Source organism: Ranitomeya variabilis, chromosome 2 (genome assembly GCF_051348905.1).
Source record: "Ranitomeya variabilis isolate aRanVar5 chromosome 2, aRanVar5.hap1, whole genome shotgun sequence".
In the NCBI taxonomy this organism is placed as follows: domain Eukaryota; kingdom Metazoa; phylum Chordata; class Amphibia; order Anura; family Dendrobatidae; genus Ranitomeya; species Ranitomeya variabilis.
Window position 1 is genome coordinate 351,257,531 of NC_135233.1, and position 144,179 is coordinate 351,401,709.

General features: G+C 44.7%; 3 protein-coding genes across 9 annotated transcripts in view; 2 read left to right on the top strand and 1 right to left on the bottom strand.

Annotated features, from left to right (window-relative positions):
- Positions 1 to 14,768: 14,768 nt before the first annotated feature.
- On the bottom strand, positions 14,769 to 62,223 carry LOC143805859 (uncharacterized). Of its 2 annotated transcripts, none has more exons than XM_077285588.1 (6): positions 62,128 to 62,223; positions 26,626 to 26,765; positions 21,370 to 21,500; positions 20,867 to 20,993; positions 17,459 to 17,572; positions 14,769 to 15,021 (listed from the first exon to the last, which is right to left on the bottom strand). In XM_077285588.1, exons 1-6 carry the CDS (start codon positions 62,138 to 62,140, stop codon positions 14,884 to 14,886), a joined length of 663 nt encoding a protein of 220 aa, XP_077141703.1. In that variant the 5' UTR covers positions 62,141 to 62,223; the 3' UTR covers positions 14,769 to 14,883. The 2 variants fall into 2 exon arrangements, with proteins under 2 accessions (XP_077141703.1, XP_077141701.1); XM_077285586.1 differs by lacking the exon at positions 62,128 to 62,223 and adding an exon at positions 45,103 to 45,534.
- A 408-nt stretch (positions 62,224 to 62,631) lies between these two features.
- LOC143805858 (lamina-associated polypeptide 2, isoforms alpha/zeta-like) lies at positions 62,632 to 98,823 on the top strand. Of its 6 annotated transcripts, XR_013221346.1 has the most exons (6): positions 62,632 to 62,696; positions 64,276 to 64,410; positions 85,244 to 85,348; positions 85,656 to 85,735; positions 96,778 to 96,882; positions 98,246 to 98,822. XR_013221346.1 is itself a non-coding variant. In XM_077285585.1 (2 exons), exon 1 carries the CDS (start codon positions 89,923 to 89,925, stop codon positions 91,057 to 91,059), a length of 1,137 nt encoding a protein of 378 aa, XP_077141700.1. In that variant the 5' UTR covers positions 86,772 to 89,922; the 3' UTR covers positions 91,060 to 96,882; positions 98,246 to 98,798. The 6 variants fall into 6 exon arrangements, 2 of the variants coding, with proteins under 2 accessions (XP_077141700.1, XP_077141699.1); XR_013221345.1 differs by lacking the exon at positions 96,778 to 96,882 and having other exon boundaries at positions 98,246 to 98,801; XR_013221347.1 differs by lacking the exon at positions 96,778 to 96,882 and having other exon boundaries at positions 62,658 to 62,696; positions 64,311 to 64,410; positions 98,246 to 98,809.
- A 38,120-nt stretch (positions 98,824 to 136,943) lies between these two features.
- The window catches only part of PRX (periaxin), a 45,920-nt gene continuing 38,684 nt past the window's right edge, over positions 136,944 to 144,179 (top strand). Inside the window, exon 1 of the mRNA XM_077285581.1 lies at positions 136,944 to 137,074. The gene's annotated coding sequence lies outside the window, so the exon portion shown is untranslated. The remainder of the gene's footprint in view (positions 137,075 to 144,179) is intronic.

A 144,179-nucleotide genomic window follows, 5' to 3' on the forward strand; every position in this document is an offset into this window, starting at 1 on the left:
GTCTCTTCTCTGTGCAACCAGCCCTGACACATGGGTGCTGCGTGGCCGTAAATCATGATTCCAGTGCATGTCTCTCACCTCCCGGGTTGCAGTAGTATAGTGGAATAATATTAGCCGTGACTCGATCAGATTTTATTACTCCAGCTTGTTCCAGCATTCGTGTGTCGGTAATGGATCGCGCGTATTCAGCCAAGAGGCTCTGGAGCAGGGATTTTGCAGAAGCCAAAATTTACTAGGAGTTTCTGTATGTGCTCTTTTTCCATTGAATGAATACCTTCAATTTATATATTTTTCTCTCTAGAATCTCCAAAGAATGGGATCAAACCTAGAGCACCAGGGTCCTCTCCTTACCTCTGGATTGCTGATGTCCGCCATTTTATGCAGAATAGTGGTGCATGATTGAAGAAGTTTCTTATTTTGAACAATCAGCTGCCTACTACAATCCAGGCCCAGTTTGTAAAAGCTCACCTCCTCAGGATCCACCATTCACAATAGGTGGTATCACAGCTCACCTCCTCCCCCCTCCTGTATAAGGACTGATAACACCTCTATATACAGTAGATAACACAGGATTCACCATTCACAATAGGTGGTATCACAGCTCACCTCCTCCCCCCTCCTGTACAATGACTGATAACACCTCTATATACAGTAGATAACACAGGATTCACCATTCACAATAGGTGATGTTGCATCTCCCCTCCTCCTCCTGTACAATGACTGATAACACCTCTATATACAGTAGATAACACAGGATCCACTATTCACAATAGATGATGTCACAGCTCACCTCCTCCTCCCCTATACAATGACTGATAACACCTCTATATACAGTAGATAACACAAGATCCACCATTCACAATAGGTGATGTCACAGCTCACCTCCTCCTCCTGTACAATGACTGATAACACCTCTATGTACAGTAGATAACACAGGATCCACCATTCACAATAGGTGATGTCACAGCTCGCCTCCTCCTCCTGTACAATGACTGATAACACCTCTATGTACAGTAGATAACACAGGATCCACCATTCACAATAGGTGATGTCACAGCTCACCTCCTCCTGTACAATGACTGATAACCCTCTATATACAGTAGATAACAGGATCCATCATTCACAATAGGTGATGTCACAGCTCACCTCCTCCTCCTGTACAATGACTGATAACACCTCTATATACAGTAGATAACACAGGATCCACCATACAGAATAGCTGATGTCACAGCTCACCTCCTCTTCCTGTACAATGACTGATAAAAGCTCTATATACAGTAGATAACACAGGATTAACCATTCACAATAGATGATGTCACAACTCCCCTCCTCCCCTCCTGTACAATGACTGATAAAACCTCTATATACAGTAGATAACACATGATCCACTGTTGTGAAATTGGATTTTGGGCTCCCCCGGTGGCCACTGGTGGAATTGAACTGGTGTGCATCATCCTCTCTGTTCACCTGTTTCCATCAGGATGTGGGAGTCGCTATTTAGCCTTGCTCCTCTGTCACTTCCATGCCGGTCAACATTGTAATCAGAAGCCTTTCTGTGCATGTTCCTGCTGCTAGACAACTCCCAGCTAAGTTGGACTTAGTCCTTGTTTGTTTTTGCATTTTGTTCCAGTTCACAGCTGTAGTTTCGTTTCTGTGTCTGGAAAGCTCTTGTGATCTGAAATTGCCACTCTGATGTTATGAGTTAATACTAGAGTCTTAAAGTAATTTCAGGATGGTATTTTGATAGGGTTTTCAGCTGACCATGAAAGTGCCCTTTCTGTCTTCCTGCTATCTAGTAAGCGGACCTCAATTTTGCTAAACCTATTTTCATACTACGTTTGTCATTTCATCTAAAATCACCGCCAATATTTGTGGGGGCCTCTGTCTGCCTTTCGGGGAAATTTCTCTAGAGGTGCGCCAGGACTATATTTTCCTCTGCCAGGATTAGTTAGTCCTCCGGCCGGCGCTGGGCGTCTAGGGATAAAACGCAGGCTACGCTACCCGGCTACTGTTAGTTGTGCGGCAGGTTTAGTTCATGGTCAGTTTAGTTTCCATCCTTCCAAGAGCTAGTTCGTATGTTTGCTGGGCTATGTTCTCTTGCCATTGAGAACCATAACAGTTTGACCGGCCCTAAAGGGTTAAATTAATTGACAGAGAAAGGAGAGAAAAGAGAAGTCTGCTGAAGATTTTTTTTTTTTTTCTCAGTTCTGAGTGTGCTTGTAATTGAATCTCTTGCAAGTCTGCCTATATTGCAGCCTTTCTCTCTCTCTCTCCTTCTAATCCTGGAATGGCTCTGTGTTCACCTGTTTAAAATGGATATTCAGAGTTTAGCTGCAGGTTTGAATAATCTCACCACGAAAGTTCAAAACTTACAAGATTTTGTTGTTCATGTTCCTATATCTGAACCTAGAATTCCTTTGCCTGAATTTTTCTCGGGGAATAGATCTTGCTTTCAAAATTTCAAAAATAATTGCAAGTTGTTTTTGTCCCTGAAATCTCGCTCTGCTGGAGGTCCTGCTCAGCAGGTCAGGATTGTGATTTCTTTGCTCCGGGGCGACCCTCAGGATTGGGCTTTTGCATTGGCTCCAGGGGATCCTGCGTTGCTCAATGTGGATGCGTTTTTTCTGGCCTTGGGGTTGCTTTATGAGGAACCTCAGTTAGAACTTCAGGCGGAAAAGGCCTTGATGTCCCTATCTCAGGGGCAAGACGAAGCTGAAATATACTGCCAGAAATTCCGTAAATGGGCTGTGCTTACTCAGTGGAATGAGTGCGCCCTGGCGGCGAATTTCAGAGAGGGTCTCTCTGATGCCATTAAGGATGTTATGGTGGGGTTCCCTGTGCCTGCGGGTCTGAATGAGTCCATGACAATGGCTATCCAGATCGATAGGCGTCTGCGGGAGCGCAAACCTGTGCACCATTTGGCGGTGTCTACTGAGAAGACGCCAGAGAATATGCAATGTGATAGAATTCTGTCCAGAAGTGAACGGCAGAATTTTAGACGAAAAAATGGGTTGTGCTTCTATTGCGGTGATTCAACTCATGTTATATCAGCATGCTCTAAGCGTACTAAGAAGCTTGATAAGTCTGTTTCAATTGGCACTTTACAGTCTAAGTTTATTCTATCTGTGACCCTGATTTGTTCTTTATCATCTATTACCGCGGATGCCTATGTCGACTCTGGCGCCGCTTTGAGTCTTATGGATTGGTCCTTTGCCAAACGCTGTGGGTATGATTTGGAGCCTCTTGAAACTCCTATACCCCTGAAGGGGATTGACTCCACCCCATTGGCTAGCAATAAACCACAATACTGGACACAAGTAACTATGCGGATTAATCCGGATCACCAGGAGATTATTCGCTTTCTTGTGCTGTATAACCTACATGATGTGTTGGTGCTTGGATTGCCATGGCTGCAATCTCATAACCCAGTCCTTGACTGGAAAGCTATGTCTGTGTTAAGCTGGGGATGTAAGGGGACGCATGGGGACGTACCTGTGGTTTCCATTTCATCATCTATTCCCTCTGAGATTCCTGAATTCTTGACTGAATATCGTGACGTTTTTGAAGAACCTAAGCTTGGTTCATTACCTCCGCACCGGGAGTGCGATTGTGCCATAGATTTGATTCCGGGTAGTAAATACTCTAAGGGTCGTTTATTTAATCTGTCTGTGCCTGAACATGCTGCTATGCGAGAATATATAAAGGAGTCCTTGGAAAAGGGACATATTCGTCCTTCGTCATCTCCCTTAGGAGCCGGTTTTTTCTTTGTGGCTAAGAAAGATGGCTCTTTGAGGCCGTGCATTGATTATCGGCTTTTGAATAAAATCACGGTTAAATATCAATATCCGTTGCCACTGCTGACTGATTTGTTTGCTCGCATAAAGGGGGCCAAGTGGTTCTCTAAGATAGATCTTCGTGGGGCGTATAATTTGGTGCGAATTAAGCAGGGGGATGAGTGGAAAACAGCATTTAATACGCCCGAGGGCCACTTTGAGTATTTGGTGATGCCTTTTGGTCTTTCAAATGCCCCTTCAGTCTTTCAGTCCTTTATGCATGACATTTTCCGTGATTATTTGGATAAATTTATGATTGTGTATCTGGATGATATTTTGATTTTTTCGGATGACTGGGACTCTCATGTCCAGCAGGTCAGGAGGGTTTTTCAGGTTTTGCGGTCTAATTCCTTGTGTGTGAAGGGTTCTAAGTGCGTTTTTGGGGTTCAAAAGATTTCCTTTTTGGGATATATTTTTTCCCCCTCTTCCATCGAGATGGATCCTGTCAAGGTTCAGGCTATTTGTGATTGGACGCAACCCTCTTCTCTTAAGAGTCTTCAGAAATTTTTGGGCTTTGCTAACTTTTATCGTCGATTTATTGCTGGTTTTTCTGATGTTGTTAAACCATTGACTGATTTGACTAAGAAGGGTGCTGATGTTGCTGATTGGTCCCCTGCTGCTGTGGAGGCCTTTCGGGAGCTTAAGCGCCGCTTTTCTTCCGCCCCTGTGTTGCGTCAGCCTGATGTTGCTCTTCCTTTTCAGGTTGAGGTCGACGCTTCTGAAATCGGAGCTGGGGCGGTTTTGTCGCAGAGAAGTTCCGATTGCTCCGTGATGAGACCTTGTGCTTTTTTCTCGCGTAAATTTTCGCCCGCCGAGCGGAATTATGATGTTGGGAATCGGGAGCTTTTGGCCATGAAGTGGGCTTTTGAGGAGTGGCGTCATTGGCTTGAGGGGGCTAGACATCAGGTGGTGGTATTGACTGACCACAAAAATCTAATTTATCTTGAGTCCGCCAGACGCCTGAATCCTAGACAGGCGCGCTGGTCGTTGTTTTTCTCTCGGTTTAATTTTGTGGTGTCCTACCTGCCGGGTTCTAAGAATGTTAAGGCGGATGCCCTTTCTAGGAGTTTTGAGCCTGACTCCCCTGGTAATTCTGAACCTACAGGTATCCTTAAGGATGGAGTGATATTGTCTGCCGTTTCTCCAGACCTGCGGCGGGCCTTGCAGGAGTTTCAGGCGGATAGACCTGATCGTTGCCCACCTGGTAGACTGTTTGTTCCTGATGATTGGACCAGTAAAGTCATTTCTGAGGTTCATTCTTCTGCGTTGGCAGGTCATCCTGGAATCTTTGGTACCAGGGATTTGGTGGCAAGGTCCTTCTGGTGGCCTTCCCTGTCTCGAGATGTGCGAGGCTTCGTGCAGTCTTGTGACGTTTGTGCTCGGGCCAAGCCTTGTTGTTCTCGGGCTAGTGGATTGTTGTTGCCCTTGCCTATCCCGAAGAGGCCCTGGACGCACATCTCGATGGATTTTATTTCGGATCTTCCTGTTTCTCAGAAGATGTCTGTCATCTGGGTGGTGTGTGATCGTTTCTCTAAGATGGTCCATTTGGTTCCCCTGCCTAAGTTGCCTTCTTCTTCCGAGTTGGTTCCTCTGTTTTTTCAAAATGTGGTCCGTTTGCATGGTATTCCGGAGAATATCGTTTCTGACAGAGGTACCCAATTCGTGTCTAGATTTTGGCGAGCATTCTGTGCTAGGATGGGCATAGATTTGTCTTTCTCGTCTGCTTTCCATCCTCAGACTAATGGCCAGACCGAGCGGACGAATCAGACCTTGGAGACATATTTGAGGTGTTTTGTGTCTGCAGATCAGGATGATTGGGTTGCTTTTTTGCCTTTAGCGGAGTTTGCCCTCAATAATCGGGCCAGTTCTGCCACCTTGGTGTCTCCCTTTTTCTGTAATTCGGGGTTTCATCCTCGATTTTCTTCTGGTCAGGTGGAATCTTCGGATTGTCCTGGAGTGGATGCTGTGGTGGAGAGGTTGCATCAGATTTGGGGGCAGGTAGTGGACAATTTGAAGTTGTCCCAGGGGAAGACTCAGCTTTTTGCCAACCGCCGGCGTCGGGTTGGTCCTCGGCTTTGTGTTGGGGACTTGGTGTGGTTGTCTTCTCGTTTTGTCCCTATGAGGGTTTCTTCTCCCAAGTTTAAGCCTCGGTTCATCGGCCCGTACAAGATATTGGAGATTCTTAACCCTGTGTCCTTCCGTTTGGACCTCCCTGCATCTTTTTCTATTCATAATGTTTTTCATCGGTCATTATTGCGCAGGTATGAGGTACCGGTTGTGCCTTCCGTTGAGCCTCCTGCTCCGGTGTTGGTTGAGGGCGAGTTGGAGTACGTTGTGGAAAAAATCTTGGACTCCCGTGTTTCCAGACGGAAACTCCAGTATCTGGTCAAATGGAAGGGATACGGTCAGGAGGATAATTCTTGGGTGACTGCCTCTGATGTTCATGCCTCCGATTTGGTCCGTGCCTTTCATAGGGCTCATCCTGATCGCCCTGGTGGTTCTGGTGAGGGTTCGGTGCCCCCTCCTTGAGGGGGGGGTACTGTTGTGAAATTGGATTTTGGGCTCCCCCGGTGGCCACTGGTGGAATTGAACTGGTGTGCATCATCCTCTCTGTTCACCTGTTTCCATCAGGATGTGGGAGTCGCTATTTAGCCTTGCTCCTCTGTCACTTCCATGCCGGTCAACATTGTAATCAGAAGCCTTTCTGTGCATGTTCCTGCTGCTAGACAACTCCCAGCTAAGTTGGACTTAGTCCTTGTTTGTTTTTGCATTTTGTTCCAGTTCACAGCTGTAGTTTCGTTTCTGTGTCTGGAAAGCTCTTGTGATCTGAAATTGCCACTCTGATGTTATGAGTTAATACTAGAGTCTTAAAGTAATTTCAGGATGGTATTTTGATAGGGTTTTCAGCTGACCATGAAAGTGCCCTTTCTGTCTTCCTGCTATCTAGTAAGCGGACCTCAATTTTGCTAAACCTATTTTCATACTACGTTTGTCATTTCATCTAAAATCACCGCCAATATTTGTGGGGGCCTCTGTCTGCCTTTCGGGGAAATTTCTCTAGAGGTGAGCCAGGACTATATTTTCCTCTGCCAGGATTAGTTAGTCCTCCGGCCGGCGCTGGGCGTCTAGGGATAAAACGCAGGCTACGCTACCCGGCTACTGTTAGTTGTGCGGCAGGTTTAGTTCATGGTCAGTTTAGTTTCCATCCTTCCAAGAGCTAGTTCGTATGTTTGCTGGGCTATGTTCTCTTGCCATTGAGAACCATAACAATCCACCATTCACAATAGGTGATATCACAGTTCACCTCCTCCTGTACAATGACTGATAACAGCTCTATATACAGTAGATAACACAGGATTCACCATTCACAATAGATGACGTCACAACTCACCTCCTCCCCTCCTGTACAATGACTGATAACACCTCTATATACAGTAGATAACACAGGATCCACCATTCACAATAGGAGATGTCACAGATCACCTCCTCCTCCTGTACAATGACTGATAACACCTCTATATACAGTAGATAACACAGGATCCACTATTCACAATAGGTGATGTCACAGCTCACCTCCTCTTCCTGTACAATGACTGATAACAGCTCTATATACAGTAGATAACACAGGATTCACCATTCACAATAGATGATGTCTCAACTCCCCTCCTCCCCTCCTGTACAATGATTGATAACACCTCTATATACAGTAGATAACAGGATCCATCATTCACAATAGGTGATGTCACATCTCCCCTCCTCCTCCTGTACAATGACTGATAACACCTCTATATACAGTAGATAACACAGGATCCACTATTCACAATAGGTGATATCACAGTTCACCTCCTCCTGTACAATGACTGATAACAGCTCTATATACAGTAGATAACACAGGATTCACCATTCACAATAGGTGATGTCACAGCTCACCTCCTCCTCCTGTACAATGACTGATAACACCTCTATATACAGTAGATAACACAGGATCCACCATTCACAATAGGAGATGTCACAGATCACCTCCTCCTCCTGTACAATGACTGATAAGACCTCTATATACAGTAGATAACACAGGATCCACCATTCACACTAGGTGATGTCACAGCTCACCTCCTCCTCCTGTACAATGACTGCTAACACCTCTATATACAGTAGATAACACAGGATCCACCATTCACAATAGGTGATGTCACAGCTCACCTCCTCCCCCTCCTGTACAATGACTGATAACACCTCTATATACAGTACATAACACAGGATCCACCATTCACAATAGACGATGTCACAGCTCACCTCCTCCTCCTGTACAATGACTGATAACACGTCTATATACAGCAGATAACACAGGATCCACCATTCAGAATAGGTGATGTCACAGCTCACCTCCTCCTCCTGTACAATGACTGATAACACCTCTATATACAGTAGATAACACAGGATCCACCATTCAAGATGATGTCACAGCTCACCTCCTCCTGTACAATGACTGATAATACCTCTATATACAGCAGATAACACAGGATCCACCATTCACAATAGGTGATGTCACAGCTCACCTCCTCCTCCTCCTGTTCAATGACTGATAACACCTCTATATACAGTAGATAACACAGGATCCACCATTCACAATAGGTGATGTCACAGCTCACCTCCTCCTCCTCCTGTACAATGACTGATAACACCTCTATATACAGTAGATAACACAGGATCCACCATTCACAATAGGGGATGTCACAGCTCACCTCCTCCTGTACAATGACTGATAACACCTCTATATACAGTAGATAACACAGGATCCACCATTCACAATAGGGGATGTCACAGCTCACCTCCTCCTGTTCAATGACTGATAACACCTCTATATACAGTAGATAACACAGGATCCACTATTCACAATAGGTGATATCACAGAACACCTCCTCCTGTACAATGACTGATAACACCTCTATATACAGCAGATAACACAGGATCCACCATTCACAATAGGTGATGTCACAGCTCACCACCTCCTCCTGTTCAATGACTGATAACACCTCTATATACAGTAGATAACACAGGATCCACCATTCACAATAGGGGATGTCACAGCTCACCTCCTCCTCCTGTACAATGACTGATAACACCTCTATATACAGTAGATAACACAGGATCCACCATTCGCAATAGGTGATGTCACAGCTCACCTCCTCTTGTACAATGACTGATAACATCTCTATATACAGCAGATAACACAGGATCCACCATTCACAATAGGTGATGTCACAGTTCACCTCCTCCTCCTCCTGTACAATGACTGATAACACCTCTATATACAGTAGATAACACAGGATCTACCATTCACAATAGGTGATGTCACAGCTCACCCCCTCCTGTACAATGACTGATAACACATCTATATACAGTAGATAACACAGGATCCACCATTCACAATAGGTGATGTCACAGTTCACCTCCTCCTCCTCCTCCTGTACAATGACTGATAACACCTCTATATACAGTAGATAACACAGGATCCACTATTCACAATAGATGATATCACAGAACACCTCCTCCTGTACAATGACTGATAACACCTCTATATACAGCAGATAACACAGGATCCACCATTCACAATAGGTGATGTCACAGCTCACCACCTCCTCCTGTTCAATGACTGATAACACCTCTATATACAGTAGATAACACAGGATCCACCATTCACAATAGGGGATGTCACAGCTCACCTCCTCCTCCTGTACAATGACTGATAACACCTCTATATACAGTAGATAACACAGGATCCACCATTCGCAATAGGTGATGTCACAGCTCACCTCCTCTTGTACAATGACTGATAACATCTCTATATACAGCAGATAACACAGGATCCACCATTCACAATAGGTGATGTCACAGTTCACCACCTCCTCCTCCTCCTGTACAATGACTGATAACACCTCTATATACAGTAGATAACACAGGATCTACCATTCACAATAGGTGATGTCACAGCTCACCCCCTCCTGTACAATGACTGATAACACCTCTATATACAGTAGATAACACAGGATCCACCATTCACAATAGGTGATGTCACAGCTCACCTCCTCCTCCTCCTGTACAATGACTGATAACACCTCTATATACAGTAGATAACACAAGATCCACCATTCACAATAGGTGATTTCATAGCTCACCTCCTCCTCCTCCTGTACAATGACTGATAACACCTCTATATACAGTAGATAACACAGGATCCACCATTCACAATAGGTGATGTCACAGCTCACCTCCTCCTGTACAATGACTGATAACACCTCTATATACAGTAGATAACACAGGATCCACCATTCACAATAGGTGATGTCACAGCTCACCTCCTCCCCCTCCTGTACAATGACTGATAACACCTCTATATACAGTACATAACACAGGATCCACCATTTACAATAGGAGATGTCACAGCTCACCTCCTCCTGTACAATGACTGATAACACCTCTATATACAGTAGATAACACAGGATCCACCATTCACAATAGGTGATATCACAGCTCACCTCCTCCTCCAGTACAATGACTGATAACACCTCTATATACAGTAGATAACACAGGATCCACCATTCACAATAGGTGATGTCACAGCTCACCTCCTCCCCCTCCTGTACAATGACTGATAACACCTCTATATACAGTAGATAACACAGGATCTACCATTCACAATAGGTGATGTCACAGCTCACCCCCTCCTGTACAATGACTGATAACACCTCTATATACAGCAGATAACACAGGATCCACCATTCACAATAGGTGATGTCACAGCTCACCTCCTCCCCCTCCTGTACAATGACTGATAACACCTCTATATACAGTAGATAACACAGGATCCACCACTCACAATAGGTGATTTCATAGCTCACCTCCTCCTCCTCCTGTACAATGACTGATAACACCTCTATATACAGTAGATAACACAAGATCCACCATTCACAATAGGTGATTTCATAGCTCACCTCCTCCTCCTCCTGTACAATGACTGATAACACCTCTATATACAGTAGATAACACAGGATCCACCATTCACAATAGGTGATGTCACAGCTCACCTCCTCCTCCTGTATAATGACTGATAACACCTCTATATACAGTACATAACACAGGATCCACCATTTACAATAGGAGATGTCACAGCTCACCTCCTCCTGTACAATGACTGATAACACCTCTATATACAGTAGATAACACAGGATCCACCATTCACAATAGGTGATTTCATAGCTCACCTCCTCCTCCTCCTGTACAATGACTGATAACACCTCTATATACAGTAGATAACACAGGATCCACCATTCACAATAGGTGATGTCACAGCTCACCTCCTCCTCCTGTATAATGACTGATAACACCTCTATATACAGTACATAACACAGGATCCACCATTTACAATAGGAGATGTCACAGCTCACCTCCTCCTGTACAATGACTGATAACACCTCTATATACAGTAGATAACACAGGATCCACCATTCACAATAGGTGATATCACAGCTCACCTCCCCCTCCTCCAGTACAATGACTGATAACACCTCTATATACAGTACATAACACAGGATCCACCATTTACAATAGGAGATGTCACAGCTGACAGTGTCACACACGTATGTAGATAGAGAATAGATAGATGATAGTAGATAGATATTTCTTCTCGACAAATAGAGCCATGAAGGTCTTCTCCACTTCTCTGTGCTGAGATTTGCGTCTAACAATGTGCGGCCTATTAGGGCTGAATGTCCGGACATAGAAGTGAAGAAGGTAATAATAAGCACCCGTCCCCAACATCCTGATATAATTACTATGGCTGACGCCCTCACGTGTCGCTACCTCCGATCACGGCACACAGTAACTTTACATTGGATCTTTATTTTATACAATATATACTGTGCATCTGGTATAAACTGTTCCACCAACAATAAAATAGATGGAAATCGTGCCATTGGTTTCCTTATAAAGTGTAGTGTACACGGGAGCCCGAGCGCGGCTTGTGCTCGGCGGATCCCAAGCACTTGGGTGTGTTCCTGTTTGGGCCAATTCATTCCCTATGAATGCTGAACCTCCACATACCACATGTTGGTAGAACAGGTCTGTGGGAGAAGTGTGTGCAGTCCCAGCAGCCACCACTGGGGGGCACCATACACAATATATGGAGACTGACGCCTCCGCCAGCAGCTGACAAAGCTCATGTTTAACCCTTACAATGTCTAATGAGGCAGATTTTTTTTCTGGGGTTAAAACACCAATAAATCACTGTTAGGTTTATGGCTATTAAAATTAACCTCTAGAATGTTGTAGCAGAAGCACAGCACAAAAAAGTGGAAAAGAAAATGCATTTGATTTGGCCGACTGTCTTTTTTGTCATCAGTTGGGTTAATGGATCTTCTCTTGCAATAATGAAATGGAGAATTATTGGGGTATCCCGAAAACAACATTTATCTCCTACCCACTGATCCCAAGTACAAATGTCCTAAAGTCCAGTGTGAATGGTGCTGTAGTGCGCACATATCTCATATCTGTGAGGTTATGCTTGTCCACTGCCGCTCCACAGGAGACCAAGGACTCATTGGGATTGGTCGGAGTGCCTGCGATCAGACCCCCACTGATCATACACTTATCACTAGAGTTGGTGCAAACTGATTCACAAGATCCGGCCCATTGGCCACGTCAGTAATCTGCTGGACGGGATCACCGATAATCGCCTCTGGCCTGCCAACAAGGCCTGGCGTGACATCAACATTGCAGCATGACACACATGGGAGCAAGGAAAGAAGGAAGGGAGAAATTAAAAAAAAGGGAAGAAGGAAAGAAGCAAAGGAGAAAGAAAAGAAAGAAGGAAGAAGGCAAAAAGGAAAAGAGAAAGGAAGGCAAGAAGTAAGGGAGAAAGAAAAGATGGAAGGAAAAAGGGAAGCTGGAAGGAAGTAATGGAGTTAGAAAGGAAGGGATGAAGGAAAGATAGAAGGCAGGAAGCTAAGAAGAAAGGACTGGAGGAAGGAAGGAAAGTAGGGAGGGAGAAGGGAAATAAATAAGGGAGGAAGGAGAGGAAATAGCCAGGAAGGAAAGAAATAATGAATAGAAGGAAAAAATGAAGGGAGAAAGGAAGAAATTAAGGGAGAGGGAAAAAAGGAGGAAGGAAGCAAGGGAGAAAGGAAATGTCAGGATTCCTCCTGAGTGTCTGGATGCAGTGAATGACAGTTCTGCCGTCCAATCTAGGACAGGGGCGTGCTGAGCTGTCAGTATGGTGATTGACAGCTCACTTGTCCAATCGGATGCTTGAGTGTGCTGAGCTTTCAGTGTCTTGAGTGTGTTGAGTTTAGCCATTCAAGCAGAATCAGTGTGTTGTGTCTTCATCCATGTGTCTCCTGTTCAGAGTAATTACCTGGTTATTTAGCCATCTCTCTACCTTAGATTGCTGCCAGTTGTAGCTTTGCTCAAGAAGTCTGTTTACTCTGTGCTCCTAGTCTTGTATTCTGATCTTTGCCGCTTGACCTTGGATTTGTCTTGACCTTCCGTTTGTCTAGTCCTTTGTTCGAGATCCGCTACCTTCTTGGAGTTTTGACCTCGGACTGTTACCTGACTATGCCTTTGTCACATCCTCTGTCTATGATGTACCCCCATGGCTTTTGACCTCAGACCACTTACCTGCACAGCCTCATGGCTTGTCACTAGTGTCACGGGAAAAAAGGGAAGAAGGATAGAAGTGAGGAAGGAAGGCAGGAAGGAATGAAAGAAGGAATGGAGAAAGGAAGGAAAGAAGAATGAAAAGAAGGAATGAAGAAAGGAAGGAAAGAAGAAAAGGAGATAGGAAAGAATGAATAAAGGAAGGAGAGACGGAATTGAGGAAGGAAAGAAGGAAGGGAAGAAGAAAAGGAGAAAGGAAAGAAAGACTGGAGGAAGGAAGTGAGGAAGGATAAAAGAAAGTGAGGAATGAAAGAAGGAATGGAAGAATGAAGTAATGAAGTAAGGAATGGAGAAAGGAAGGAAAGAAGAATGAAAAGAAGGAATGAAGAAAGGAAGGAAAGAAGAAAAGGAGATAGGAAAGAATGAATAAAGGACGGAAAGAAGGAATTGAGGAAGGAAAGAAGGAAGGGAAGAAGAAAGGGAGAAAGGAAAGAAGAACTGAAGGAAGGAAGTGAGGAAAGATAAAAGAAAGTGAGGAATGAGAGAAGGAATGGAAGAATGAAGGAATGGAGTAAGGAAAGAAGAAAGGAAAGAAAAAAGAGAAAGGAAAGAAGGGAGGGAAGAAACAAATAAAGGAGAGAGGAAGGAAAACTACACTTTCCATAACAAAGGTTTTCCATGCTGCATGTTCCAATAAAAAATTGTATTTGTTAAAAGACTATATATATTTTTTTTAAATCATAGAAGTCTATGGGAAACAAGTCCACTTTTGCACATTCATGACAGCCGCCATGATGAATTGAGCTTTTCCTGGTAGATACTTTAAACTAGGCAATAAAACAAGTACATATCCCATTAATACTGTATGTCACAAAATCTCAGTTAGGAATAAGAGGAGAGGTGCAGGAACGAACAAAATACAATGCCACATTCAGAACAGCAGCGTTTACACCTGTTAAATAATAAATAGTTTTGCTAAATGATGGGTCCTCCTTTGAAATGATCCAATCCTGACTCCCTGCACCATCAGGGAGCTCGTGTACAAGGTTTCATACAGCTGCTATTGACGTTACTGCATACCTCTGTATAAAGTGAGCTCCCCCTAGTGGTGAGGAAAATGTTATTGTATAGGGATGCAGCTTAAAAAAAAATTGAAAATTAAACTTAAACCAATACTGCTGTATGTGAATGAGGACTAAATAATAATAATTACTATTATTGTCATTAATATATTAATTAAACAGCATATAAAGCAGGAAAATATTAAAATATATTTAAGGCAAATCACTCTTTAATCACTAGCTTTTATTGTAGAAAATATACTTTTCTGCGACATAAAAATGCTCAAATCTGCCACCAAATATTACCAAAACTTTAAATTGTGAGTCCAAGAGAATTATTACACAAGGAGACTGCGGTTAAATTCATAGGCGACCTTAAGTCGAGTCTTCCCACTGGGCTGGGACCAGTGCTGGAAAAGGGACTGCAGGTGATGAGATGGGCTGAAACCAGTGACGTGGACTGACACCGAGGCCACCTGGGACACAGAGGGGAGAAACAGACATAAGTGCTGAATATTGATCTTAAAGGGACGATCTGTAGTAGTGCCGATAGCTGAAAGATTTAAAGTGGACCGGCCACTGGTCATAAATATGATTTTATGGTACGTCAGGTGGTCAGAAGTCGGGCTCTCAGCTGTCCTACTATTTTGACAACTGTGGAGACTTCCTACCTTTTAACTGCAAGATACCACTGTGTAGGGATAGATTGGTAATGTGCAGCATGGAAACACTGCGGAGATGTCTGCTGCTAGCTTAACCCTTTTACCACCTTGCGATTTTCTGTTTTTGCGCTTTAGTTGTCTCCTCCCCTTCTGTCCAGAGCTATACCCTTTTTTTTTTTTTTCTGTCCACGTAGACGCATGAAGGCTTGTTTTTTGAGGGACGAGTTGTATTTTGGAAAGACATTTTTGATTTTACCATATAATGTAATGAAAAAGAGGAAAAAAAATCCAACTGCGGTGACATTGCAAAAGAAAGTGCAATTCCACTATTGTTTGTTTTTTATTTTTTTTTTAGATCAGCTTTCATTTGTTTTTTTCTTAACCCATAGGGGCCCTTTAAATGGATATTCCCATCCTTAGAAGTCACTATGTAACCCCAGGTAACCGGTTGTTACTGTGATGTTAACACTACCAAACACACAACTACCCCTATAACGTTACTCTTTATTGATTAAGTACGAATAATACCAACAGTGATAAAATTATTTAAAAACATCCCAAACCAAAGAGGGATATGGTAGCTAATAGTGTTTAACATAGATATAGATCAATTTGATCTATAATCAATTGTTTTCTATTATCTGTGATTCTGATAGATTAAGGGATTGCCTAGGGATTGAAGGGACGACCACCATGGAGCGGGGGCGCCACATCGCAAATTAGGGTGCCAACCTCCGCTGATAGGAAGACCATCAGACTTTAGGGCCTATTAGGGATAGGGAAGGTATATTATTTTTCTCCTTTTTTTCATACTTTTTCCCGTCATGGGCCGTTGCCAAGATTCCCGGGCTGACAATCCCTCTTTGTTTTGGGATGTTTTTAAATAATTTTTATCACTGTTGGTATTATCCGTACTTAATCAGTAAAGAGTAATGTTATAGGGGTAGTTTTGTGTTTGGTAGTGTTGTTATTACACTCCCCTTTGTTATTTTGACAGATAGTTGGTTCAATTTGTTACAGTGATGTTGCCTTCCTTTCGGGGAAGGCGATATCATAATAAAAAAGGGGAGAAGGCAAGGAGGATTCCCTTTACCAGGTAAATCACCTACATTCAACACATTCTGAATCCAGGCCAGAAGGGGGAGCTCTGAACCCGGATATATGTATTCTAGTCTGGAGGAGGAGTTAGTGAGTTGTTGAGAAGAGCAGAGAGTGGAGCCTTGCAGCCATGTGTGAGCTGCAGCTTCAGGAACGGAAGATAACCTGAAGGGTTGGAATGTAGTGAGCATCTGAGGAAAGGAGCAAAGGAGAAGGAAAGGGGCTTAGAGGGGAACTGTAACTGGGCACCCTCTGAGCCGAAGCGCAGGAACCAGGCACCGGGAACCCGAGGCTGTGTTGTACTCTAGGTCGCACGGCAGAACCGGAGGGCAAAGGACTTTATGTAATTTACCCGCACCCACACCTGAAGTTGAAGCAGTACACGAAGAGCCCGGGTCGTGATAGAGACCCTATAAAAAGGCTCGCACTGCCCACATACGGGTAACTGGCCCAGGACAGGAGAGAGAGGACCTTGAAAGGGAGCCGCAGGCAGGAAGGACCTCGCATACGAGCGCGAGCAGGAAGGCTTACGGACCTCACCTGGGAGAGGGATCCACCATTGCCTCCAGGCCGGCCGGACCACATCACCACCTGTTGCTGGTTCCCTGGACTGTGGCCTCATTCAACCAGTAAACCAGGTAAAGACGTTACAACCCTGTGTCCTCCATTTATTTGCCGGCGTCACACCATCCCTGCCCAGCACACCGGGAGCCCTGGGGACCCAGCTTTACCTGTGGGAAGCGACACCATCTTTGCTGCTGTACAATCACCCCTAGAGGACCCCTTTAAGCAGCGTCGGTCACCCCTGACCGAGTACCATAGGTGGCGTCACAAACTTTTATTGCTTTACAACACCCTTTAAAAATTATCCCTTTTACTTAAGCGCCCAGGGCCACAGATCGGGTCGCTGCCACCGTGACCACCCCTTTAACGACGTCCGGACCTGGTACCGAGTATCCCCAGGTCCTGGCGGGCGACTCAACTACCTATCAGTAGGACCGGTGAGAACTTCCTCATGATTAGGTGTCTCACTGATCCCGAGAACAAGACTGCAGAGCCTCATCTAAGTGCGGCAATGGCCAGACAAGCACAGCAGCGCTCCATGCAACATGCACTTGCGGACTGTTTGAAATGAGTTTAGGTGTCCTCTGACCTTCATAAGTTTCAGCTCCGGGTCTCTTGCTAACCCTGTGCTCATCTTATGGTGCTGTGGCCTTTGTTTAGGGACTGGAGAAGACGCCGAAAACTTGGTTCTGTGAGGTGGACCCTGTGGAAGAGAAAAAAAAGAAAAAAAGCGACAATTCCTAATATCAGAATACGAGCTGGAGTGATGTCACCATTACATTTACACTGATTCCACCATTTCCCTTTAAATTCCAAGACTGCATTCGTATAGGTGCGGTTTTATACAGGGATCCCCACCTGACACCCCAGCAAACAGCTGATGTTGCAGAGAAAAGCCACGACCAGCCAGACATGTCATGGTGGTCCTTCTGATGGATAGCTGTCCTTGTAAAGACATCTCCGGTCCACCAGAATGGGAGGCACTCTGTTCTTGCCCATATGGTGGGGTCTCTTTGTTGGGAACACGTGCAAGGACATATGAATGCAAACCTCTTCAAGCCATTTAAGATGGACATATCATGGGTCACGGTGTATGGAGCAGGTTCAGGAGCTGAGCCAGTACCAGCCATTCACATTTTCAGTGTAATGCCTGTGTGTATGTCAATGTGCATGGCTTAATCTTTATCCCGCCACTATCAATCACTGTCAGCAGCATTTAAGTTCCACAATTCTGCCAGGGAACAACAATGTGATCACAAAATTCCGATTTTTTTTTTTATCCTGCAGAAGGACCCCATGGCTGCCATGTTGGTACATTGTTGAAGCTCAGCCAGGGGATGGGCTTCATAGGAGAACGTGATTAGTACTATATATTACTGTGGCATTTCAGCATAAAGTACAAGTGGTCAAATCATACAAAGTTCTAGTCCCCTATTTACCCCAGATAAAAATAAAGACATGTAAAAAATAATAAAAAAATCATATTTAGTACCATAAGCCCAATCTATGAAATTATCAAATTGTTTAACCTATAAAGTACACTACCGTTCAAAAGTTTAGGATCAATTAGAAATGTCCTTATTTTTGAAAGAAATGCACAGTTTTTTTCCAATGAAGCTAACATTAAATGATTCAGAAATACACTCTATACATTGTTAATGTGGTAAATGACTATTCTAGCTGCAAACGTCTGGTTAGTAATGCAATATCTTCATAGGTGTATAGAGGCCCATTTCCAACAACCATCACTCCAGTGTTCTTATGGTACTTTGTGTTCGCTAACTGTGTAAGAAGGCTAATGGATGGTTAGAATACCATTGAAAACCCTTGTACAAGTATGTTAGCACAGCTGAAAACAGTTTGGCTGATTAGAGAACCTATAAACCTAACTTTCATTTGAGCTAGTTGAGAACCTGGAGCATTACATTTGTTGGTTCCAATTAAACTCTCAAAATGGCCAGAAAAAAAAGAACTTTCATGTGAAACTCGACAGTCTATTCTTGTTCTTAGAAATGAAGGCTATACTATGCAAGAAAATGCCAAGAAACTGAAGATTTCCTACAACGGTGTGTTCTACTCCCTTCAGAGGAGAGCACAAACAGGCTCTAACCAGAATAGAAAGAGAAGTGGGAGGCCCCGCTGCAGAACTGAGCAACAAGACAAGTACATTAGAGTCTGTAGTTTGAGAAATCGACGCCTCACGGGTCCTCAACTGGCAGCTTAATTAAATAGTACACTCAAAACGCCAGTGTCAACGTGTACAGTGAAGAGGTGACTCCGGGATGCTAGCCTTCAGGGCAGAGTGGGAAAGAAAAAGCCATATCTGAGACTGGCTAATAAAAGATTAATATGGGCAAAAGAACACAGACATTGGACAGAGGAAGATTCGAAAAAACTGTTATGGACAGACGAATCCAAGTTTGAGGTGTTTGGATCACACAGAAGAACATTTGTGAGACGTAAAACAACTGAAAAGATGCTGGAAGAGTGCCTGATGCCATCTGTCAAGCATGGTGTGGTGGAGGTAATGTGATGGTCTGGGGTTGCTTTGGTGCTGGTAAAGTGGGAGATTTGTACAAGGTAAAATTGATTTTAAATAAGGAAGGCTATCACTCCATTTTGCTTTTTCAGCGCTTGGTTGGAGCCAATTTCATCCTACAACAGGACAATGACCCAAAGCACACCCCCAAATTATGTAAGAACTATTTAGGGAAGAAGCAGGCTGCTGGTATCTATCTGTAATGGAGTGGCCAGCGCAGTCACCAGATCTCAACCCCATTGAGCTGTTGTGGGAGCTCATCAAGCCAAACTAACTTGTGTGAGGGACTTCTGGAAGCATGGGGTGAAATTTCTCCAGATTACCTCAGCAAATTAACTGCTACAGTGCCAGAGGTCTGCGATGCTGTAATTGCTGCAAAAGGGAGCATTCTTTGACGAAAGCAAAGTTTGAAGGAGAAAATTATTATTTCAAATAAAAATCTTTTTTTTCGAACCTTATCAATGTCTGGACGACTAGATTTTCAATTCATTTGGCAACTCATTTGATTAATAAAAGTATGAGTTTTCATGGAAAACACAAAATTGTCTGATGACCCTAAACTTTTGAACCATAGTGTAAATGTGTAAATATTGTAAATAAAAAAATAATTGTCACTTTTGAAACTCCATCTCTGCCACAAAAAATGCAATAAAGAGTGATTAAAGTTTCATATGTAACCCAAAATGGTATTTAAACAAAAACCAGCCCCGTACACAAAAGACAAACCTTCACACAACTCCATCAATGGAAAAATACCAAAGGAGGGATACTTTTTTTTATAAATATATACTGTGAGCACTCTCTCTCTCAGGTAGGCATTAGGCAGTGTTCACACAGGCAATGCAGTTTAGTACATACAGGTGCAGTTTTATTGCTTTCTTTAAACTCCAAGGGATTCAAAACCAAAACAGCCTCTTCTGGGCACAAAGTATCACAGCAAATAAACAGTTCATTTAGCTGGCACACATACTCACTCGAACAGATTACTGTCCTTTCTCCCGGAGCAATCCCCATAAACAGAAAAGGCACAATCCCACCGGTATCGGTATCCACTACAGCCTGAGCTCCAGCAGCTTCCAGCGCCAAGCAGAAGTGATCAAGTCTGGGTACAGTTCACATTGAACAGCCTGCAGCTTCCAAATGTTATTCTGCAGCTCCAACACACACAGACTGCTCAGCTTTCCTAGCTGACCCATGCAGTCTTCGTTCAGAGAGAGACCCTGGCATGTCTCTATCTCAGCTACAGCTCACATTTTGACTGGTCACTCACCAGCAGCACACTCGACTCTGTTCCATCCAGCAGACTGACACACCTCTAGTGAACACAGGCCCTTGCCATGTACATCTAATTAAGAGCGGCAGTGCTAGGATTTAACCCAGTCCTACCTGACTTTCCTACAATATACATATTATATAATATGCAGGAACAAAACCTACAAAAGATAATCGCAAACTAACCTTATCGTTAGGGTTGATGTGGAGACATGAGAGGTAGCCGCTGTGTAGCAGGGATCCTTTCCACTTATACAGAGCATCAGGGTCTCTTGTGTGTTCACATGAGGAGCGCTGTAGATAGTCTATGGATCTGCAGTCATAAACCAAAATAATAGAGGGGTCATGAATGAAGCAGAATGCATATAAAAGAGAGAACTCAGAGATCCGTTCACACCCCTCCAAACCCGGTGTCGGAAAAGGCCGGCCAACTTCTAGTTGAGGACGCTATCAGCATGGACCCCATAACGACCACAGAAACTGCATCTTGGCTGTGTATAGTTGCAATGAAAATTATCCGATCCTCCATTGACAATTTATTATTATTTGCAAAATTTACAATTTATCTGCTGTTTATAATAAACCAAAAGAAACAAGAACAATATAAAGAGCTCAACATGAGGAGTTTCCTGGAAGCTAACGAGCAGCTCGGTATAACCGGCGTCCTACTCTCCAGATACGGATCCTACCTTCCACATGTCTGTTCGTGACTCGGAGGATCAACATCGTGTAATAATGATTCCAGAGGCTGAATTTCTTCTTCTACAAGTGGATGTGACACTGGAGGAAAGCAGTTTTCAAATACGTGTTCTACACTGCTCTGAAGGATGGAAAATACAGGAAAATACAAAATTAGTAATGATGCAGTATATGAGGTTCAAAAACTGTGCCCTTAAAGGGGTTGTATGAAATTAGAAAAAATGCTAATTTTCTCCTTAAAGGGAATCTTTCACAATGTTTTTGCTCTGAGAACAGAAAGAAGAAAAATACCCTGATTCCAGCAATGTATCTTTTAGTTTACTGGGTGCAGCAGTGGTGATACAATCAGAGTTTTTAAATGTAGCATGTAGCAGAGCTCAGTAAGCTACTCCTGCCCTCACCCCTGATTAGCAGCGTTCTGTGTGCATTGTATATTGACAGTAAGCTGCTAATCAGTGCTGTTGGTTTAGCTGGACCAGGAGTCACTTCAGCACCAGTCCAGGCAGTGATAGTCTCTTGCTGATAGAACACTGATTGTATTGAAACAACATCACACAGCATAATAAGTGACACATCCCTGAAATCAGTGTCTCAGCCTGCACCTCATACTACCTTCAGATTACATAGCAAAAAAACTGCTGACGGATTCCCTTTAAACAAAGCCAATCATGTCCAAAGGCTTTGTGAGACTACAGCTGCAATTCCAAATCAAGTTCATGGACAAGAGCGGTGATGTTTCAGGAGAAGTAAACGTTGGCCCCAAGTTATAATGTAGACAGAGGAACATAATTAGTGGGATTCCATCAGATCAAAAGTCTATCAAACATTTAAACCTTTTTCATATTTCATAAATTGATAGCTTATTACTAGGATGTGACATCATTTTTGATTAATGGGAGACTGACCTCTGAGACCTTCAGAAAACATGAAGGGTTTGCATCCCCGATTAATTGTATATGACCTATTTATGTTACATGCATAAAACAAAATTAGTAAGGTTTTATTTATATTTTATATCACAAGTTATAATAAAAAAAATATCACCACTAGAGACTAATGCAAGACTCTGTTCCTGTTGGGCACATGGACATTAGCAGCATCAGACTGACTCAGACCCTATATTCTGTATAGCAGCCTTCTGAGAATGTTTTGATTACGGAAAAGGTCAATGTGAATATAGGGGGAGAAGGTGAGCTGTGATATCACCTATTGTGAATGGTGGATCCTCTGTTATCTACTGTATATAGAGGTGTTATCAGTCATTGTACAGGAGGAGGTGAGCTGTGACATCACCTATTGTGAATGGTGGATCCTGTGTTATCTACTGTATATAGAGGTGTTATCAGTCATTGTACAGGAGGAGGAGGAGAGCTGTGACATCACCTATTGTGAATGCAGGATCCAATGTTATCTACTGTATATAGAGGTGTTATCAGTCATTGTACAGGGGGAGGTGAGCTGTGACATCACCTATTGTGAATGGTGGATCCTGTGTTATCTACTGTATATAGAGGTGTTATCACTCAGTCATTGTACAGGAGGAGGAGGGGAGCTGTGATATCACCTATTGTGAATGTAAAATCCTGTGTTATCTACTGTATATAGAGGTGTTATCAGTCATTGTACAGGAGGAGGAGGTGAGCAGTGATACCAGCTATTGAGAATGGTGGATCCTGTGTTATCTACTGTATGTAGAGGCGTTATCAGTCATTGTACAGGAGGAGGAGGTGAGCTGTGACATCACCTATTGTGAATGGTGGATCCTGTGTTATCTACTGTATATAGAGGTGTTATAAGTCATTGTACAGGAGGAGGTGAGCTCTGATATCACCTATTGTGAATGGTGGATCCTGTGTTATCTACTGTATATAGAGGAGTTATCAGTCATTGTACAGGGGGAGGAGGTGAGCTGTGACATCACCTATTGTGTATGGTGGATCCTGTGTTATCTACTGTATATAGAGGTGTTATCAGTCATTGTACAGGAGAAGGAGGTGAGCTGTGACATCACCTATTGTGAATGGTGGATCCTGTGTTATCTACTGTATATAGAGGTGTTATCAGTCATTGTACAGGAGGAGGAGGTGAGCTGTGACATCACCTATTGTGAATGGTGGATCCTGTGTTATCTACTGTATATAGAGGTGTTATCAGTCATTGTACAGGAGGAGGAGGTGAGCTGTGATATCACCTATTGTGAATGGTGGATCCTGTGTTATCTACTGTATATAGAGGTGTTATCAGTCATTGTACAGGGGGAGGTGAGCTGTGACATCACCTATTGTGAATGGTGGATCCTGTGTTATCTACTGTATATAGAGGTGTTATCAGTCATTGTACAGGAGGAGGAGGTGAGCTGTGACATCACCTATTGCGAATGGTGGATCCTGTGTTATCTACTGTATATAGAGGTGTTATCAGTCATTGTACAGGAGGAGGAGGTGAGCTGTGATATCACCTATTGTGAATGGTGGATCCTGTGTTATCTACTGTATATAGAGGTGTTATCAGTCATTGTACAGGGGGAGGTGAGCTGTGATATCACCTATTGTGAATGGTGGATCCTGTGTTATCTACTGTATATAGAGGTGTTATCAGTCATTGTACAGGAGGAGGAGGTGAGCTGTGACATCACTTATTGTGAATGGTGGATCCGGTTTTATCTACTGTATATAGAGGTGCTATCAGTCATTGTACAGGAGGAGGTGAGCTGTGATATCACCTATTGTGAATGGTGGATCCTGTGTTATCTACTGTATATAGAGGTGTTATCAGTCATTGTACAGGAGGAGGAGGTGAACTGTGACATTTATTGTGAATGATTGATCCTGTATTATCTGCTGGGTTCAGACTCCTCTCCTGGGCCTTGCTTATGGGTGATCTCACCATTATTTCCATGGTGCATTGACAGTTATAATTGCTTATGATGCATTATCCATCTTATGCTTCGCCTTATTTTAGGCTTGTAGGGGAATCCGCCAGTGGGCCCCTGTGTAGATCTGGGCCCCCAACCCCACTGTATTGGCATAATTCACTTGATTCACTCTGTATAGAAAAAAGCAGCATCTCATCATTCATAAACCTACCTAGTTTATTACTATATAGAGATATAGGTAAATTTGTGAACAAGGGTAGTGTAACATTTGTATGCATGTGAAAAGTGGGCCCCCCAAAGTTAATGTTGCTAGTAGGCCCTTGGCATCCCAGTCTGACACTGGCAGTTGGAACAGGTCTTTGACTCTCTACAGGACATGGGTGTAGGTCTTTGGCTCTCTACAGGAAGTGGGGGCAGGTCTTTTACTGTCTACAGGATGTGGGGGCAGGTCTACGATGCTCTACAGAACATGGGGGCAGGTCTATGGCACTCTACAGGACATGGGGAAGGTATTTGACTCCCTACAGGACATGGGGAAAGGTCTTTCACTCTCTACAGGATGTGGGTGCAGAGCTTTCACTCTACAGGATGGGGGGTAGGTTTTTGACTCTCTACAGGACATGGGGGAATGTCTGACTCTCTCCATATGGGGGCAGGTCGTTCACTCTCTGCAGGACGTGGGGGCAGGTTTTTGACTCTTTACAGGAAGTGGGGGCAGGTCTTTGACTCTCTACAGGATGTGGGGATAGGGCTTTAACTCTACAGAACGTGGGGGCAGGTCTTTGACTCTGTACAGGACGTGGGGGCAGGTCTTTGACTCTCTACAGGATGTGCAGGCAGGGCTTTCACTATACAGGATGTGGGGCAGGTCTTTAACTCTCTACAGGATGTGGGGACAGGTTTTTCACTCTCTACAGGAAGTGGGAGCAGGTCTTTGACTCTCTATAGGATGTGGGGGATGGCTTTTGACTCTCTCCATGTGGGGGCAGGTCGGTCACTCTCTACAGGATATGGGGGCAGGTCTTTGACTCTCTACAGGATGTGGGGGGAAGGTCTTTGACTTTCTCCATGAGGGGGCAGGTTGTTTACTCTCTACAGGATATGGGGGCAGGTCTTTGACTCTCTACAGGATGTGGGGGTAGGGCTTTCACTCTACAGGATGTGGGGGCAGGTCTTTGACTTTTTATAGGATATGGGGGAAGGTTTTTGACACTCCATGTGGGGACCACTCTCTACAGGATATGGGGGCAGGTCTTTGACTCTCTACAGGACGTGTAAGGAAGGTCTTTGTTTCTCTCCATGTGGGGGCAAGTTATTCACTCTGTACAGTAAGTGGGAGCAGGTCTTTGACTCTCTACAAAATGTGGGGGCAGGTATTTGACTCTCTACAGGATGTTGGGACCGGATTTTTTCCTCTACAGCATGTGGGTGCAGGTCTTTGACTCTCTACAGGATGTGGGGGCAGGTGTTTGACTCTCTACAGGATGTGGGGGTAGGGCTTTAACTCTCTACAGGACATGGGGGGAAGGTCTTTGACTATCTTCAAGTGGGGGCAGGTTGTTCACTCTCTACAGGATGTGGGGGCAGGTTTTTGACTCTCTACAGGACGTGGGGCAGGTCTTTGACTGTCTATAGGATGTGGGGGAAGGTTTTTGACTCTCTCCATGTGGGGACAGGTCTTTGATTCTCTACAGGATGTGGGGGCAGGGCTTTCACTCTCTACAGGATGTGAGGGCAGGTCTTTGACTCTCTACAGGATGTGAGAGCAGGTCTTTGACTCTCTACAGGATGTGGGGGCAGGTCTTTGACTCTCTACAGGATGTAGGGGCAGTGCTTTGATTCTCTACAGGACGTGGGGGCAGGTTTTTCGCTTTGTACAGGATATGGGGGCAGCTTTTTAGTTTTTTTTTTGCTCCTATTTTTTTGTTAAGCTGGATACAGACATAATAGCGGGTGGACTTTCAGTTCTGGGCAGGCAATACATGCTGGAAAGGGAAGGTAAGGAAGTGTCACCACCTATAGTGCTGGTAGAATGCCAATGAGGAAACAGCATCCACTCAAAAACAGTGGATGGTAAGTTACAGAGCAGAAGAACCGTGACAATTCCTGGACATTTTAGACTGGTATAGCCACCAAAAGCAGGTTTACCCTGTAGGAGGATGAGTGTAGTAGGGCCGTGCATTTCTAAAGACATATCAGGGAACTATGTAATGTAAAGAACCATGTACGTGACAATGACAAGTTAAGGGTCACATGTTATGGCTGTCCACTTTTTCCCATACATTCCCTGCCCTCAATTGGTCCCTAACTAGGCCAAACTGTAAAATAGTAGATCAGGGTGTTACTGATTTTGAGTCATTTCCAGGCTTACTTTGTCTGTAGTCTGCTCTCTTGTGCACAACGTTGTGCTGTCTTCACACCACCAGCGCCCGTCATGCTGTATCGTGTGTCCCTCCTCATCACCTGACTGTGGTTCCTCATTTTCTGTATCTCTGAAGGCCACCCAGGTGTCTATGAACAGGGAAAAAGCCGATTAACTCCCAGCATTGTTGCACATATTCTATTTCAGGAAAGTAGAGCAATGCAATTCATATTAACAGGGAAGTCGACAGGCATCTAAGCTCTATGGGAGTCTTAAAGGGAGAAAACCCAGCAATGCTCTTTTTCCCCCTCCCAACGCCACCAGCAAACAGCTGGTATTGCCAGAGAGGTCTCGGACATCCAGTCAATTACAGTGAAGTGGCCCCGGCAGGGGAAAATTAGGTTTAACATGGCAGCCATTGAGATAATAGGATGTTTTTATAACACGAGAATGACTCAAGTCTGATTTGATCAGAAATTAATGACCTATCCAAAAGGATAGTCCATCGATATAAAAGTCCCAAACAACCCCTTTAAATATATTGTAAAGATGCTACATTTTCAAAATGAACCATTTTGACTTCACAATGTCTTTTCGCAATTTGCTCAAATGAATCTAAATTCATAAAATGAAGCAACTTTGCATATAATCTCGATCTGTATACAGCTCCTATGCTGACTTACCTATCTGCATGGTTACAGACTACAAACTCTTCTGTGTTTGTTTGTAGTCTGTAGCCATGGCGACACAAGGTTCGTACCAGAATTGTACACAAGATAATTATGACAAATCAATATTTTTACGGACACATATGAAACCCAAGCTGAACGACAGTATATAAAGAATATAAATGTTCTATAGCTATAGTTCAATATTACGATAAGAACTACGGTAATCAGTAGGATACCGCAAGCTGTAAAATGAGGATTATTACAATGACCTGGTCCAATATGAGACCCTTTTTTTCCCAGCTGGGATAGGGATAAAAAGTCCTCTATTTTCAAGGACTGCCAAGAGATTTACATATAGGTCAGGAAAATAGCGGTCTATTGGGAGCGCTGTGAGGGCAGCGAGGGAGTTAAAAAGGGAAGCAGGATTCAACGCAGCTCCAGCCGTGCACGTTCTAGAAGGAGCGAATAAAACGTGAAAAAAACAAGCACGGTCACAGGAGCGCTGTAATGAAGCCAGGACAAGAATATTGGTGTAAACCACAACACGTTTCGACAGTACCCCGTCTTCATCAGGTGGAAGTTTATTGTGAGTGGACAGGAAGGGGTATTTAAAGGCAGTACAACCAAATAAAAGTAACATTCAATCAAACAAATCACATGATAAAACAACAACACGACCAAATGCCTACATTCAAAGAGTTAAAAACATCATAAGACACAAATAAAGCACATGTCATGTAAAATAAATGACAAAAAATATAAAAAGAAGAGTTACCTAATAACCTTCTCAATAGTGAGATTTTGCCCAATTTGAAAATCCAGAAGCTTTCCCTTTTAATAAGACTACCATAACGGTCAGACACAGTATCCGGAATAAAATCTATGATAGTTAATTTAATAGATTCCATGTTTTTTGGGTGTGTAGTTAAAAAATGCTTCGACAGACTATGCAAGAAACCATTCCGAATATTTTGACGATGTTTCTTCAATCTTGCATGCTTAGTCTGTATGGTGCGGCCGACGTACTGAAGACCGCAACCGCGTTCAATCAGATAAACTACAAACATGGATTGACAGTTAACATGATGCTTAATTTTATAGCTAGTGTTGGTGGTGTTGGATTTAAATTCTGTAGACCCATTTTGGATGGATCTGCAGCACAGGCATTTAGCTGTCCTGCAGGAAAAGCACCCAGGATTCTGAACCAGATGAACCGTGGAAAAAACGTGGGGACTTCTAGGTATTGCTGGGTGCAACCGGGTTACGGAGTGTACGACTCCTTCTAAAGATTGTTCTGGGATGAGCAGGGATGTGGCCAGAAAGGATGGGCTCCCCTTTCAATATGAACCAGTATTTCTTTAGAAGTTTCTGAATAGTCGTATGAGATTGATTAAAGGTTGTAACAAGACTCCATTTAGAGAGTTCACAAATAGAAGACTTATTACCCTTATTGCTCTTAACCCCTTAACGACCGCCGATACGCCTTTTAACGGCGGCCGCTAAGGGTACTTAAACCACAGCGCCGTTAATTAACGGCGCTGTGGAAACAGTAAATAGCGCCCCCCAGGGTCTGATTTTCTCCGGGGTCTCGGCTGCCGGGGGTAGCCGAGACCCCAGAGAACATGATTCGGGTCGATTTTTACCGACCCCGCTTTTGCGATCGCCGGTAATTAACCGTTTACCGGCGATTGCAAAAAAAAATTAAAATCCGTACTTGCGTTTTCTTTCTCTCCCCTCTAATGTGATCGCACATTAGAGGGGAGAGAAATAGGTTCCCATGAGCCCCCCACGGTACCTTATGTACCGAAAAAGGTACCCCCCCGGTCCCCGACCCTCCTCCCATCTTCTCTGGGCTCCAAAATGGCGGGCGCATGTGCAGATGCGCCCGCCAAAACATAGCTTCCCCCGCAGTGTAGTCTAACATCCCAAGCAAATAGAGGACTACTTAGGGTCGGTTTTTACCGACCCCAGGAGCGATCGCAATTCCGGGGGTCTTTACAGACCCCCGGGGTTGCGATCGCTGCATATAGTATGTAAAAAAAAAAGTTTGCTTTGCATTTCTCTCCCCACTGATGTGATCGCACATCAGTGGGGAGAGAAATAGAGTCCCCCGAGCCCCCACCATACCTAGAAGTCCCCCGCAGGTGATGTCCCCCGGTCCCTGGTCCCACGTCCCCAGCCCACAGCTCCCGGCCCCCCTTCTTTTTCTCTGCTGGAAGAAAATGGCGGGCGCATGCACAGTGCGCCTGCCATGATCTGCCAGCAGAGACCCAGCAACCTGTGAGAATTTTCTCATTGGCTGCTGGGTTTTGATTACTGTGATATGTCCTATCACAGTGATCAAAACCCCAAATGTTTGATAAACATGGCAGCACTTGGGCTGTACCTCTCTCTTCTCTCCTTGTAGTTGTTCTGGGAGAGAAGAGAGAGGGACTACATTTCAAGTGCTGCCCTGTCAGTAATAAAAAACATATTTCTACATCCGCCAGCATCCCATTTACCCACCCCCGTTCTCCGTAATCCCTGCATCATCAGCAGAGGATTATAAAAAAAAAATATATATATAATTTTTTATTCTAATAATTTTTAAAAAAAATTTTAGGGTTAGGGGAGGAAATAAATAAAATGGCCCGCAGAACTTTCAGCGCGGAGCAAGCTTATTACAGCCTGCTTTGCTCGGCAGTGAAACAGAATCTGCCCCTGAAGCTGAGCAGCTTTCAGACAGTGATGACGACTCTTCCTCCACGGGATCCCCCAGCCCGGTGGTAGCGGAGTCGGTCGTCACTGCTGAAGCTTCAGAGGCAGGACCAAGTACCGCAGTCCCCCCACCGCTGTGGTATAATGACACCTCATTTTCCCCTCAAATTCCCCCTTTTTCTGCAGTCCCTGGAATAAAAGTAGATGTCGCCAATTTTACCCCCATTGATTTTTTTCTAATTTTCATTAGCCCCGAAGTCCTGCAATTAATCGTCCACCAAACAAACCTATATGCCCGGCAATATATTTCCCAAAAACCCACTGTCTTTCATTCTTGTTCCTGGATCCCCACAAATGTCCCCGAAGTAAAAAAATTCTTAGGCATCACCCTGAATATGGGTATAGTAAAAAAAAACACTCTCCGCTCTTACTGGGCAACAAAAGCTGTCCACTGCACCCCTGTATTTGCAGCCATCATGTCCTGAGTCCGCTACGAAGCCCTGATGAGATTCCTCCACTTCAGTGACAATTCCCAAGCTCTCCCAAGAACTGACCCCAACTACAATCGGCTAAATAAATTAAGACCCCTAATTTCCCTCCTAAAAACTTTGTTTCTAAATTCCTATACTCCAGAGCAAAATGTGGCAGTCGACGAGTCCTTGATGAGCTACAAGGGCCGTCTGTCATTCCGCCAATTTATTCCCTCCAAGAGGGCCAAATACGGCATAAAATTATACAAAGCTTGCGAGAGCTCATCAGGGTACACGTCAACCGTCTTAATTTATGAAGGTAGGAACCGCCAATTAAACCCCCCAAACTGCCCCCAGACAATTGGTATCCCAGGCAAAATTGTCTGGGAGCTAATGACGCCCTTTCTCAATCAAGGGTACCACGTGTATACTGACAACTTCTACACGAGCATCCCCCTATACAAATCCCTCCATGCTGCAAATACAGGGGCCTGTGGGACAGTGAGGAAAAACAGAGTGGGGTTTCCGTCACAGTTGGTGTCCAGACGTTTGGAGAGGGGGGCGTCATTCTCACTTGCAAGCGACCAACTTCTTGCAGTGAAGTGGAAAGACAGGAAGGACGTCTACATGCTTTCCACACTGCATACGGACACCACTGTGACGGTCAGAGAGAGGGGTGCATCTACAAACCCCAAATGGCGTCCGCTCTCACAATTAAGAGATTAAAAAGTCAAACGGCGCTCCTTCCCTTCCAAGCTCCGCAGTGCGCCCAAACAGAGGTTTACCCCCACATACGGGGTATCAACATACTCAGGACAAATTGCACAACAACTTTTGGGGTCCAATTTGTCTTGCTACCCTTGGGAAAATAAAAAATTGGGGGTGAAAAGATCATTTTTGTGAAAAAAAAAATATTTTTAATTTTTTCTACGTTATAAACTTGTGTGAAGCACTTGGGGGTTCAAAGTGTTGACCACATGCCTAGATAAGTTCCTTAGGGGGTCTAGTGTCCGAAATGGGGTCACTTGTGGGGGGTTTCCACTGTTTAGGCACTTCAGCGGCTCTCCAAACGCGACATGGTGTCCGATCTCAATTCCAGGGAATTCTATGTTGAAAAGGTCAAATGGTGCTCCTTCCCTTCTGAGCTCTACTGTGCACCCAAACAAAGGTTTACCCCCACATACGGGGTATCGACATACTCAGGACAAATTGAACAACAACTTTTGGGGTCCAATTTGTCTTGCTACCCTTGGGAAAATAAAAAATTGGGGGTGAAAAGATCATTTTTGTGAAAAAAAATGATTTTTAATTTTTTCGGCTCTACGTTATAAACTTGTGTGAAGCACTTGGGGGTTCAAAGTGTTGACCACATGCCTAGATTAGTTCCTTAGGGGGTCTAGTTTCCAAAATGGGGTCACTTGTGGGGGGTTTCCACTGTTTAGGCACATCAGCGGTTCTCCAAACGCGACATGGTGTCCGATCTCAATTCCAGGGAATTCTATGTTGAAAAAGTCAAATGGTGCTCCTTCCCTTCTGAGCTCTACTGTGCACCCAAACAGAGGTTTACCCCCACATACAGGGTATCGACATACTCAGGACAAATTGCACAACAACTTTTGGGGTCCAATTTGTCTTGCTACCCTTGGGAAAATAAAAAATTGGGGGTGAAAAGATCATTTTTGTGAAAAAAAAATGATTTTTATTTTTTTCGGCTCTACATTATAAACTTGTGTGAAGCACTTGGGGGTTCAAAGTGTTGACCACATGCCTAGATAAGTTCCTTAGGGGGTCTAGTTTCCAAAATGGGGTAACTTGTGGGGGGTTTCCACTGTTTAGGCACATCAGCGGCTCTCCAAACGCGACATGGTGTCCGATCTCAATTCCAGGGAATTCTATGTTGAAAAAGTCAAATGGCGCTCCTTCCCTTCTGAGCTCTGCTGTGCACCCAAACAGTGGTCCCCCCCCCCCCACATATGGGGTATCGGCATTCTCTGGACAAATTGCACAACAAATTATGTGGTTCATTTTCTCTTTTTACACTTGTGAAAATAAAAAAAATTGGTTCTGAAGTAAAATGTTTGTGAAAAAAAGTAAAATGTTCATTTTTTCCTTCCACATTGCTTCAGTTCCTGTGCAGCAACTGAAGGGTTAATAAAGTTCTTGAATGTGGTTTTGCGCACCTTGAGGGGTGCAGTTTTTAGAATGGTGTCACTTTTGGGCATTTTCTGCCATATAGACCCCTCAAACTGACTTCAAATGTAAGGTGGTCCCTAAAAAAAATGGTTTTGTAAATTTTGCTGTAAAAATAAGAAATTGCTGGTCAAATTTTAACCCTTATAACTCCCTAATAAAAAAAAAAATGTTTCCAAAATTGTGCTGATGTAAAGTAGACATATGGGAAATGTTATTTATTGACCATTTTGTGTGACATATCTCTCTGATGTAAGGGCATAAAAATTCAAATTTTGAAAATTGCAAAATTTTCAAAATTTTCGCCATATTTCCATTTTTTTAATAAATAAACGCAAGTAATATCGAATAAATGTTACCACTAACATGAAGTACAAAATGTCATGAAAAAACAATGTCAGAATCAGCAGGATCTGTTGAAGCGTTCCCGAGTTATAGCCTCATAAAGTGACAGTGGTCAGAATTGTAAAAATTGGCTCGGTCATTAAGTACCAAATTGGCTCTGTCACTAAGGGGTTAATCTTGTCCCCACTATTAAAACGTAGGTAAGTGTTTACGTCCACAGATTTAAAATGTGTAGTCGTGAAAACGACCCTCACTATCAATGTGTACCACTAAATCTAAAAATTGGATTGAGGTGTGGGACAGATTTGCTGTGAAGGTGAGGCCCCAGGGGCCCCAAGTTACTAACAAAGTCCAGAGCTTCCAACTCTGTACCTGTCCAAATGATAAAAAGGTTGTCTATAAAACGTCAGTACAGAGCTAGCTTGCCAATAGCCAGATGAGACTGCGCGATGAAGACAGAATCAAACGCCCCCATGGACAAACTTGTACCCATCGCGCAACCTTTCACATGGCGGTAAAAAAAATGCTCAAAAGTGATTTATAGACAGTTTGCAACCCTGAAGATCTCATGTAAAATGGTTTTGCACATGATAATAATGTTCCAATGTTGGGGCTCAGACCATGACGCAAAAATTAACTCCAAAGGTCCAGCAGAAGACAGCCACATTTGGAGCCAATATTGAAATCAATCGCTTAAAGGCGACGTTTCAATGAATTTTAAAAATTTAAACGGAGTACCTCCTCCAATTGCCGCTGCTCCGCTGGATCAGGAACAGTTTGTTTTCTTCTTCTGTGATCTACTGTTCCAAAGTTATAAGCCACAGAAATAAAGAAGCAAAATTTCCATTCAAGAAACTGGGGGCGTTTACCACAGAACTTCTCTGTGGGTGCGGCCGTGATCTGATTGGCCAATGTAAAAGGAGAAAAAACACACGCCCACAGAGAAGTTGTTTAGTGTACGCCCAGTTAGTTAAAGAGAACACTTGCACCGTTTTTACCAGGGAGGCATAACTTTGAAATCGAGGGGCACAGAAGAAAAAGAAAAACTGTTCCAGAATCAGTGGAGTGCTGACAACTGAAGGAGGTAATCTGTTTAAAAAAAAAATTTAAAAATCCAGTGAAAGGTTCTCTTTACAGGGGATTTTCCACCCAATTTTCAAACTGGAATTATTAAAAAATAGAGAGCGCTACTTACGACTCCGAACCCCCATTTGCTTCTATAGTTTATGCCAGAACTAGAAGTAATGGCATCCCATCTATCGCTCACCTGACCCTTCACCCAAACAGTGGCCTCAATCAAGTGACTGAATTGACAGGAAGTCATCATTGCTGGTCCCAGCAGGGACCACCAGAATGGAGGGAGTTCCAATGAGTAAGTAACACTTCTTTCTTTTTTTAACTATGGCTTTTCTCGGTTTAAAAAAAGGAGTTGAAATCCCAACCACTTTAGTATTAGGGTCTGTTTCTTACTAGGTGGTTTACAAATTAAGAGCCTTATAATTATACATAATAGGAGATATCCCCACAAATGGGGATAACTAATTGATCATTGGGGGTCGACCCCTCGGTATAGAATGGAGCAACAGGTTGAAAGTCCACGGCGCTAGGCAGCCCTATAGGGACTGAGGTCGGGCATGCACACTGCTGCTCCATATTAATAGGGATAAATATTCCCTTTTCTGCCGATCGATGTGGGTCCCAACAGTCGGACCCCCCTGATCAGTAAGTTATGACCTATCCTATGTATAGGTGAGGTGATAACTTTGTTTCACTGGTAAACCCATTCAATTTGACATTGTTGGGGCAGTGAGGCTGAAGCACTGTGGTCTGTATTCTATAGGGGTCCCCCACCTAAGCAATGGGGGTCTCCCACCTGAGCTACATTTGGCAATAATTTTCTGAAATTGAAATAGCGATCATCCTGCCATAATGTAACAATGAAGAAACATGACAGAAAGGAGAGACAGAATGTAAAAATACATCTGATAAATCTAAAATTATGGAAAGGGATGGGAGGTTTCCATTTTAATATGTAATCCTGAGCACATGACAGTGGATCCCTCGCATCATATTGGATTGTATATATATATATATATATATATATATATATATATATATATACACAGTATATATACAGCTGGGCGCGACCAATCAGCGACAGGGACAGTCCAGCCGCGAATTGGCCCCTCCCTACTCCCCTCCAGTCAGTGCCCCCTCCATACTCCCCTCCAGTCAGCGCCCTCATAGTGTTTTAGCAGTCTGTTAAACGGACTGCATTACACCGCGGCATAACGTGGTGTAACGCAGTCCGTTAACGCTGCCATTAACCCTGTAAGTGTGACCAACTTTTTACTATTGATGCTGCCTATGCAGCATCAATAGTAAAAACATATAATGTTAAAAATAATTAAAAAAAAATAAAAAATTATATTCTCACCTTCCGGCATCTGCGGCAGCCTTTCCCGCTCCTCGCAACACTCCGGTCCCAAGAATGCATTGCGGCAATGACCCCAGATGATGTAGCGGTCTCGCGAGACCGCTACATCATCACGGGTTATTGCTGCAAGGCATTACTGGGAACGGAGCGTCACGAGGAGCATCGCTAAACGCCTGGGCTGGATTCGGGGGCCGCCGGAAGGTGAGTATATAACTATTTTTTATTTTAATTATTTTCTTAACAGGGATATGGTGCCCACATTGCTATATACTACGTGGGCTGTGTTATATACTATGTGGGCTGTGTTATATACTGCGTGGGCTGTGTTATATACTACGTTGCTGTGCTATATACTACGTATGCTGTGCTATATACTACGTGGCTGTGCTATATACTACGTGGCTGTGTTATATACTATGTGGGCTGTGTTATATACTGGGTGGGCTGTGCAATATACTTCGTGGGCTGTGCTATATACTACGTGGACTGTGTTATATGCTGCGTGGGCTGTGTTATATACTGCGTGGGCTGTGCTATATACTATGTGGGCTGTTGTTATGACCCCAATGGCGAGGGTCTCAGAGATATCAGCAAGTCTGCGAAGTACAAAAATCCAGCTCATAGGGCAGTGGTAACTGGGTTGACCATATATCTACTCCTAACGCCAACACTAGAAGTAGCCGGGGAACATGCCTACGTTGGTCGCTAGATGTCTCGCGCCAGCCGGAGGACTAACTACCCCTAGAAGAGGAAAACAAAGACCTCTCTTGCCTCCAGAGAATAGACCCCAAAAGTTGGATACAAGCCCCCCACAAATAATAACGGTGAGGTAAGAGGAAATTACAAACACAGAGATGAACTAGGTTTAGCAAAGAGAGGCCCACTCACTAATAGCAGAATGTAGTAAGATAACTTATATGGTCAACAAAAACCCTAACACAAATCCACACTGGAGATTCAAGAACCCCCGAACCGTCTAACGGCCCGGGGGGAGAACTCCAGCCTCCCTAGAGCTTCCAGCAAGGATAGGATACAGATTATGTACAAGCTGGACAAAAATGCAAACAAAAACAATAGCAAAAAACAAGAAAGCAGACTTAGCTTAATCAAGCAGGAACCAGGATCAGTAGACAAGAGCACTACAGATTAGCTCTGATATCAACGTTGCCAGGCATAGAACTGAAGGTCCAGGGAGCTAATATAGCAACACCCCTGACCTAACGACCCAGGTGAGCATACAAGGGATGATAGACATACCCAGTGTAAAAACACTAGTAGCCACTAGAGGGAGCCAAAAGGTAAATTCACAACAGTACCCCCCCCTTAGTGAGGGGTCACCGAACCCTCACCAAGACCACCAGGGCGATCAGGATGAGCGGCGTGAAAGGCGCGAACTAAATCGGCCGCATGCACATCAGAGGCGACCACCCAGGAATTATCCTCCTGACCATAGCCCTTCCACTTGACCAGGTACTGAAGCCTCCGCCTGGAGAGACGAGAATCTAAGATCTTCTCCACCACGTACTCCAACTCGCCCTCAACCAACACCGGAGCAGGAGGCTCAGCAGAAGGAACCACAGGCACAACGTACCGCCGCAACAAGGACCTATGAAATACGTTGTGAATGGCAAACGACACCGGAAGATCCAGGCGAAAGGATACAGGATTAAGGATCTCCAATATCTTGTAAGGACCAATGAATCGAGGCTTAAATTTGGGAGAGGAGACCTTCATAGGAACAAATCGAGAAGACAGCCATACCAAATCCCCAACACGAAGTCGGGGACCCACACCGCGGCGGCGATTGGCAAAACGCTGAGCCTTCTCCTGTGACAACTTCAAGTTGTCCACCACATGATTCCAGATCCGCTGCAACCTATCCACCACAGAATCCACTCCAGGACAGTCAGAAGGCTCCACATGTCCCGAGGAAAAACGAGGATGGAAACCGGAGTTGCAGAAAAATGGCGAAACCAAGGTGGCAGAACTAGCCCGATTATTAAGGGCAAATTCAGCCAACGGCAAGAAGGTCACCCAATCATCCTGATCAGAAGAGGCAATACACCTCAGCCTCGTCCTGGCCCTGAGACATAGCCAGCAAGGCTTTCTCTGCCTGAATCTCAAGATTGGGTTCCTCATAAAGCAAACCGAGCGCCAGAAAAAACGCATCAATATCAGCCAATGCCGGATCTCCTGGCGCCAGCGAGAAAGCCCAATCCTGAGGGTCGCCCCGTAAAAAAGAAATAACAATTTTCACTTGCTGAGCGGAGTCTCCAGAGGAACAGGGTCTCAGGGACAAAAACAATTTACAATTATTCCTGAAATTTCTAAACTTAAATCGGTCTCCGGAAAACAGTTCAGGAATCGGTATCTTAGGTTCTGACATAGGATTTCTGGTAACATAATCTTGTATGCCCTGCACACGAGCAGCAAGCTGGTCCACACTTGTAATCAAGGTCTGGACATTCATGTCTGCAGCAATCACAAGCCACTCAGAGATAAAGGGGAAAAGAAAAAAAAATGAGAAAGAGAAAAAAAAACTCAGAACTTTCTTTCTTATAATCCCGCTTCTGCAATGCATTTAACATTTAATACCGGCCTGGCAAACTGTTATGACCCCAATGGCGAGGGTCTCAGAGATATCAGCAAGTCTGCGAAGTACAAAAATCCAGCTCATAGGGCAGTGGTAACTGGGTTGACCATATATCTACTCCTAACGCCAACACTAGAAGTAGCCGGGGAACATGCCTACGTTGGTCGCTAGATGTCTCGCGCCAGCCGGAGGACTAACTACCCCTAGAAGAGGAAAACAAAGACCTCTCTTGCCTCCAGAGAATAGACCCCAAAAGTTGGATACAAGCCCCCCACAAATAATAACGGTGAGGTAAGAGGAAATGACAAACACAGAGATGAACTAGGTTTAGCAAAGAGAGGCCCACTCACTAATAGCAGAATGTAGTAAGATAACTTATATGGTCAACAAAAACCCTAACACAAATCCACACTGGAGATTCAAGAACCCCCGAACCGTCTAACGGCCCGGGGGGAGAACTCCAGCCTCCCTAGAGCTTCCAGCAAGGATAGGATACAGATTATGTACAAGCTGGACAAAAATGCAAACAAAAACAATAGCAAAAAACAAGAAAGCAGACTTAGCTTAATCAAGCAGGAACCAGGATCAGTAGACAAGAGCACTACAGATTAGCTCTGATATCAACGTTGCCAGGCATAGAACTGAAGGTCCAGGGAGCTAATATAGCAACACCCCTGACCTAACGACCCAGGTGAGCATACAAGGGATGATAGACATACCCAGTGTAAAAACACTAGTAGCCACTAGAGGGAGCCAAAAGGTAAATTCACAACAGTACCCCCCCCTTAGTGAGGGGTCACCGAACCCTCACCAAGACCACCAGGGCGATCAGGATGAGCGGCGTGAAAGGCGCGAACTAAATCGGCCGCATGCACATCAGAGGCGACCACCCAGGAATTATCCTCCTGACCATAGCCCTTCCACTTGACCAGGTACTGAAGCCTCCGCCTGGAGAGACGAGAATCTAAGATCTTCTCCACCACGTACTCCAACTCGCCCTCAACCAACACCGGAGCAGGAGGCTCAGCAGAAGGAACCACAGGCACAACGTACCGCCGCAACAAGGACCTATGAAATACGTTGTGAATGGCAAACGACACCGGAAGATCCAGGCGAAAGGATACAGGATTAAGGATCTCCAATATCTTGTAAGGACCAATGAATCGAGGCTTAAATTTGGGAGAGGAGACCTTCATAGGAACAAATCGAGAAGACAGCCATACCAAATCCCCAACACGAAGTCGGGGACCCACACCGCGGCGGCGATTGGCAAAACGCTGAGCCTTCTCCTGTGACAACTTCAAGTTGTCCACCACATGATTCCAGATCCGCTGCAACCTATCCACCACAGAATCCACTCCAGGACAGTCAGAAGGCTCCACATGTCCCGAGGAAAAACGAGGATGGAAACCGGAGTTGCAGAAAAATGGCGAAACCAAGGTGGCAGAACTAGCCCGATTATTAAGGGCAAATTCAGCCAACGGCAAGAAGGTCACCCAATCATCCTGATCAGAAGAGGCAATACACCTCAGCCTCGTCCTGGCCCTGAGACATAGCCAGCAAGGCTTTCTCTGCCTGAATCTCAAGATTGGGTTCCTCATAAAGCAAACCGAGCGCCAGAAAAAACGCATCAATATCAGCCAATGCCGGATCTCCTGGCGCCAGCGAGAAAGCCCAATCCTGAGGGTCGCCCCGTAAAAAAGAAATAACAATTTTCACTTGCTGAGCGGAGTCTCCAGAGGAACAGGGTCTCAGGGACAAAAACAATTTACAATTATTCCTGAAATTTCTAAACTTAAATCGGTCTCCGGAAAACAGTTCAGGAATCGGTATCTTAGGTTCTGACATAGGATTTCTGGTAACATAATCTTGTATGCCCTGCACACGAGCAGCAAGCTGGTCCACACTTGTAATCAAGGTCTGGACATTCATGTCTGCAGCAATCACAAGCCACTCAGAGATAAAGGGGAAAAGAAAAAAAAATGAGAAAGAGAAAAAAAAACTCAGAACTTTCTTTCTTATAATCCCGCTTCTGCAATGCATTTAACATTTAATACCGGCCTGGCAAACTGTTATGACCCCAATGGCGAGGGTCTCAGAGATATCAGCAAGTCTGCGAAGTACAAAAATCCAGCTCATAGGGCAGTGGTAACTGGGTTGACCATATATCTACTCCTAACGCCAACACTAGAAGTAGCCGGGGAACATGCCTACGTTGGTCGCTAGATGTCTCGCGCCAGCCGGAGGACTAACTACCCCTAGAAGAGGAAAACAAAGACCTCTCTTGCCTCCAGAGAATAGACCCCAAAAGTTGGATACAAGCCCCCCACAAATAATAACGGTGAGGTAAGAGGAAATGACAAACACAGAGATGAACTAGGTTTAGCAAAGAGAGGCCCACTCACTAATAGCAGAATGTAGTAAGATAACTTATATGGTCAACAAAAACCCTAACACAAATCCACACTGGAGATTCAAGAACCCCCGAACCGTCTAACGGCCCGGGGGGAGAACTCCAGCCTCCCTAGAGCTTCCAGCAAGGATAGGATACAGATTATGTACAAGCTGGACAAAAATGCAAACAAAAACAATAGCAAAAAACAAGAAAGCAGACTTAGCTTAATCAAGCAGGAACCAGGATCAGTAGACAAGAGCACTACAGATTAGCTCTGATATCAACGTTGCCAGGCATAGAACTGAAGGTCCAGGGAGCTAATATAGCAACACCCCTGACCTAACGACCCAGGTGAGCATACAAGGGATGATAGACATACCCAGTGTAAAAACACTAGTAGCCACTAGAGGGAGCCAAAAGGTAAATTCACAACAGGCTGTGCTATATACTATGTGGGCTGTGTTATATACTGCGTGGGCTGTGCTATATACTACGTGGCTGTGCAATATACTACGTGGCTGTGCAATATACTACGTGGCTGTACAATATACTACGTGGCTGTACAATATACTACGTGGCTGTGCTATATACTACGTGGCTGTGCAATATACTACATGGCTGTGCAATATACTATGTGGGCTGTGCTATATACTATGTGGGCTGTGTTATATACTGCGTGGGCTGTGCTATATACTACGTGGCTGTGCAATATACTACGTGGCTGTGCAATATACTACGTGGCTGTACAATATACTACGTGGCTGTACAATATACTACGTGGCTGTGCTATATACTACGTGGCTGTGCAATATACTACATGGCTGTGCAATATACTATGTGGGCTGTGCTATATACTATGTGGCTGTGCTATATACTACGTGGCTGTGTTATATACTACGTAGCTGTGCTATATACTACGTGGCTGTGCTATATACTACGTGGCTGTGCTATATACTACGTGGGCTGTGTTATATGCGAATTGGCATGGGATTTGAACCACGCTTCGCTAATTGGTCGTGCCTGGCCGGCCGAATCCTGTGTATTCATTGCATTATTCTGAAATCTTCATAAATAAACTACATACATATTCTAGAATCGGGCCACCATCTAGTGTGTGTGTGTATATATATATATATATATATATATATATATATATATATATATATATATATATATACACATCTATATATATATATACACTACTGAAAAAAATAAAGGGAACACTAAAATACCACATCCTAGATATCTCTGAATGAAATATTCCAGTTGCAATTTTATATTCATTGCATAGTGGAATGTGTTCAGAACAATAAAACATAACAACAATCAATGTAAATCAAAATGAATATCCCATGGAGGTCTGGATTTGGAATGATTCTCAAAACCAAAGTGGAAAATCAAATTACAGGCTGATCCAACTTCAGTGGAAATGCCTCATGACAAGGAAAAGATGCTCAGTATTGTGTGTGGCCTCCACGTGCCTGTATGACCTCCCTAGTGTACAACGTCTGGGCATGCTCCTGATGAGGTGGCGGAAGGTCTCCTGAGGGATCGCCTTCCAGACCTGGACTAAAGCATCCGCCAAGTCCTGGACAGTCTGTGGTGCAACGTGACGTTGGTGGATGGAGCGAGACACGATGTCCCAGATGTGCTCAATCGGATTCAGGTCTGGGGAACGGGCGGGCCAGATCATAGCTTCAATGCCTTTATCTTGCAGGAACTGATGACACACTCCAGCCACATGAGGTCTGGCATTGTCCTGCATTAGGAGGAACCCAGGGCCAACCGCACCAGCTTATGGTCTCACAAGGGGTCTGAGGATCTCATCTCGGTACCTAATGGCAGTCAGGCTACCTCTGGTGAGCACATGGAGGGCTGTGCGGCCCTCCAAAGAAATGCCACCCCACACCATTACTGACCCACTGCCAAACCGATGATGCTGAAGGATGTTGCAGGAAGCAGATCGCTCTCCACGGCGTTTCCAGACTCTGTCACATCTGTCACATGTGCTCAGTGTGAACCTGCTTTCATCTGTGAAGGGCGCCAGTCGTGAATTTGCCAATCCTGGTGTTCTGTGGCAAATGCCAAGCGTCCTGCACGGTGTTTGGCTGTGAGCACAACCCCCATCTGTGGACATCAGGCACTCAGACCATCCTCATGGAGTCGGTTTCAAACCGTTTGTGTAGACACATGCACATTTGTGGCCTGCTGGAGGTCATTCTGCAAGGTTCTGGCAGTGCTCCTCCTGTTCCTCCTTGCACAAAGGCGGAGATAGCAGTCCTGCTACTGGATTGTTGCCCTCCTACGGCCCCTCCACGTCTCTGGACAGTACTCTGACAGACACAGCAAACCTTCTTGCCACAGCTCGCATTGATGTGCCATCCTGGATGAGCTGCACTACCTGAGCCACTTGTGTGGGTTGTAGAGTCCGTCTCATGCAACCACGAGTGTGAAAGAACAACCAACATTCAAAAGTGACCAAAACATCAGCCAGAAAGCATTGGTATTGAGATGTGGTCTGTGGTCCCCACCTGCAGAACCACTCCTTTTATTGAGTGTGTCTTGATAATTTCCAATAATTTCCATCTGTTGTCTATTCCATTTGCACAACAGCATGTGAAATTGATTGTCAAACAGTGTTGCTTCCTAAGTGGACAGTTTGATTTCAGAGAAGTTTGATTTACTTGGAGTTATTTTCTGTTTTTTAAGTGTTCCCTTTATTTTTTGAGCAGTGTATATATACAGTGGGGAGAATAAGTATTTGAAACACTGATGATTTGGCAAGTTTTCCCACCAACAAAAAATGGAGAGGTCTGTAATATTTATCGTAGGTACACTTTACCTGTGAGAGACAGAATCTTAAAATAAATCCAGAAAATCACATTGTATGATTTTTACATAATTAATTTGCATTTTTTTTTACATGCAATAAGTAATTGATACAATAGAAAAGCAGAACTTATTATTTGGAACAGAAACCTTTGTTTGCAGTTACAGAGGTCAGACATTTATTGTAGTTCTTGACCAAGTCTGCACATACTGCAGCAGGGATTTTGGCCCCCTCCTACATACAGATCTTCTCCAGATCTTTCAGGTTTCGGAGCTGTCGCTCGGAAACATTGAGTTTCAGCTCCCTCCAAAGATTTTCAATTGGGTTCAGGTCTGGAGACTGTCTAGGTCACTGCATGACCTTTGAAATGCTTCTTATGGAGCCACTCCTTAGTTGCCCTGGCTGTGTGTTTCAGGTCATTGTCATGCAGGAATACCCAGCCACGACCCATCTTCAATGCACTTACTGAGGGAAGGAGGTTGTTGGCCAAAATTTCACAATACTTAACCCCATCCATCCTCCTGTCAATACGGTGCAGTTGTTCTGTCCTCTTTGCAAAAAAGCACCCCCAAAGTATGATGTTTCCCCCACCATGCTTCATGGTTGGGATGGTGTTCTTGGGGTTGTACTCATTCTACTTCTTCCTCCAATCACGGTGAGTGGAGATGATACCAAAAAGTTCTATTTTGGTCTCATCTGACCACATGATCTTCTCCCAAGCCTCTTCTGGATCATCCATATGGTCATTGGCGAACTTCAGACTGGCCTGGATATGTGCTGGTGTGAGTAGGGGACCTTGTGTGCTCTGCAGGATTTCAATCCATAACGGCATAGTGTGTTACTAACAGTAATGTTTGAGACTGTGGTCCCAGTTCTCTTCAGGTCATTGACCAGTTCATTCCGTGTAGCCGTGTAGCTCTGGGTTGATTATGACCTTTCTCAGAATCATTCTTACCCCACGAGCCATGAAGCCCCATACCAAGGAAGATTGACAGTCATCTTGTGTTTCTTCCATTTTCTAATAATTGCGCCAACAGTTACCTTCTCACCAAGCTGCTTGCCTATTGTCCTATAGCCCATCCCAGCCTTGTGCAGGTCTACAATTTTGTCCCTGGTGTCCTTAGACGGCTCTTTGGTCTTGGCCATGGTGGAGAGGTTGGAGTGTGATTGATTGTGTGGACAGGTGTCTTTTATACAGGTAACGAGTTCATACAGGTGCAATTAATACAGGTAATGAGTGCAGAGAAGGAGGGATTCTTAAAGAAAAACTGACAGGTCTGTGAGAGCCAGAATTCCTGCTGGCTGTAGGTGAATAAATACTTATTTCATGCAATAAAATGCAATTCAATGATATAAAAATCATACAATGTGATTTTCTGCTTTTTTTTGTTTTTAGATTCTGTCTCTCACAGTTGAAGTGTACCTACAATATAAATTACAGACCTCTCCATTCTTTGTAGTTGGGAAAATTTGCAAAATCGGCAGTGTATCCTATACTTATTTTCCCCACTGTGTGTATATATATATATATATATATATATATATATATATATATATATATATATATATATACAGTGCATCCATGCACATATAGGCTGTCATGTGGTTTGAGTCCGAACACCAGGATCTCAGTGTATACGTTAGCGGGGGAGGGGATTATAGGGCGTCCTGCAGGGTCGCGGCCACTAATCCCAGATTACTGAATACTTCAAGTGATTTATGCTCATGTATTGATATCGGCATCTATGTAGAAGACATACAATGAATTTGACTGCCCAGGTCTATTATACAGTTACATGGAGACATTGCAGTGCCCGTCAGCTGTGATAACACACAATACACACACACTGGTTCTTACCCTCAGGCCGACATCGATGCAGACCACCCTTGTGGTACCACTCGTTCCCATCTTCCCCCTCCGGCCCTTGAAATTCTCCCCAAAGGACGGGGGACCCCTCCGTTCTTGTCCAATCCGCCTCTACTCCCTCATCCTTCTCTTCGATCGTGTCTCTCGTTCCCAACGGAGACCCCGCCGTGGCGTGTACAATCCCTGCTTCGACTTGATGCTGAGCAGAGGATGCCATGGCGCATCTGATCGATGTGTTCGTTTTTTTGTGCAGGGTCCTATGTGACCCCCAAAACGTCCTCATTCGCCCTAGTTTAAGCCGGTGTTATTAGCAGCGAGCAGCGCGGCTCACACTGTATTCAGCGTTCTCCCCCTCCCTCCATTTTCTGCGCTCCCCCTGCCGCTCTCTCTCTTCGCCTCTCTGAGGAGAAAAGCTGTTTTCTCACATTCTTACAAAAGCAGCACTGCCACCTAGCAACCCAGCCAATTACCATGATTATCTCCCAGGCAGGAGCGGCACTACTGTATGTACAGCAGGGTATTGTCTCTCTGCGGACGCCTAGCCCGGGTGGACACTGTTAGGTTCCATTTTTTATGCTTTGATTCCCTGTAATAATTTATAGCAGGGTTTATTCTTTATTTTTGCACTTTGCACTGCGTATAGTTTGAGATCTCTATATAAGAGCTCATGTGCATGACGCCGAGGCCTGATATAGAGGCGCACGGCGTGCCTACGGGCTGATCCTATGGACCCATGGACAAAGGAAATATGGCTACATAGCAAAGCTCAAAATGACCCCCTCCATTATGGGTTGCGCTTCCTTCTCCATGCCCTTAGGCCAGCTCTTCACACCCGGGATGGCTAATAACATACAGGGGGGAAACGAATGGAGAGGTCTTTAAATGTTATCGTAGGTACACTTCACCTGTGAGAGACAGAATTTAAAAAAAAAAATGCAGAAAATCACATTGTATGATTCTAACATAATTAAATTGTATTTTATTGCATGAAATAAATATTTGATCACTGACCAACCAGCAAGAATTCTGGCTCTCACAGGCAGTGGCGTTTCCAGGGGGGCAGCCGGGGCATATGCCCCCAGCGCGGCCAACAGGGGGGCACCAGCAGGCCTCCTGATGCGGCGGTCCAAGGAGGAGGCTCCCCGTCGGCGGCATTCTGCCACCCCCACACCAAGATTCTCCCGTTCTCTGAGCCGGCTGTCAAATTGACAGCCGGCTCAGAGAAAGTGCTGCGCGTCGGTTCCCAAGGATGTACTAGCATCTTTAGACGCTAGTACCCTTGATCTAAGCCCTGACCACCGCCGACACTTCCGCATCAGGTCACATGATCACGCTGCTGACATCACTCACCGGTTCTTCAGAGGCGAAGATCCAGGGCACAGGCAGCGTTGCGGTTGGTGGTAAGTGCTCCAACTCCAGACGGCGGGGTAATGGAGCTGAAGACACTGAAGATTAATGGTGGAAATTTAAGGGGGCTAGGAAGGGATGGTTGGGGTCGGGGACGCTATATGGCTGCAGACACAAGGATAGGGAGGGAGCAGGGGGAGTAAATTGACAGTGTGTGAGGACTGAAGCAAGGCCAGGGGGCTGGATATGGGGGCAGAAATGTGAGGACATTATGGGGCACAAATCAGGATATTATGGGGCAGAAATCAGGACATTAGGGAGGCAGAAATCAGGACATTATGTGTGGGGTGAGATTTGGAGTGGAGATGGGGGATTTAATGTATGGGGGAGATTTGAGGACACAAAATGAAGAGCAAAGGGGGAGATGGGCATGTATGAGGAAACAGTATGGGAGAATGGGGGGTATGTATGAGGAAACAGTACAGGGGAATGGGGGGTATGTATGAGGAAACAGTACAGGGGAATGGGGGGTATGTATGAGGAAACAGTAAGGGGGAATGGGGGGCATGTATGAGGAAACAGTACAGGGGAATGGGGGGTATGTATGAGGAAACAGTACGGGGGAATGGGGGCATATATGAGGAAACAGTACGGGGGAATCGGGGCATGTATGAGGAAACAGTACGGGGGAATGGGGGGCATGTATGAGGAAACAGTACGGGGGAATGGGGGGTATGTATGAGGAAACAGTACGGGGGAATGGGGGGCATGTATGATGAAACAGTACGGGGGAATGGGGGCATGTATGAGGAAACAGTACGGGGGAATGGGGGGCATGTATGAGGAAACAGTACAGGCGAATGGGGGGTATGTATGAGGAAACAGTAAGGGGGAATGGGGGCATGTATGAGGAAACAGTACAGGGGAATGGGGGGTATGTATGAGGAAACAGTACGGGGGAATGGGGGCATATATGAGGAAACAGTACGGGGGAATCGGGGCATGTATGAGGAAACAGTACGGGGGAATGGGGGGCATGTATGAGGAAACAGTACGGGGGAATGGGGGGTATGTATGAGGAAACAGTACGGGGGAATGGGGGGCATGTATGATGAAACAGTACGGGGGAATGGGGGCATGTATGAGGAAACAGTACGGGGGAATGGGGGGCATGTATGAGGAAACAGTACGGGGGAATGGGGGGTATGTATGAGGAAACAGTACAGGGGAATGGAGGGCATGTATGAGGAAACAGTACGGGGGAATGGGGGCATGTATGAGGAAACAGTACGGGGGAATGGGGGGTATGTATGAGGAAACAGTACGGGGGAATGGGGGGTATGTATGAGGAAACAGTACGGGGGAATGGGGGGCATGTATGAGGAAACAGTACGGGGGAATGGGGGCATGTATGAGGAAACAGTACGGGGGAATCGGGGCATGTATGAGGAAACAGTACGGGGGAATGGGGGGCATGTATGAGGAAACAGTACGGGGGAATGGGGGGTATGTATGAGGAAACAGTACGGGGGAATGGGGGGCATGTATGATGAAACAGTACGGGGGAATGGGGGGCATGTATGAGGAAACAGTACGGGGGAATGGGGGGTATGTATGAGGAAACAGTACGGGGGAATGGGGGGCATGTATGAGGAAACAGTACGGGGGAATGGGGGGCATGTATGATGAAACAGTACGGGGGAATGGGGGTTATGTATGAGGAAACAGTACAGGGGAATGGGGAGCATGTATGAGGAAACAGTACGGGGGAATGGGGGCATGTATGAGGAAACAGTACGGGGGAATGGGGGCATGTATGAGGAAACAGTACGGGGGAATGGGGGGCATGTATGAGGAAACAGTACGGGGGAATGGGGGGTATGTATGAGGAAACAGTACGGGGGAATGGGGGGCATGTATGATGAAACAGTACGGGGGAATGGGGGGCATGTATGAGGAAACAGTACGGGGGAATGGGGGGTATGTATGAGGAAACAGTACGGGGGAATGGGGGGCATGTATGAGGAAACAGTACGGGGGAATGGGGGGTATGTATGAGGAAACAGTATGGGGGAATGGGGGGCATGTATGAGGAAACAGTACGGGGGAATGGGGGCATGTATGAGGAAACAGTACTGGGGATTTGGGGACATGTATGAGGAAACGGTATGGGAGAATGGGGGGCATGTATGAGGAAACAGTACAGGGGAATGGGAGGTATGTATGAGGAAACAGTACAGGGGAATGGGGGGCATGTATGAGGAAACAGTACGGGGAATGGGGGCATGTATGAGGAAACAGTACTGGGGATTTGGGGACATGTATGAGGAAACAGTATGGGAGAATGGGGGGCATGTATGAGGAAACAGTACAGGGGAATGGGGGGGTATGAGGAAACAGTACGGGGGAATGGGGGCATGTATGAAGAAACAGTACAGGGGAATAGGGGGCATGTATGATGAAACAGTACGGGGGAATGGGGGGCATGTATGAGGAAACAGTACTGGGGAATTGGGGGCATGTATGAGGAAACAGTATGGGAGAATGGGGGCATGTATGAGGAAACAGTACTAGGGAATAGGGGCATGTCTGAGGAAACAGTATGGGGGATGGGTGTAGACAGTATGAGGAGCAAACGGGGGAATGTATGCAGACACAGTATGAGTAGCGATGTGAAAAATGTATGTGGACAGAGTACGGGGAGTGAGGGAGATGGGATGTGTGCAGACACAGTATGGGGAGTGAGGTGAGCAGGCAGTATAGAAAGTGAGGGGGATGTGAGAGGATACAGTATGAGGAGGGAGCAGAATAGTGTGAGGAGACAGTATGGGGAGAGAAAAGTGAGTGGGCACAGAATAGAAACTGAGTAGTGGGGGCGTAGCATGGGGGGACAGTGTAAAGGCACAGCCAGGAGGGGACAGTATACCAAGGGGGAGTATGATGAGAGAGTACAGTATAAATACCGGGCCCTATAGGGGGGACACAGTGTGAGAGGACAGTGTGAAGAGGGGGCTGGTATGGAAAGGAGAGGTCAAGAGCATGAACCATAAGAGGGACAATGTGGGGGTCATATTTTGTGCAGACAATATAGTGAGGGGCAATTTTTAATTCAGAAACATTTTAATGACACTTGTATCTTTAAGGGCATCATATGGAAATTTTCTGCAAAAGAGCAGAGAAGATGGAAGTCTGCAGAGACGGCTGTGGATGAAAAAACATCATGGGGTTTGGACAAGATGAAGAAAAGAAGGAGAACGGCTCCAGAGACGACGTCATCAATAAGGTACCTGGATGTAAATGTAATTTGTGATACTAACTAACTCTCATGTTTTTATTTATGTTAGGAGCATTAAAGGGGATATCCAGGTTTGTAATGAGTCTGCAGTCATTCTTTGTGACTGCAGACTTCAGAATTCTCACAGTGCGCCCTGCACGCTGTCTGGATTCTCTTGTGCTGGCGATTTACATACATGTGGTCACATGCTGACTAGACATGTGTGGCCTCACTCAATGAAAATGAACTGAGCGAGGCCAGGCACGTCTAGTTGGAATGTTGTCAGAAGTATACAAATCACATGCTTGTGCTGACACGACTGTCCATCGGCAAGGGAGAATACTAAAAGTGTGCAGTGCATTATTTGGGAGAATTCAGAAGCCTGCGATGTCAGGATTCAGCTCTGCATGTTCCAGTAGTCATTGCATGGACACTTCACTCATATGCGATTTTCATACTTCTGGTCCTGTGACAACGAGCTTCTCTTCCTGCTTCTCTCAGTTTTTCACTGAACATTGAGAGCATTGGGAGAGGAGCTCGTGGGTACATGACTACGTGTGCAAATCACATATGTTCTTGGTGGGGAGGGGGGCACCAAAATGAATTTTTGCCCCGGGTGCTAGAAACCCTAGATACACCTCTGCTCACAGACCTGTTAATTTTTCTTTAAGAAGCCCTCCTACCCTGCACTCATTACTTTTATTAATTGCGCTAGTTTGAACTAATTACCTGTATAAAAGACACCTGTCCACACAATCAATCAGTCACACTCTTACCCGTCCGCCATGGCCAAGACCAAAGAGCTGCCTAAAGACACCAGAGACAAAATTGTAGACCTGCACAAGGTTGGGATGGGCTACAGGACAATAGGCAAGCAGCTTGGTGAGAAGGCAACAACTGTTGGTGCAAATATTAGCAAAATGGAAGAAACACAAGATGACTGTATATCTTCCTCGATTTGGGGCTTTATGCAAGATCTTGGCTCGTGGGGTAAGGATGATTCTTAGAAAGGTCAGGAATCAGCTTTGAACTACACAGGAGGATCTGGTCAATGACCTGAAGAGAGCTCGGACCACAGTCTCAAACATTATCGTTAATAACACACTACGCCGCTATGGATTAAAATCCTGCAGTGCACGCAAGGTCCCCCAGCTCAGGCCAGCACATGTCCAGGCCTGTTTGAAGTTCACCAATGACCCAGAGAAGGCATGGCAGAAGATCATATGGTCAGATGAGACCAAAATAGAACTTTTTGGTAGCAACCCCACTCGCCTTGTTTGGAGGAAGAAGAAGGGTGAGTTCAACCCCAAGAAAATCGTTCCAACTGTGAAGCATGGTGGGGGAAACATCATACTTTGAGGTGCTTTTAATCAAAGGGGACAGGACAACTGCACTGTTTTGAAGGGAGGATAGATGGGGTCATATATTGCAAGATTTTGGCCAACAACCTCCTTCCCTCAGTAAGAGCATTGAAGACGTGTTGTGGCTGGGTCTTCCAGCATGACAATGACCATAAACACACAGCCAGGGTAGCTAAGGAATGGCTCCATAAGAAGCATTTCAAATGTCTTGGAGTGTCCTAGACAGTCTCCACTAGTTACAAACGTTTCGGTCATGATAGAACCTTCATCAGTGTACTAGGGTTAATTTTTAGATGCTAGTGTGAGTAGAACACAAACAGTAGCCAAAGATCAGCTTAAGGATGTAGCCCAGAGCGTGGGTGGTCAGTGACCTGCAATCAGGTATACTGTGACCCAAAGTAGATATGTGCCGAGTATCAGAGTAGTATCATATGTCACGGTGTCCACCGCAAGACAAAGAGGTGTGGACACCGTGACATATGATACTTGTCATGGTTCCCAATGGCAAGGGAACGTAAGAAACATATAAATAACGAACGAGCTCTCGGGTGATGGAAACTCGAGTTGACCGTGAGCTAAATCTACCACACAACTAACAGTAGCCAGGGAGCATACCTACGGCTTCCTAGATGCCACGCGCCAGCCGGAGGACTAACTACGCCTGGTAGAGGAAGAAACAGACCTGGCTTACCTCTAGGGAAATACCCCAAAAGATGATAGCAGCCCCCCACATGTAATAACGGTGAATTAAGAGGAAAAGACATACACAGTATGAAAGTAGATTTAGCAAAGAGAGGTCCACTTACTAGATAGCAGAAGGATACAAAAGAGGACTTCACGGTCAACTGAAAACCCTTTCAAAAACCATCCTGAAATTACTTTAAGACTCCTGTGTCAACTCATGACACAGGAGTGGCAATTTCAGCCCGCAAGAGCTTCCAGTTACAGAGAATTACAAAAACTGCAAACTGGACAAAAGGTACAAAACAAAAGGACAAAGTCCACTTAGCTGATCAGCAGACTAGTAGCAGGAACATGCAACCGAAGGCTCTGGTTACAATGATGACCGGCAAGGAAATGACTGGAGAGCAAGGCTAAATAGGAAACTCCCAAACACTGATGGAAGCAGGTGAACAGAAGCAGCAAAGTGCAAACAAGTCACCAGTACCACCAGCAACCACCAGAGGAGCCCAAAAAGCGGATACACAACAGTACCCTCCCCTTAAGGAGGGGGCACCGAACCCTCACAAGAACCGCCAGGGCGATCTGGATGAGCCCTATGAAAGGCACAAACCAAATCCGAGGCATGAACATCAGAGGCAGTTACCCAAGAATTATCTTCCTGACCATAGCCTTTCCATTTAACCAGATATTGAAGTCTCCGTCTGGAAATACGGGAGTCCAAGATCTTCTCTACGACGTACTCCAATTCACCCTCCACCAGCACAGGAGCAGGAGGTTCAGTAGAAGGAACCACCGGTACCTCATATCTCCGCAACAACGACCGATGGAACACATTATGGATAGCGAAAGATGCCGGGAGGTCCAAACGAAAGGAAACAGGGTTAAGAATCTCCAAAATCCTACAAGGACCGATGAACCGAGGCTTAAATTTGGGAGAAGAAACCCTCATAGGGACAAAACGGGAAGACAACCACACCAAGTCCCCAACGCGAAGGTGGGGACCAACACGACGACGACGGTTAGCAAACTGCTGAGTCCTCTCCTGGGACAATTCCAAATTATCCACCACTTGTCCCCAAATCCGATGCAACCGATCCACCACCGCATCCACTCCAGGACAATCCGAAGATTCAACCTGACCAGATGAAAAACGCGGATGAAACCCTGAATTGCAAAAGAAAGGAGAAACCAAAGTGGCAGAACTAGCCCGATTATTAAGAGCAAACTCCGCCAACAGCAGAAAGGCAACCCAATCATCCTGATCTGCAGACACAAAACACCTCAAATAAGTCTCCAAAGTTTGATTAGTTCGCTCCGTCTGGCCATTGGTCTGAGGATGGAATGCAGACGAAAAGGACAAATCAATGCCCAACCTGGCACAGACTGCCCGCCAAAATCTAGACACGAACTGGGTACCCCTGTCAGAAACGATGTTTTCCGGAATACCATGCAAGCGAACCACATTTTGAAAAAACAGAGGGACCAACTCAGATGAGGAAGGCAACTTAGGCAATGGCACCAAATGAACCATTTTAGAAAAACGGTCACACACCACCCAGATGACAGACATCTTCTGAGAAACAGGGAGATCCGAGATAAAGTCCATAGAGATGTGCGTCCAAGGCCTCTTAGGAATAGGCAAGGGCAACAACAACCCACTAGCCCTAGAACAACAAGGCTTGGCCCGAGCACACACATCGCAAGACTGCACAAAAACACGCACATCTCGAGACAGGGAAGGCCACCAGAAGGATCTAGCCACCAAATCTCTGGTGCCAAAAATTCCCGGATGACCTGCCAGAGTAGAAGAATGAACTTCCGAGATGACTCTAGTGGTCCAATCGTCAGGAACAAACAGTCTACCAGACGGACAACGATCAGGTCTATCCGCCTGAAATTCTTGCAAAGCACGTCGCAGATCTGGAGAGACAGCAGACAAAATCACCCCATCCTTAAGGACACCAGCAGGTTCAGAATTCCCAGGAGAGTCAGGCTCAAAACTCCTAGAAAGAGCATCTGCCTTCACATTCCTAGAACCCGGTAAGTACGAGACCACAAAATTAAACCGGGAAAAGAACAACGACCAACGTGCCTGTCTAGGATTCAGGCGCCTGGCAGACTCCAAATAAATTAAATTCTTGTGATCAGTCAAAACTACCACCTGATGTCTGGCACCCTCAAGCCAATGACGCCACTCCTCAAATGCCCACTTCATGGCCAAAAGCTCCCGATTACCAACATCATAGTTTCGCTCGGCGGCCGAAAATTTTCGCGAAAAGAACGCACAAGGTCTCATCACTGAGCAGTCGGAACTTCTCTGCGACAAAACCGCCCCCGCTCCGATCTCGGAAGCATCGACCTCAACCTGAAAGGGAAGAGAAACATCAGGCTGGCGCAACACAGGGGCAGACAAAAAGCGGCGCTTAAGCTCCCGAAAGGCCTCCACAGCAGCAGGGGACCAATTGGCAACATCAGCACCCTTTTTAGTCAAATCCGTCAGAGGTTTAGCAACGCCAGAAAAACCAGCTATAAATCGACGATAAAAATTAGCAAAGCCCAAGAATTTCTGAAGACTCTTCAGAGAAGTAGGCTGCGTCCAGTCGTAAATAGCCCGAACCTTGACAGGGTCCATCTCAATAGAAGAAGGGGAAAAAATGTACCCCAAAAAGGAAATTTTTTGAACCCCAAAAACACACTTTGAACCCTTTACACACAAAGAATTCTCCCGCAAAACCTGAAAAACCCTCCTGACCTGCTGAACATGAGACTCCCAGTCATCAGAAAAAATCAAAATATCATCCAAGTACACAATCATAAATTTATCCAAATATTCACGGAAAATATCATGCTGTTAAGGACTGAAAGACAGAAGGTGCATTAGAAAGGCCGAAAGGCATTACCAAATACTCAAAATGGCCCTCAGGCGTATTAAATGCGGTTTTCCACTCATCCCCCTGCTTAATTCGCACCAAATTATACGCCCCACGAAGATCAATCTTAGAGAACCACTTAGCCCCCCTTATGCGAGCAAACAAATCAGTCAGCAAAGGCAACGGATACTGATATTTGACTGTAATTTTATTCAGGAGTCGATAATCAATACAAGGCCTCAGAGAGCCATCCTTTTTAGAGACAAAGAAAAAACCGGCCCCTAAAGGTGATGAAGAAGGACGAATATGTCCCTTTTCCAGGGACTCCTTAATATACTCGCGCATAGCAGCATGTTCAGGTACAGATAGGTTAAACAAACGACCCTTTGGAAATTTACTGCCAGGAATCAGATCTATGGCGCAATCACAATCCCTGTGAGGAGGGAGTGAACCAATTTTAGGCTCTTCAAAAATATCACGATAATCAGACAAAAATGCCGGAATCTCAGATGGAATAGATGACGAAATGGACACCAAAGGAGTGTCCCCATGAGCCCCCCGACATCCCCAGCTTACCACAGACATAGCTTTCCAGTCAAGGACTGGGTTATGAGACTGTAACCATGGTAATCCAAGCACCAAAACATCATGTAAATTGTACAACACAAGGAAGCGAATCACCTCCTGATGGTCTGGAGTCATACGCATAGTCACTTGCGTCCAGAACTGTGGTTTATTACAAGCCAAAGGTGTAGAATCAATACCCCTCAGAGGCATAGGGACTTCCAGAGGCTCTAAATCAAACCCACAGCGCCTGGCAAAGGACCAGTCCATAAGACTCAGAGCGGCGCCAGAGTCCACATAGGCATCCACGGTAATAACTGATAATGAACAAATCAAGGTTACAGACAAAATAAATTTGGACTGTAAAGTGCCAATTGAAATAGACTTGTCAACCTTCCTAGTACGTTTAGAGCATGCCGATATAACATGAGCAGAATCACCACAATAGAAGCATAACCCATTTTTACGCCTATAATTCTGCCGCTCGCTTCTGGACATAATTCTGTCACATTGCATTTTCTCTGGCGTCTCTTCAGAAGATACCGCCAAATGGTGCACGGGTTTGCGCTCCCGCAAACGCCGATCAATCTGAATTGCCATTGTCATGGACTCATTCAGACCTGTAGGCGCAGGGAACCCGACCATAACATCTTTAACGGCATCAGAAAGGCCCTCTCTGAAATTTGCCGCTAAGGCGCACTCATTCCACTGAGTAAGCACAGACCATTTACGAAATTTTTGGCAGTATATCTCAGCTTCATCTTGCCCTTGAGATAGGGCTATCAAAGCTTTTTCAGCTTGAATCTCCAAATTAGGTTCCTCATAAAGCAACCCTAAAGCCAGGAAAAACGCATCCACATTGAGCAACGCAGGATCCCCTGGTGCCAATGAAAATGCCCAATTTTGAGGGTCACCTCGCAGCAAAGAAATTACAATCTTAACCTGCTGGACAGGATCTCCTGAGGAGTGAGGTCTGAGAGAAAGGAATAATTTACAATTATATTTGAAATTCAGAAACCGAGATCTAAGTATGCATAACAAAATCTTGTAAATTTTGAACCTTCGTAGCAAGATTATTTAAACCTGCAGCCAAACTCTGAGGATCCATCTTTAAACAGGTGAGCTCAGAGCCATTCAAGGATTATAAGGAGAGAAAGGCAAAGGCAGTAATTAGAGCTGAAATACAACTGATCCAACTATGGAGCAAGCATAGGGGAAACGAAAAAAAAAAAAAAAAAATTACAGACTTCTTTTTTCTCTCCTTTCTTCTGCCAATAAGTTTAACAATGGCCGGTCATACTGTCATGGTTCCCAATGGCAAGGGAACGTAAGAAACATATAAATAACGAACGAGCTCTCGGGTGATGGAAACTCGAGTTGACCGTGAGCTAAATCTACCACACAACTAACAGTAGCCAGGGAGCATAACTACGGCTTCCTAAATGCCACGCGCCAGCCGGAGGACTAACTACGCCTGGTAGAGGAAGAAACAGACCTGGCTTACCTCTAGGGAAATACCCCAAAAGATGATAGCAGCCCCCCACATGTAATAACGGTGAATTAAGAGGAAAAGACATACACAGTATGAAAGTAGATTTAGCAAAGAGAGGTCCACTTACTAGATAGCAGAAGGATACAAAAGAGGACTTCACGGTCAACTGAAAACTCTTTCAAAAACCATCCTGAAATTACTTTAAGACTCATGTGTCAACTCATGACACAGGAGTGGCAATTTCAGCCCGCAAGAGCTTCCAGCTACAGAGAATTACAAAAACTGCAAACTGGACAAAAGGTACAAAACAAAAGGACAAAGTCCACTTAGCTGATCAGCAGACTAGTAGCAGGAACATGCAACCGAAGGCTCTGGTTACAATGATGACCGGCAAGGAAATGACTGGAGAGCAAGGCTAAATAGGAAACTCCCAAACACTGATGGAAGCAGGTGAACAGAAGCAGCAAAGTGCAAACAAGTCACCAGTACCACCAGCAACCACCAGGGGAGCCCAAAAAGCGGATACACAACAGATACTACTCTAAGCTGATCTTTGGCTACTGATTGTGTTCTACTCACACTAGCATCTAAAAATTAACACTAGTACACTGATGAAGGTCTATCACGACCGAAACGTTTGTAACTAGTGGCTACTGTATGTATTAAATTTTGATCTTGCACCAAAAATCCCTGAGTGTGCCCGGTATGTGATACTTAACTATAAGGTTTGGGAACCTACTGTGTGGCACCTCCAAGCTTGGCTGTGCTAACATTTATTATTATACTAGACAGTCTCCAGACCTGAACCCAATAGAAAACTGCTGAAACTCAATGTTGCCCAGAGACAGCCCCGAAACCTGAAAGATCTGGAGAAGATCCATATGTAGGAGGGGGCAAAAATCCCTGCTGCACTTGGTCAAGAACTACAGGAAATGTTTGCCCTCTAATTGCCAAAAAAGGCTTCCGTACCAAATACTAAATTCTGTTTTTCTATTGTATCAAATACTTATTTAATGCAATAAAATGCAAATTAATTATGTAAATTTCATACAATGTGATTTTCTGGATTTTATTTCGATTCTGTCTCTCGCAGGTGAAGTGTACCTACAGTAAACATTAGGGATCTCGCCATTCTTTGTAGGTGGGAAAATGTGCAAAATCGGATGTGTATCAAATACTAATTTTCCCCACTTTAGTTACCCCAGTTCTCACTGCCTAATGACAAAGGGTCATTGCTGGCGAACACACCATTGGTGCAACCTGTGGCCCGAGGAGTAAGGGGCCTACTAGCATCTCCAAAGCAGCAATTTTTTGTCACAGACAAATAAAAGGATGGATTATGATGCGCTATTGGACTGCAAACATGCCTATGTATGATCCATATGTATGATCCAGCTCACCCAAACTGAAGTTGTCAGCAGTCCTCGGGCACGAATGAAAAAAACACTCCTGCTCAGTGGTAGAACGTGAAGAAAATGTAAGGAGACTCCAGCCGTTTTATGGCTAAAAAAAAAATATGCAAAAGCTTTATGGTAATTTCAGATAAAACAGGACGTTCCCAGTACTGGAAAAAAAATTAGCTTTCCTACGCGTTTCGGACTAAAGCATAGTCCTTACTCATGAGTAGGCTTTAGTCCGAAACGCATAGGGAGATCTCCTATATATTTCTTTCAGTACTGGGAATGTTTGGTTTCATCTAAAATGAGAAAACTTTGGCATATTTTTTTATCCCCAAAAACTCTACCACGAATCAAGAATGGTTTTTCATCCGGTCTGAAAATTGCTGACAAATTCAATTTGGGTGAGCTGGATCATACGTTTCCTTGTATACAGGGGCCCTCTTCTCTTCTGTCTGTGTATGCCCCTGCAAAGGGGATCATATCAACCAAAGATGGCGCCCCTTTCTCCGAGCGCCACATAGAATCTGCATGGTCCGCTTCTCCTATATTAGCTAATCCCGGGCGGTATATATTCTTTATGCTGCCATACAGTGTACCCATAATTAAATATTTGATGCATCTGAAAGCAAAAGACTGCAACTATTTTTTCTATCCATCATCCAATTTAGCATAATGGATAGAGAAATGTCACCATCAACGACTGAAGCAATCTGTTGTCCCATCCACCAGTGGGCATTGTGTAATGCCTATTGTCCCCTGTGGTGGCGCTGCAGGGATAATGAACACTACTGCACTGATTACAGCAGATTGACAGGGGTCCCAGCAGGGGTACACATATTAAATATACTATTGTCAAGGGATCTGTCTGAAAGGTCCATTTATGCTGCCTGACTGACAGCACTAAATCACTTCCAATCGGTAAATACTTAATGATTTTTTTTAATAGTGAGTTTTAAACTAAATGGTGCCCACTGACCAATCAGTATTAGATCGCTCAGAGTGCACAGGCTGCTATAATTCTTGGCAGCGCGAGTCCTAATTACACCAAACGAGAAGGAAGATTTTTAAGTAAGTAAAAATAAGTAAAATCATTTTCATCTGATGATTGACAGCCTGTTTAATATTTCATCATCACCTGTGAGGGATATATATAAAATAACTGCGCCCCTGTCGGGAGCTTCATGGCCGAGCAGCTACTTGCAGCCTTACATCACCAAGCACAATGCTGAGCGTCGGATAGAGTGGTGTAAAGCCGCCACCACTGGCCTCTGGAGGAGACGTGTTCTGTGCAGTGATGGATCACACTTCTTTATCTGGCGTCCGATGGAGGAGTCTGGGTTTGGTGACACCAGGAGACCGTTACCCGCCTGACTGTACTGTGCCCCCTATAATGTGGCTAGTTTTTCAGAGAATGGCATCGGCCCCTTAATTCCATTGAAGAGAAATATTAATGCTTCAGCACAAGACACTGTGGACTAAACCGTTTGGGGAAGACCCTTTTCTGTCCCCCATGACTGTGCCCAGTGCACAAGGCCAGTAAAGACACGGTTGGAGGAGTTGGTGGAAGAACGTGACCGGACACACAGAGCCCGGCCCTCAGTCACGTTTGGGATAAACGGTGATTGTGATCCCGGCCTCTCCCCGACATCAGGGTCTGACCTCACAAATGCTCTTGTGAATGAAGGGGCAACAATTCCCACAGACACCTCCAAAATCTTGTAGAACCCTTCCCAGAATCATAGGAATAATGGGAATGAACTCCATATTACTGTCTGTGGATGCAGAATGGAAGGTCACAAAGGCTCCTGGAGGGGTCATGTAGAGGGGGCACACACTTGTCTTCATATATTGTATATGGAATAACTGTCCACTCATGCCGTACCCCCTAACTGTTCCCCCCAACATGCGGTGCCATTGGAGACAAAGAGAGGGATTTTACAAGCGTCCACCTTCCCTAGGAAAAGTGGATTTTCCGTATGTGAATGGAGTCATAGGAGCGGACAATGGAGGAGGTAAGTAGGGAAGAATAGGGAGCGTCACACAAACACTGTCATGTTTCATCATCTCGCAATCTTCTTCTACACAACTTTAATGTATATTTTCACGTTCAAAGTAAGAATTAGTAGAGGGTAACACATTACTTATGCATGCGAGCCCACGTGTGAAAATCAGAGAACTGAAAATAACGTGAATGTGTGCGTCTCCCCGCGCTCGCGTGCGTCACGTTGTGACGCCAGTGGAGCATAAGACCTCATTGTGAGCCCGCGTCACCGTGCAGAGGGCGACCTCTAGTGGAGAAAACAGGCATGTCTGAGGAAAGGCCAGGGACATAGTTATGGGGGCTGCAGAGGTAGCAGCTGCACCCCTGTGGGCCACCTCATATAGGTGACAGACTTGCATCTTCGTTTTTTGACATAGCACAAGGTCAACAATAAGGCCGGGGCACCCAATCATGGCCTCGTTATTAGGGTGCAGGATAACTGTAGCATGACTTGAAAGCTGTGAGCAATCCTAAATATATTGGGCCATATATATTATTGTCATTGCGCCATACTTTTCACACAAAACATTTTTGTAATTAGCGGGGTTGCCTGGCCTTAGGGTACCTGTCTGCTGACACTCTGTGCGACTTCAGACTTGTGAATCCTCACATTACATGCTGTAAAGATTCTACGATTTTCAGACTTCCGGCCACATTCCAACTAGACGTGTGCGGCCTCGCTCAATGCACGTCTAGTCGGCGTGTGACCGCATGTATGCAAATTGCTCGCGATCACACTCCCCCTGTGCGCAGTGTGAGGATTCACAAGTCTGCAGTCACATAGACTAAGGACAGACAACCCCTTTAAATTCAGCAATAAAATGCACGAAAAAGAGACGTTTGCAGAAAAACGAGATTTTTTCCTATAACCCCTTACAACCGGGCATATATTAATTGTTGTGCTTTCATTCCCCCCCTGTGCTTTCGGAGACACAACGCTTTTTGTATCATTTTTTTCGGGGGGATGTGTGGCGGACAATAAATAGAAATACTGATGTTTCTATTATCTTTTCTTTAGGGGTTAAATTATTATTTTATTAGATGGGACTTTATCACGGCGATATATTTATTTTTGTGTTGGGAAAAGGGATGATTCAATCTCAATGATTTTATGTGTTCTTTTTATTTTTTAAATTGTTGTAAAATACTTTTTTTTTTTGCTATTTTTTGCCCATTTCTTCTGCGCACGAGTATGGCAATATCATGTGAAATTAATAATGTCTTAAAAAGCCCGGCGACAAGCTGGACCTCATAGGAGTGCAAAAGAGAGGCAACAGGGGAGCCTTCAGTAAGCCCGCTGATGCCATAGGAAACCACCAGCAGTTGGCGACTGTGTGGCAGAGGTGGTGGTGGGCATCGGAAAAGACCCCTGCCATGGATCTCACTACTTAACTGCTTCTGAGATTGGATACTGACATTTAAGTAATATCTGCACCCGACTTTGGATGTACCAGGGGTTAAAGGTTCATTCCCATCCACCTAAATGGGTATCATTGGATAGAGCTTGTGAAAACAAGCACTTTTGCAATTTACTGCTTATTAAACTTTTCATCCGTTCTTGAGATATTAACACTTTTGTTCACAACTTGTTGCCTTGGAGACCGACCACCACTGGTAGACAGCAGAACATGCGCAGTGCTTACAAGCTCCTTTCTAGTGAGCTTGTAAGCACAGTTTTGATGCTGGACAGGATAGCTGGAGCGTGACCTTACCTCCTAATTGTGACCAGCTTTAGCGCATCGCTAACAAGACAGCAGCAGCGGTGGTCGGTCTCCTAGGAGACAAGCTGTTAACAAAAGAAAAGTGTTAATATCTCAAGATCGGCAGCAAATTTTAACACGGAGTAAATGGCAAATGTGTGTGTTTTTCCAAGCACTGTCCGACAACATCCATCTATAATAATGGGAATACCCCTTTAATCTGCACAAAACTGCATGCAAACTGCCAGAATTTATTTTATGGCTCTTGTTTGTTTGAACATACATTTTGCTGGCATTTTTCAAGTCTTCTGGTTCTGGACACAATGAGGGTAAACTAGCCAAGTCACATCACATTTTCGTTTTTGATGCCACTGGGACTTGCAGTCCTTGCGAGGTCCCTGGTAAAGATTGAAGAACAGTAAACTGCTGCAAAAAAACCATAAATGTGACAGATGTGTGTGATATTCCTGGAGGCCGAGTGTCCTGTCGGGAGAAAATTGCTCTTTCTGCTCTATTTATAACTGCGACCATTCTACAACCAACCGAACCTAGCGACAATTTTATAGATCGCAAGCGCATGCGTGTTGCACAAGAAAGGAGCCCATGGCGCATGCGTATTGGCAACAGAGGAACGCGGCGCGTGCGCCCTGCTTGTTGACGCATTGGGCGTTCTCCAGGTGACGGGCAGTAACAGGTGGAGCTGCAGATGATTGCCGATGACGTCACGTCTATTCCTGGCTTCTTATTGGCCAGGGCGGGTGTCAATTACAGTGATAAGGGCGTTGCCCGCCGTGCAAGGAGTCTTGCTGCTGCCAAGGACGTGAGGAGGAGATGTCTCGTGAGGCGGAGGAGGTGATGAGTGGGGCTGAGGTGACAGGTGTGGGCGGCACGGGGGAGGGGACACGGTGTGCGGGGCAGAGGTGCTGCTGGGCGAGCTCAGGGGTGTCAGTCAAGAAATGACAGCGCTCAGTTTGCAAATTGTGGGGGTGTGAGTGCACTGAGCCCTTCTCCAGGACAAGGGGGCACTGAAGCCCCCCATGTGGATGGAAAATAGTTTTTTCTTTTGAGGGGTAACAGACCCACACTGTAAATGCTGCCTGAGTCCCACTCTGAGCCTGTGAGTCCGGCTCCCCACACCCCTGTGTTGTGACTGTCAGCTCCCCATTACTGACAGTCACTGGCTTGGGCTCTCTGGCTTCCTCTGCCTCACAGGGGCTGACTAATAAAAGGGGTTATCGGGGGGGCTATTTCGTACCTGCTTGTTGTGCCTCGTGCTCCTGATGGAGACTCTGTGACTGCTGATTGACAGCTGGCTCCCCGCCGCCTCAACTGCAGGGAGCTGGCAATCAATATGACGCTGACAGTCACGCCTCATCCACAGAGCAGAGTGGACGCGGAAGAGCTGCTCTGTTGACAAGGAGCAGCCTGTCGCTGGCAGGAGCGGTCAGTGACCACGCTGCAGCGGGTAGAACAGTCAGGTAGTTGGTAGTGATGCGCTATACTCATGTATAGCACTCCAGGCGAGCATGGTGGAAGTGCATGGAGCACGTTTCTGTAGGATGAGACCCCCGGAGTTCTTCAGCTGACGGGGGTCCCTGCAGGGGATTATCTGACTTCACTGCTTCTTGTTATGGGGCCTGGAGCACTTTGTGATACTCGACAGCGCAAATTACTCGAACAAGCCCCCCCGATGCTCGGTTGAGTAATGGACAGTGCGGAGCACGCTCACCCATCACTAGTAGTTAGCAACTTTCTGAATATTTAGTTTTTAGGCCCCATGGTTTAAGTCTTGGCTAGGCCAGTGTGAAAAGGGTTATCAAATAGTCGCTGCCCCAAATTCATTAAGAGGTGAACCCCACTTGGAGAATCAGTGCATCTTCTGGTGTGGTATGTGCCGCCTTGTGCCACACAAGGAATGCTACTCCAGCCAGCGACCAGAGTAGTATATTATGTCAAATCGTGAACACTTTTGGTGAATTGGCCAAGCGGGTGTAGTCCCATCCCCCATCCGGCTCCTTATTTCAGCAGAGCAGATTCAAACCGATAACTCCACAATTGCGAAGTTTTGCATAGCTCCAATTTGCAACTTTATACTTATTCCAGTATAATTAATTCCCTTTATGGTGTATTACGTTGTGCTATTCTACCCCGTGGACTCTTACCGCACGTGTTTCTGTTTGTTTTTTTTTATCTATTTTATTTTTTTATTGCAGTTTTGGAGCTGTTCTGACTATTCCAAAAATGAGAAGTCAGTGGGGATGGGGTAGGAGTGCTACATGCAAAGGGGTAATATTAATAATGCACAAAAGACAGAAATGCTAATATTGCTTGCTGTATCAGTACCACCCAGTGTGAATGAACTGTCATGCTGGTTAAACGTCGGGCCACTAGGTGGCAGCACTCATCTGTTCCTATCTGCTTTGTTATACAGGTTTCTTACCAATAAAACCCTTTATTATATGGCAGATGCCACAGTTCGGTCTCGTGTAGGGATCATTATCTTCAGGGAAGAAGAATCCACCCATACAGGCAGCAGCACCCAGAGGCTGTAAGCTCCATACTAAGGGTATGTGCCATTTGCTTCTGCCCCTTCATCCATGGAGTAGGAATGCCATAGCAGACCCCTGGGTATACATTGCTGGTCTATAGGCTGCTCTTAGTGTATACGATGGGGGGGGGGGGGGGTGCGCACATCAGGGCTCGGCTCCTTCAGTAATGCTGATAGTGTATATGTGCAGCGGTCACACTGCTTCTTGCTGAGCTCTGCACTATTTTGCTCTGCACACGTCCACCTTTGTACCCAGCCGCCTACTCTGCCCTTCTCAGAGCCCACACTGAATTCCTGAGATCTCAGCTGTCAATGGCCCCTTGGCATTTTCACCATGTGACCCAGAATTCCTCCAGTTTGTCCCCTGTTCCCCTTTTATCCAGTGTTTGGATGTTACAGTATTTGTATAGGGTTCCTGAATGTACCTCTGAAGTACAAGGTGGCCCTATTAAAACCTTTACAGAAGACTGGTCTTATTGCCCCCTCCCCATAACAAAGTAAATGGGAGCAGTATATTCTAATTCTCATGCTCTGTAAATTGCCATTCAATCTCTTCCTCTGGGCAGTTTCCCTTTTATTAGAATTCTGCCAGCACTACAGGAACTGGAACATCCTTTCCTTTAGTTCGTACCACTCTACCATTGGCACCTGAGCTGAAAGTTCACCTCCATGTTAGGCCTGTGTGCAGTTGGATGGACAAGCAAGTAAGAGAAAAAAATATCACCCCCACTTTTCTTTTGAGAAATAAATCCTCCACATTCACTTTTCTCTAAAGGGACAAAGCTCTGCCCCCACTTCTTGTAATCTTAGGCACCATGCACAAATATTGCCCTCTTTTATTTTCTACACTTTTAGTGTTCCCCACATTAGTATAAGTGCCCCCCTTTGTGCATAACAATACCCCCTGTGTTTCAGGGGTTCTCCCATGTGGGACATTTATGGCAAATCCCATCTGTACTGTATGGGTTCCACCACTGGCGCACACATGGAGCTTCTGTTGCACACCGTCAAATGTAGGGATGCTTGGTACACACATGATTTCACGGTGTACGTCTGGTGTCATCACAAATCGTTTGTCCTTTCAGCATCATAGACTTGAAAGAAGAAAAAGTGCTCTCTGCCAAGCGCCACATTTTAGGTCTGCGCATCTGTATGACAATACTGTATATAGGAGTCTGCTGACACCTCTCATACCTACATGTATGAAGCTACATTCAGTTTATTCCTCACTTCTTTGTATGTGGGTGTCAGGAAATAGGAAGATTGTCACATCCTCGGAAGTAAATTACGCTACTAATTGGGTTGGCTCATGACCCATTATTAATTCAGGAATAGGAGCTGGTGGCAGCAGAAGTGTCCTGAGCCGTTGGGGAAAACTGGTAGTGACGGATGGCGTTGATGACTATTGTTCCCACCTGAGTAGGAGTAGTTGTATCGCCCTCACTGCAGTGTGCCCATTAGCCAGTACATAGTAAGGCAGCCTTTCTGGCGACTAATTATCCTAGGTGCAGGACCCTGTCTGACCTGAGGGTAAGGGGGACACTGGAGAGCTGCAAGTTCCAAACCAGAAATGGGATATAGATGAATCCCCTTCAGAAAAGAACCAGGGGCAACCAAACAACCCTGGTTCATGACATATTGGTGTCAGCGGTCGGGATGATACAATATCCACCCGGTGATTCATGACAGTGGGGCTGTGTTATTGCGACTTGGTCAACGAAATCTGTAGCTCACCAATTAGGATATCCTGCCATGCATCCCCTCCCTGATGTCTCCAGATGGCACTGACTACCTGCAGCACTAAATATAGTGATGGGATATTCGTACTCTGGACACGCCAGAGCGCCAACTAGAGCTCCTCCATCGGGAAAAATGTGGATATAGGAGTGATATCAAGATATTATTTTATTAGATTTCTAATTAACAAGGTGGTCTTACCAGGCACACCCCCTTGACAAAAGGAGGGGAGTGGTAACGCCCAGTTGTCATGTTTCTCCCCTTCTCCATAAATGGGAAGAACTGCACAAAACAGAGTTGAAAGAACATGATTCAGAATCTTTTTGCAAGGAATACAAGTATTTACTAAAGTGGACTTGTCAGGATAGGTGAGTCATCAGACTTTCCTACTAAACACTTGTCAGCATGATGGGTCACTTTGCATCAGTTCAGCCATCTTGGTGAGGAAGGAGCAGGGGGCTCATTATCTTATTTTTATTTATTTTGCTTGTTTTTTACATGTAGTCTCAAGGGGATGGTTATTTTGACTGACTCCTTGGCCAATGTCTCATTTAAGGCTAGTTTCACATTTGCTTTTAAATCCGCAGCATTTAAAACGCATCCGCAAGTGGTGGAAAAAATGCATATAAACGCGTACAAACGCGGTGGTTTTTAGACGCATGCGGTTAAAAAAAACACCGTTTATATGCGTTTTTTCCTGCGTTTGCGTTTTTGGTGGAAAAATCTAGACAACCAGACACCGCCAATGGGACTACAGAGGGCGTGTATTATGGAATCTCTATATATAGACCCTTGAACAGCTGAAATGTTCAGATTTTGCTCCTGTATGCTGTGTCATAATGGATCTTCGCATGGAGAGCTTTTATTTTAACCTGGATTTAAGCATCAAGCTGTTTCTTGCCTGTGCGTTTGCTTGGGAGCAAGACAGAAATCGCAAAAGATGGAGAAGGAGACAACATAGGCGTTTTTGGAGACACCCCATTATCGAACTACGTGAGAGCCGTGGAGCCTATCACACGCTGTATGGCGAGCTTAATGCCAACCCGGAGAAATTCCATGAATATACAAGGATGTCGCAAGACTCGTTCCGGGATTTGCTTGCTCGTGTCCAAGGAGCCATACGGAGACAGGACACCCAGCTCCGTAGAGCGATTCCACCAGAGGAACGTCTGCTGGTTACATTAAGGTACGTTCCAAATCAAATCCAATGACAGTCCAAATTTAGTGTTTTCTGGCATGTATGTTTTTGGGTATTTTCCTTTCTTTCTTTAGCGTAACCACACCATAAATAGAATAGATTGTAATTTTTGAGGGGGTTTGTTTTTCTTACAGATTTCTGGCCACCGGAGAGGGTCTATCATCCCTCCACTTCCAATACCGGCTTGGAATATCCACCCTGTCTGGAATAGTTGTGGACACCTGCCGGGCTTTGTGGAATGTACTCCGGGATGAGTTTATACCCCTACCCACCTTGGACATGTGGCTTGAAATTGTGGAAAAATTTTGGAGTGTGTGATTTCCCCAACTGTTTAGGAGCGGTGGATGGAAAGCACATCTGCATTATCAAACCTGCCAGAACAGGATCGGAGTATTTCAACTATAAAAAATATTTTTCTGTAGTGCTCATGGCAATAGCCGATGCGGACTGTCGCTTCATCGCCGTGGACATTGGAACTTTTGGCCGTGGCAACGATTCGCAGACTTTTAAGAGCTCGGATATGGGCTGCCGTGTGTATGGCAAAAATTTCAATTTTCCACTGCCACAACCTCTCCCCAACACTCAAGGTCCACCGATGCGATTTGTTAGGCTACGTGCACACGCTGCAGATTTTGCTGCGGATCTGACGCTGCGGATCCGCAGCAGTTTTCCATACGGTGTACAGTACAATGTAACCCTATGGAAAACAAAATCCGCAGTGCACACGATGCAGAAAAATCCGCGCGGATTCTCTGAGGGAAAAAAAGGAGCATGTCACTACTTTCTGCGGATTTCAACTTGCACCAATAGGAAAGTGCAGTTGAAAACCCGCAGAGGAATCCGCAGAAGAAACCGCACAAAAATCCGCAGTGAAAACCGCAGCGGTTTTACACTGCGGATTTTGCAAATCCGCTGCGGAAAAATCCGCATTGTGTGCACATAGCCTTATTGTTGGGGATGAGGCCTTTCAGATGTGTGAAAACCTACTGAAGCCCTATTCCAGTCGGGACTTGAACCACACTAGAAGGATCTTTAACTACAGACTGACCAGGGCCCGAAGAACAGTAGAGTGTACCTTTAGCATTCTGGTCGCTAAATGGCGCATTCTTGCATCAGCCATAAATCTAAAAGTGGAAACAGTCGACGAGGTGGTCAACCTGTGTGGTTCTACACAATTCTATAATGGCTAAGGAGCAACCCAACATTGAACTGGATGAACCAGTTGCACACCCACTGCCTGATTTCCAGCATCACCCGCTGCGGTCAACTGCAGCAGTTGGTCACATGCGGGACCAATTTGCTGCCTTTTTTTATTCAGATATTGGACGTGTCATGGCAGGACAATATTGTGTAAATATCCTGTTGTAATTCAATCTGTACCAGTAATTTTCGGCAATGATAATATTTCTCATTAATAAACTTTAGTTTTGGTTGTGTTGACCATGTCTCCTATGTATTTCCTTAACAAACCAAGGCTGTCCTAAAACTAGCAGTATTTGGTCTGTAATATCAGTATTTGTAATCCAAAACCAGGAGTGGGTGATAAAGGCAGAGGTGCTAGTTATTATGTTAATATCATAATTTACTTCTAATTGTTCCACTCCTTGTTTTGGCTTACAAATACTGATATAAAACACTGGCCACATACTGCTAGTGTGGCAGCCATGTTGCTTTATTGGTAAGCTTGTTGACGTCATTGCGTCCTGATTCTGTTCTGCTGTATCCATTGGACCCAAACTGAAGAGACAATGACTGTCACACTATCTATACTCATCAAGTCAGGTGTCAGAAATAATGAATTCATGATGCACATATAACAGCCTCATGAATTCACTATTTTTCCATCATACATGACGGCACCACGAGAGAGGGGATCCGCCCATCAAGGACAGGAAACCTTCAAGATAAAAGGGGCGGCTCCTCTCTCCACATCAGTTGGTTTCCTGTCCTTGACGGGGAACCCTCAAGATGGAAGACGTCTGATGAAGATGGATGACGTCTGAAGATTGAAGAGGATGCCGGGGCCTGGGTCGGGTGGATATGGGCAGGCGCTGGTCTGCTGCACCCGTCACCAGGTACCCGTAGTCGCCTCGGGGGTCAATGTATACCATGCCCCCCTGAGCGAAGCATGGCCACAGCCCGTGAGGCAGACGCCCGGGTGAAGATTGGAGCTGTTGCAAAAAAAAAAAAAAAAAAAATCCACCTGCCTATTGTCCTCGGAGGTCACAATGGTGCTCCCTCCCTGTTGACTATGGTGGCCATGCAGCCTGTGAGGCACATCGGTGCCCAGGCTAGGTAAGGCTCCTCGGTGGTATTATGCCATCCCTGTTGAGCACTGCAGATGGTCCCCCCGCCCCCCTCCTCCTTCCTTTTTGGTACCTGATACAATCGGAGAAGATATGGAAGCGGTATCTGCAGCATGGATCTGGGGGGAGCGTGGCGTGTCGGACAGAGTGGACACTGCAGCTTTCCTGCCTGGCCGGCGCCATCTTCCCAGGAGGCGGCCGCGCGTGCGCACATCGCCGGGCAGCAGCGCTCGGAACGCTTGTGCAGGGCACTGGGGCAGGAGGATCGGAATCTTCAGCGCGCACCGGAAGTAAGAGCCGGGTGCGCGCCTGGAAGGTGAGTGCAAGCGCGCACCGGAAGTGAGTCCGGGTGCGCGCACAGGCCGTCGGCAGGATCAACCAGGTAGATGGGAGCGTGGGGTGCGCTCTCAGACATCACCCTACTGCGCAAGCGCGCAGGGCGGCCGGCAATGAAGCCAGATAGATGGTGGCTCTAAAAGCGCGCACCGGAAGTGGTTGCCGGGTGCGCGCTGGCATGATTATACAGCGCAGGCATTGCGCTAGCGACGGCAGGATCAACCAGGTGATTGATTGCACATAGAAGCACCGGAAGTGGTGCAGGTACGATCAGCCAGGTAATCATTCAGGACAGGTGCGATTATACACCTGATCACTGAAGCAGCCAGTAAGACAGGATCAACCAGGTGATTCATTAGGAATCTATTTAAACAAGCCAGAAACGCTGCCCTGTGTCACTAAAACCAGGCCAGGTTGAAGGTGACTACTCTTGCTAAGTGTTAACGTGTATGATGGAGAGTCTTTCACCAGAGCATTTGATGCCACAGCAAGAGATGCAGGAGAGGCGGTCTCGCTCAAGCGAAAAGAGCCAGTCCCGCCATGGCAGCAGCAGAAGCCGCTCGGACAGCGTACGGACGGATCGCCGTGCCAAGGAGGGGTCCCTAGTCTCAGTGGGAGACACGGAGAAAACCAGCCAACCTCCGGATCCGGTACCCGTACTTTGAAAGCGTCCGAGTGGTGAGTGATCTGCGAGAAAGTCCAGCACGCTAATGTCTGTTCTTTTCTCTTCTCTTATCTCCGTCTCTCCCCTCTCTTCTTACATACATTGCGGGGTGGAGTATAGGAGGTCCCCAAAAAGAGTAGAGGAAAAACTAAAAATAAGGAGTGCCCCTTATGTAAAAAACCCTTAAAGACATCTTGGGGTAAAAGACTGTGTCAGGAATGTATCAACCAGACTGTTGCGGAGGAAACACCCTCCTTTACGGACAGCCTAAGGTCCCTGATTCAGACCGAAGTCTCTAGGTCCGTAAACGCATTACAGACAGCTGACACAGATGCCAGATCTAGGGACAGATCCAGCCCTTCAGTAGGATCCCAAAGAGATTCCTCGGGGTCAGAGCAGGATTCCGATACAGCCCGCTGCTCTGATAGTAGCTCAGAGGAAGAAGACCTCTTTCCAGCAGAGGCTACGGATAGGCTTATTAAAGCTGTTCGCTCTACCATGGGGCTGGTAGATGAGAAGGCCAAAAAGACAGCCCAGGAACTCATGTTCAGTGGCCTACAAAAGAAAAAGCGGAGGTCATTCCCTGTTAATGAGCAGCTACAAGAACTAATTAAAAGGGAATGGCAAAAGCCAGAAAAAAGGTCCCAGTTAACTACCTCCCTAAAAAGAAGGTACCCTTTTGAAGAGGAGGCGTCCTCATCTTGGGACAGAGCCCCAAAAATTGATGTGGCGGTCTCCAAAGTTGCCAGGAAATCCTCCCTGCCATTCGAGGACCTAGGTTCTCAAAGAACCTCTGGATAGGAAGGTGGACAGTTCCCTGAAGACAGCTTGGGAAGCCTCAGCAGGAGCACTAAGGCCAGCCATCGCGGCCACTTGTGTAGCCAGATCCCTTAAAATCTGGATAGACAACCTGGAGGAACAGGTAGAGAAAAAAGTTCCCAGGGAAACTATCCTGGAGGCAATACCAACTATGAAAGCAGCGGCGGTGTTTCTAGCTGAAGCGTCAGCGGACTCGGCTAGGCTGGCAGCAAAATCAGCAGCGTTAGCCAACACAGGACGCCGTGCCGTATGGCTTAAATGCTGGCCAGGAGATACTCAGGCGAAGATGAAGCTCTGCTCTTTGCCTTGTGAGGGGAACTTCCTCTTCGGACCGGCTTTAGACGAGGTGTTGGAGAAAGCCGGGGATAAAAAGAAGAACTTCCCGAAACAGCCGTTTCAGCCCTTTCGTCGCTCCTTTCGGAGAGGTCAAAAATTCCGGAGACAGCAGTACAGAGACCGAGACAGGAGCAACCTGGACAAGCGACCCAGGGGAGGAAAGGGCTTCTATTTCGGCAAGTCCCCCAGAGACACCAAAAAACCCTCCCAGTGACGGTCCTTCTCAGGTGGGAGGGAGGCTCTCTCACTTCCTTCCAGCCTGGGAGAGGATCTCATCCAGCATATGGATCCGGCAGATCGTAGGATCAGGCCTAAAACTAAAGTTTCACCACTGGCCTCCAAGAAGGTATATGCAGACCCCAGTACAATCCTCTCAGGAGAAACAAGACAGTCTGGAAGGAGAAGTAACATCACTCCTAGACAAACACGTCTTGGAGGAAGTTCCTATAGAGGAAAGAAGGGAAGGATTTTATTCCCCTCTTTTTCTCATAAAGAAACCAGACAACTCCTGGAGGACAATAATAAACCTAAAAGGCCTCAACAAATTTCTGGTAATACCATCATTCAAGATGGAGACCATAAAATCAGCGGTGAAACTTCTCTATCCCCAGTGTTACATGTCCGTCCTCGACCTCAAGGACGCTTATCACGTCCCAATCAGACAACAAGATCGTCGGTTTCTCAGAGTGGCAGTCCAGATGGGGTCTCAGCTGCGTCACTTCCAGTACAAGGCTCTGCCCTTTGGGATAGCAACAGCCTCACGGGTATTCACAAAGCTGATAGCAGAGGTCACAGCTCATCTCAGAGAAAAAGACACTCTGATAATACCCTACCTGGACGACTTCCTGATAGTGGGGAAGAACTTTTCTCACTGTCAGGAACAGGTCAGGATAGTGATGGACACTCTTCAGACACTGGGATGGCAACTAAATCTCAAGAAGTCCAAGCTGGAGCCAACTATGGTCCAGAATTTCCTGGGGATAACGGTAGACTCCGTGGCACAGGAGTGTCGCCTCCCAGAAGGAAAAGAGGAAAAAATCAAACAAATGATTATGACCACTTTAAAAAAAACCGGAAATGACTTTAAGAAGGGCCATGTCGGTGTTAGGATCCCTAACCTCCTGCATACCGGCAGTAAAGTGGGCCCAGTTCCATGCAAGAGAACTGCAATGGTGTGTGCTGCAGAACGACCAGGAACTTCAGGGGCAGTTAGAGCAGAAGCTCACTCTCCCACTCTCTGTGCTCCAATCTCTCAGATGGTGGTTACAGATAGAGTCATCCCCGAGAGGAGTTCCCTGGACATTTACAGCCTCCAAGGTGATCACAACAGACGCCAGTCCGTGGGGGTGGGGAGCCCACTCAGACACACTATGGGTCCAAGACCCCTGGGCTCAAGAGGAGAAAGATCTATCCTCAAACGAGTGGGAGCTCCTAGCAATAGAAAAAGCGCTAGAGAGATTACTTCCTCACTTGGCAGGGCATCATGTGAGAGTCCTATCGGACAACCGAACAGCGGTCGCATACGTGAACCACCAGGGAGGCACCCGCTCTCGGGCTCTGATGCACGTAACCACAAGACTCATGTCTCTAGCCGAAAGGCACCTCCTGTCATTATCGGCCCTGCATATCCGAGGCGTGGACAACATAAAGGCAGACTTTTTAAGCAGGAACCACTTGAGGCAAGGAGAATGGTCCCTAAAGTCCGTTTTTCAACGGATAGTGCACATGTGGGGAAAACCCAAGATAGACCTCTTTGCCTCAAAAGTCAACAAGAAAGTCCAAAAGTTCTGCTCCCTGAACCCAGCAGACAGGCCGTTGGCAGTAGACGCCTTCAGCATAGAATGGACGTCAGGACTCCTGTATGCCTTCCCACCGATATGTCTAATCCCAGCGGTTCTGAGGAAGATCAGGGAGGACAAGGCCAGGGTAATTGTCATAGCTCCCTTCTGGCCGAAAAGACCGTGGTTTTACTGGCTGAGAGTGATGTCAGTGACGGACCCATGGGTTCTCCCGGAAGACCAGGACCTTCTAACGCAGGGTCCCTTCAACCACCCGCAGAACTCCGGGCTTCATTTGACAGCCTGGCATTTGAGCGGTCGTTACTAGAGAAAGAAGGGTTCTCAGCTGGGCTAATATCCACCTTGCTCAGCAGCAGAAAGCCAGTAACGACCAAGATCTATGGGAGAATATGGAAGAAATTCCTCTCCAGCTCAGGGCCAATACGGGAAGGGGAGGTCCCAATAGTGGCAATACTGGAGTTCCTGCAAAAGGGCTTAGATCTGGGGTTAGCTGTTAGTACCCTCAAAGTACACATTTCAGCCTTAGCAGCCCTATTTAACTGTGACCTGGCAAGTAATAGGTGGGTGTTGAGGTTTGTCCGAGCCTGTAGTAGAGCTGACTCTGTTCCATCTCCTACTCCTCCACCATGGGATCTAAATCTAGTGTTAACAGCCCCTTTGAGCCATTAAATACAACTTCTGATAAAATACTAACATTAAAAACAGCTTTGTTAGTGGCCCTTACATCAGCCCGTAGGGTGGGGGATTTACACGCGTTGTCAGCTGACCCCCCTTACACACAAATCATGGACGATAGGATTGTATTAAAATTAGATCCGGCATATCTCCCCAAAGTGGTATCGAGATTTCATAGGGCTCAGGACATAACCCTACCCTCTTTCTGTTCCAATCCCAGTAACCAAAAAGAGGAGAGACTCCATTGCCTAGACGTTAGGAGATGTATCCTACAGTATCTAGAGGTGACAAAATCCTGGAGGAAGCATAGGGCTTTATTTGTTTCGTTCCAGGGGTCAAGGAAGGGCCTTAAAGCCTCAAAACAGACTATAGCTAGATGGGTGAGAGAGGCCATTATTCTAGCGTATAGTAGTGCAGGCAAGGTTGTTCCACAGGGTCTGAAAGCCCACTCCACGAGGGCCATGGCGACGTCGTGGGCGGAGAGAGCAGATGCTACCATCGACCAGATTTGTAAGGCGGCCACTTGGTCCTCTCCGTCTACGTTCTTTAAACATTATAGGCTAGACCTATCTGCTACCTCTGATCTCACATTTGGGAGAAGAGTGTTACAAGCAGTGATCCCTCCCTAAAGAGAATACAATCTCTGTAACTCTCTCGTGGTGCCGTCATGTATGATGGAAAAACACGGGTATTACATACCTGGTAATGTGTTTTTTCATGAGACATGACGGCACCCTTATATTCCCACCCTTTTGATCACGTCATTAGTTGGGTGCTTTATTAGCATTATTTGTATTATACACTCCCTGGGGTATCGGTGAATAGAACCGTATAGGATGTATTATTTATGTGTACACTAACCAGCGGAGTTCCTCTCGTACTCTGTAAACAACTGATGTGGAGAGAGGAGCCGCCCCTTTTATCTTGAAGGTTTCCTGTCCTTGATGGGCGGATCCCCTCTCTCGTGGTGCCGTCATGTCTCATGAAAAAACACATTACCAGGTATGTAATACCCGTGTTTCTGACACCTGTGCAGCTGAGCATGGATATGCTGTGTGTGTGATCACAATCGTCCCTTCAATTTTTGTGTAATAGATTATGTACAAAGAAGAGAAAATGGTGGTTATACAAGGCAGTTCTATACTCACCAGGTCAGGTGTCCCAACCAATGAGTTTTTTGACACCTGACCTGTTCAGTAGAGGTCTGCACTGTATTGCCACCATTTTCTCTTCAGACTGCCACACTAGTCACAGACTAAGCAGAAAGAAGAGATTATGGAGATAATACATCTAAATTTTTTGGGCCCACCTCATATCTGTATACTAAAGACACACAAAGCTGCTTTTTTTTTTTTTTTTTTTTTTTTATTTATTTTTTTTTTAATATATAACTACTGGAGAGATGTGGCCCAAAAAAGTAAGTGTGTGGCGAAGTTTCTTAGTTGGCGCACGGTGTGTTGCCGGCAGCGATTGGACACAATAAACCAAACCTAATTTTGGCAAATCAAATTGTATGTATTTTTTTCTCTTCGCCACGACAGCACCCACTGAGAGGGGATCCGCCCCTAGGAACAGGAAACCCTACGGAGAGATAAAAGGGGCGGTCCCCCTCGCTCCCACAGTTTGGTTTCCTGTTCCTATGGGAATCCACGGAGAAGACCTAGCCTGGATGCCGCTTGCGCGGTTTACCTGTGAGGACGGCAAGGGTTTCAGAGCTGGAAGCCGCGTCGGGGGTCCTGGTGTCAGCTTCCCCCCTCTGCTGGCAGACGCTGTGAGGCCAGGGCTGGAGAGTGCTGGCTCACAGAAATTCATCCAGAACGTCTGCGGGGAGTTAGCGCTGTAGTTGGGGAATGCTGCGCCGTCCTCGGCGAGCGCTTATACGGCGTGGAGCCCCAGTATGCCCCCCGGAAGTATAAGCTAAAAAGCTTCCGAGGAGAGGGAGGAGACGGCGCTGGTGCCGGTGACAGCGCGGGCATATGGAATATGGCCGCGACCCGGAAGTGATTAGCACTTCCGGGTTCAACAGGAAGAAGATGGCGGCCCCCATGTGAAAAGGACGCCGGCAGTAACGCTCCGGCGTCCAATATGGATTCGGCACAGGACCCTGCGATGTCTTCTATTGAGGCCACCGCAACTACTCCTCACAGCCATACCAGCAGCAGCAGCCGCTCCAAGCGGAGCGGATCTTCTAAAAAGAGCAAGCCTCTGCAGTCTCCTCCTCGTCAGCCGGTACCTTCACAGACGCTTCACTGGGGTGAGTGTACATCTACCCTATTAAGCTGATTGCTGTCCCCTCTTCTCTAACACTCTAGGCAAAATGTACTGAAAAAACGAAACACAAACAGTGTGCGATATGTCTTCAGCCCCTTCCGGATAGTTACACAAAGAAACTTTGTAAACCATGCATTGATTCCACCTTACGGGAAGAGGCCTCGGTTAAATCTGAGGACATTAGAGTGTTGATTAGAGAAGAACTACAAGCCCTGCATAGTTCAGGAAAAGAAACGCGTCCTAAGGGGACAAGAGAGTATGTTTCACCCATATCTGACCAATCTTCCGAATTAGAGAATGCAGATTCGGATATTTCTAGGGATTATGTTTCCTCGGATGAGGATCAAGATACGTGCTTCCCCACCGACAGTATAGATAACCTGGTGAAATCCGTCTGTAACACTATGGGCATCGAGGATTCTAAGACCCCTAAAACACAGCAGGACATAATGTTCGCTGGGCTGTCCGAAAGGAAAAGACCCTCCTTTCCGGTGATAGCAGCAGTAAAAAATTTAATTAAAAAAAGAGTGGGAAAACCAGGGGCAGAAGGGATTACCACCATCTTCAAAGAGACGTTATCCCTTTAATGATGAGGAATTCTCGACCTGGTCAAAAGCCCCAAAAGTAGACGCAGCAGTGGCTTCCACATCTAAAAAATCCCTGCTACCTGTGGAGGATTCGGGTTCACTACAAGATCCTCTGGACCGCAAAGCCGACTCTCTCCTTAAAAGAGCGTGGGAATCTTGTGCGGGAGCCCTAAAACCGGCTGTGTCAGCTACATGCACCGCTAGGTCCATGCTAGTCTGGCTAAGTGACTTGGAAGAAGGACTTAAAAACGGTCTCTCTAGAGACAAGTTGAGAGCCTCTATACCTTTAATTAGGGGTGCTACAGCCTTCCTGGCAGACTCATCTGCTGATTCAATACGTTTAGCGGCCAAGTCGGCGGGGCTGACTAATGCAGCACGTAGAGCCCTGTGGCTTAAGGGCTGGAAAGGCAATCCCCAGACAAAATCCAAATTGTGTGGTCTTCCATGTCAGGGTGAGTACCTATTTGGTACTAAGCTGGACGAGATCCTGACTAAAGCAGGGGAGAGGAAAAAGGGCTTCCCTAATAATAATTACCTTCCATCTTATAGGAGGGCGTTCCGAAAGCCCATGTTTAACAAGAGGAAGGATTTCAAGAACCAAGATCGCTGGGCCACTAGAGACACCAGACAGAGAGGAGCACTTTTTGGGAAGCGCCCTTACAAAACTGAGGAAAAACCCCGTTAGAACAGATCTGCCTGTCGGAGGTAGATTGTCTTCCTTCTCAGATCAATGGCAGAAAATAACTTCGAACATTTGGGCAAATAGTATCATCACCTTCGGCCTAAAATTAAAATTTTCCCGAGTCCCGCCGGACTCATTTCTATTGACTTCTTTAAAAACCCAGTTACAACAGGAGGCTTTGGAGCAGGAGGTAATGAACCTTCTAGCCAAAGGGGTTTTGGTGGAAGTCCCATTTCTTCAGCAAAAAAAGGGGGTTCTATTCCCCTCTATTTTTAATCCCAAAGCCAGATGGATCTTTCAGAACCATATTGAACCTTAAAAAATTGAACACCTTTTTGCAGAATCAAACCTTTAAAATGGAGTCTATCCGATCCACCATAAAACTGTTGTCTCCCCATTGTTTTATGACGGTACTCGACCTAAAAGATGCGTATTACCATCTGCCAATTTTTATAGAACATCAACAATATCTCCGCGTGGCGATTGTGTTGAATGGACGTATACGACACTTTCAGTATACAGCAATGCCCTTTGGACTATCAATAGCTCCAAGGGTATTCACTAAGTTAATGTCGGAAGTAATGTCATACCTAAGAGTAAAAGATACCCTCATAATTCCGTACCTTGATGATCTTTTAGTGGTAGGAAGTTCCCCTTCACAATGTCACCAACGATTGTGTAATATGGTCTCGTCCCTGCAGAGGCTAGGGTGGTTGGTGAATTGGGAAAAATCTAGACTTCTCCCAACTACTCGACAAACATTCTTGGGAATTATAATAGACTCCATAAGCCAAAAAATGTTTCCTACCACAATCCAAGCAATTGACAATAAGAAATAAGGTACAGTCGGTAATAGATAAACCTCTAATATCTTTAAGACAAGGCATGTCCCTCCTTGGCTCCTTCACGTCATGTATCCCAGCAGTACCATGGGCCCAATTTCATTCAAGGTGTTTACAATATGCAATTTTACATGAGGAAATAAAATTACAAGGTCATCTAGAAGGTAAAATTTCCCTTTCTGAAGACGTAATTAAATCTCTATCCTGGTGGCTAGAACCAGATCACTTGGTTAGTGGGGTCCCCTGGGTAGTTAAACCTTCAAACACAATATTCACGGATGCCAGTCCTAGTGGTTGGGGAGCACATATGAGAGATCAGGTAGCCCAAGGTCTATGGTCGGTTACGGAGTCAGACGACTCATCTAATATAAGAGAGCTGAAAGCTATCCATCACGCTCTTTGTGAATTCCTTCCGCAGCTACACGGAACACATACAAGGATTCTGTCAGACAACATGACATCAGTAGCCTATATCAATCATCAAGGAGGAACAAGATCAGGAACACTCATGTCTATAGCCGAAGAAATCCTAACTATAGCCGAGAAACATCTACTGTCTCTATCAGCACTACATGTCAGAGGAGTGGACAATTCAAAAGCGGACTTCCTCAGTCGCCATACCCTCCACCAAGGGGAGTGGGTTTTAAATCATCGAATCTTCAAAATGATAACCGTAAAATGGGGTTTACCAGAGGTAGATCTCTTCGCTACAAGAGACAACAGGCAATTAAAAAGGTTCGCTTCAATGTTCCAATCCGACAAACCCGATTTTCTCGATGCTCTCCAGGTACCATGGACATTTCAGAAAGCGTATGCCTTTCCTCCTCTGATACTTCTACCAACAGTAATCAGGAAGATAAGAGAGGACAAAGCCAATATAATCCTGATTGCCCCATTTTGGCCAAAGAGACCATGGTTCTCCCTGCTCAGAGCTATGTCCATCTCAGATCCATGGATTCTCCCAGAGGATCAGGATCTTCTCTTCCAGGGGCCATTCAACCACCCTCATGTGAAGGGTCTACGGTTGACAGCCTGGAATTTGAGAGGCAATTGTTGAAATTAAGGGGTTTCTCTGATCAAGTGATTACCGTATTTTCTGGTGTATAAGACGACTGGGCGTATAAGACGACCCCCAACTTTTCCATATAAAATATGGAATTTGGGATATGCCCGCTGTATAAGACTGGGGTCATCTTATAAGCCCAGTCATCTTATACAGCGTGTGGTTCCCAGGGTCTGAAGGAGAGGAGACTCTCCTTCAGGCCCTGGGATCCATATTCATGTTAAAAATAAAGAATAAAAATAAAAAATATGTATATACTCACCCTTCCGAGAAGCCTGGCTCTCACCGGTGTAAGCGTCTGCCTCCGTTCCTAAGAATTGCAGCAAGAAGGACCCTCGATGATGTCACGGTCAGGTGACTGGCCTGTGATTGGTCCGTGACCGCTCATGTGACCAGTCACCTGACCGTGACGTCATCGAAGGTCCTTCACGCTCTGCAATTCTTAGGAACGGAGGCAGACGCTTACACCGGTGAGACCCAGGCTTCTCGGAAGGGTGAGTATATACATATTTTTTATTTTTATTCTTTATTTTTAACATGAATATGGATCCCAGGGCCTGAAGGAGAGTTTCCTCTCCTTCAGACCCTGGGAATCATCCAGGATCGCTCCCTGCACACGCCGTACCCGGCGTATAAGACGACCCCCGACTTTTGGGACAATTTTTAGGGGTTAAAAAGTCGTCTTGTACGCCGGAAAATACGGTAATACTCTATTATTAAGTAGGAAAAGATCCACTACTTCTATATATGTAAGAGTATGGAGGAAGTTTCTAAGTCTTTATCCATTGGCCTTGTCAAACGAAATTCCTATACTTAACATTTTAGAATTTCTCCAGAAAGGACGTGACTTAGGTCTTTCAGTTAATACCTTAAAAGTACAAGTCTCTGCTCTAGGGGCATTGTATAGTCACAATGTAGCGGGTGATAGGTAGATAACTAGATTTATTTCAGCCTGCCAGAGGTCAGAACCAGTTCAGATTCCCCGCATACCGCCTTGGGATGTTAATCTAGTCCTTGAAGCCTTGACAGGTCACCCATTTGAGCCACTACACTCAGCTCACATTAAACACGTTACTCTCAAAACTGCTCTTCTTGTCGCATTAGTATCGGCAAGAAGGGTAAGTGACATGCAGGCACTATCAGTAGATCCTCCCTTTCTGTCAATATTTCCAGATAGAATCGTCCTGAAAACAGACCCTTCCTACCTACCTAAGAGGTGTACTAAATTTCATAGATCTCAAGAAATTCTTCTTCCTACTTTTTATGATAATCCTACAAATCAGGAAGAGGAGAAATACCATACCTTAGATGTGAAAAGGGCTGTAATGACTTACTTAGACAGGACTAGCGCCTGGAGGAAGAGCAGGGCTCTCTTTGTTTCCTTCCAGGGTCAAGGGAAAGGAGCTGGTGTCACAAAAGGCACATTATCTCGATGGATTCGGGAGGCGATATACCTGGCCTATTCATCTAAAGGGGAAGATCCACCTGAGACTGTAAAGGCACATTCAACCCGGGCGATAGCATCATCCTGGGCAGAGCGAGCAGAGGTTCCAATAGAACTCATATGTAAGGCCGCAACCTGGTCTTCGCCTGTTACCTTCTATAGTCACTATAGATTAGATCTATCTGCTTCCACTGATTTGTGTTTCGGTAGATCAGTTCTTAACACGATAATCCCCCCCCAAATAACTATCTCTGAAAGTCTCTCAGTGGGTGCTGTCGTGGCGAAGAGAAAACACCGGATTACGTACCGGTAATGCTCTTTTATAGAGCCACGACAGCACCCCTTTACTTCCCTCCCTTATATACATTAATTTGCATATGAGCACTGATAAGGGTGATTGGTTCTTGTAAATATACGTGATTAAGTCAAAGATGAAATGTTAATATAGAATGACCTACTAAAACTTGTGGGCGGTTCCTCGCAATCTCTGTAACCCAAACTGTGGGAGCGAGGGGGACCGCCCCTTTTATCTCTCCGTAGGGTTTCCTGTTCCTAGGGGCGGATCCCCTCTCTCAGTGGGTGCTGTCGTGGCTCTATAAAAGAGCATTACCGGTACGTAATCCGGTGTTTAACAACCAAAAAACTTTATTTAACTGCGCCGGCTTGGGGTAGAGTGATGTAAACGTGGAGTGTGAAGCACTGAGGCCTGGCTAACCGTGGACGACGCAGAGGTGGCAGGCGAAGGGGCAATGAAACTACTGGGGTCTGGTAGTTCGGGGATGGGGCTTGACACATGAGAGGCTTGAGACGCACTGGAAGGGTGAGACAAACCAAACATTACAGACACATTGGGAGGTGAAGGGGGAGGAATGCTAAGAGTCGTGTGGGTTTTTATTTTTTTGTTTTTTTTTTTGTTTGTGGGAGGTCTTGGTGGGCTCATGTGGTGGGTGACCTGGCAGGGTCCGGCTGCACTTTGCCAGAGTCCATAGCGCTCGTAGAGCGTGCAGCCATGCCAGAGTCCATAGTACTCGTAGAGCGGAAGGCCATGCCAGGGTCCTGCTGCATCGTGGTGTCAGTGGAGGAGGTCCAAGCAGGAGCAGCGGTGGTTGGGGTGGTGGATGTCCAACTGCACTCAGCATGGTGGTGGTGCTGTAGTGGTGTCCGGCTGTGGAAGGAATTAAGGTGGCCGTGCAGTGGTATGCAGCAGAGGTCGGCATTGAGGACAATCGTGACAGTGAAGGCACAGGTGGATATGCCGACACTGTCTGCTGGAAATACCGACTCTGCTGCATAGCCTGCACGTAAGCAGCATTGCAGGCCTGCATGACACTCAGCTGGAGATCAGGAGTAAGGTGTTCCGACATGCCCTGCTCCAATTTGGTTAAAAAAATTATTTTCTGACCTCCTGGATACGTGCATTCAAGAGGCTATGTGAAACATCCATTCGGTCACCCAAAGCCTTGATTGCTTCGTGTAAAACCGAGCTCAATTGCAAAAACTCGGGCATGAGTGACCTATCCGAAGCCCGCTGCCGGGAGGAGCCCCAAAAAAAGGGGCAGTGGAAGAGGACTGCGAAAGGGGAAGACCTGATGAACCAGCTCCCTGGTCTTCAGTTACTGTGGAAGGCCCACTTGCTGCTGCGCTGCTGGATGGCTGGGATGGGTCCGTGGCTGTCGGATGAAGAACCGCTCCAGAACCTGGGCCAACAGTAGTGCTGTATGTGCTGTGAAAAAAGGAAAGGAAAATTAATACCAAATATTAACCAGACGCAAAATCTTGTGGAATATAAAAATACAGTTTATGACAATACAACCTAATGCACGTGATAAATACTTGCGTTCTCTGGGCAAGGACCGGTCTTACAAATACCATCGAGTTCTGGCATTTTTATCTTCTGATCCTTGCTCCTGAACCACTGGGAACACGGCTCTCTTGACGCAGGTCCTTGTTGAAGCGGTCCTTCATCGAACGCCAACGTGTTTTGACTTTGGCCACTGTTAAAAAAATAAATAAATTGTGGTCAGAAAAAGGACTTTTGGCCGTTCTCACACAACTGTGTGTGATGACAAACTCCTGAGAGTTTCTTTCATCACACAGTCGAGTGAGCATGGCCAAAGTCTCTGCTGCTTCACACTGCAGTGCAATACTTACCAAATGCATTTCGGACCCAAGTCGGGGCGTTGTCCCAGCCATCCCACATCTCTTTGGCCACCTCATTCCATAAGCGCCGGATCGTGACGTTGTTTGAGTGCAGTGGATCCCGGGTGTCCCACAACGGGACCAGGGAGATGAGGTCATTCTCAATAAGATCATCCTCCCGTTGTGAAACCTAAAAATTAAATGGTCATTAAAGTTTGCTCAATTAACATAAGGAAAAGAGAGAGAAAAGATGCTGAGAAATGGCATGAATAGGAAAGTCAACATACAAAAGGATTCCAGAAGAAAGTAAAGAAATACGAATGGAAAGGAAGATTCAAGATAAGTCAGCCTTGTATACGTACCCGCTGCCGTCTTTCCACCGGACCTTGACTCCGCTGCTCCTGCCCTGTCTCTGCCGCAGTAGAAGAGCTCTAAAAAAAAAAAAAAAAAAAAAAAAAAAAAAAAAAAATTAAATTGTCACATGGGGTAGATGTGACAGTGAATACTTACCAATCTGACGAGGCAAGTACTCGCCTCACTGACATGCTCGACTTCAGACGACCCAGGAAGAAACTCCTCATGAGAAGAATCTGGAGTAGACATTCTGATGCATGTAGAAAGAAGGAAATGGCAGAAACTAGGACCTGTACAGGAAGAAATTAGAAAATAAAGGCATTGGCTAGGATATACTCACATTGTTCAGAGGCTTGTTTGCTCCAAGGTGCTGTGGTCTGTCTGCTCTGCTTGGCTGTCTGGTGAGAAGTGACCTGCAACTGTCCACACCCTCTCTTATCACCTTGTATGTGGGGGGTGGCTTATCAGTGTCTAGACATGTTGTGTTTTTTTTTTTGTTTGTTTTTTTTGTGGAACGCATGCGTTCATATAGACAGCGATGTGTTTTTTTTGTCGCAATCGACCGCATGCGTTTCCAGGCGGCAAATTGACACCTCTAAAAATTACTACATGTTGAATTTCCACGCCAAGCCGCAAACGACGAAACGACGCATGCGTCAAACGCGGCAAAACGCGAAAAGGCAGAAACTCATGCATCCCTAATGTTAAATATAGGAATATAAAACGCATGCGGATATATGCGGTACAAACGCTGCGGACACAACCGCAAATGTGAAACCAGCCTTAGAAATATGTGGGCTTTCATTTATGGTGGGTCTGTTGGACAGCACGTAATGGCAGATGACTTTTTGCGGCAGGCTTTAGGAGTGTTTTGAGAGAACCTGTCTCTTAGGCTACTTTCACACTAGCGTTGTGTGACCGACGTCGCAATGCGTAGTTTTGGAGAAAAAAACGCATCCTGCAAAGTTGCCCGCAGGATGCGTGTTTTTTTTTTTTTTTTTTTTTTTTCCCCCCTCCATAGACTTTCATTAGTGACGGATGTGTCGTGTTTTGGCGGACCGTCGACACAAACGTTCCATGAAACATTTTTTTTTTTTTTTTGTGCGTCGAGGCCGCCATTTTCGACTGCGCATGTGCGGCTGAAACTCCGCCCCCTCCTCCCCAGAACTCACAATGGGCAGCGGATGCGTTGTAAAATTGCATCCGCTGCCCACGTTGAGCTACATTAACACACTGTCTGTCGGGCCGACGGTTTGCGACGGCCCGTACCGATGGACTAGTGTGAAAGTAGCCTTACTCTGCACTGATGGGAAGGTGAGAACCCAAAACATCTGCCTGCAAATGTAGATCTGGGGTTGGCTGTATCATAAGTCATGTGATGAGACCCTTTTAAAGGGTTGATATTGACTTAAGATGCTACCCACCCCAATATCTGGTGCTAGAGTTTCGGTCCTCTTCCTTACTGAGGAGGCCATTTAAGATGTTTTATTTCTCAGGGTGCAGTGCATGGCTGAGAAGTCTTCCTAAACCTTGCAGAAAGATGTGATATTATTCTGTCTGAATTACTATTGGTTCTAGTTAACATTTGCTCTCGTTTAGAGTCCCATCCTCTCCATGGCTGTGACCTGAAGGGCAGAGGCTGCATTTAGCTGAAGATAAAACCCTGCAAGCCATGTAGGAGTGGGGTCACCCCAGAAAAAATGGGTGAGTGATGTGTGCCAGCAATGCCCAATACGACACCTGTGTACTCTGTGCAGAACAATCACTTGCATCTTAATTACCTTCTTGCGAGAATTTAATTTGCAAGGAGGTGACGAGGGTGCAAATAAGAACTGGGGTCTTTTCACTGCTGCCCGGCAAGAGGATGTTGGATCTGGCTGAATAAGACCCCGACAGTAACCACGATGTATGTACACAACTGCAGATGACGACAAATCATGCTGTGCTTTGGAGATAAATGTCAACTTTGTAACGTCTTGCCTGTACAATGACTGTCTCTATTCTTTCTCAGGCAGCAGAGATGGCATTTGTGGAAAGTGATCTTTGGAAGATATCGCTGCAAAACGTGACCGGCTCTGGCCCGGCGGACTGGTAATGTTTGGGGTAGTCTGAGTTTTATCAGCCATATATTCTAGATTCCATTAAACTCCAGGGATCTATGGCTAGATTTGTTGGGAACTCTGGGGTGCTATGAGCATTGTTCATCACTCTCTTCCAAATTGGAATTGGAGGTAAGAGCTACTTACCGTATTTTTTGCTTTGTAAGACGCTCCAGATTATAAGACGCACCCCAAATTTTGAGGAGAAAAATGGGAAAAAACTTTTTTAATAAATTGGTGGGGCGTCTTATAATCCATGCGTCTTATTACTTACCAGGGGTTGTGGCTGCGGTGGATCAGGGTCGTTGCTGGAGGCTGCAGTGGAGCATTGCTGCAGGCTGGGATGAGGAGGTCTGCAGGGGGGCTCCTGTGCTGCAGGCTGGGATGAGGCAGTCTGCGGGGGGGCTCCGGTGCTGCAGGGGGGCTGCAGGGCTGTCTCCGGTGCTGCGGGGGCTCTGCCGACATATTGTGAAAGGCCAGAGCCCCCCGGCAGTTCGTTCATGTGTTCCTGTATGACTGACTCCGGGAAAATGGCCGCCGGAATCTCGAGAGATGAGATCTCAGCGCTGAAATCTCATCTCCTGAGATTTCGGCGGCCATTTTCCTGGAGTCAGTCATACAGGAAGGAACGCATGGACGAACTGCCGGGGGGCTCTGGTCTTTCACAAAATGTCGCCAGAGCCCCCGCCCCGCAGCACCAGAGTTTCCAGCATCACCCGGGGCAGCAGTGGACAACCGCGGTGGTGGGCGACTGCGGTAGCAGCAGTGGCGGGCGGCAGCGGACACCCCCCCCCCCCCCCCCCCCTCATCCCAGCCTGTAACGGTAAGCGGTATATCCGCTTTGTAAGACGCACCCCCATTTCCCCCCCCAAATTTGGGGGTAATAAAGTGCGTCTTACAAAGCGGAAAATACGGTGTTTATCACACCATCTTGTCAAATGAGATCACGTCTGTAAGTACAGGGGCTGTTACAAAAGTTTCTATATATATATATATATATATATATATATATATATATATATTCTTAATGGGGAAAGCCTGATTGCTCTCTTGGATTGGAGTCATTCACTTTCCCTCTTAATTCTCCATCCAGCCCAGACCACGTTTTGACTGCTTCCAGCCACAACTCATATCAGAATGGTGGTGTGCACAGTCGGCACATATTCAGCATGTGTGCTTATTTAATGAATAGGACACAAGCATGATGGTTCCCAACAGGCATGTGGGGATGCTACTTCATCTCCTCCATGGGCTGTTATCAGATCCTACTGTGGCTGGTTGTGAACCTTGAACAGATGGAGGGGAGCACAGCACCATTCAATGTGTAGTGACTGCTGCAGGTACTACAGATTAGCTCTGATTCAAGAGGAGATGATTTGCCATTATTGCATTGTTCTGTTTACATCCATCCACCACTGGATCTGGTAACTGATTCCTGGGGTGCACAGTGTCAGACTGATCAGATATTGATGACCTATCCAAAGGAGCAGCTCATAATAGAACAGTCATCTTCAAAAACAGAGATCCCATTGAAACTTCTTCAAAGAAGCATATTTTTGGATAGTGCAAGTAAAAGCAAGCACTACTGCAATTTACTGCTTGATTAAAATTTCAATGAGAAACACAAAGGAAGCTTGTATGGGAGTAAGGAAAGGATTCGTGTAGAGTGAATATACAGTGACGTATTAGTGCTTACTACCCAGAGATAGGACCGGTGTAAAAGACACTGGACAGTCGGACAAAATATTGAACACAACCGACCATATAGTCCAATATAATGCAGTTTTATTGCATAAATATATTATTACAGTAAAGTTCTATAACGGGAAAATTTACAGGAGAAAATATAGATCAATGTCAAGTTACAGGTTAAATACAAGAATGTACCAAAGAAAGGGACGCGTACTCAAAAGCATATAAAGACTGGGTTAAAGAGGTACTGTGCATACGGGATACAGATCACACCGGATCATATATTTATAAGTAGCAATAAATGCCACACAAAACAAGTAACTCCACAGATATTACCTAAAGTACAAAACCAATCAAGTGCAAGAGTGAAATATACCACAAAATGAACAGAAATGTAAAAGTGTGCAGCAATTGTTGTGTTGTAGTGCATATAATGAACATGCTGGTGAAAAAAAAAAAAAAAGCAGTGAACGCACACTTTATATGCTTCTGAGTACGTGTCCCCTTTCTTTGGTACATTTTTCTGTACTTTCTTGTATTTAACCTGTAACTTGACATTGTGATCTAGATTTTCTCTATATTTTTTTTTTCTCCTGTAAATTTTCCTGTTATATTTATTTTTTTACAGTAAAAAGTTCTATATCTTATACAATAAAACTGCATTATATTGGACTATATGGTCGGTTGTGGTGCTCTTTTTAGGCTGTTTAAAAATTTGTAGCTGTCCTAATTATTGGGATATCAGATGTGTATTTTTGTTTTTTTCTTTTTTTTAATTTTTAAAAGTTTTAATCAAAGCAATAAAAAAAGTAATGGTGTCATGTCGTTTATTTTTTTTTTTTAACATATTTATTTAAAGTATTGTTTCTCACATTGACCCCCTGAGAGTACTGCAACAGCCAAGTCACACAATCCAACCTTGTCAACCCCATTGACTTATATTGCACTGCAATGTTGCAGCAGCAATGAGTAAACCTTGGTCACATGACAGGTATTGTGATCAGTTGCCCATGTAACCCGGCTGGCTCATGCACCCATATACAGAACATTGTGCGGTGTCTAATTATGTTCTGGTGCTCATGACTTCCATTTTACGATCCATGCTATTTTTAAGTTTAATCTATTTGATTTTCCATTCTGCAAGCAAGATTCTAGATTACCAACTTCTTGTGACTGTTCTTAGTGTTGGTCACACCTCCAGTCTGCTAGCATCTCTGCAAGCAAGTTACCAGTTAACTAATACGCTTCTGCCATTTGTGTGTGGACTGCTGAATTGCCTAATCTATCAATATAAAAAAAATTTACCCGATCGCTAAACGGTATAACGAGAAGTCAAAACTCCAGAATTACGTTGGTGTTCACCGCAACATTGTATAAAAATGCAATAACGAGCGATCAAAAGATCGTATCTGCACCAAAATGGTATAATTTAAAAACGTCAGCTCAGTGTGCAAAAGATGCCCTCACCCAACCCGAGATCATGAAAAATGGAGACGGTATTGGAACATTGTGCAAATTTTGTTTAACAAATTTTTACCCTTCGCCATGACAGCACCCACTGGAGAGATAGGGATCCGCCCCAAGGAACAGGAAACCTACAGAGACATAAAAGGGGGCGGTCCCCCTCTCCTCCTCAGTTTAGGTTTCCTGTTCCCAGGGGACAGGATCTCTGAAGACTACAGAAATCATACCTGGGCTAGGAGCATCCGCCTGTGCGGTTTCTGCGCGAACGGCAGGGGATGCAGTCCAGATGCAGCGTCGGGGGAGATTCCGTTAGACGGCTCCCCCCTCGTCTGGCCGGCATGTGGGATGGCTGAGTCCGGGAGAGATGACGCCGATTCCACAGGAGCAGCGCTGCAGAGGTGCGGCTTGAAACAGGCTCCAGACGCGGACCACCAGGTAAAAGGGTCCGGGATCTGCGGCACAGCTGCAGCGGCAGCCGGTACACCGCTCCATAGCGCAGGCCGGGATAATGGCGGCCGCACATGCGTGGAGCGGTGTAAGAATCCCCAGAATGACCCGGAAGTAGAGGAGCACTTCCGGGTCACTCACACAGCGGTGGAGGGAAAAGCGCGGTTTCGCGCATGCGCAGTGCACCGCTGCAGAGTAAAAAAAAAAAAAAAGTTTACTGACCGGATCCTGGCCTATAAAAAGGGGGAAGTTGCAAACGCACAGGCGATGCAACATGTCGTCCCCAGGCAAGACTGTGGACCCAGCAGGTGAGCCAGCCAGCAGAAGGTCCTCAGATGCCAGCCACAGGAGTGAGACCAAGGATTCAAGATCCAGAAAGTCGCAGCCTCCTATTTCGGTACCGTACAGCTTCACTGGGTGAGTGTGATTTCCCCTCTGCCTATAAAGCTGACACCCTTTTCCACAAATGTCTTCTTCTCCCAGGCCAAAAAGAGACAGAAATCTAAGCACAAGCAATGTGCGTTATGTGACGAGCCTCTCCCAGATTCCCACCCCAAAAAACTCTGCAATCAGTGTATGGCGGAAACAATGCAGAGTCCATCTATGTCGGTCACAGATATTCGGGCCATAATTAGAGAGGAATTACAGGCCATCTCACAAGCCAGTACCCCCCCTAAAAAATCCGGGAAAGAAAAGGCTATATCCAGCTCTGAGTCCGAGGAGGAAGGCGTTATCCACTCAGACTCCTCGCAGGCGTCATCCTCTTCCTCAACACATTCCGACATTGAGGGTCGAGCTTGTTTTCCTCTTGATGGGGTGGACAACCTAGTAAAGTCCATCAGGAATACTATAGGTTGTGAGGATACAAAAGACGACCAAACTGCACAAGACATCATGTTTGCAGGGTTGGCGGAGAGGAAGAGAAGAGCATTCCCAGTAATTCCTGCGGTTAAGGCTCTGATAAAGAGGGAGTGGGAGAAACAGGACCAGAGAGGTTTCCTCCCGTCAGCCTCCAAAAGGAAGTACCCCTTTAATGATGAGGAGTTAATTTCATGGACTAAAATCCCTAAGGTGGACGCTGCAGTCGCCTCCACCTCAAAACAGTCAGCCCTACCAGTCGAGGATGCGGGCCTACTTTCTGATCCTTTAGATCGGAAGGCAGAATCGTCACTGAAACGATCATGGGAGGCTTCCACGGGCATATTTAAGCCATCAATTGCCAGCACGTGCACAGCTAGATCCATGCTTGTGTGGATTGATCAGCTGGATCAACAAATCGAACAGGGGGTCTCCAGACAAAAATTGCGGGATGCGATACCACTAATTAGAGGTGCAGCAGCATTCATGGCCGATGCTTCAGCTGACTCCCTTCGCCTCGCAGCAAGGTCAGCCGGTCTAATTAATAATGCCAGACGTGCGTTATGGATGAAGAGCTGGAAGGGGGATACGCAGTCAAAGGCTAAGATCTGCGCTATTCCGTGTGAGGGTGAGTTTTTGTTTGGGAAAGCATTAGACGAGATCCTCAAAAAAGCAAAAGAGAGGAAAAAAGCCTTCCCTGACCCCTCAATTCCTTTCTATAGGAAGACCTTTAGGAAGAGGCCGTTCGGGAAAAGAACACAAAATGAAAGATCGTCACGATGGGCCACAAGAGAGGGAAAACAGGGTGGCACTATGTTCAAAGGCCCCCCCTTCCGTAGAGACAACAAATTCTGAAACACCAGACACCCCAGTAGGGGGCAGGTTAAAATTTTTCTTTCCCCAATGGCGAAAAATCACGTCAAGTTCCTGGGTGCTAAATATTATTAAGGAAGGAATGAAAATAGAATTCCTCCAAATTCCCCATGATTCCTTTATTTTAACAGCCCTTTCCTCACCAGTGCAACAGAAGGCCCTTGAACTGGAAATTAGAAGTCTTATAGTTAAAAATGTTTTAGTTAGGGTGCCAAAGGGACAAGAGGGTAAAGGGTTCTACTCTCCGTTATTTTTAATCCCTAAACCCGATGGTTCATTTCGAACAATTATAAATCTTAAAAAACTCAATACGTTTATTAAAAATTATACGTTTAAAATGGAGTCTATTAGATCGGCCATTAAGCTCCTTTTTCCAAATTGTAGAATGGGCGGCATTGATTTAAAAGATGCCTACTACCATCTCCCTATCCATAGTAGGTATCAAAAATACTTAAGAGTGGCAGTAACTCTTGAGGGGGAGATTCATCATTTCCAGTATACAGCCATGCCCTTCGGTCTCTCCACGGCACCCAGGATCTTCACGAAGGTAATGTTAGAAGTAATGGCCTACCTTCGCCAGAGAGACACATTAATCATTCCCTACTTAGATGATTTTTTAGTTGTAGGAAACTCATCCCTTCAGTGTGCGGAACGATTAGCTGACACTGTCTCGTCCTTAGAAAGCCTGGGCTGGATCGTCAACTATAAAAAATCCAGACTCACCCCACTTTCTCTTCAGACATTTTTGGGATTTAGTCTAGATTCCATAAAGCAAAAATGTCTACTTCCCCAAGAAAAAATATCTCTTATAGAGGATAAAGTTGTGGCGGCCATTCACAAACCTCAAATGTCCCTGAGAGCAGGAATGTCCTTGCTAGGATCCCTCTCCTCCTGTACTCCAGCCGTTCAGTGGGCACAACTTCATACCCGAACATTACAACATCAGATACTTCGGGAACAGAGAAAATTTCTGGGGCACCTTGAATCGAAAATAACTTTATCCGAGAAAGTCTTATCCTCCTTAGAGTGGTGGCTAGATAAAAACAACCTAGCGGGGGGTGTCCCTTGGGTAATATCACCATCCCACACGATAACTACGGACGCTAGTCCCCACGGGTGGGGCGCACACATGGGAGATAGATTCTGCCAGGGAACCTGGGATAAGAATGAGGATTTATATTCATCAAACCTAAAAGAATTGAATGCGGTAAACTATGCACTGCGTCAATTTCTCCCACAGCTACGAGGAAGCCACGTCCGAATCTGTTCAGACAACACTACGACAGTGGCGTATTTAAACAAACAAGGCGGCACAAGATCAGACGCTCTAATGTCTTCCGCAAACAGTACCTTAATCCTGGCCGAAAAGCATCTGTTGTCCCTCTCGGCAGTCCACATCAAAGGAGAGGACAATCAACAAGCGGACTTCCTAAGTCGACACACTCTTCATCAAGGAGAATGGTGTCTCAATCCTCACATTTTCCACAAGATAACATTGTTATGGGGCAAACCCCAAATAGACCTGTTCGCTACAAAACAAAACAAACAAGTCCAGAAATTCGCATCTCGGTCCCGTGCAGATCACCCGGACATTCTAGATGCTCTTCAAACACCCTGGCAATTCAAGCTGGCGTATGCTTTCCCTCCGATAATTCTGCTTCCACAAGTAATACGGAAAATCAGGGAAGAGCAGGCCAGGATAATACTAATAGCGCCATTCTGGCCCAAGAGACCATGGTTCTCGTGCCTGCGGTCGATGTCGGTGACGGATCCTTGGGTCCTTCCCTCAATCCCAAACCTTCTCTCCCAGGGACCTTTCTTCCACCCTCAGGTGGACAGCCTCCACCTGACGGCCTGGAATTTGAAAGGCAGATATTAAATTCCAGGGGGTTTTCAAAAGGCCTAATTGATACACTCCTGCTTAGCAGGAAACCATCTACAACAAAAATTTACACCAAAGTATGGAAGAAGTTTCTTCAGTTCCATACTAGTTCAAACCCCTCTGAAGTCCCAATAAAATCTATACTAGAATTTCTACAGAAAGGGAAAGAGTTAGGTCTGTCAGTTAACACACTAAAGGTCCAGGTGTCCGCTCTGGGTGCCCTCTATGGCCATAATATTGCTGGTAATAAATGGGTATCCCGCTTCATCACGGCCTGTGAACGAGTTACTCCTGTCCACATACCTAGAGTAGCTCCGTGGGATCTAAATCTAGTCTTAGACTCTCTAACAGAATCCCCATTTGAGCCTATAGACACAGCATCTTTAAAACACTTGTCGTTAAAAACAGCCTTCTTAGTAGCCTTAACATCGGCTAGAAGAGTCAGCGACATTCAGGCCTTGTCGATAGATCAACCTTACCTTCTCACATTTCATGACAGACTAATCTTAAAACCGGACCCCCTATACCTTCCTAAGGTAGCAGGGAAGTTCCACAGGTCACAGGAGATACATCTTCCTACTTTCTTTAAAGATCCCTCTACTCCTGAAGAACAAAAATTCCATACTCTAGACGTCAGGAGAGTAGTTTTGCAATATATTGAGAAAACTAGTAGTTGGAGGCAGAGTAGGGCTCTGTTCATATCCTTCCAGGGCAAAAAGAAAGGATATGGAGTCACAAGAGCAACATTATCCAGGTGGATAAGAGACGCTATCCGGTTGGCCTATTCCATGAAAAACGAAGAACCTCCGGAGGGCATCAAAGCACATTCCACCAGAGCCATGGCTTCTTCCTGGGCTGAAAAAGGGAACGTGCCAATCGAAGATATATGTAAGGCTGCAACTTGGTTGGCTCCTTCCACTTTCTATAATCACTACAGGCTCGACCTGTCTTCTGACTCTGACCTACACTTTGGCAGGACTATCCTCAGCACGGTGGTCCCCCCTAGGTGTTGGTCTCTGGAAATCTCTCCAGTGGGTGCTGTCATGGCGAAGGGTAAATAGCCGGATTACTTACGGTAATGCTCTTTTAATGAGTCCATGACAGCACCCAGTCACATCCCTCCCTAATAAAAGCCAATGTAATTACTTCTATGAAGTTTATATTCTGATGATACATTGTGATGATTGACTAACACTGGCGGTCCTCCGGGTACTCTGAAATTAAACTGAGGAGGAGAGGGGGACCGCCCCCTTTTATGTCTCTGTAGGTTTCCTGTTCCTTGGGGCGGATCCCTATCTCTCCAGTGGGTGCTGTCATGGACTCATTAAAAGAGCATTACCGTAAGTAATCCGGCTATTTGTAATTTTTTTTTTTTTTTTTTTTCACCACTTAAATAAAAAAGAACCTAGACATGTTTGGTGTCTATGAACTTGTAATGACCTGGAGAATCATAATAGGCAGGTCAGTATTAGCATTTAGTGAACATAGTAAAAAAAAAAAGACAAAATTATGGAATTGCACTTTCACTGCATTTGGAGTTTTTTTTTTTCTCCCCATTTTCTAGTACATAATGTTAAAACCAATGGTGTCATTCAAAAGTACAACTCAAATCGCAAACAAACAAGCCCTCACATGGCCATATTGATTGAAAAAAAATGAAAATGCATCTGGTCATGAAGGGGTTAAACCAATAAAAAAAAAAAACTACAATTAATATCAAATGTTGTCCATGATACAATTTTCTTGCTGGTATTAGCCATATGGTGTGCAGAACCAAGATGTGCCCAAGACTGGAGAATCAGTTACAAATGCTTCTGTAAAGATAAGATGTCTAAATCTTACAGTGCTGCTCATTGTTCTTGGCATCTGTGAAGTGTAAGTACATATTGTGGAATATCTCCTAAAAAAAAAAGTAATCAAGTGAAACAGTTGTACTTTTTTTGGTATAGAGCACTCGTGTTATATATAAAAGAGCAAATGATAAACAATTTAACATAAAAAAAAAAAAACAATGGGAGGGGAAAAATAGCAAAACAAAGCTTGCTGTGACACTGGTATTGGCACTCTTTACATTACATTAGTAAGGAAACACATTTTGACTTGCCTGTGGCAAATGACATTTGTTGGCGCCCATGTGACAAGAAATAGCCAATGAGTGATAACATCAGTGTTTTAAAAAGCTAAATGGTAGGTCATGTTCCTTTTGTTACAATGGTGAAGACAAAGGAGCTGTCTGAGGACATCAGAACTGCTATTAGTAAATAGAAGACTTCGAAAGGGTATAAGGCCATCTCCAAAGACCTTGGTATCCCAGTTTCAACAGTGTGCAATGTAGCAGTTTGCCAACCATGCTACTGTCAAGAACCTCCATGGAAGTGGGAATAAGAGGAAAATTGACGAGATGTCTTCGAAGGTTTGTGCGAATGGTGGAAAAAAAACACCACGTCAAACATCTCAAGGCCAACAAGTATCCTAAGCTGCACACTAAACCAAGCAGAGCTTTGTGGGCGTAGGCTAAGGAAGAAACCATTGCTGAAGAAAAAAGGCACAGCGGATCTTTCCCAAGACTCCCTTGACAAACCACAATCCTTCTGGGAAAGTGTTCTGTGGACAGATTAAATACAGCTTTTTGGTAACACAAACAGACGGTGCAATGAAACATAAGGAAAAGAACACCCTACCAGCAGTTAAGCATGGTGAAGGATCCATAATGCTGTGGGGTTGCTTTGCTGCTAGAGGCCTTTACCATATCACAGGAATCATGAAATCAGAATTATCAAGAGGTTTTAGAGCAAAATGTCCTACACAGTAAAAACTCGAAGATCATGGGTCCTCCAGCAAGACAATGACCCCAAAGAACACATCCAAAAGTACACAGGAATGGTTAAAAAAGAAAAATGGACTGTTTTAAAATGAGTCCTGACCTCAATCCCATTGAAAACCTTTTGGGGTTAGCTGAAATCTGCAATTGGGAAAAAGAATCCTACAAAAATTAAAGAGCTTGAACAAACTGCAAAGGAAGAGTGGTAGAAAATACCAGCTGAAAAAAAAAATGAAAGGGTACCAATAACGGTGAGCAGCACTGTACTTACAGAACCTTTCACCAGGTCAAATGCTGACAGTTTTTTTTCTCATATTCTTCCTACTGCTTCCTTCACTATTTATTTTTTTTCAAAATCTGCCATACGGTTCCAGAGATATTGGTCTTTTTATTGAATGTTCATTTTTAAGGTCTTTACAAAAAGGTGTGGATAAAGACCTACAGGATCCTCCGGGGTGTGTTTTTTTTAGCTGCTTTGCATTATTACCATGTGAGCAACGCCCACTTGTAAAGACCCTAAAATTAGCACTAAATGAGCCGGCCTAAATCTGTTTGGCACATTTAAAAGATAAAAATTACACAATACTCAGGGGCACAGTGGCAATGAAATAAGAGCAAAAACTGGCCACTCTTGACCTTTTGACAGGTCCTCTTTATCATTTTACTTTCTTTCCATTATACATTTTTCAATGACCAACCATTCCTGAATATCTAAAGAAGAGTTGGCGTCTGCTTGGGACAATTTTTTTTTTTTTTTTTTTTTTTTTGTTAGAAAGGATTCCAGTTTATAAATTGATCAGAATTTCATTGAAAATCTCTTGACTTTGACATGGGATTTTTTTTTTTTTTACATATGTTCGTGATTAGCTTTAGTTAATAACATTTTTCTAAGTTTGTAAGCAATCTTCATTTCTTCATTTGCAGACCCTCGGATATGGTGTTTGCAGCCTGATCCAAGTTTCTGATATTTTTTTTTATTTATTTTTTTTTCTTGCAGGGAGTGCCCCTCCCTGTAATATAGGCTGGATGTGATATGTGTGCAGCTGTCTTTATTGGGTCATTTATCAGAGCAGCTTCTATCCTGCATTTATTTTCTCTTCAGGTGCTTTCCTCTTTTCCTATGTCTTCCTTGACACTGTAGATAGATCCCCATCTCTCCGCCCTTGAGATCTGTGTATAAACCCACCTCTTCCTGCCTATCCCCAAAGCTGTGTTCACCCCTTTTTATTTAAGAATTTAGTTTTTCTGTTCCGTTTTGTGCAAAGGTGTAACATAGTGTTCAAATCAGTAGGTTTTCTGGATAATATAGACCGCCTCGGACTTTCAGAGAAAGAGACACTATGCAGCTGCTTCTTCAGATTGGGAGACAAACCAGACAACGCCATTACCATTCGAGTCTACTAGTATTCCGTAGTGTTCCCTTATTGTTGCAGCCGAGTGTGTCCTGAAATAGCTTTTACATTATGTTGGGATCCATCTAAGAATAAACATTTGTATTGCAGCGTATGTACAAGTTTAGCACATTCCAGTACATGGTGAGCGAATATCTTCAGTGTGGATGCCGGGCCTAGCGGAGGAGGGGCAGCGATGATGGAGCATGTGTATGGGCTGATGAGAGGGTACTACTTGAGACCATTGCTTAGTTTACAGGTTGCATGAGGCTGTTGTGACAAGGACAGAATTTATAATGCTTTTCCTATAGATAACACTTGGTTTACCTCACACCAAGGAAAAACATGCAGGACCCCATTCAGGCCAAATAAGGCTTGTTGTAGGTCAACGGCAACGAGAAATAGGATTTATTTCGCTACTGGATAAACTTTTTTTTTTTTTTCCAACTTGTGATCCGACATCACTCAATGATGCAGCCACAATCCCTCTTGTTATAATTGGAGACTCCTTAATCCTTTCGGTTTACGCAAGGGAAGGAGTGAGTACAGACCAGAGCGGCGGAGTTATTGCAGAAATCTCAAATTTCCTTTTTACTCAACATTGTCAGCCATACTTGCTCTTCATAATCTCTCTGTAACGGGGCCGCTTCTGCTATGAGGCGAGATGAACATGTCACCTCTTTGTGGGCTGGGCTAGAGGGTGGAGAAGTATGTGAGAGGGGCCCAGTATAGAAAAGGGCAGCTTGCAGGGGTAGTGTGGGATCAAAGTGTGAAAAGGGTAATGGAGAGGTAGGGGTACAAAGTGTGGAGATGGAAACTAGCCGGTACAGTGTGAAGTGAGGACTATGTGTCGGTTATAGCTCATATGGACAGACAGTTTAGAAGTTATAGTTCATGAGGGAGGACAGTGTAGAGGCCGTACTTTATAGGCAAGGACAGTGAAGAGGCACCATAAAAGAGACTGTTGGGGTCATATTTTGTGCAGACAGAATAGTGATTGGCAGTATATTCAGCGTCACAAAATGGGGAGAATTTTTTATACAGGGTTCAGTATTATGACACTTATTTTTACAGAGGCTGTCATAATATGCTGCGGAAGACTGAAGAAGACAGAAGTCTGCAGAGAGTTGTGGATGTGAAAAGTTATGGCAGCTGGACAAGATGGAGAAGAAAAGAAAGCAAACGACTCCAATCAGAGAAGACGTCACCTATAAGATACCTGGGTTTAAATGTTTGTTTCTGATACTGTTTGCGTGTAATACATCAATACTGTGGTTCCTGTAATGACAGCAGTCAGATGACTGATAACAACTCCCCAATATCTTCTTTTAATTTTTAAGGACATACTGGAAGTTGTAGATTTGTGATGCAAAGATATATGGTGTGGGCAGACATAACATTACAATTGATCGATGTACTAAGATTTGGTTCTATAGTCCAGTACTGTTAATAGTTCTGATACTGTATTCATGTACTGATTGTTCTGGTGCTGTATTCATGAACTAATGGTGATTCTGGTGCTCATGTTTTTTTCAAGTTTTTGTACTTGTCTATATTTGCCCCTTTCACATGTAAAGCAAAATAATAATATATTTATGATAATGGTGGTCCTGGTGTATCCATTTACAGATGGTGGTTCTGATGCTGTTTTCATATACTGTTGATAGTTCTTGATTAAGTGTGCTATGCACCTGAAACGCGTTATAGGGTATTTTTTGTATTCTTGCACATCGTGAAGCTGGACGTCCTCTTTTCTTCACTGTATTCATGAACTGATTATGGTTCTGGTGCTGTATTCATGTACTGATGGTGCTTCTAGTGATAGTCATGTACTGATGATGGTTATGGTGTTGTACTCATGTATATGGTATATGTGCCAAATCAGAGATAATAATCTGTTCCTGAGTTCTTGCTCTTCATCAGAGAGGATGTCTGACAATAGAAAAGGGTAAGAAAAAAAAGGTTAAAAGGATATAAAATTGAAAAGAAATCAGTCATTTTACTGATTCCCTGGTACTCTCATTATAATGCTTCCTGGTCCCATCCAGCCCAATCACTAGCTGCAGTAGTCATATGACTAGACAGCATGGAATCAGCTGCAGGAAAGTACAGAGAGTGTTGCGGCATGGGGAAGCATTGGAACAGGCGCATTCGGGAATCAGTAAGGTGAGTATGATGTGTTTTTTTTATTTTATAATGGTGATTTTTAGAAGACAGATTTACCTCTAGGATGTAACTGGGCACTTGTAGGTGTGTATCACAAAAATGGCAATCTGGTCACTATAAACATATATTATAATGTCTGCACAGAATTTTTGACCTGTAAAGATACAGTAAATTAATTGGTGGACAAACGTATTGTACCCAAACGTAGGAGACACATTTGTGCATGCCTCCAAAGCAGGCGTCTGTTCCCCTTGACTTATCTGCCACCACCTTTCACTGACCTGTCCACACATTTGTGAAATGATCCGCAGTAGATAGACTAGCGCTGCAGTTTTGTCTAGATGCCTGTCCCATTCTCCCTCACCCCAAAGCTTTAAACAAGGGATTTTGCTTTTGCTTCATTAAACCCAGCCCGTGCTGGACAATGGTGGATGTTTGCGAGCAGCTTTTCTGAAATGCTGACTGGGCCGCTGTGTTAATCTACAGGGGTTATATGCCATTCTCTGTGTGTGCCCTGGCTTACGTTGTACCCGGTGGCGAGTCTACGGTGGGATATACAGCAGCTGGGGAACTATCGACATAGGGCAACGAAAATCAGAAAAATGTGTGACTGTTTTAATAGAATATTTGGGGTTACCTGGTCTCCGTCTTCCTCCTACGGTAAGTGTTCACCTGTCTATATAGTGTAGGGCAGACTGTGTATAATGGCCATTTATCCTATTGGGATGTGGGGATGATCTGCTATATACTGTTCTCCTGGCTGAGTTGGCCGGACATTATACAGCTTTCATCCTGTGCTATGCAATTGCGGCAATGCTTTAGCAGTGTATTCTCTAATGGCCTATATTTGGCTAATAAGAGTTTTAGTATAGCCTGCTTTAAAGGGGTATCCCATCCATTAACATATATTACTTGATAAAAGTTAAAGGATGTGGACACTGTTTCTTTTTTACCTAAATTTTAGATTAGAGACCATTTTTTTTAGAATTGGATTTCATTAAAAATTTGGCAAAATGTTGTATTTTATTTGTTTCCCATCACATTGTTGGCTGCAGAATGAAATTAACTAAGAACCGGTCAGTAATTCTGATGGAGACTCCGTAGCTCTTTTTATCTGCTGATTTATGACTATAGATCACATCAAAGAGAGCTGAATTTTAACACGGTCATAAAGGAGCTAAAAGCAGCTCAGAAAAAGACAGGTAATAGAGTTGCACACTCCCTCTCAGAGCAAGCTCACTTACTGATTCTTAGATAACTCACTTTGCAGCCAGCGATAGACAGAATGCAGTGCAGAGGCTAGAGGTGGCAAATGTTGCAAAACTTTTCACGAAACCAATTGCATTTTTTTTTTAAACTCTAAATACATGCACGTGAGTAAACAAAAATGCCCCTGAAGGTGTCCATAAACTTTTCTAATTTCTGGAGGATTAACCTCAAAATGTTAGAATATGGGTCCCTAGTCCCACATCCCTCAAAAAGTCATGTACAACAACTAGGGATGTCGACAGGTGATATTAAGGACTAGAATACCCCTGTAATCATATGTGTGTGGTGTATATATATGTATATAATATTTGCAGGAACTTTTGCCGAAAGAAAAAGTTTTTCCTTTTTTTTTGTTGTAGTTTCCATTGTAAAGTGACATACATGTGATACATTTATTGTACAGATTTGTGAGGATAACAGATGTGTTAGTGATTTGAAGAAGTATGTTTATTACATTTTATTTCAATTGGTTGTCCCACAATCTACATTTATCCTATATATGTATATGGTGACTTATTTGATCACTTGGGGCTCCAACAATCCCTAAACACGGGTCCTGAGCCCACGGTTTGGGCAGTGTGGAGTCTTGGGGGCTGAGAAACCTTATTTATAACCTACACTATGGATAGATGATGAATATCCTTTGTAGGACGACCTATTTAATGTAATACAATACATACTTTTTTGATAATATAAAGGTCTTTATATTTGTTCCGTAATATATTGTCATATAGCTATATACCAGTTCAGTAAGTTATGTACTAACAGCACAGAGGCCATTTTTCGGGTACCTAAATATACCCTTAGACCAGGCAAAATAGTGAGAAAACCTTTATACCTGTATAGGTTTTTGGTGAGCCTTACGGATTTCCTCTCGCTCAATCAATGGAGGTCTACGCTCACAATTTGTGCTTGTGTACCCCAATCAAAACCAATCAGCATGCAAATAGTTAATCGGTGATCAATGTAGAGGATTCTGATTGATTTAAAGACTTATGTATTGCAATTAATATGTTGGCTTTTTTTTTTTACTTGGTGGAAATGCCCTTGCTCTCCTGAATCCAACGTTGTTTTTCTTTTCTTCCTGCGCCTCTCCGTTCCCAAGATATGGCTCACTCTTTCCTATATATAAATCTAGTCTTGTTAGCCAAGTCGGATTCAACCTTGCCTTCATGATGACCACGCCCATTTGAATGACAAGACTAGATTTACATGCAAGAAAGAAGAGTTTATATCTCGGGAATAGAGAGTCGCAGGAGAAAAAGAAAAACGACGCTGGATTCAGGAGAAGAGAGGCATTTACACCAGATAAAACAAAAACATAGTAATGGCAAGTGATGGATCCCCTTTAAGTAGGCAAAAGTCCATTTTTTTAGATGTTTATGGAGACGCAAACCCCCTTTACTTCTCTGTGCACCCCTGCTTCCGTGCGGGGAGTGCTGCATCGCACTGTGAAAGGCTTTTGACTCCCATGGGTGTGGTGATGTCACAGCTACATATTTGTAATTCGATTACAGTAGAGTCTGTGAACACTCAGAAACCTTCTCCATAAAGGCACAAGTGTTGTTATAGCTTTTGGCCATGTGTCAAGAACAATCCATGTGTTGATAGTCATCTTACGCTACGTCCGCCTTTTGTCCATAATCCAGAGATTAGCGCGTTCGAGGGATTCTTACTTTATCCACACAATCATAAGGATTTTTCTTTTAACCAATGTCAAATAGTTGTGTGGTCCTAGTCATGTATACGCACCTCGTATTATATCTCTACTGCAGGATTTTCAGTTGTGGGACCCCTTTTAGGGCAAATAGGGGTTCTATAGAGGGTCTTCTTCTACAATTACTCTATGGGACCTATTCATGGATTACTTGCATAACTGGCATAATGATATATTTTCCCTATAAAAGGAGTGGTCATCCCCCATAGATGTGAATGAAGTGGTGGCCTCTTAATATTTACGATGGGAATATCCCTTTAAGACTAATGATGAGTGAAGGACTGAGGTTCTTTCATTTCTATCATCACACTGATGGATGTTTAAGGAAAAATTAGATTTGAGCCAAACTCGGATGTATTGTGGAAAATCTGCATCCTGTTGTTACTTTATGGAAAATAACCCATTCACTGAGATAAAGTCGTGACCCACACAAGGTTTTCCCGAGTTTAGGTAAATAAACTATAATCACGGGAGAATGAGAAGTTATTCAACTTTCTAGACTTTTTTTTCAGTTCCTCATCAAGTTCTAGATCTCCGGTTGCTGTCGGTAAATGGTAACATTAGCGTTAAGGCCGAGAACTCCATAGACATAGGGTGATTCTTCTCACAGTTGAAATTTATAGCATGCAACTATCGTCAGGATTAAAAGGGTCGTCCACTACATGATGAACCCCTTATTAAATATATTCCATGGTGTAAATTGGAAAATAACAGATGCCTCTCCCACCGGCGCCGATCCAGCGATGTTAGCGCTGTGCCTCCCAGATCCTGCGTCACATTGTTATGCCACATGGGCTATGCATCCAATCAGGGCTGTGGAGTCGGTAAGCCAAACCTCCGAATCTGACTCCTCAATTTCCATGACTCCGACTCCACCGCGCTGACAGGGTGGTGGAGTCGGTAAGCCAAACCTCTGAATCTGACTCCTCAATTTCCATGACACCGACTCCACCGCCCTGAGAGGGTGGTGGAGTTGGTAAGCCAAACCTCCGACTCCTCAATTTCCATGACTCTGACTTCACGACTCCGACTCCTCAGCCCTGCATCCAATCAGTAGAATCATATAAACGAAGATGCGTATATAGAACAAACGTTATAACAGTCTTTATTAGAAAAAAAGATTATATCTTTCCAAACATACAGAATATAAAACTGATAGCCACAAACGTGTTTGGTACATAAGCCAAACAAATATGGATGGCACCACTACTGAGCAGGTAATATGGCAGAGAATAATAGTACTGTGAACATAACATAGTATATTGCCATCATTATAGTAGTATTGGGTGGAACTGAAAAGGCACTATCAATACATCCTGTTATCAACAAATCCATCAAGCCACAGTGGCGTGCCAAAGTTACCACTGACTGGAAATACAAATGACAGATGACAGCAACACATTAGACACTGCACAAACAGAAAAGATGATGATAAAGAGTAAAGCCTTACCAAAACTCAGGAGATGGTGCCACAGCCCCTACGTGCGTTTCGGCGGCATGCCTTCGTCAGGGGGAGTCAACTGTATCCAATCAGTGGACATTAACAGACTACAATTCTCACACTTTCCTCGGAAATTCGAATTTCATTTTCGGGAAGTGAGAGTGAAATGGCCCTTTTTTTGCGGTTGCAGATTGACTGCAGCTTTCATGTCATGTGGCATAACAATGTAACGTGAGCATCGGAAGAACTGCCGCCGACATCACTGGAGCAGGAAATATGTTATTTTTATTTTGCACTGGGGAAAACCGTATTTAAGAATCAGTTATCTAAGTAGTGGACCTTCCCTTTAAGGTTTCTTTGGAGGAAATCTATGGACCCTGCTAGCATCTGTATAGATCTATGGAGCCATTGGAGGATCCTTTCTCATACTCTAATTAGCCAGTCAGACCCTGGATGCAACATTCATTCAGATGGACTTTTAAGATGATCTTACAGATGATACTAGTGGGGTGGCTGTGTAGGTCCTGGTATGACAACTTAAAATGATACCTGTTTTGTAGTAATCCGATGTGTTAGCGCTGAGAAATCAAGCTTTGAAGATTCATCTACTTTTAGGATAACTTGCATGTGGCTGCACAGCTTGATTTCTCTGCTCTTTTTTTTTTTTTTTTTACTATGGGCCTAAAGGTACCGTCACATTAAGCGACGCTGCAGCGATAGCGACAACGATGCCGATCGCTGCAGCGTCGCTGTTTGGTCGCTGGAGAGCTGTCACACAGACCGCTCTCCAGCGACCAACGATGCCGAGGTCCCCGGGTAACCAGGGTAAACATCGGGTTGCTAAGCGCAGGGCCGCGCTTAGTAACCCGATGTTTACCCTGGTTACCAGCGTAAAAGTAAAAAAAACAAACAGTACATACTCACCCAGCGTCCCCCAGCTTCTGCTTCCTGACACTGACTGAGCTCCGGCCCTAACAGCACAGCGGCTTTCACTTTCACTTTAGGGCCGGCGCTCAGTCAGTGTCAGGAAGCAGACGCTGGGGGAGGTATGACGCTGGGTGAGTATGTACTGTTTGTTTTTTTTACTTTTACGCTGGTAACCAGGGTAAACATCGGGTTACTAAGCGCGGCCCTGCGCTTGGTAACCCGATGTTTACCCTGGTTACCAGTGTAAAACATCGCTGGTATCGTTGCTTTTGGTGTCAAACACAACGATACACGGCGATCGGACGACCAAATAAAGTTCTGGACTTTATTCAGCGACCAGCGACATCACAGCAGGATCCTGATCGCTGCTGCGTGTCAAACTAAACGATATCGCTAGCGAGGACGCTGCAACGTCACGGATCGCTAGCGATATCGTTTAGTGTGACGGTACCTTAAGACCTAACAGACAGGTAGCTGCTAACAACCCGCCTGCTGTGGCCAGCACCCATCTCTGCTGGCACAGAGCGGTCACAGACTACCCCTACCGGTGATTTCACATTGACAGGGCAGCAGCTTCATTTGCTCTCTGCCCTGTTGACGGGGCATGACTGCCGATGTCAAGCTGATTGACAGCCGGTGCCCTGCTGCCAAACTGCGGGAAGCCACTTGTCAATCAGCATGAAGTTGGCAGTCACGCTCCGTCGACAGAGCAGAAGAGGAAGAGCTGCACAAATGACATGAAACAGTTGAGTCCCCGAAAGGAGCAGTCAATGACTGCTCTGTGCGGCACTGGGTCGAACAGGCAGGTAGTTGCTTCTCTTTTTAGGTCCAAAGTAAAAAAAAAGTAATGGACAACCCCCTTTAAAGGAGACCTGTCACCAGATCAAAAGTGGCCAGTTTTTCATCTTATTTTGTTCCCACTGCTCCCCTGAATTTTTTTATTTTTTTTTTAAATTGGCCATACCGCTCTGCAAAGATGGGGCTTTATATTTAGTGCTAAATTTTGTCTTTTCCAAGGGGGCTTTTCTCACAGAGCAATTTTGCGGAGCAGCCTAAAGACACGCCCCAGAGGATCCTGTGAGCCACACCTCCTTTGTAAAGACCATAAAAATAACGCAAAATAAAAAGGTCGGTATCTCTAGGATTGCATGGCAGATTTGCAAAAAAAAAAAAGTACTCAGGAGATCCTCAGGAATAAACAAAAAAAATCTAAAAAGATTTCATGTACAAGTTTAATGCATTTTTGTGTTCCAAATTGTGATTAAAAGGCACAAAGCCTGGGTGCTCAATGATCCCCGATTCCTGTGAAGGACCTGTTACTGTAGAGGAATCTGACAGAAAAGGCCACGTGTGCAGGTCCTGATGCCAGGAGTAGAGCTGCAAAGCTGCATAGAGAAGGAGAGTGGGAACTGTGTAACTCGGGACTATGTTTTTAGGGGGTTGGTTTTGGGTCTGTATTTATTTTTGAGTTTTAAGTCCTAATGTAATTTGGTGCTTTAAAATTTAAAGGTAAATCTGTTATCGGTTTGACCCTTTTAGAATTCCGCATTTAAGAGTAAAAGGGGTTGTCCTCTCTCAAATATGATTACATAGGCTCAGAGATGGACAAAATACCAAACTTGACCTTTTTTCCACACTTGTGGGGGTCTAATGATGCCTTTCCATCGCTGCAGTGATGTCACGTTAGCATCGTTGCAGTCAATCACTGATCTCAGGGGCTCGTATCCACTTGAAAGGGAGATAATGCTCGGTACTCACTAGTGGCCACCAAGCAACATATGGAGCTGCTGCTTTCTGCCCGTAAGTCGCTTAGTTCTCTGATGATCGGTGTGTGTCGGACCACCACTGATCTCATAATGATGACCCATCCTATGTATACAGTTGTGGCCAAAAGTATTGACACTCCTGCAATTCTGTCAGATAAAACTCAGTTTCTTCCTGAAAATGATTGCAAACACAAATTCTTTGTTATTATTATCTTCATTTAATTTGTCTAAAATGAAAAAAACACAAAAAGAATTGTCCTAAAGCCAAATTGGATATAATTCCACACCAAACATAAAAAAGGGGGTGGACAAAAGTATTGGCACTGTTCGAAAAATCATGTGATGCTTCTCTAATTTGTGTAATTAACAGCACCTGTAACTTACCTGTGGCACCTAACAGGTGTTGGCAATAACTAAATCACACTTGCAGCCAGTTGACATGGATTAAAGTTGACTCAACCTCTGTCCTGTGTCCTTGTGTGTACCACTTTGAGCATGGAGAAAAGAAAGAAGACCAAAGAACTGTCTGAGGACTTGAGAAACCAAATTGTGAGGAAGCATGAGCAATCTCAAGGCTACAAGTCCATCTCCAAAGACCTGAATGTTCCTGTGTCTACCGTGTGCAGTGTCATCAAGAAGTTTAAAGCCCATGGCACTGTGGCTAACCTCCCTAGATGTGGACGGAAAAGAAAAATTGACAAGAGATTTCAACGCAAGATTGTGCGGATGTTGGATAAAGAACCTTGACTAACATCCAAACAAGTTCAAGCTGTCCTGCCGTCCGAGGGTACAACAGTGTCAACCCGTACTATCCGTCGGCGTCTGAATGAAAAGGGACTGTATGGTAGAAGACCCCACTTCTTACCCCGAGACATAAAAAAGCCAGGCTGGAGTTTGCCAAAACTTACCTGAAAAAGCCTAAAACGTTTTGGAAGAATGTTCTCTAGTCAGATGAGACAAAAGTAGAGCTTTTTGGGCAAAGGCATCAACATAGAGTTTACAGGAGAAAAAAAGAGGCATTCAAAGAAAAGAACACGGTCCCAACAGTCAAACATGGCGGAGGTTCCCTGATGTTTTGGGGTTGCTTTGCTGCCTCTGGCACTGGACTGCTTGACCGTGTGCATGGCCTTATGAAGTCTGAAGACTACCAACAAATTTTGCAGCATAATGTAGGGCCCAGTGTGAGAAAGCTGGGTCTCCCTCAGAGGTCATGGGTCTTCCAGCAGGACAATGACCCAAAACACACTTCAAAAAGCACTAGAAAATGGTTTGAGAGAAAGCACTGGAGACTTCTAAGGTGGCCAGCAATGAGTCCAGACCTGAATCCCATAGAACACCTGTGGAGAGATCTAAAAATGGCAGTTTGGAGAAGGCACCCTTCAAATTTCAGGGACCTGGAGCAGTTTGCCAAAGAAGAATGGTCTAAAATTCCAGCAGAGCATTGTAAGAAACTCATTGATGGTTACCGGAAGCGGTTGGTCGCAGTTACTTTAGCTAAAGGTTGTGCAACCAAGTATTAGGCTGAGGGTGCCAATACTTTTGTCTGGCCCATTTTTGGAGTTTTGTGTGAAATGATCAATGTTTTGCTTTTTGCTTCATTCTCTTTTGTGTTTTTTCATTTAAGACAAATTAAATGAAGATAATAATACCAAAGAATTTGTGTTTGCAATCATTTTCAGGAAGAAACTGAGTATTATCTGACAGAATTGCAGGGGTGTCAATACTTTTGGCCACAACTGTAAGTCATAAATAGTTCAACTCTTTAATATTTTTTTATGGTCTTTTTGTAGATTCCAAACTGGGAACCATGATGGAATTTCATTGATTGAATTTAAACCGTACCTTGTCTGGTTGGGTTCTGGGTTCTTTTCACCCGGGGAGATGTTGACCTCTTTTGGGCATATCAAAATTGGCTATAGATGAGTACAGATGAGAGACCATGGGAACTGTTATTAAATAACTACTATTTTGAGCTCTGGTCATCTCTCAGTTGCTTCTTTTGAAAGCCACAATCCTGTTCCAGAACATTCAGAAGATGGACATGAATGGTGCCCAACTGACCCCATAATATTTAATAAGGGTCATTATGATCTAAGGTGTCCGATGCTTTAACTGGAAAAATGTCAATTCACTGACCACTTTTTTTTTGCTTCCCCAAAAAATATGTAATCTGCAATGAAGCCTTCAATGCGAACGTGAACAGAGCTTTGGTCCTACATGGACAGATGTTGTCTTGGGTCTACTGCTCCATGCAGCTGACATGTGAGATGTCCTCATGATCACATGAGATCTGGTGCCTTTTTAGCATTGTGCTCATGTATTCGTAATGACGGGCTGGGCCATAACAAACTGCTGATGTGATTTTGCGTTTAGGAAGGAAAGGGTGGAGGACCCCAATAAGAAGGAAGTCAAGCCTAAAAAATGTGACCTTTCTACTCATCTGAATTAATATTCCTCGAATTCTAGAGCGGGTCCTTTCCGTGTCATAGAGGGAACTGGGGAATAAAAGCAGGAAGTTTAAATTCACTGACAGGAGAATTAGCTCAGATTTGGCGTCACTGAAAAAGCAGATCATTGAGGGATGGGTGGAGGACGGTTGTCTCATCTGAGGAATTCACTCTATAGAGGGAGATGGCAGCGGTTCACCACACCCCATCATTTCACAAATTCATATTTATAAAATGAAAGCTCTGTAAATAGCAACAGGTTTTTTTCCCCGGTCTTCTCTGGTCTAGTTTCCACGTAGTAAAAGACCAATCTAAATGAATGGCATTAAATTCCATTAGATTTTAGATACAATTTATCCTAAACTTTCCAAAGGAAAATAAAGCATTAACATTTTTTCCCAGTAAAATTATCTTTAAAGTGATAGGTTTTATAGTAATGATTCACGTCGTAATATAACTGTTTTAGCAGTTTGAGCCATGATTTTTTTTTTACAAATAATTCCAAATGGTAACATCTTGCCTGATCGAGGCCTTCACTAGGGGGAGCTCAGAAGTTTATTGCATACTGTTTCATTAATGAGCTCAATATAAAATTATATGCCTGGAGTCAGAATTTTAGCATTTAACTATGGATTTCCCAGTGTTTGTGAGAGTGTTGTTTTAGTGGCATATTGTACTTTATGTTGGTGGTAAATTTTATGGCTAGCATGGTGACTCAGTGGTTAACACTGTTGCTTTGTGTTAGGGTCCTGGGCTCAAATTCCATCAAGGACAACATCTGCAAGGATGTATCAAAACACCACAAAATGGAGCATTAAACCACACAAACTGTGTATCATAAAACAGTACATTTTATTTAAGAAATCAGTTATGACACATAAAGATAAATATCACAGAGTAAGTAATTAGAACAGAGCAGTTGATTAGGTTAAGGGTGCACCACAAACATGGTGTCACCCCAAAGGCATGGAGATAAAGTTCTCTTATATAACCAAAACAAGGGTCATATTCAAAAATACAATCTAAAGTGCCAGTGCAACATATTTCATCCATAGCCCAAATGGAGTGGTCACATAAATCTCAAAGTTAGACTTTCCTTATAAAGATAATATATGTAAATCAATGGACATGTGCCTAATATAGTATCTATATATATAATTGTCTAAGGGGTACTTCCGTCTGCCTGTCCTCAAGTTCCGTAACGGTTATTCATTCGCTGATTGGTCTCGCCAGCTGCCTGTCATGGCTGCCGCGACCAATCAGCGACGGGCACAGTCCAATTAGTCCCTCCCTACTCCCCTGCAGTCAGTGCCGGACGGCCGCTCCATACTCCCTGCAGTCGCGGCTCACACAGGGTTAATGCCAGCGGTAACGGACCGCGTTATGCCGCGGGTAACTCACTCCGTTACCGCCGGTATTAACCCTGTGTGACCAAGTTTTTACTATTGACGCAGCCTATGCAGCGTCAATAGTAAAAGGATCTAATGTTAAAAATAATTTAAAAAAATAAAAAATCATTATATACTCACCTTCCGCCGCCTTTTTCCGTTCCTCGCCACCCTCCGGTAACCGCTGTGTGCAAGCGGCAGGTTCCGGTATCAAGGATCGTATGGCAAAAGGACCTGCCATGACGTCACGGTCATGTGACCGCGACGTCATCACAGGCCCTGCGCGCCTGCGCGAGCAGGACCTGCCATGACGTCACGGCGACAGCTGTTGTGGATTCTGTTTGTGGGCTCCCTCTGGTGGTTACTGCTGGTACTGGGTGACTTTGGTGGGTTGCGGCCTTTGGTTTCCACCTGTCCATCAGAGGCTGGGTGTTTCCTATTTTACCTGGCCTTTCTGTCATTCCCTTGCCGGCTATCAATGTATTCAGATGTGCTCTGTTTGGTTCCTGCCTACCTGCTCCCAGATCTTTCAGGATAAGCTAAGTGCTGATTTTCAGTTGTTTGTTTTTTTGTCCAGCTTGCTTATTATGTCTCTATGCTAGCTGGTAGCTCTAGTGGACTGAGGTTCTCCCCATGTGCCATGAGTTGGCACATGGGTTCTTGTAATCTCAGGATGGTTTTTTTGATTAGGGTTTTTTGCTGACCGCTCAGTCCCCTTTTGTATCGTTCTGCTTTCTAGTTTACAGCGGGCCTCAATTTGCTAAAGCTATATATATCATCTCTATGTATGTGCCTTCCTCTCATTTCACCGTCAATACATGTGGGGGGCAACTATATCTTTTGGGGTTCGTTCCTCTGGAGGCAAGTGAGGTCTTATTTTCTCTGCAGTACTAGTTAGCTCTTAGGCTGGTGCGTGGCGTCTAGAACCAACGTAGGCACGCTCCCTGGCTATCTCTAGTTGCGTTTGTCAGGCGTAGGGCAGCGGTCAGCCCAGGTTCCATCACCCTAGAGCTCGTCCGTTATTTATTAGTACTTTGCTTGTCCTGTGCTATCCCTAGCCATTGGGGATTCATGACAGACAGCTACAAGTATGGTGAGTATGTTAGAACTACAAGGGGCCCTCGGATTGGAAGGTGAGTATGTTTATTTTTTAACCTGTGACATACGTAGCTGGGCAATATACTACGTGGCTGGGCAATATACTATGTGGCTCTGTGCTCTATACTACATCGCTGTGCAATATACTACGTGGCTCTGTGCTGTATACTACATCACTAGGCAATATAGTACGTGGCTGGGCAATATACTACGTGGCTCTGTGCTGTATACTACATCGCTGTGCAATATACTACGTGGCTGGGAAATATACTACGTCACTGTGCACTATACTACGTGGCTCTGTGCTGTATACTACGTCACTGGGCAATATACTACGTCACTGAGCAATATACTACGTCACTGGGCAATATACTACGTGGCTGGGCTATATACTACGTGGCTTGGCAATATACTATGTCGCTGGGCAATATACTACATGGGCTGTGCAATATACTACGTGGACATGCATATTCTAGAATACCCGATGCTTTAGAATTGGGCCACCATCTAGTAGATAATAAAAGAGGCATGAGACCACCCTTTAGATTTCACCCATATCTGTGTCCATGGGGATACCCACGCGCCTCTACGCGCGTTTCACAACAGCTTCCTCAGGGGGCAGAGTGATCACATACATGCAAGGATGTATGTTGTCCCTGTGTTTGAGTGGGTTTTATCCTTTTTTTTCCCGAACTCCAAAGACATATTCATAGGGAATTTAGATTGTGAGCACCAATATCTATAAAGCACGGTATAAACAAGCATAATAAATAAGTAGAAATACAGGGAATTTAGAGATCACAGAATTCTGATGTTTAAGAATTAATATTAAAGAGGATCTGTCACTTGCTCAAAAAAATAAGTTAAATACCTGAAGCTCTTTTCCATTTCACCCTGCATCCCTCAATTGCAGAGATATTCACATTTGTTTCATCTCAGTATGTGAAATTTCTGCTAGTAGTACAACTGGGCATTTCTTCAGAGTTTTCTCTGGGGGTGTGTTCTTTCACCTCTCCTCAGATACTGCCAATCGCAGCTCAGTTGCAGTCTAGCATTCTCAGACTTTACTAAGGTGTGATTGGCAGTATTTGGTAGAGAGGGGTGAAAGCACACGACCCCAGAGCAGACTCTGAAGAATTGAATGGTTGCAAAGCTCCAGAGGAAACAAATGTGAATATCTCTGTGCAAAATGGAGCTCAGGGATTTTAAGTTATCTTACTATTTTTTTTTTTACAAAGTTACTGGTTTTCTTTAAATAAAATGCCATTCATTAATGGAGATTCACTATTTCTCATTGACATGCTGTAACAAAGGCCGACTAGAGACATTGACCCAGTAGGTCAGTGATGATTTTGACTTAGGGATAAACCAGGATGCCGAGATCAAGGGATTGTGCTTCTTCACTTTGGACATGTACAAGGAGGTATAGACTTTCTCACAAAAAAGCTTTTATGATCACTAATCATGGAATAGTCTCTGTTTGCAGGGCTGCCACTAGAAATTTCGGGGTCCCATACTGGCAAAATCTTCGGGGCCCCCTTGAGACTCCGCCCAAGCTCCTCCCCAACCCCGCCTCCACCCCTCGAACTGTCCACAGTCCCACCGCTCTCTCTTGGAAAAACTCCACTTCTCACCTATCACACATTAACAGTTCCCATCGCCAGATCACACATATAGCCGGCAGCTTTTGATTTGGCCAAAAGATTTTTTAAGCCACCACCATAACACAGTAGACACTTTTGGCCGGGCCCTACTCTACTGTAACCTACTAAATATTTGTTAAAATATGCAATACAATTTAGGTATATTTTTATTTATTTTTCAATTTTTAAAATGACCAATAATATCACAAACAACGAACAAATACCACCGCACCATGTCCAGACCACATATTACCACCAGTGATCGAATAATATCATATACAAAGAACAAATACCACAACACCATGATCAGACACCATATTACCACCACAGTGATTGAATAATATCAAATACAGGGAACAAATAACACTGCACCATGACGGGACCACATATTACCACCACAAAGTGACCAAATAGCACATACAAGGGACAAATACCGCAACACCATGACCAGACCACATATTACCACCACATAGTGACTGAATACTACAATACTGATCAGTAATAAAAAAAAACCCACAATACTATCACCATCAGTGCGATTATACACAGGAGATCTGTACTTAGTATGCAGTGTCTGTGTATAGGTAATACAGTGATCACTGGTGACATTATACACAGGAGCTCTGTATATAGTATACAGTGTATAGTGTCAGTGTATAGGTAACACACTGACTCAACAGTGATGTCTCTAGGTGAAGTCCTTCATTTTTCATCCAGCACAGACTGCCATCACTTCTTCCAGCCAGGACTCGTCTCTGCAGGAAATAACACAGTTATCTCGAGCTCCGCTTGCAGAACACATTACTTACCGGTAATTTTTCCCAACTTCTACATTACACCACATGAAGAAAAAAAGGCGACATAGTGTCACTCTACACAGTAACAGGACCGCCCCCCCATTTAAAACAGTATTCTCAAAAAATAAAATAAATACGTCACTGCAATAATAATACCCCTTAATTAGCCCCTATGGTAATAATATTCCCCATCCTGCCCCTGTGTGTCTCATTCCTGGCTTCAGCCATATGTTCTCCCATCCTGCCCTCATGAGTATCCATTCTGCCCCATATGATCTCCCCATCCTGCCCCATCTGTCTACATCGTATCCATCCTGCCCCATGATCCAATCCTGCCCCCATGTCTTTCATTCTGCCCCATGTCTCCAATCATGCCCCGTATCTCCATCCTTACCCCACCTGTCTCCAGTCCTGCCCCCAGTGTGTCCAGCATTCTGCCCTAAGTGCTCCAGCATTCTGCCCCAGTGTGTCCAGCCTTCTGCCCCAGCATTCTGCCTCCAGTGTGTCCAGCATTCTGCTCCAGTGTGTCCAGCATTCTGCCCCAGCATTCTACCTCCAGTGGGTTCAGCATTCTGCCCCAGTGTGTCCAGCATTCTGCCCCAGTGTGTCCAGCATTCTACCCCAGTGTGACCAGCATTCTGCCCCAGTGTGTCCAGCATTCTGCCCCAGTGTGTCCAGCATTCTGCCCCAGTGTGTCCATCATTCTGCCTCCAGTGTGTCCAGCATTCTACCCCAGCATTCTGCCCCCAGTGTGTCCAGCATTCTGCCCCAGTGTGTCCAGCATTCTGCCTCCAGTGTGTCCAGCATTCTGCCCCAGCATTCTGCCTCCAGTGTGTCCAGCATTCTGCCCCAGTGTGTCCAGCATTCTGCCTCCAGTGTGTCCAGCATTCTGCCCCAGCATTCTGCCTCCAGTGTGTCCAGCATTCTGCCCCAGTGTGTCCAGCATTCTGCTCCAGTGTGTCCAGCATTCTGCCCCAGCATTCTACCTCCAGTGGGTTCAGCATTCTGCCCCAGTGTGTCCAGCATTCTGCCCCAGTGTGTCCAGCATTCTACCCCAGTGTGACCAGCATTCTGCCCCAGTGTGTCCAGCATTCTGCCCCAGTGTGTCCAGCATTCTGCCCCAGTGTGTCCATCATTCTGCCTCCAGTGTGTCCAGCATTCTACCCCAGCATTCTGCCCCCAGTGTGTCCAGCATTCTGCCCCAGTGTGTCCAGCATTCTGCCTCCAGTGTGTCCAGCATTCTGCCCCAGCATTCTGCCTCCAGTGTGTCCAGCATTCTGCCCCAGTGTGTCCAGCATTCTGCCCCAGCATTCTGCCTCCAGTGTGTCCAGTATTCTGCCCCAGTGTGTCCAGCATTCTGCCCCAGTGTGTCCAGCATTCTGCCCCAGTGTGTCCAGCATTCTGCCTCCAGTGTGTCCAGCATTCTGCCTCCAGTGTGTCCAGCATTCTGCCCCAGTGTGTCCAGCATTCTACCCCAGTGTGTCCAGCATTCTACCCCAGTGTGTCCAACATTCTGCCCCAGTGTGTCCAGCATTCTGCCCCAGTGTGTCCAGCATTCTGCCCCAGTGTGTCCAGCATTCTGCCCCAGCAGTCTGCCTCCAGTGTGTCCAGCATTCTGCCCCAGTGTGTCCAGCATTCTGCCCCTGTGTCTCCAGCATTCTGCCCCCGACCCGTGTGTCCAGCATTCAGCCCCGGGCCCCCCGGATCGCCGCTCTCAATAATAATAATTAAAAAAAAAGTTCTTACTTGACGGCGCTCCTGCGGCGAAGGCGTAGCTCCCTCCACTCAGCCGCAGCGCTCACTTGCCGGCAGCTGACACTGACATCAGACGCCAGCAACGTGCGCTGCGGCTGACGTCAGCTGCCACCCTCCGATTGGCTGGCGGCTGTTAACTATTGACGTGCGGGCGCGGGCCCGCTCCCGCACATCAAGTGTTGCCGCAGCGCCGCTAAGGGCCCGGTTTAGCCTGCCGGTAGGGGCCCGCTGAGCAGATGAGACGGGGCCCAATGCGGGCCCCCTCTGCCCACCGGGCCCCATACGCCAGTCAGGGCAGTAATGCCCTGATGGCAGCCCTGTCTGTTTGCAATGGCTGGAATTTCCAAATCGCAGTACAGAGGCAGTAGGCAAGATTTGTGGTCTGATAGAGTTCAATTGGCAGCGTTGGTCAGACAGAAGTCAAGCGCAAGACAGATTTTAGGTGTAAGGAACACAGTGTAGCAGACTGGTGACCAAATGGACCCTTTCTGTTCAGACTTTGAGTGGTTTAAGCAAGACCCTGAATACACTTGAGCTGAATTCAGAGCACTGGCTCTTTAAGAGGCCGCGTACAGCTGATTAATGTGGGTCTGGCTCTTGGTACAAAACTGATTTCAGTAGCGGAAACCATGGCCCTTCAACCATTTTACTTGTAGCAGCCGCTGCATGGCAGCCATTCAGATAAATAGACTAATACTCTAAAATATCCACATTCCATAATGGCTCATTTGGTCAGGGTTTGTCTTCTTGTGAAATCTCCTTCATTCACAACTTTTTAGTAAATGAAACTCATACGACTAAACCACATGGTTAGCCGGTAATCACTAGGAAACGCCTATATACGAACTAACAGCCATGTCAGCGTGGATAGTGACTAACATCGACCTATCGTCATGGAACATAGAACAAAAACAGAAGAAAGGGACAATTGTCGGTCCGAAGTAATGAACAAGATGATATAGTTTATTCATTAGAAAAAGATAACATGATGTGGAGGGAAATAACACCTATCATGTGATGTGCTGTGAGAGACTGGGGCGCACACAGTATGGGGACAACTGCATATATCATGGAAATACTGACAATCATTATAATAAACTAGATGGTGGCCCAATTCTAACGCATCGGGTATTCTAGAATATGTATGTATGTACACTATGTTCCAAATTATTATGCAAATGACATTTTTATCGGATTTTCCTAAATGGTTGGTGCAAATGACAGTCAGTCTAATAAAAGTAATCACCCATTAGAGTATACATCGAATTTTATTGAAGAAACCTCCCAATGATAACAGTATAATCTCTAAAATGAATAAAAACTCAAAATGCAGTGTTCCAAATTATTAGGCACAGTAGAATTTCTAAACATTTGATATGTTTTAAAGAACTGAAAATGCTCATTTGTGGAATTTGCAGCTTTAGGAGGTCACATTCACTGAACAAAAAAGCAATTTAACGCCAAAACATCCTAACAGGCCAAGTTACATGTTAACATAGGAACCCTTCTTTGATATCACCTTCACAATTCTTGCATCCATTGAACTTGTGAGTTTTTGGAGAGTTTCTGCTTGTATTTCTTTGCATGAAGTCAGAATAGCCTCCCAGAGCTGCTGTTTTGATGTGAACTGCCTCCCACCCTCATAGATCTTTTGCTTTATGATACTCCAAAGGTTCTCTATAGGGTTGAGGTCAGGGGAAGATGGTGGCCAGTGGCCACACCATGAGTTTATCTCCTTTTATGCCCATAGCAGCCAATGACTCAGAGGTATTCTTTGCAGCATGAGATGGTGCATTGTCAGCATGAAGATGATTTTGCTCCTGAAGGCACATTTCTGCTTTTTATACCATGGAGGAAAGTTGTCAGTCAGAAACTCTATATACTTTGCAGAGGTCATTTTCACACCTTCAGGAACCTTAAAGGGCCCCACCAGCTGTTTCTCCATGATTCCGGCCCAAAACATGACTCCTCCACCTCCTTGCTGACGTTGCAGCCTTGTTGGGACATGGTGGCCATCCACCAACCATCCACTACTCCATCCATCTGGACCATCCAGGGTTGCTCAACACTTATCAGCAAACAAAACTGTTTGGAAATTAGTCTTCATGTATGTGTGGGCCCAATACAACCATTTCTGCTTGTGAACACTGTTTAAGGGTGGCCGAATAGTAGGTTTATGCACCACAGCAAGCCTTTGAAAGAGCCTACACCTTGAGGTTCGAGGGACTCCAGAGGCACCAGCAGCTTCAAATATCTGTTTGCTGCTTTGTAATGGCTTTTTAGCAGCTGCTCTCTTAATCCGATGAACTTGCCTGGCAGAAATCTTCCTCATTATGCCTTTATCAGCACAAACACATTTGTGCTCAGATACAGCCACAAATCTCTTAACAGTACGATGATCACGCTTAAGTTTTTGTGAAATTTCTAATGTTTTCATCTCTTCACCAAGGCATTGCACTATTTGATGCTTTTCAGCAGCAGAGAGATCCTTTTTCTTTCCCATGTTACTTGAAAACTGTGACCTGCTTAATAATGTGGAACATCATTTATAAGTAGTTTTCCTTTAATTGGAATCACCTGGAAAACCAATTATCATATGTGTTTAAGATTGATTTCAGTGATCCATTGAGCCCTGAGACACAATACCATCCACGAGATTATTTGAAAAATAAAACAATTAAATCTTTATGACACTTAAATCCAATTTGCATAATAATTTGGAACACAGTGTATATAGCAGCCACATAGTATATACAGTGGGGCAAAAAAGTATTTAGTCAGTCAGCAATAGTGCAAGTTCCACTACTTAAAAAGATGAGAGGCGTCTGTAATTTACATCATAGGTAGACCTCAACTATGGGAGACAAACTGAGAAAAAAAAATCCAGAAAATCACATTGTCTGTTTTTTTATCATTTTATTTGCATTTTATGGTGGAAAATAAGTATTTGGTCAGAAACAAAATTTCATCTCAATACTTTGTAATATATCCTTTGTTGGCAATGACACATGTCAAACGTTTTCTGTAAGTCTTCACAAGGTTGCCACACACTGTTGTTGGTATTTTGGCCCATTCCTCCATGCAGATCTCCTCAAGAGCTGTGTTGTTTTTGGCTTTTCGCTTGGCAACACGGACTTTCAACTCCCTCCAAAGGTTTTCTATAGGGTTGAGATCTGGAGACTGGCTAGGCCACTCCAGGACCTTGAAATGCTTCTTACGAAGCCATTCCTTTGTTGCCCTGGCGGTGTGCTTTGGATCATTGTCATGTTGAAAGACCCAGCCACGTTTCAACTTCAATGCCCTTGCTGATGGAAGGAGGTTTGCACTCAAAATCTCACGATACATGGCCCCATTCATTCTTTCATGTACCCGGATCAGTCGTCCTGGCCCCTTTGCAGAGAAACAGCCCCAAAGCATGATGTTTCCACCACCATGCTTTACAGTAGGTATGGTGTTTGATGGATGCAACTCAGTATTCTTTTTCCTCCAAACACGACAAGTTGTGTTTCTACCAAACAGTTCCAGTTTAATTTCATCAGACCATAGGACATTCTCCCAAAACTCCTCTGGATCATCCAAATGCTCTCTAGCAAACTTCAGACGGGCCCGGACATGTACTGGCTTAAGCAGTGGGAGACATCTGGCACTGCAGGATCTGAGTCCATGGTGGCGTAGTGTGTTACTTATGGTAGGCCTTGTTACATTGGTCCCAGCTCTCTGCAGTTCATTCACTAGGTCCCCCCGCATGGTTCTGGGATTTTTGCTCACCGTTCTTGTGATCATTCTGACTCCACGGGGTGGGATTTTGCGTGGAGCCCCAGATCGAGGGAGATTATCAGTGGTCTTGTATGTCTTCCATTTTCTAATTATTGCTGCCACTGTTGATTTCTTCACTCCAAGCTGGTTGGCAATTGCAGATTCAGTCTTCCCAGCCTGGTGCAGGGCTACAATTTTGTTTCTGGTGTCCTTTGACAGCTCTTTGGTCTTCACCATAGTGGAGTTTGGAGTCAGACTGTTTGAGGGTGTGCACAGGTGTCTTTTTATACTGATAACAAGTTTAAACAGGTGCCATTACTACAGGTAATGAGTGGAGGAAAGAGGAGACTCTTAAAGAAGAAGTTACAGGTCTGTGAGAGCCAGAAATCTTGATTGTTTGTTTCTGACCAAATACTTATTTTCCACCATAAAATGCAAATAAAATGATAAAAAAAAACAGACAATGTGATTTTCTGGATTTTTTTTTCTCAGTTTGTCTCCCATAGTTGAGGTCTACCTATGATGTAAATTACAGACGCCTCTCATCTTTTTAAGTGGTGGAACTTGCACTATTGCTGACTGACTAAATACTTTTTTGCCCCACTGTAGCACAGGCCACTTAGTATTTAGGAGCCATGTAGTATATAGCAGACAAATAGTACGTGGCCTGTGCTATATACTATGTGGCTGCTATATACATACATACATACATATTCTAGAATACCCGATGCATTAATACAGGCCACGCAATATATAACACAGGCCAAGCAGTATATAACACAGCCCACGTACTATATAACACAGCCCACGTACTATATAACACAGCCCACGTAGTATATAGCAGCCACGCAGTATATAACACAGGTGACGCAGTATATAGCAGCCACGCAGTATATAACACAGGCGACGCAGTATATAGCAGCCACACAGTATATAACACAAGCCATGTAATATATAGCACAGCCCACGCAGTATCTAACACTGGCCACGTAGTATATAGCACAGCCCACGCAGTACAAAACAGCCCACATAGTATTTAACACTGGCCAGGTAGTATATAGCAGCCACGCGGTATATAACACAGCCCACGTAGTATACAGCAGTGTGGGCACCATATCCTTGTTTAAAAAAATAAAATAAAAAATAGTTATATACTCACCCGCCGGGATCCATCGAAGCTCTGGAGATGTGCGCGCGGCAGCCGTCATCTTCTGTTCCCAGGATGCATTGCGAAATTACCCACATGACTTAGCGGTCTCACGACGTGCGCGCCTCGGCGGACTACGGAGGTGAGAATAGCAGGTTTTTTTGTTTTTTTTAATTATTTTTAACATTACATCTTTTTACTATTGATGCTGCATAGGCAGCATCAATAGTAAAAAGTTGAGGACACACAGGGTTAATAGCAGCGATAACGGAGTGCATTACCTGTGGCATAACGCGGTCCGTTGCCGCTGGCATTAACCCTGTGTGAGCGGTGACCGGAGGGGAGTATGCGGGCGCCGGGCAGTGACTGCTGGGGAGTAGGGAGGGACTAATCGGACTGTGCCCGTCGCTGATTGGTCGCGGCAGCCATGACAGGCAGCTGGCGAGACCAATCAGCGACGCAGGATTTCTGTTACGGAAGTTGAGGACTGAAAGACGGAAGTACCCCTTAGACAATTATATATATAGATGCATCAATCTAAAAAAGCATTGTCATAAGATATACGGTAGTGACATAGCAGACCAGTCCCTGCACAGGAGGCAATAATAATAATATTAGTAATAATAATAATAGAGTAGCAATTTATAGTCATATACAAACATCTGATAAATAACAATACCTGTGCGCGGAGCTACAGAGGTTCCTGGTGAGAGCGCGCAGGCGGCCACATGTATACAGAGAACATGACATAAGACATCAGAGATTTGTACTAACTGTATGCAGTGATTAAGGATTACAATCCGAAACGCGTTTGCTCATAAATACAATCCCATGTTCATGGTTGCGACATTTAATACCAACGGATTTTCTATTTTTACGGAAGATCTGCACACTGGATTATTCACACTTTTTTCTCTGTGCTTCATCCTGCGGCACTGCAGGCATCCTTACGTTGGACTTTTGAAGTGGCGAGATGACGCTTTTCTCCCTTTTTTGTATTTACCAATGTTTGTATATGACTCCTATAAATTGCTACTCTGTTATAGCCTCCTGTGCAGGGACTGATCTGCTATGTCGCTATACCTTATGACAACACTTTTTTCTAGATTGATGCATTTATTACAATGGTTCTCAGTACTTTCATGATATATACTATGATATATGCAGTTGTCCCCATACTGTGTGCGTCCTAGTATCTCACAGCACATCATGTGATACGTGTTTTTTCCCTCTCCTCCACACCTTATTATCTTTTTCTAATTAATAAACTTTAGCTTGTTCATCACTTCGGATCGATAATGTCTCTTTCTTCTCTTTTGTTTTGTTGTTTTTTTTTACAACTTTTTAGGAACCTAATCCTTGTTTTTGATCATTTTGGGTTAAGATCTGCCCATGGTTTAGGTCTGTAATAGGCCAAGTCATCTTCATGGTTGGTCGAATAATTAACATTTTTGGCCATCTTGCTACTCACATGTCCGATGATGATCTGCGGGTTGACACCTGAAACTGTCATAGGAGGGCACAAAAATGTGTCATTGCAGTTGTCAATCACATTTACGATCCTGTCCATGCTGATAAGAGTAGGACATGAGGTAGGACATGAAAGCTTATAGAAGAGGATAGTCCGCCATGTGCCTTCTCTGCAGGTGCTGAGGGTATGGACTTAACGCTTCCTTTTACACTCTAAATCTAGATATAATCACTGACGGAACCTGGCAAGAATATAAATAATATAATAATATTAAGATGGTAAAGACTCAACTCACATGCCTGGTAAGGTGTCAATAAGGGTCCTTGATTCTGGATCCTGCCCCTTTCCCAAATTAAAGAGGCTGTATAACTCTTTTAAAGTCCCCTTACAGGAGGACTTTCACCACTCCCGACTCCTGTTTTACTAAATCATTATATTCTGGAACAACTTTTCTAATTTGCATTGTGCAGTTCCTCTGTTAATCCTCCGAGAAATCTATGAAAAAAACCAACAAAAAATGAAAATTTGGTGTTACCAAAAAAGTTTTGTTTAACCACATTCTGGAGCTGTCGGCACTGATTGGATAGTATTTGATAACACCATCACAAACCCTCTTTTCGGAAGAGTCTAAAAATCTCATAAGTGAACTTTATGACAGGTAGAAACAAGCGCAAAACGTTGCTATCAGTCCAGGATATCGCAGCTTCCTGGACCCCTGTAAATGTAATATAGGTGGGCTTCTATATTGGGGCTAGTGGCTATGTATTTTTGATGGAGACTTTTCCATGCTTTTCTCTGGAAGTTGCTGAATTTGGGCTTACGTGCTTCTAGTGCACTCCCATCTAAATTGTGGCGCTGGGAACCTTACACACACATGTATATATTTACCGAGCGTATACATCCTGGAGGGAAATCGGTCCTCATTCCCTGGGTAGATAAGGCAGCAGGAAGGGGCTGCGTCCCATTGATAGAGCGCATAGTTTGTGTAGTGACACAGTTCGTGGCCCCCACCACACACACGCACGCTCTACAGTTTCCTGCCAATTATCCCATATGCAAAACTACTAAAGTCGCATAGTCTCTGCCTGATAGTCCGAAGATGGTAATAGTACCACTAAACATCCAGTACGCAGACAACTCTTCTAGTTTTATCCTTGGTGCAGACTACATATATACCACGGAATACCTTGGAGAAGTAACACTGCTCCAGCTCCTTCAAGTTAGATGGTTCCTCTGGTGAACAGCAATGTTCAAGTCTGACCACAGATTCTCAATTGGATTAAGGTCTGGTCTGTGACTAGGCCACTCCAAAACATAGATATGTTTCCCCTTAAACCACTAGTGTTGCTAGGTGAACCTCTGTCCCAGTCTCAAATCACTGACAGACTTCTACAGGTTTTGCGCAAGAATATCCCTGCATTTTTCACTATCCATATTCCTCTCAATTCGGACCATTTTTCCTGTCCCTGCTGCCAAAAAAAATCCCCACAGCATGATGCTGCCACCATCACCGTGTTTCACAGTGGGGATGTTGTTCTTGGGGTGATGAGCTGTGTTGGTTTGCTGGGAGACATAGCATTTACCGTGGTCACCAAAAAGTTTAATTTTGGTCTCATCTGACCATAGCACCTTCCTCTATACATTTGGGGAGTCTCCCATATGTCTTTTGGCAAACTCAAAACCAGCCTCACAATTTGTATGTGTAAGTAAAGATTTTTTTCTGCCCACTATTCCATAAAGGCCACCTCTATGGAGTGTATGGCTTATTGTGGTTGTATGGACAGATACTCCAGTCTCTGCATAGGAACTCTGCTGCTCCTTCAGGGTTAACCTTTGGTCACTATGCTGCCTCTCAGATTACTGCTCTCTTTGCCTGGGCTGAGAGTTTTGGTGGGCAGTGGTTTCTTGTGGTACTGTGTTCTTTCCATTTGATGATAATGGATTTGATGGTGCTTCGGGGATCATTAGAGATTGGGATATTTTATTATAACCCAACCCTGACTTGTTCTTCTCAACAACTTTGTCCCTGACTTGTTTGGAGATCTCCTTGGTCTTCATGGTGTTGTTTGGAGAACTCCTTGGTCTTCATGGTGTTTGGTTAATGCTGCCTCTTGCTTAATGGTGTTGCAGCCTCTGTGGCCTTTCAGAAAAGGTACCGTGTATATAGTGACAGACATGTGACACGGGGCGTCCTGTCACTAAGCATTTGACTCATGAAGCCAATTTCTAATTATTTGATCCCATAAATGTAATTTATGCCTGTTTTTTTCTTACTTCACCAACTTAGACTATTTAGTGCTGAGGCATCACACACATATCGGATTACAAAAATATTTAACCCCTTCACCCCCAAGGGTGGTTTGCACGTTAATGACCGGGCCAATTTTTACAATTCTGACCACTGTCCCTTTATGAGGTTATAACTCTGGAACGCTTCAACGGATCCCAGTGATTCTGACATTGTTTTCTCGTGACATATTGTACTTCATGATAGGGGTAAAATGTCTTTGATATTACCTGCGTTTATTTGTGAAAAACATGGAAATTTTGGTGAAATTTTGAAAATTTCGCAATTTTCCAACTTTGTATTTTTATGCAATTAAATCACAGAGATATGTCACACAAAATACTTAATAAGTAACATTTCCCACATGTCTACTTTACATCAGCACAATTTTGGAACCAACATTTTTTTTTATGTTAGGGAGTTATAAGGGTTAAAAGTTGACCAGCAATTTCTCATTTTTACAACACCATTTTTATTTAGGGACCACATCTCATTTGAAGTCATTTCGAGGGGTCTATATGATAGAAAATACCCAAGTGTAACACCATTCTAAAAACTGCACCCTTCAAGGTGCTCAAAACCACATTCAAGAAGTTTATTAACCCTTCAGGTGTTTCACAGGAATTTTTGGAATGTTTAAATAAAAATGAACATTTAACTTTTTTTCACAAAAAAATTACTTCAGCTCCAATTTGTTTTATTTTACCAAGGGTAACAGGAGAAAATGGACCCCAAAAGTTGTTGTACAATTTGTCCTGAGTACGCCGATACCCCATGTGTGGGGGTAAACCACTGTTTGGGCGCATGACAGAGCTCGGAAGCGAAGGAGCGCCATTTGACTTTTCACTGCAAAATTGACTGGAATTCAGATGGGACGCCATGTTGCGTTTGGAGAGCTGTTGTGAATTAGACTTTTTGGCTCCCTCTTGTGGTTACTTGTGATATGACTCTGGGATTGTCGTTCCTCAGTTTGGCACCCACCTGGGTCGTTAGTCCAGGGGTGTTGCTATATAAACTTCCTGGATCCTTAGTCCAGTGCCTGGCATCGTTGTAATCAGATCCTTTCTGTTTGCTCCTGTCTGCTGGTCCGGTTCGTGCAAAATTAAGCTAAGTCCTGCTTCTTTGTTTTTTGGTTATTTGCTTTGCTCTTATTTCTGTCCAGCTTGTACTAAATGTGATTCCTGACTTTGCTGGAAGCTCTAGGGGGCTGGTGTTCTCCCCCCGGGCCGTTAGACGGTTCGGGGGTTCTTGAATATCCAGCGTGGATATTTTGATAGGGTTTTTGCTGACCATATAAGTTATCTTACTATATTCTGCTATTAGCTAGTGGGCCTCTCTTTGCTAAATACCTAGCTCATTCTTACGTTTGTCTTTTCCTCTTACCTCACCGTTATTATTTGTTGGGGGCTTGTATCCAACTTTTGGGGTCTTTTCTCTGGAGGCAAGAAAGGTCTTTCTTTTCCCTTCTAGGGTTAGTTAGTTCTCCGGCTGGCGCGAGACGTCTAGAACCAACGTAGGCACGTTCCCCGGCTGCTGCTATTTGTGGTGCTAGGATTAGATATATGGTCAGCTCAGTTACCACAGCCCTATGAGCTGGTTTTTAGTGTTTGCAGACTTAGTAATTATTTCTGAGACCCTCTGCCATTGGGGTCATAACAGTATGCCAGGCCAACATTGAATGTTTAATGCATTGCAGAAGTGGGATAATAAGAAAGGAAATTCTGAGGTTTTTTTTTTTTTTCCTCTCTTCCTCCCCTTTACCTCTGAGTGGCTTGTGCTTGCTGCAGACATGAATGTCCAGACCTTGATTACAAGTGTAGACCAGCTTGCTGCTCGTGTGCAGGGCATACAAGATTTTGTTACCAGTAGTCCAATGTCTGAACCTAAAATACCTATTCCTGAACTGTTTTCTGGAGACCGATTTAAGTTTAGGAATTTCAGGAATAATTGTAAATTGTTTCTATCTCTGAGACCCCGTTCATCTGGAGATTCAGCTCAGCAAGTTAAAATTGTTATCTCTTTTTTACGGGGCTGTCAGGGAATTCATGCTGACTCCCCGCCGGTGTCTATTGCTTCCTCTATTCCTTCGGAGGTTCCTGAGTATTTGTCTAATTTTCAGGATGTATTCAGCGAGTCCAGGTCCAGTGCTCTGCCTCCTCATAGGGACTGTGACTGCGCCATAGATTTGATTCCAGGTAGTAAATTTCCTAAGGGAAGACTATTTAATCTGTCTGTACCTGAGCATGCCGCCATGCGTTCGTATATCAAGGAGTCTCTGGAGAAGGGGCATATCCGTCCATCCTCTTCCCCTCTTGGTGCGGGATTCTTTTTTGTGGCCAAGAAGGACGGATCTTTGAGACCTTGTATTGACTATCGGCTTCTGAATAAAATCACTGTTAAATTTCAGTATCCTTTGCCTCTGTTGTCGGACTTGTTTGCCCGGATTAAAGGTGCCAAGTGGTTCACCAAGATAGATCTTCGCGGTGCGTACAACCTTGTGCTCATTAAGCAAGGAGATGAATGGAAGACAGCATTTAATACGCCCGAAGGTCATTTTGAGTACTTGGTTATGCCTTTTGGGCTCTCTAATGCTCCCTCAGTGTTTCAATCCTTTATGCATGATATTTTCCGGAAGTATCTGGATAAATTTATGATTGTTTATCTGGATGATATTCTGGTTTTCTCTGAAGATTGGGACTCACATGTGGAGCAGGTCAGGATGGTGTTTCAGGTTTTGCGTGAGAATGCTTTGTTTGTTAAGGGCTCAAAGTGTCTCTTTGGAGTACAGAAGGTTCCCTTTTTGGGGTTTATTTTTTCCCCTTCTGCTGTGGAGATGGACCCAGTCAAGGTCCGAGCTATTCATGATTGGACTCAACCCACGTCAGTTAAGAGTCTTCAGAAGTTCTTGGGTTTTGCTAACTTCTACCGTCGTTTTATCGCTAATTTTTCTAGCGTTGTTAAACCTTTGACGGATATGACCAAGAAAGGTTCTGATGTTGCTAACTGGGCTCCTGCAGCCGTGGAGGCGTTCCAAGAGTTGAAGCGCCGGTTTACTTCGGCGCCTGTTTTGTGCCAGCCTGATGTCTCACTTCCCTTTCAGGTCGAAGTGGATGCTTCTGAGATTGGGGCAGGGGCCGTTTTGTCGCAGAGAGGCCCTGGTTGCTTGGTAATGAGACCATGTGCTTTCTTCTGTAGGAAGTTTTCGCCTGCTGAGCGGAATTATGATGTTGGCAATCGGGAGTTGCTGGCCATGAAGTGGGCATTTGAGGAGTGGCGTCATTGGCTCGAGGGTGCTAAGCATCGTGTGGTGGTCTTGACTGATCACAAAAATTTGATGTATCTCGAGTCTGCTAAACGCCTGAATCCTAGACAGGCCCGCTGGTCATTGTTTTTCTCCCGTTTTGACTTTGTGGTCTCGTATTTACCAGGTTCAAAGAATGTGAAGGCTGATGCTCTTTCAAGGAGCTTTGTGCCTGACTCTCCTGGAGTCGCAGAACCAGTTGGTATTCTTAAAGAGGGAGTTATCTTGTCGGCCATTTCTCCTGATTTGCGACGTGTGTTGCAGAGATTTCAGGCTGGTAGACCTGACTCTTGTCCACCTGACAGACTGTTTGTTCCTGATAGGTGGACCAGCAAAGTCATTTCCGAGGTTCATTCCTCGGTGTTGGCAGGGCATCCGGGAATTTTTGGCACCAGAGATCTGGTGGCTAGGTCCTTTTGGTGGCCTTCCTTGTCACGGGATGTGCGGTCATTTGTGCAGTCCTGTGGGACTTGTGCTCGAGCTAAGCCTTGCTGTTCTCGTGCCAGCGGGTTGCTCTTGCCCTTGCCTGTCCCGAAGAGGCCTTGGACACACATTTCCATGGATTTCATTTCAGATCTCCCGGTGTCTCAGGGCATGTCTGTCATCTGGGTGGTATGTGATCGCTTTTCTAAAATGGTCCATTTGGTGCCTTTGCCTAAGCTGCCTTCCTCTTCCGATCTGGTTCCTGTGTTCTTTCAGAATGTGGTTCGTTTACACGGCATTCCTGAGAATATTGTGTCTGACAGAGGATCCCAGTTTGTTTCCAGGTTCTGGCGATCCTTTTGTGCTAGGATGGGCATTGATTTGTCGTTTTCGTCTGCCTTTCATCCTCAGACTAATGGACAAACGGAGCGAACTAATCAGACTCTGGAGGCTTATTTGAGGTGTTTTGTTTCGGCAGATCAGGATGATTGGGTGACCTTCTTGCCGTTGGCTGAGTTTGCCCTTAATAATCGGGCTAGTTCCGCTACTTTGGTTTCGCCATTTTTCTGCAACTCTGGTTTTCATCCTCGTTTTTCCTCGGGACATGTGGAGCCTTCTGACTGTCCTGGGGTAGATTCTGTGGTGGATAGGTTGCAGCAGATCTGGAATCATGTGGTGGACAACTTAAAGTTGTCACAGGAGAAGGCTCAGCGTTTTGCCAACCGCCGCCGCGGTGTGGGTCCCCGACTTCGTGTTGGGGATTTGGTATGGCTGTCTTCTCGATTTGTTCCTATGAAGGTCTCCTCTCCTAAATTTAAGCCTCGCTTCATCGGTCCTTACAAGATATTGGAAATCCTTAATCCTGTGTCCTTTCGCTTGGATCTTCCGGTGTCGTTTGCCATTCACAACGTGTTCCATAGGTCTTTGTTGCGGCGGTACGTTGTACCTGTGGTTCCTTCTGTTGAGCCTCCTGCTCCGGTGTTGGTTGAGGGCGAGTTGGAGTACGTGGTGGAGAAGATCTTGGATTCTCGTCTCTCCAGACGGAGGCTTCAGTATCTGGTCAAGTGGAAGGGCTATGGTCAGGAGGATAATTCCTGGGTGGTTGCTTCTGATGTGCATGCGGCCGATTTAGTTCGTGCCTTTCACGCTGCTCATCCTGATCGCCCTGGTGGTCTTGGTGAGGGTTCGGTGACCCCTCCTTAAGGGGGGGGTACTGTTGTGAATTAGACTTTTTGGCTCCCTCTTGTGGTTACTTGTGATATGACTCTGGGATTGTCTTTCCTCAGTTTGGCACCCACCTGGGTCGTTAGTCCAGGGGTGTTGCTATATAAACTTCCTGTATCCTTAGTCCAGTGCCTGGCATCGTTGTAATCAGATCCTTTCTGTTTGCTCCTGTCTGCTGGACCGGTTCGTGCAAAATTAAGCTAAGTCCTGCTTCTTTGTTTTTTGGTTATTTGCTTTGCTCTTATTTCTGTCCAGCTTGTACTAAATGTGATTCCTGACTTTGCTGGAAGCTCTAGGGGGCTGGTGTTCTCCCCCCGGGCCGTTAGACGGTTCGGGGGTTCTTGAATATCCAGCGTGGATATTTTGATAGGGTTTTTGCTGACCATATAAGTTATCTTACTATATTCTGCTATTAGCTAGTGGGCATCTCTTTGCTAAATACCTAGCTCATTCTTACGTTTGTCTTTTCCTCTTACCTCACTGTTATTATTTGTTGGGGGCTTGTATCCAACTTTTGGGGTCTTTTCTCTGGAGGCAAGAAAGGTCTTTCTTTTCCCTTCTAGGGTTAGTTAGTTCTCCGGCTGGCGCGAGACGTCTAGAACCAACGTAGGCACGTTCCCCGGCTGCTGCTATTTGTGGTGCTAGGATTAGATATATGGTCAGCTCAGTTACCACAGCCCTATGAGCTGGTTTTTAGTGTTTGCAGACTTAGTAATTATTTCTGAGACCCTCTGCCATTGGGGTCATAACAGAGAGCCACTGATGTGCCTAAACATTGAAACCCCCCACAAGTGACACCATTTTGGAAAGTAGACCCCCTAAGGAACTTATCTAGAGGTGTGGTGAGCACTTTGACCCACCAAGTGCTTCACAGAAGTTTATAATGCAGAACCGTAAAAATACAAAATCATATTTTTTCGCAAAAATTATCTTTTCGCCCCCAATTTTTTATTTTCCCAAGGGTAAGAGGACAAATTGTACAACATCTTTTGGGGTCCAATTTCTTCTGAGTACGCTGATACCCCATATGTGGGGGTAAACCACTGTTTGGGCGCATGGGAGAGCTCGGAAGGGAAGGAGCGCCATTTGACTTTTCAATGCAAAATTGACAGGAATTGAGATGGGATGCCATGTTGCGTTTGGAGAGCCACTGGTGTGCCTAAACATTGAAACCCCCCACAAGTGACACCATTTTGGAAAGTAGACCCCCTAGAGGTGGGTCTAGAGGTGTGGTGAGCACTTTGACCCACCAAGGGCTTCACAGAAGTTTATAATGCAGAGCCGTAAAAATAAAACAAAAATTTTTTCCCACAAAAAATATTTTTTAGCCCCCAGTTTTGTATTTTCCCGAGGGTAACAGGAGAAATTGGACCCCAAAAGTTGTTGTCCAATTTGTCCTGAGTACTTTGATACCCCATATGTGGGGGGGGAACCACCGTTTGGGCGCATGGAAGGGCTCGGAAGGGAAGGAGCACCATTTGGAATGCAGACTTAGATGGAATGGTCTGCAGGAGTCACATTGCGTTTGCAGAGCCCCTAATGTACCTAAACAGTAGAAACCCCCCACAAGTGACACCATTTTGGAAAGTAGACCCCCTAAGGAACTTATCTAGATGTGTGGTGAGCACTTTGACCCACCAAGGGCTTCACAGAAGTTTATAATGCAGAGCCGTAAAAATAAAACAAAAATTTTTTCCCACAAAAAATATTTTTTAGCCCCCAGTTTTGTATTTTTTCCGAAGGTAACAGGAGAAATTGGACCCCAAAAGTTGTTGTCCAATTTGTCCTGAGTACTTTGATACCCCATATGTGGGGGGGAACCACCGTTTGGGCGCATGGGAGGGCTCGGAAGGGAATGAGCGATACTTGGAATGCAGACTTAGATGGAATGGTCTGCAGGAGTCACACTGCGTTTGCAGAGCCCCTAATGTACCTAAACAGTAGAAACCCCCCACAAGTGACACCATTTTGGAAAGTAAACTCCCTAAGGAACTCATCTAGATGTGCTGTGAGAGCTTTGAACCCCCAAGTGTTTCACTACAGTTTATAACGCAGAGCCGTGCAAATAAAAAAAAAATTTTTTTCCACAAAAATTATTTTTTAGCCCCCAGTTTTGTATTTTTCCAAGGGTAACAGGAGAAATTGGACCCTAAATGTTGTTGTCCAATTTGTCCTGAGTACGCTGATACCCGATATGTGGGGGGAACCACCATTTGAGCGCATGGCAGAGCTCGGAAGGGAAGGAGCATCATTTGGCATGCAGACTTAGATGGATTGGTCTGCAGGCGTCACATTGCGTTTGCAGAGCCCCTAATGTACCTAAACAGTAGAAACCCCCGACAAGTGACTCCATATTGGAAACTAGACCCCCAAGGAACTTATCTAGATGTGTTGTGAGAACTTTGAACCTCCAAGTGTTTCACTACAGTTTATAATGCAGAGCCGTGAAAATAAAAAATCCTGTTTTTTCCCACAAAACTTATTTTTTAGCCCCCAGTTTTGTATTTTCCCAAGGGTAACAGGAGAAATTGGACCCCAAAAGTTGTCCAATTTGTCCTGAGTACGCTGATACCCCATATGTTAGGGAAAACCCCTGTTTGGGCACACGAGAGAGCTCGGAAAGGAGGGAGCACTGTTTTACTTTTTCAACGCAGAATTGGCTGGAATTGAGAGCCATGTCGCGATTGGAGAGCCCCTGATGTGCCTAAACAGTGGAAACCCCCCAATTATAACTGAAACCCTAATCCAAACACATCCCTAACCCTAATCCCAACGGTAACCCTAACCACACCTCTATCCCAGACACACCCCTAACCCTAATCCCAACCCTATTCCCAACCATAAATGTAATCCAACCCTAACCCTAACTTTAGCCCCAACCCTAACCCTAACGTTAGCCCCAACCCTAACCCTAACTTTAGCCCTAACCCTAGCTGTAGCCTTAACCCTAGCCCCAACCCTAACCCTAGCCCTAACCCTAGCCCTAACCCTAGCCCTAACCCTAGCCCTAATGGGAAAATGGAAATAAATACATTTTTTTAATTTTTTAATTTTTCCCTAACTAAGGGGGTGATGAAGGTGGGTTTGATTTACTTTTATAGCGGGTTTTTTTAGCGGATTTTTATGATTGGCAGCCGTCACACACTGAAAGACGCTTTTTATTGCAAAAAATATTTTTTGCGTTACCACATTTTGAGAGCTAGAATTTTTCCATATTTGAGTCATGTGAGGTCTTTTTTTTTGCGGGACAAGTTGACGTTTTTATTGGTAACATTTTCGGGCACGTGACATTTTTTGATCGCTTTTTATTCCGATTTTTGTGAGGCAGAATGACCAAAAACCAGCTATTCATGAATTTCTTTTGGGGGAGGCATTTATACCGTTCTGCGTTTGGTAAAATTGATAAAGCAGTTTTATTCTTTGGGTCAGTACAATTACAGCGATACCTCATTTGTATAATTTTTTTATGTTTTGGCGCTTTTATACGATAAAAACTATTTTATAGAAAAAATAAATATTTTTGCATCGCTTTATTCTGAGGACTATAACTTTTTTATTTTTTTGCTGATGATGCTGTATGGTGGCTCGTTTTTTGCGGCACAAGATGACGTTTTCAGCGGTACCATGGTAATTTATATTCGTCTTTTTGATCGCGTGTTATTCCACTTTTTGTTTGACGGTATGAGAATAAAGCGTTGTTTTTTGCCTCGTTTTTTTTTTTTTTTTTTTTTTTTACGGTGTTCACCGAAGGGGTTAACTAGTGACATAGTTTTATAGGTGGGGTTGTTACGGACGCGGCGATACTAAATATGTGTACTTTTATTGTTTTTTTTTTTTTAATTTAGATTAAGAAATGTATTTATAGGAACAATATATATATATATATTTTTTTGATTTTTTTTTTTTATTTTTTTTACACATTGGAATATTTTTTTTTTTACACTATAACATTGCCCCGGGGGGGGGCATCATGTTATAGTGTAAGATCGGTGTGATCTGACACTTTGCTGTGCACGGTGTCAGATCACCGATCTGACGTGCACTTTTTCTATGCTTCCCGGCGCCTGCTCTGAGCAGGCGCAGTGAAGCCACCTCCCTGCAGGACCCGGATGCCGCGGCCATCTTGGATCCGGGCCTGCGAGGAGGAGGAGGTAAGAGACCCTCGCAGCAACGCGATCACATCGCGTTGCTCCGGGGGTCTCAGGGAAGCCCGCAGGGAGCCCCCTCCCTGCGCGATGCTACCCTATACCGCCGGCACACCGTGATCATGTTTGATCGCAGTGTGCCGGGGGTTAATGTGCCGGGGGCGGTCCGTGACCGCTCCTGGCACATAGTGCCGGATGTCAGCTACGATAGGCAGCTGACACCCGGCCGCGATCGGCCGCGCTCCCCCCGTGAGCTTGGCCGATCACTCTGGACGTACTATCCCATCGGTGGTCATACGGGCCCACCCCACCTCGACAGGATAGTACGTCCAATGTCAGAAAGGGGTTAAACACAGATTGTAATATAAAATAGATAAAAAGCCAAGGAGGATGAATACTTTAGCAGGCCGTCGTACATAGACTCTCCCGCCCTTATTAGCGTTGTGCTGACGCTTAAAAAGAAAGGACTGTTCTCTCTCCATCGTGGAACCAGGACCCGCGAAAGGACATTCCAGGACCCTCGCCGACACCGGAACCCAGGACCCATCTCAGACCAGGACGCCGCCGGATTCTTCAAGCGTTCAGGCCAGAACGCCACTGCTATCTTCACAAAGACTGATCCTCAGCACTGCCGGACTGATAAGTTTGATACCCTTGTACTTTCCTCAACCCTCTGTTGCCCCTGCTATACCTACATCCACCAAACACCGATTTAGTATCCTTATCTCCCCCATTTACCCTCTCCCTGCATGGAGTAACACTGTTCCATTAAAATCCCCTGTTAACCCTTGTTCTGCCTCCGACCGTTACTGCATCCTGAGACCTGTACACTGTATACTTTTTTTTTTTGCAGGAATGCCTCTGTAGCAAATGACATATTAAAAAACGCACCTCAATATGGTTAAAAATATATTTTTGGATTACTGGATATAGAAAAATATATAGTACCTGATTAATGTGATTGTCTCATAAGCAGGTGTGTAACAATTGGGGTCACAGAGGTCGAGACGGCGACTGGGCCCGTGCGCGTGAGGGACTTGCCAATGTCAGCACAAACTTCAACTGGATGTGCGTCCTCAGATGCACATTCAGCTGAAGTGTATTACAGCACACCTGCGCTGCAATACAGACTGCTGGCCAATCAGAGGCCAGCAACTTACATTGGCCTGCTCGTGAGGGGACGCATAGCAGTGATGTAATGCGCTCCAGTCGCTTTCATGCTGAATTCAGCTGCCGGCATCAGAAGAGGATGCCTCACAGCGGGGGAGCCAAGGGAAGGTGATTAGAATCATCTTTTTTTCTATACATTAAAGAACAGCGGCAGAATGGTGGACTTATACCAGGATAGGGGATATATATACCAGGAAAAGGTCTAGGATAAGGGACATATACCAGGATGGTGGATATGTATATACTACGATGTGCCCAAGATGGGGGGGACATATATACCAGGATGAGGGACATCTATATACCAGGATGGGGAACAAATATACCAGAATGGAGGTCATATATACCAGGATGGAAAACATATATACCAAGATGGGGAAGATATATACACTCACCGGCCACTTTATTAGGTACACCATGCTAGTAACGGGTTGGACCCCCTTTTGCCTTCAAAACTGCCTCAATTCTTCGTGGCATAGATTCAACAAGGTGCTGGAAGCATTCCTCAGAGATTTTGGTCCATATTGACATGATGGCATCACACAGTTGCCGCAGATTTGTCGGCTGCACATCCCAAAGATGCTCCATACAAGGCAGGATGGATCCATGCTTTCATGTTGTTTACGCCAAATTCTGACCCTACCATCCGAATGTCGCAGCAGAAATCGAGACTCATCAGACCAAGCAACGTTTTTCCAATCTTCTACTGTCCAATTTCGATGAGCTTGTACAAATTGTAGCCTCAGTTTCCTGTTCTTAGCTGAAAGGAGTGGTACCCGGTGTGGTCTTCTGCTGCTGTAGCCCATCTGCCTCAAAGTTCGACGCACTGTGCGTTCAGAGATGCTCTTAGGCCTACCTTGGCTGTAACGGGTGGCGATTTGAGTCACTGTTGCCTTTCTATCAGCTCGAACCAGTCTGCCCATTCTCCTCTGACCTCTGGCATCAACAAGGCATTTCCGCCCACAGAACTGCCGCTCACTGGATTTTTTTTCTTTTTCGGACCATTCTCTGTAAACCCTAGAGATGGTTGTGCGTGAAAATCCCAGTAGATCAGCAGTTTCTGAAATACTCAGACCAGCCCTTCTGGCACCAACAACCATGCCACGTTCAAAGGCACTCAAATCACCTTTCTTCCCCATACTGATGCTCGGTTTGAACTGCAGGAGATTGTCTTGACCATGTCTACATGCCTAAATGCACTGAGTTGCCGCCATGTGATTGGCTGATTAGAAATTAAGTGTTAACAAGAAGTTGGACAGGTGTACCTAATAAAGTGGCCGGTGAGTGTATACCAGGATGGGGGATATATACACTAGGATGGGCCCAGGATGAGGATGGGGGACATATATAGCAGGAAGGAGCCCTGGATGGGGGACATTACTATATAATGAGGGCAAATCTATTGGCAGTCTGATTACATCATAGGCAGGGCAATCGGCGCCCAACATGGATGCTTTGTAAGATCACGAGGCTTAATTGCCACTTTTAGTGATTGATGGAGGTATTTTAAAAGGGAAGAAAAAGCAATGAAGATCAGCTCACCTCCTCTCAGTCCCAGCGCACGGATCATGCAGTGCTGCAAGTGGTACAAAGGAAAAGCAGAAGTCCAGCGTGGGTGATGTCCATAAAAAATACCTTTTATTCCATTTTTGTTAAAAGCACATAAATCCAAAGTCCATCTTCATATCCATAGACACAAAAACGGGTGATTCATACCAGTGACAGTCACAGGCTTAAAGTGCATTAAAATCAAACGCGTTTCAACGGTCTTGCCGCCTTACTCATTGAGTAAGGCGGCAAGACCGTTGAAACGCGTTTGATTTTAATGCACTATAAGCCTGTGACTGTCACTGGTATGAATCACCCGTTTTTGTGTCTATGGATATGAAGATGGACTTTGGATTTATGTGCTTTTAACAAAAATGGAATAAAAGGTATTTTTTATGGACATCACCCACGCTGGACTTCTGCTTTTCCTATTTTAAAAGGGGTTATACAGGACTTTTTTTTTTCTCTTATGGAGCTAAAGCTTGTTCTGACCGGTGCTGATCTCTGCCTGCCCAGTCACCTGCGGCTTCTTCTCGTGAAATACCTTATTTTATTGACGTTAAGTGCTAGAAACACCCGTATGGTCATTCTGGATTAATAAATGCTGGATTAAAGACATTTAACTACAGTTGCTCAGAATTTCCTAATATTGCTTGCAATGCCGGGGATACTTTAGGACTAGTGAATTTACTATAAGGATCCTTTGCTGTTCTCATCAGGGGCATGGGATGAGAGCCCGGAGGCGTAATATGGCCTTCTGGTAAGATTCTGTGCTGAATGTCAAAACTTGGAAGTGTTTCAGTGATGTCAGCATCCTGCAGCCAATCACTGGCCAGACAGAAACTTTTTGGGAAGCCTCAGCCCTCTCCCCCTTCTCTGTAGCCTCTCCCTCTGGCATTGAGTGTCAGACTTCCAGTGACAGCTCACACAGTCACTGGACCTTCCAGGAGGGAGCCGGCTGGGGGGATCTGACGGCGGGCACACACTGCCAGGGGCACTGTAACTGGAGATCGATAACTGGTAAGTGCCTCTTTCATTTCCTAATATATTGATCACTATATAGCGCCAACATATTCCACAGCGCTGTACACAGACTGTAATTGCTCGCTTCAGCCCATGCGCCAATACTAATACCTATCCTTGGCAGCAATTGCATGGCATATGCCTAGGAATGAATGATATATATTTATTGCCGCACGCAAAGCTGTTTAGATGCTATTATAGTCACGTTGACTGATCACGGTGTCACATGCGAAGAACAATATCACATGCTGTAGCCAAGCCATCTATCTGAGCCGGGGGCTACTAAACTTGGTATTTAGGTTAAGCATTACATGGGCCGGAGAGAAAGTAAAGAGATAAAATAATATTTATAAAAACAATAATATCAATAGAAAAAAATATAATATAAATAATTCAATTAGTAAATGATAAAATAATAAAAAAAATACTAAATTAAATAGTAATTTAAAAAAAAAAGTTGAAAATGATAAACATTACATTCTAAATCCAATGATAAGAGAGAATTTGCTTACAAAAATCAAACGTGCACCCCTGCTCTGGGTGATTATAGGACCCCCATTCTAGGAGTCATTGTGGGTCCTAACAATCAGACCCCTATCTTGTGGATATATAATACACAGATGTTAAAGGGAGTGTCCCATTAAATATAAGTCCTCAAATTAGGCTGTATTCACACTAGCATCATTGCTTTTGCTTGAAATGGAAGCTATGACTCTGTGCTGAATCCACTGTTACAGATGGACCCCATTGACTTATAATGGGGTCCTCTGGGGTTCACAGGAAGAATATTGCTATACAGTGTTACTATCATTTTTAATTAAAAGTGAGTGAAATCTTGAATGGAGAATGCATATGTGATAAAAGGTTATGCTTATATTGGGTCTTCGTGTGTTAATATGTAAATCCATAGAACATATGGGTTTTCCTACTAAAGTACAGATGACATATTACCAGAATATGGAATCGTAAATGTCCAACCATTTTGGCTTCCAGCAATTCCCCAAGCTAAGGGGCTTCTGCCGCTTTGACTTTTTCTCTGACCAGCACTTTTCCCCATCAGGCACTATTTAGAGAACGGCACATCGGCCCCATGCAAGTAAATGGGGCTCAGCCCCGTCCTTGCAGAACTTCAGTCCCAGCCTTTATATCTAAAAGGGTCACAACCGCCACTAACATATCATAGAAATATGATATGGTGGGAAAATCCTTCCAAGAGTCAATGCGACCTACAGCCCAATGGAGCAGTCATCCACTTAGGGCTCATTCAGACGTCTGCTTTTTTTCACGTACAAGAAAAGCGGTCCTAGATTCATCAGTGACTTTGTGCAGTTTAATCCGACTTTCATATGAGGGTCATCCGCGTTTCATCAGTTTTTCTCAGACAGAGAAACTCCTTTTTTCTTATCTTCTCCTCTCTATCAGTCCATCAAAAACAGACAGCACTCGGATGGCATCCGAGTGCTGTCTTATTTTTTTCACAGACCCATAGACTTACTTTGCAAATTTTGATCCAACAGCTAGATCAATATTGGACATATTTTTTTTTATTGGATTTTATTACATTTTCAGAATAGTATTACAGAAAATAACAAGAAAATCATTCAAGTCAAAACATATTTCTAGAGATAGCAACAGGAGAAATAATTTTCAAGCTATCAGACGTTTAGAAGCCATTGCTATGTGTAATAAAAGCAGTTTAACTTTACGGACAAGTTGAAATGGTGATAGATTCATTGAATCTAATTTTGGATCCAAGGGGATCTGGAGACCAGTAACTTTACAGATCAAGAACTTGACAATTTCCCAGAGACCTTGTATATTTGAGCATGTCCCAAACAAATGGGGTAGATCACCTTCTGTATTCCGACATGATAATTAGGGATGGTAGGGTTAAGTTTACGCAGAAGGGAGGGAGGATGATACCAGAACATGAGTTTATATTGTAGATAAAACATGTAGACGTTTTGACTGTTTCTCCCTCCTGCCAAACAAAGGGTCAGAGAAGACCACCCAAAAAGCCTTCTCATTTACTCATGTAGGAATCCTTTTAGATGGTCATCTGGGTAAGGGTTAATTAATATCTGGTAGATATCTGATATAAGACCCTTGGTTTAAATACCTGCTCTGCACAATTTTTGCAAATGACTATCATTGAGGCTATCGGGCATCACAGGATTCAATAGGAATGAGGTCAAAGGAGAATGTTCCGATATCAGCGGGAGTTTTTTGGAGCACTGATCCCAAATCATTTTGGTAAAGTTTATTGGACCCAGCATAGGTGGATCTAACTTATTTGAGGAGGTCACCCAAAGGTCGGTGTTAGGGTGTATTGGGCCTAACCAAAGTTTATTGTTTCCATCTATCTAGACTAGAATGCTCTGGGATATGGCGAAGGTGAGTTGCCCAGAAGTAAATATTGGACATGTTTCTGAACGGACCACTTCACATTAAAAAAAATCAGACATGAACAACCCCATAGCACCTGTACCAGTATTTTCTATCTGTGAAAATCATGGACTAAACTAGTACGTGAAAAATGAACATCTGTATTGGCCCTTAAAGATATTTTTCAACAACATTTTCTGGTTTACTAGATATGTAGATGTGCTGACTGTACAAGCAATGTTAGTAAGGGTTGGAGCCTAATAATTGTCAGGAGTAAATAACTAATTTATCCTATTTATGCACTGTTATTTGGCTGCAGGTAATCCTCAGTAGAGTACTGGTTTTCCTAATTATCACAATCCTCGCTCCTCCATTTCCTTCATGTCGAATGAATGCGATGCAGGAGATACAGCTACGTCCTTGTATTTTGCAACAGTTGCAGCATCCACATCTTCTACTCCACCTGACCTTACCTTGAATAACAGAAACAATTGTGTCCCCAGTTATTTTGGGCAGGGACAATGACTATTAGGCCATTGTGGGAATGTTATCTTGTGCAGGGTTATTCCTCTGCGTGTCTGTATCTCATTTGTATTATGACCTCTGTTTGTACAGAATACAACATGTCTAGCAGACAGGACATATCATTGGTGCAACCTGCGCATAGGGGCCCAAGAGGTAAAGGGGCCACTACCGCCTTTAAAGCAGGGGGTATTGTGCATTATGATGAGCTATTGGACTGCAAAGGGCCCATATACTGTTCTTGCACAGGGTCCTCTTCTGTCCCCTATGTAAGAGCAGCATGTGATAAAGGAGTAGACACTGAGCTCTGGGATTCTGTATACAGTATCTGTTGTTTGGATAAATATTTAGAATATTTTGATACATAAATGCTGGCACAGCTTAGAGAATCACAACATGATCTTTTACAGCACGTAGTTGTTAGACGAGAAGAGATTCCAACCAAAAGTAACATAAAAAAACATAACATTTTATTAATTACAAACATAAAAACATATCATCTAAAAAGTCAGGACCAGGACCTCCAAGAAAAGGGGAGGAAAAAACACAGCATGGACGTACAACTAGCCTAGTGGGGGTATCAAAATAACCAGACCTGTAATCAATTATATAAAATAACCAGCAAAACTAAATAATGGCTGGTTAATGTGTAAGAGCCCCAATTATATAAGCCCCCATACACAGGCTGAGAAAAAGAAAGGAAAGAGAAGTGAAGAGCATAATGTAACTAAAGTGCCAGTGCATATGTCTGTACGGATTATGTTGTGCTATAAATATTGAAGTGTCTACAAATTATATTTAGTTATTGTACATATGGGAGTAACAACTTAGAGAAAGCCTGTGAGTCCTGATGGTTCGACCACTAGTTGTGACTCCTGCTCCCCCTTCCCATTCACAGGTAATGTTTTCTATGATATAATTCCGCTTTTACTATTAATCGGCTGTGTATTTGCTGCGGGACTCATAGAGAAAGCCTGTGAGTCCTTCTTTCTCCGTCCAGTCAAAGAAAAAGCCTGTGAGTCTTATTTTCCTCGCCATTTAATAAACAAATCCTGTGAGTCTTGCTTGCCTCAACCACACATAGTAATTGACAGCTTTCCCTGTAAGCAAACTCCTATATGAAAAGCTGTCAATTACTGCCTCAGGCCTTCTCTATAAGTGGCATTGATACAGGACTCACAGATTTCTCTATGAGTGTGTGGAGGAAGCAAGACTCACAGGCTTTCTCTATGAGTGGGCGGAGGAAGCAAGTCTCACAGGCTTTCTCTATGAGTGGGCAGAGGAAGCAGGACTCACAGGCTTTTTCTATGAGTGGGCGGAGGAAGCAAGACTCACAGGCTTTCTCTATGAGTGGGCGGAGGAAGCAGGACTCCCAGGCTTTTTCTCTGAGTGGGCGGAGGAAGCAAGACTCACAGGCTTTCTCTATGAGTGGGCGAAGGAAGGAGGACTCGTAGGCTTTCTCTATGAGTGGGAAGAGGAAACAGGACTCACAGACTTTCTCTGAGAAGGCGGAAGAAGAAGTATTCTCAGGCTTTCTGCATGAGTGGGCTGAGAAAGCAAGACTCGCAGGCTTTCTCTATAAGTGAGCAGAGGAAGTAAGACTCACAGACTTTTTCTATGAGTGGGCAGAGGAAGCAGGACTCACAGGCTTTCTCCATGAGTAGATGGAGAAAGCAGGACTCACAGGCTTTCTCTGTGTCCTGTAGCAGAAACACAGCTTTTTACATAAAAATACTGAATCCGTTCCAGGAAAACTTTACATCGCCGTGCTCAGCATCATCAGAAATATCCTATGCTGCTCTCAGGGTAGAAATTGCAACTGTATAGCAAGAGGTGTAATAACAGTGAGTGTAGTTGTGTCATCTGCACTCAGGCCCTGGAGCCTAGGGGTCTGTTTGACCCATCTGATAAGACCGATATTATTAATGACCCGTGATAGTTTTTAGGCCCATTGGAGATTTTGAATTGAGGCCCATGAGCTTCAAGTTACGCCAGTGTGTATAACCTATTTAAAGAGGACCGTTTACCATGTCAAAAGTGCCCAGTCTTTCTCTTATTTTATTTATGTTCCTTTCTTTAATCTGTTATATGGTTCCTTTTTACTTAGTGCAAATTTTTATGGTCATTACAAGGGGACATAATAATATCCATATTTTACTTGCTATCAAAAATGGCTAAATAAAAATGTAGGATATTTATGCTGAAGCCCAAAGAAAAACCTATAAAATCTAAATAATTTATTTCTGTCACTTTTGGAACATAGATCGTAAATTCCTTTAAAATAGACACAAGGTCCCAGAGTAATGGCAATGCTCAACTCATTTCCATAGGCATACCGGGCATAGCTTCTGTTTGATCCTAATTGTGGCCCGTCCATTAAAGGTCCCTAACAAAGAATGCTTCATTAACTGCGTTCTTGGATAATTACTATGTCATTGTGCTGGCGTGGATGTCAAGACATGACGAGGCCGGAAGGATGTAGATTATTTGGGACGTGAATAGAATATTAGACCAATGTGCAGTCCCCGGATGTTGAGGCATGATGCGTTAGTGGGAGAGGCAAGAGATGACGCCCTTGTGTCTGTAGACTAGTGGGAGACCATCGATGACAGGAAAGAGCTTTTCCTTCCTGGTGATGTGGTTTTAAAAATATACACAGATTCTTTAAATATTTTTGGGCTTTTTGTAAAAGGTAGAACATTAAATTGACAAGGGTGTACATAATTAAAGATGGTAAGATGACTGCTAAATGACACATCTGGGAAGAAAGTCCAATCAGATTGCCCCATACTTATTCTCCATGGGTAGTGTAAAACTGTACAGGTCTTTCTCTTCATACATACATCAACATTAGCAAATAAGAGAAAGAAAAAGCAGTCTGAGGGCCACAAGTCTAACAAAAAATGGAAAGGAGGAACTGGTGGTTGGCCTGAGGATGGCATTAATCAACCAAACCATCCAGCACCAGGAAAGAGGTCCCATTTTGTTCTTATTTTATTACTCATCCGCCACTCTCCTTTTTTTGCTATTTAACCCTATTTCATAGAATTGACTTAAGTGTGGTGGTCCAGTGATTAGCCCTGTTGCAGTGATGTTGTCTTGGGTTCAAAACTGTCCATGGGCAACATCTGCATGGAGTTTGTATGTTTTCTTCTATGCCAAAACCAAGTATTTGCAAAATGCTGGACTGTTCATTACATGTTCTGTTATAATCCCCCCCCCCCCCAATATGCATCTACTATAGTGGTCACTTCAATTGTCCCGAAGTTAATGGGAGGCAGAGACTTGGTAAAATACTACCCTGGTCAAAATCTGAACTGGGACCTGGATCCAGGCCACATAATACAGCGACCACCAGTGACATTATGCACAGGAGCTGTGTATATAGTGTATAGTGTACAGGTAATACAGTGGTCACTGGTGACATTATACACAGGAGCTCTGTATATGGTGTATACTGTACAGATAATGCAGTGATCACCAGTGACATTATGCACAGAAGCTCTGTATACAGTCAGTGTACAGATAATACAGTGGTCACTGGTGACATTATACACAGGAGCTCTACTCTATATAGTGTACAGGTAATACAGTAATCACCACTGACATTATACACAGTAGCTCTGTATAGAGGGTCAGTGTACAGGTAATACAGTGATCACCAGTGACTTTATACACAGTAGCTCTGTATATAGTGTCGGTATATAGGTAGTACAGTGACCACCAGTGACAGTGGAAGGTCTTATTACATCCTTGCAGGAGAAGGGTGATATGTCTCCAGCTCCTTGACTTTTCTGTGTTGTTGTAACTCATGTATAGTACATGTCTATGTTCTGCAAAGGATGTGTGGCAAATTTTCTGTTTGTGACAACATACACTAAGGGACTGTGCTATACATACGTGAATACACTTTATACTAAGGGACTGTGTTAGACATAATAATCAGTAATAACGTCTTCCTCCACCTCCCCAAGTTCCTAAATCCATTATAAATCCCCCTTCCTCCCATCCCAATCCCCCACACCCCTCATTGTCCTCCTCCCCCTGCATCCCATTATTGCCCTCTTCACCACCTCCATCATTGCATTCTCCCCACAACACCATTATTGCCCTTCCACCACCTCCATCATTGCCTCCTCCCCACCACAGCAACATTGACCTTTCCACTGCCACCATCATTGCCTTCTCCCCCACC

Bases quoted from the DNA above. Each gene is read 5' to 3' on its own strand.
- LOC143805859 (XM_077285586.1), bottom strand. From the start codon at position 45,394: ATGAGGACGTTTTGGGGGTCACATAGGACCCTGCACAAAAAAACGAAC. The intron at 21,501-26,625 runs GTAAGCCTGGAA...TCCATCCTTCAG, and splicing joins GAGAGCAGACTACAGACAAA to AGCAGTGTAGAACACGTATT. The intron at 15,022-17,458 runs GTCAGAGGACAC...TCTGTGTCCCAG, and splicing joins CGGAGCTGAAACTTATGAAG to GTGGCCTCGGTGTCAGTCCA.
- LOC143805858 (XM_077285584.1), top strand. From the start codon at position 92,536: ATGGTGTCTCAATCCTCACATTTTCCACAAGATAACATTGTTATGGGG.